This window comes from Calidris pugnax, unplaced genomic scaffold, assembly GCF_001431845.1.
Source record: "Calidris pugnax isolate Ruff unplaced genomic scaffold, ASM143184v1 scaffold219, whole genome shotgun sequence".
In the NCBI taxonomy this organism is placed as follows: Eukaryota; Metazoa; Chordata; class Aves; order Charadriiformes; family Scolopacidae; genus Calidris; species Calidris pugnax.
This window is the reverse complement of record NW_015094507.1, coordinates 3799311-3937933: the sequence shown is the minus strand read 5'-3', so window position 1 is coordinate 3937933 and position 138623 is coordinate 3799311. Positions and strand designations below refer to the sequence as shown.

General features: G+C 45.0%; 8 protein-coding genes across 18 annotated transcripts in view; 3 read left to right on the top strand and 5 right to left on the bottom strand.

The window, feature by feature from the left end:
• Positions 1-22151, top strand: part of SOS1 (SOS Ras/Rac guanine nucleotide exchange factor 1) — a 64564-nt gene extending 42413 nt beyond the window's left edge. For 4 of the 5 annotated variants that reach the window (XM_014964527.1, XM_014964529.1, XM_014964528.1 and 1 more), the window contains 12 exons: positions 3779-3860; positions 4263-4385; positions 4938-5041; positions 6197-6419; positions 7051-7170; positions 7498-7660; positions 8036-8153; positions 9503-9675; positions 11209-11325; positions 11473-11737; positions 12656-12774; positions 13896-15857. In XM_014964527.1, coding sequence (XP_014820013.1) covers positions 3779-3860; positions 4263-4385; positions 4938-5041; positions 6197-6419; positions 7051-7170; positions 7498-7660; positions 8036-8153; positions 9503-9675; positions 11209-11325; positions 11473-11737; positions 12656-12774; positions 13896-14384 — 2096 coding nt within the window. In that variant the 3' untranslated portion in view covers positions 14385-15857. Of the gene's footprint in view, positions 1-3778; positions 3861-4262; positions 4386-4937; positions 5042-6196; positions 6420-7050; positions 7171-7497; positions 7661-8035; positions 8154-9502; positions 9676-11208; positions 11326-11472; positions 11738-12655; positions 12775-13895; positions 17658-19950 lie in introns of those variants that run through there. The other variant, XR_001414348.1, reaches the window with a different exon arrangement.
• A 2510-nt stretch (positions 22152-24661) lies between these two features.
• Positions 24662-53347, bottom strand: ARHGEF33 (Rho guanine nucleotide exchange factor 33). Its single transcript, XM_014964485.1, has 15 exons — positions 53221-53347; positions 49832-49881; positions 43681-43845; positions 41975-42096; positions 40921-41063; positions 39530-39589; positions 38156-38371; positions 37417-37546; positions 35970-36102; positions 34697-34780; positions 33718-33801; positions 32821-32969; positions 31768-31926; positions 29110-29863; positions 24662-27365 (listed from the first exon to the last, which is right to left on the bottom strand). The coding sequence occupies exons 1-15, from the start codon at positions 53240-53242 to the stop codon at positions 27228-27230; spliced, it is 2409 nt and encodes an 802-aa protein (XP_014819971.1). The 5' UTR covers positions 53243-53347; the 3' UTR covers positions 24662-27227.
• An 8891-nt stretch (positions 53348-62238) lies between these two features.
• Positions 62239-67689, bottom strand: MORN2 (MORN repeat containing 2). Of its 2 annotated transcripts, XM_014964693.1 has the most exons (5): positions 67567-67608; positions 66683-66733; positions 65826-65932; positions 64628-64764; positions 62239-62421 (listed from the first exon to the last, which is right to left on the bottom strand). In XM_014964693.1, exons 1-5 carry the CDS (start codon positions 67571-67573, stop codon positions 62319-62321), a joined length of 405 nt encoding a protein of 134 aa, XP_014820179.1. In that variant the 5' UTR covers positions 67574-67608; the 3' UTR covers positions 62239-62318. The 2 variants fall into 2 exon arrangements, with proteins under 2 accessions (XP_014820179.1, XP_014820180.1); XM_014964694.1 differs by lacking the exon at positions 66683-66733 and having other exon boundaries at positions 67567-67689.
• DHX57 (DEAH (Asp-Glu-Ala-Asp/His) box polypeptide 57) lies at positions 67657-88656 on the top strand. Of its 2 annotated transcripts, none has more exons than XM_014964689.1 (24): positions 67657-67685; positions 69145-69353; positions 69921-70073; positions 70356-70523; positions 71208-72028; positions 73378-73571; positions 73709-73830; positions 73963-74158; positions 74895-75019; positions 76369-76502; positions 77135-77189; positions 77953-78155; positions 79196-79312; positions 79658-79754; positions 80748-80921; positions 81193-81393; positions 82221-82497; positions 83636-83731; positions 83834-83917; positions 84051-84188; positions 84996-85070; positions 85500-85634; positions 86640-86840; positions 86935-88656. In XM_014964689.1, exons 2-24 carry the CDS (start codon positions 69154-69156, stop codon positions 87076-87078), a joined length of 4110 nt encoding a protein of 1369 aa, XP_014820175.1. In that variant the 5' UTR covers positions 67657-67685; positions 69145-69153; the 3' UTR covers positions 87079-88656. The 2 variants fall into 2 exon arrangements, with proteins under 2 accessions (XP_014820175.1, XP_014820178.1); XM_014964692.1 differs by lacking the exon at positions 67657-67685 and adding an exon at positions 67755-67772.
• Positions 88657-89707: 1051 nt separating this feature from the next.
• Positions 89708-103746, bottom strand: LOC106901575 (serine/arginine-rich splicing factor 7-like). The gene is made up of 9 exons (XM_014964422.1): positions 103508-103746; positions 103165-103458; positions 102840-103016; positions 101801-101875; positions 100160-100261; positions 95527-95580; positions 93098-93142; positions 92342-92377; positions 89708-91562 (listed from the first exon to the last, which is right to left on the bottom strand). The coding sequence occupies exons 1-9, from the start codon at positions 103744-103746 to the stop codon at positions 91538-91540; spliced, it is 1047 nt and encodes a 348-aa protein (XP_014819908.1). The 3' UTR covers positions 89708-91537.
• Positions 103747-104909: 1163 nt separating this feature from the next.
• On the bottom strand, positions 104910-110047 carry GEMIN6 (gem nuclear organelle associated protein 6). Of its 3 annotated transcripts, none has more exons than XM_014964543.1 (3): positions 109851-110047; positions 108495-108640; positions 104910-106305 (listed from the first exon to the last, which is right to left on the bottom strand). In XM_014964543.1, the coding sequence occupies exons 2-3, from the start codon at positions 108620-108622 to the stop codon at positions 105930-105932; spliced, it is 504 nt and encodes a 167-aa protein (XP_014820029.1). In that variant the 5' UTR covers positions 108623-108640; positions 109851-110047; the 3' UTR covers positions 104910-105929. The 3 variants fall into 3 exon arrangements, with proteins under 3 accessions (XP_014820029.1, XP_014820031.1, XP_014820030.1); XM_014964545.1 differs by having other exon boundaries at positions 109877-110027; XM_014964544.1 differs by lacking the exon at positions 109851-110047 and adding an exon at positions 108913-109499.
• Positions 110048-110081: 34 nt separating this feature from the next.
• Positions 110082-116925, top strand: SRSF7 (serine/arginine-rich splicing factor 7). 2 transcript variants are annotated; one of them, XR_001414349.1, is made up of 9 exons: positions 110082-110207; positions 110566-110746; positions 110895-111071; positions 111954-112028; positions 112117-112218; positions 112571-112624; positions 114825-114869; positions 115469-115615; positions 116613-116925. XR_001414349.1 is itself a non-coding variant. In XM_014964546.1 (9 exons), exons 1-9 carry the CDS (start codon positions 110180-110182, stop codon positions 116665-116667), a joined length of 753 nt encoding a protein of 250 aa, XP_014820032.1. In that variant the 5' UTR covers positions 110082-110179; the 3' UTR covers positions 116668-116925. The 2 variants fall into 2 exon arrangements, 1 of the variants encoding a protein (XP_014820032.1); XM_014964546.1 differs by having other exon boundaries at positions 115469-115504.
• On the bottom strand, positions 116467-130180 carry GALM (galactose mutarotase (aldose 1-epimerase)). Of its 2 annotated transcripts, none has more exons than XM_014964542.1 (8): positions 129882-130180; positions 129344-129498; positions 126330-126536; positions 125289-125370; positions 121869-122010; positions 121600-121774; positions 120819-120928; positions 116467-116650 (listed from the first exon to the last, which is right to left on the bottom strand). In XM_014964542.1, exons 1-7 carry the CDS (start codon positions 130075-130077, stop codon positions 120851-120853), a joined length of 1035 nt encoding a protein of 344 aa, XP_014820028.1. In that variant the 5' UTR covers positions 130078-130180; the 3' UTR covers positions 116467-116650; positions 120819-120850. The 2 variants fall into 2 exon arrangements, with proteins under 2 accessions (XP_014820028.1, XP_014820027.1); XM_014964541.1 differs by lacking the exon at positions 116467-116650 and adding an exon at positions 119513-119670.
• Between the last annotated feature and the right edge of the window lie 8443 nt (positions 130181-138623).

Genomic DNA, 138623 nt, shown 5'->3' with positions numbered 1-138623 from the left:
TTTTAGCTTTTGGCTTTGAATTTTGCAGGCATGATTTATGACATGATTTTATGATTTTGGAAGTTTAAATAAAACAATTCAGTCTTTTTTTTTTCTTTTTCTAAAGCTAGCATTGTACTTGGCAGAGAATTAGCAAAGATAATACTTCATTAGTGCCCTTGTGAACATTTCCTTTGCTTTGGCTAACTTGTACACCGTTGAGAATTGCTCTTTCCATACACACTGGGGCTTGGGTGCCGTAGCCTGGGCATCGCCCCAGGTGCTGGCAGTGCTCCCCGCTTGTCCTCTCTGTCCAGGGAGCTGCAAACTACATTCTCCAGTTCCAGAAAACAGAAAGGGCTGGTTTTAAGGAACATGTGGCTGTTGAAGTATGTCTTGTCTGATGGTTTTTTTGCGTCTGTGTGTCTTTTTGGCCTTTCTAGCCCATAGGACATGAAAGAAGAATTCAGATCGATTGATTAGATCCACCTTCATCCAGTCATCCCTGCTTTTAACAGCCCCTCTTTAACAAAGGTTTAAGTAGGCTGCTTGAGGCTTAGAGCTGTAGGTGTCTCTGACATTGACCAAACTATTGTATGATGAAACTGAGAACATGGGTATTACGAGATAGGCTGAAAGACTTTGACCAAAAGAATAAAAATGGTTGTCTTTTGATATATTTAGCCTGTCTTCGTAGCCTTAAAGATCTTAGTGCAACATACGTGGACCTGATGCCAAATTGCTAGGTTGCACATCATTTCTCAACACCCTCATTTCTCATTCTATATCTTCTGTTTTATAATTGGTTTTCTATGAGGAAAAATGTCGTCATTTTAACCGTTCTGTGATGTCTTTTCCAGGGGAACAGAGAAATAGAGATATAGTGACTCAGCCAAAAATGCTCTGTTGTACAGGAAATGAGGTCCATTTACTGTGTAAATAATTTAGTGTTTTGTGGCATTTTATGAGATGCAGTGAGTAGGGCAACAACGTTCCACAGTGACCCTTTAGCTCTTCTTTCGCACACCTCTCAGCTGAGGGTAGAGGCTTCTGTTTTGCTTGCAGACTCTGCTGATATCTAGCCAAAGAGCTACGGACTGTAGAAGTGCTTTTCTTGTACCACATAGGATTGTAATCTTAAAAGAATTTACTGACTTTATATTCATGTGACAGAATAGCTAGCTTTTATTTTTCTGAGGTCACTTCTCAGTTACGGTGTGACTGGGTATGGCAGCCCTCAAGCTGACAGCCAAAAGGCAGTGTTTACCATAGCTGGGACTTTGCTAGTTTTTTATCTTTGTAGGTCAAATACTATAAGGAATAGTTACAGCTATAATTGCAGAGGTGGTACCAACTTGTTGCATGTAGTTGAAGAACAGTTTAATTAGTTGCATACTGAGGAGTACGTGGGCTGTTTTCAGATGGTGGTCAAATCAGGTCTCAACTTTTTTGTCATCTGTGAAAATCCATGCAGTCCATCTCGTTTGCCAGGTCCAGGGGGTGTTGGACCTTTTATTTTCCTCCCTCACCTCCCTGACAATGCACAAAGCAGCTCATCAGCTGAAATACTTCGCTGTGGAACAGGGACAGCAGGTAGCCTAGCTCTAACGAAGTGGTGCCGTGGGGGTAGGAGGCATCCAGGGCAGAAGGACAGCCCTGGTGAGCCCCTGGCCACACGGTGCTGCTCCAGTCTGCGGTGGAGCAGCAAAACAGGGAGACATCTCCTCTCCACAAACAGCTTTCCATATATATTTTGACAGGAGAGAAACTGCCCTTCGATTAGAAATTCAGGTTCTGACCCTATTTGCATATTCTGGTGGGGTTTACTTGTTTTAATGTGTTTCTACATTCATTATCTCCTCCTTATTTAAGAGCAGTTGGGCTAGGTGGTACCAAGATTTGAAAGTCATGTCAATTTTTTTTTTTATCTGTAGGGCAGTGCTCTTCTATTTTTAAAGCTTTGATATGTTAAGAGTGCTTGTGCGTCATCATAGTGTCCGTTTCCTTTCTTAAGGAATTCAAGAGTGATTATTTATAAATCCTTGTAGAGCAAGTTATTGTTCTTTTTCAGCTTTCAAATTGGCTGTATTGAAGAGAGAATTATCACATGGGCAGACATCCTGACTAACTAGTGTTGTCCATATTTTTTTTTAATGCTTGCTCATATATTGTACACTATTTTGAGTTACAGATTTTGCTGGTAAGATAACAAGGTTGGATTTGGTTTTCTGATCTACTTCATTTGAAATTCAATACGTATTGTGGATTTAAACACTGACCCTACCTGTAAATAATAGTAGCTATGACTCAGAGCTTGCAGGGATATGAAGATGTTAATTGCTATGAAGGCTTTCTTCTTCATGTAGACAAAATCTTTTTAGTGTGAATGGTGTGTACAGAATGCCAGCTGTGAAAATGTGGGTTACTGTGCTTACTTCTGTACTTATTTTTTAGGACAACAAAAATTGTGTGTTTTCATGATGAGGATGATGGGGACAGGGATGACATTCTTCGTGGAAAAGGATTTGGAGTTTTGCCTTTGAAAAGGATTTTAGACTGTACAGTTTCAAGGAGAGGTGGGAGAGGCGTTATGATAAGAAAAATGGAGTAATGAAGGACATAGAGATGGTAAAGCAGAACAGCCAAGATTTTAAGAAATGGGAACCAGTGTGCAACATAAATGCAAGGAAATGCTGTGTTACAGGATGCATGGTTAATCTGTACAACACATTGCGGTATATCGTTGCCCAGATGAATAGCTTAGTAGGGTCTGAGAAAGGCAGAATGTTTGTTCAAATGGACAAGATGCTTGTAGATGGTTATGGAGGATTTTAAAAAAGCTCTCAAAAACTCATATTCCAGGAAACAACTCCAACAACTTAATATAGTGTTAGGTCAAATAATGCAGGCCTTTTTTTCTTCATTACAGCTTACAGGAACTCCTCCCTCAAGTCCTGTGTGCTCCTCTTTAGCCACTCTGTGTTAGAAAAATCACCAGTTGGGGTTTGTTTTTAAAATCTGTATATGGATTTAATATGCAAAGCCATTGCAACCCACTCATTAATTTTGTTTAGTAATAACAATGTTAACCTTGTGTGTAGTCAGCTCTGTGCAGTGCCAGCTTGCTGTCACTGCCTTTCCTCATACCTGAGAACAAATGGTTTTGCTTTTGTAATTAAGGAAGACCCTCTGGTTTTCTGTTTTGAATACTTGCCTCTTTTTTAAAATGTATTTGAATGTTTTAAATGAACTGATATGTAATTAGTCAATTTAATAGAAATCTGTTGATTTTCTTGCAGTGAAATAAATATAGCTCAAAGTATAGCTGTCAGTTGGCTGAAAAAATATCTAGCCTGTCTTAAGCAGAGCAATACCAGTTTCGGGAAAACATTTCCTCCTCGAAGAGGCCATTTCTGTCCAGTGCAAAGTTGCTGGCTGTGTTTCTTGAATTTTCTTGTCTTGATCATTGTCAAAAGCAAAGTTGTTTACTAGATGGCTCTTAAAAAAAAATCTATTTATTATTTTCCAAGTTGTTTAAGAAGCATCCAGTATGTTAATAATTGAAGAAAAAGTCATTGTTTTGAATTTTCAACAGAATAAGAATTGTTTTTAAATTCTCCTTTGTATTGCTATTTTAAGAGGTTCTGAATTGTTACCAAAAGTAATTTTAGCTTACATCATCTCCTCTGTAATTGATAGCTCTGTATCCTTAATTTTAAAGGATACTTAAAGTTATTTTAAAGCTTTTTAAAAAATCAGATAATTGCTGACATGAGCATAAAATTATTCTTTGTCTTAGATCCCAACTTTGTTCGGACTTTTCTCACAACATATAGATCCTTCTGTAAACCTCAAGAGTTGCTGAGTCTGCTAATAGAAAGGTATGCCACAGTTAAAAATCCTCTTCATACAAAGTGCAAATTTTTGAAAAAAATTTTACTTGGAGTAGAGTTTTGTTTTCCTGTTGGTTTTGATTCACTCCAAATATTCTTTAAAAATTGCAAAATTCAAGGGTGTAAAATGTGAAATGTGCAAGTTATATCCAGAAGTTTAGGATTGTTCAGGTAGGCTCCAGTAACTTCGACATCCTAAGGTTTTTGTCTTTTAAATCTGTTTTGTTATTGAATTTAGCAAATCTTCTTATGTGCTTACCAAGATGTAAGATTCTGACATGTGGAAATGTTCTGAATTTTGAGCTATCTTGAATCAACAATTTATTCATGCATGCTGTGAGCAAGATCAGTGGAACAGGAGTCTAGTGCTTATACCCATTTCTGTGCTAGATTTGAAATTCCAGAGCCTGAGCCAACAGAAGCTGATCGTATTGCTATGGAGAACGGAGACCAGCCTCTTAGTGCAGAGTTAAAAAGATTTAGGAAAGAGTACATTCAGCCTGTGCAGCTACGGTGAGTATTGCATCAATGTGAGATAAACTGACTTTCTTTAAGTCTTTTGAAGTAGCATCTTTTCTATGCAGTGACTCTTTGTGATACCAGCAGCCTTTCCTATAGATGCTTTGATAGAAAGCGTGTGTGAGCAGTCCGCTTTTTTGACCTTGTTACTTGAAAACCTGTTGGGAGTTTGAATTCATAGTGTGAAAAGCCTTGAGAAAAGCTTGTGCTGAATTTTAGACTATTAGTGTGCAAATCAGTTTCTTACACTCACCGTTTGTTTTGATCCATGTTTTTACAAGCCTATACAGCCTAAGTGTGCCACAAAGCAGAGAACATTTTAAGTCATGTTCTTTCCATGAACAATAGCAGTACTCTTATGTCTTTAAATTTAAAGTAGAAAAATGCTTATAGCTGGTTCCTGGTGAGATGCTGACAGTAGAATAATTGCACTTTGATTTGCTGGTTCTGATATTCCTGTGAGCCCTTGCCTACTAAAAGCCTTGCAGTGGTAGGCATGAAGACAGACTGTATCGTAGAGTGATAACTTATCCTTTACCTTTGCAGAGTATTAAATGTGTGTCGACACTGGGTAGAACACCACTTCTATGACTTTGAAAGAGATGCTGATCTTCTGCAACGTTTGGAGGAATTCATTGGAACAGTAAGAGGTACTTATGGTTTCTTAAGTGCTGGCACTTAATCATAAAGCATCCCTTTTCAAAGGTATGGAACATGATCGCTTTTCCTTTCACTGAGCAGATAAGGAAAAACAGGACTGACTGCTTATTAAATACTTCATAAAGAACATAAAGTAAACCTCAATTAAAAAAACCCCAACAAACAACGCTATTATTCAAAGTCTGGCTCCTGTTCAGAAGAATGAATGGTATTTAGATCCTATTAAATAAGTATTGGTTTTGTTATAAAAGGACTGAAATAATGCAAAATAATAAGAACTGAGTAATGATCAGGACAGAGCAATTGTTTTGATTGTCCTCTTAAACTATACACAGAGGTAATATTTGTAAAAGTTGGATGGTGGAAACCACTATTTCTTTGAAGCAAGGGTTTTCCAGCTCTTTCACAGTGTGTAGTAGACCTGTAGGACAGCTTTCAGTTGTGATTGTACAGATCTTTTCTGTTGCCTTCTAAGGAAAACTGAGAGAGCTACAGGAGTAGTTTGTAGGAAAATAGTATGTTAGAGAAGTATTTAATGGTTATATAGCAATTAAAAAGAGGGGGGAAATGAGCCAGCTAGTTTAATGTGAGTTACTGGTGTATTTTCAGTGGACTTGCCATCTTATGCATGAAATACTTACGGTGTGGAGCTAAGCAGGCATTTGGCCTTTGGGTTTTATTCTGAGCTTTGACATTAGGTGTAATAGCGGGAGAAGCTTCTCTCTGTTTCCTGTTTTCCCCTTCTGTGTTACCTGAGGTAAGCATGTCCTCTTGCCCAAAGTGTGAAGTTCAGAGTGTTTACAGAAGTGCATTTTGGGCAAAAGAAGGTTAGTTCCTTAAACTCATTGTAAAGCCAGAAAAGAGAGGCAAACAACTGATTTGGAGCAGGAGCCCGATTTGGGTGTTCTGAATTTTGCTTGGAAAAATTTGGCATGCTCAGCATTGGCTGTTGAGGAATTCTTCTTTGGATGTTTGAATTCTTCGAGACTTGTGTGAGAACGGTACTTATGCACTTCTAAACAACATATGGTTGCTTTAATTTAGTAGGTTTGGGGTTTAAATCCAAAGATTTTTAAATTATAATGACCTCTTTGGAAAAACGGTATTAAGAGTAACTAAATAGTAATTTTCTCTCTGTGTGCCAGGCAAAGCGATGAAGAAATGGGTTGAATCAATCACAAAGATAATCAACCGGAAAAAGCAGGCACAAGCCATTGGGCCAAGTCACAACATTACTTTTGAGAGCCCGCCCCCGGCAATTGAATGGCACATAAGCAAACCAGGACACACAGAGACTTTTGACTTGCTCACTTTGCATCCAATAGAAATTGCTCGGCAGCTCACTTTACTTGAGTCAGATTTTTACAGGTAACTTTCCTCCATTGAAAAGCACATGATACAAACCAAAATGTTCTCCAGCATGAAATTGTTTCTGCGGGCCCCTGCTGTGAAGCCCCACGGTAGGTCAAGGGACTTTACCAGTGCTGTTTATTAATTGCTATTTTTTCAGAAAAAAATCTAAATAACGGTATTTGTCTTATCCTTCCAAAGTTAACATGCAGTACATGTGACGGATGCATACTTTTAATTGCATTGTGCTGCAGGTTTCTCTTGATATTTTCTGAGTAGATCAACCCTTGAGAAGCATGAACATAAATAAATCAGTTTTCTTCATATCCTAGTCTGTGAAGCAAATTATGGACCATGTCAGATCTCACCAGCTGTCTGAGAGAGGTTGTTCAGGCGTTGGAAGCTCACATTTTATCATGGTGAATGAGATGTAGACTTCATTCTTCATTTAGATGAACAGAGGTGGTTAATAAATTAAGAAATAATTTACACACTAAAAAAGAAGCATAGAAATACCAGTCAGTCAGTCATGTGAGGGGCCTAACATTATAGAAGACAAGCAATATCTTAAGTATTTATTTCCAAATACTAATTGCAAATTCACTGGAAATTTAATTACATTATTTGGTACATGCATCTACTTTTCTAGAGCTGTGCAGCCATCTGAACTAGTTGGAAGTGTGTGGACAAAGGAAGATAAAGAAATTAATTCTCCCAACCTTCTCAAAATGATAAGACATACAACTAACCTGACTTTGTGGTTTGAAAAGTAAGTGACTTCCCTGAATCTGTACCTATTCCATTTCTGGACATATACAGTCCATTCAGAAGTATACCATGAAAAATTCTGTTCTGGGAGAATTCCAGTTTCAAGTTGTGTTTAGATGCTACAACTGGTGCCTGCAAGAATTTTACCATAATGGTCTCAGCTTTTTATTCTTAGAATATTACCAAATGTTTGTTCTCTAAACATTTTCAAAAATGTGTCAAGTAATTTGATAAACATTTCATATTTGTTTGTGTTACTACTTAATATTTGATTTTGGAAAACTAATCAAATGCTTTGATACAAAATCAAATGTTCTTGTGCTTTTAGATGCATTGTAGAAACAGAAAACCTAGAGGAAAGAGTAATTGTAGTGAGCCGGATAATTGAGATCCTGCAAGTTTTTCAAGAGCTAAACAACTTTAATGGTGTCCTTGAGATTGTCAGTGCTATGAACTCCGCAGCAGTGTATAGGTTGGATCACACATTTGAGGTACAGCAAAATGTTTTCCATTTTTGGTACGGAAGGGTAATGCAATGCACCTTAGCTACACTAAAAGCCTGTATTTTCAGTAAGCATGTCCTTCAAAGAAGGAGCAAGGAAGGTAAATCCCCCAACAAATTAATCAATCAGGGTGTAATAGAAAGGTTTTAGGCTTTTTTTTTTCTTGGTTTCAGAAGCAAGAAATCGGTTCTCATCCTCACTTAAGAAATGCAGAAAAAGCTGGCAAAATCCTGAGATGGTGGGACACTGTTCTCCTGGTCACTGACATAAATATCAGTGGGAGACCATTACTGTCAGTATTGTTACTGGGCTACACCTCTACCCTCTCTTTCCAAACAACCTGTTCCATCTCTCTTTCTTTAGCAAATTCCAAGTCGCCAGAAGAAGATTTTAGAAGAAGCTTATGAGCTGAGTGAGGATCATTATAAGAAATACTTGGCAAAACTCAGGTCCATTAATCCTCCTTGTGTGCCTTTTTTTGGTAAGTACATTTGGTTTGAATGAGCTGTATCATGCATAAACATTTGGAAAGTATTGAGCTAGGGCTCTGAACAGAGTATGAACAATAGTGAGAAGTCAATTTTAACAGGACAGTTGGGTTTGAATTTCAGGTGCCCAAACATTAATCTATGTGAAAGAAAAATTAAAGTGACTTAATTGCAGATGTTATTTGCAGTAAAAATAAGTATATCTGTGATATCTCATTTACATATTTACTCATTTTTACTTTGAATGTGGTTTGGTGTTGTGACCATAAATGTCTTAAATGGAAGGCAGGTACATTAGAAATAATTATTGCCATTGACTAGTAGAGAAAGAAGGACCCCCTTCCCATCAAGAATTCCGAGAAATAAAGCTAGAGTTTTAATTTTTGTGGTTTCTTATAACTGGAGTCTTATTTCTATTAAAAAGTCTTCTTTCTATAAAAAGAGTTTGGGAAGGAAGCCTCTTCTTTATCGTCAATCGTAACAGTTCATTTAAGTAAATTGCTTGGAATTTCTTGTGTTAAACAAATTATGAAGTTAAGCACATGGCATTCCTGTTCTTTAGCAAGCTGCTCGGATGTTTGCTGCAGATTAGTTCCAATTCTGGACATTGCACTCGTCCAGCATAGGCTTCAGGCCAAAATTGAAAGAAAATAGTGTTGATGGCTTTTTTGGCCTTTTGCAATTTGGGGAAAGATATACTCCAGAGCTCTGCAAAGAAAGATAAGATCAGCTAAGAAACCTTCTGTCCTGCTTCAGAGATGAGTAGAGGTTAGCAGGATCACACATAACTAGGTTCAGTTATTTGTCTCAAGTTTTACTTAGAAGAGTCATGACAGTTACAGATGTATTATCTGTGGACTTGAGGGTGCTCTTTTCTTTCTAATTTTCAAATGATTTGATGCAATTATGAAGCCATGAGTGGAGAGTAGAACAGAAGAATAAAACCTGAAAATAAAATTTTTGGAGCTTAGCTGAGGTCTCTAATGGAGTGAAGCTGAATTGAGACAGATCAGTTAAAAGAAAGTACTTGAGTTCAGTGTACTCTTGTGTTGCAAAATGCTCGTAGCGTTCAGTTGTGTGAGCTTCCTAAACAATAGAAAGATGCATAGACTGAGATTTTGATGCAAAAAAGGCACCTTTCTGAAAAAGGCATATTAAAATATTTGAATTGTTGCCCTTATTTGAAAATGAGGTGCGATTGTCTTATCGACCCTATCAGAGAATTTTTCTAAATAATTAGAGTGCACAAATTAAATTATTTAAGAATTTTTTGTATTGCAGTCATGTGACTTCCTCCTTATTTTCTACTATATATTGAGAACCTCTTTTATGTGCTCTTTAGGGATTTACTTAACTAACATTCTGAAAACAGAAGAAGGCAACCCTGAATTTCTAAAGCGACATGGGAAAGAACTTATAAACTTCAGCAAGAGGAGAAAGGTAGCTGAAATAACAGGAGAGATACAGCAGTACCAGAACCAGCCTTATTGTTTGAGGGTGGAATTTGATATCAGGGTAAGTGGCATTATTTCCTTGAGTCCATGCACTGAGCTACTTTTGTGGTGACCATAAGGATAAGCTGAATTCACATAGATTCAATCAGACTGAATCAGAGACGAACAGAAGGCCTGTCATAAAATATCTCATTGTAAGAAAGGGCAGAAAGCTCAATGCTTGCAGGTTGGCGGGGTCTGGAGTTTTTTTGCTCCAGCAAGGTAGGTAGATCTTCTTACTGATCCGTGTTAAACAGGAACAAAAACTACCAGATTCTCACTGTCCTTCACTCTGTTTATTTGTCCAGTGAGCCCAGTTGTCTTTTCCTCATCTGTTACACTGTCTTTATGATTCCAGGCTTACCTGGTAGTACTGTGTTTACGTCATGTGTTGGTGGTGGTGATACATTTTTCTTTCTCTTGTTACTTGTTCTCCTTGGTCTGTGGTGTTCTCTAGACAGTTCTCTCTGTTTGCTTTCCTTTCTTCCTTTTCTTTTTTTTTTAATATCTTTTGAGCTATATACTTTCAGAGAATCATAGGACAGATTATCTTAAGAGATTCTGCAAGACTTTCTTCTGCTACTTGTTTTCCCCAGGGTCTGACAGAATGCGTTTTGAGAGCAGTCTTCCCTGCATCAGCGTAAAAATAGACTCATAGAATAGAATTGCCCAGGCCGGAAGGGACCTCCAAAGGTCATCTAGTCTGACCTCCCCACAGTCAGCAGGGACACCCCCGACTAGACCAGGTTGCCCAGGGCCTCGTCGAGCCTCATCTTTAATATCTCCAGGGAAGGGGCCTCAACCACCTCCCTGGGCAACCTGTTCCAGTGCTCCACCACCCTCACAGTGAAGAACCCTCTCCTAATCTCCAGTCTAAATCTGTTCCCCTCCAGCTTGAAGCCATTGCCCCTCGTCCTGTCACTGCAGGCCTTTCTAAACAGGTTCTCCCCAGCCTTCCTGTAGGCTCCCTTCAGGTACTGGACTATTAGGTCTCCCCGGAGCCTCCTCTTCTTCAGGCTGAACAACCCCAGCTCCCTCAGCCTGTCCTCGTAGCAGAGGTGCTCCATCCCCCTGATCATCCTTGTGGCCCTCGTCTGGACCCGCTCCATCAGGTCCATGTCCTTCTTATATTGAGGGCTCCAGACCTGCACACAATACTCCAGGTGAGGTCTCTGGACCTGCTGGCAACGCATCTTTTGATGCAGCCCAGGATGCGATTGGCCTTCTGGGCTGCAACTGCACACTGCCTGCTCATGTCCAGCTTCTCGTCCACCAGCATACAGCTTATTCTGAAGTATGTGTTTGAGCTAACCTGGTCTGATTTTTGCACTGCAGAAAGTATTTAGGGTACTTGCACGGTTGTTTGTCAGGCAAAGCATAGCAGTAGCAATGCCCAGCAAAGGGCTGGCAATATATAGATTTAATAACTTAAAAAATTATCATTGCTTCTGACTCCAGCATTTTTTTTTCTCTCTTCTCTGGAACAGTTGGGATCATTTGTGCAGTAGAAACAAACAGTATTAGCTGACAAGATTTCTACCTTCTTATCTTTCAGAGATTTTTTGAAAACCTGAATCCAATGGGAAACAGCATGGAGACAGAATTTACAGATTATCTGTTCAACAAGTCACTAGAGATAGAGCCACGAAATGTCAAGCCTCCACCAAGATTTGTTAGTATTCAATGTATTATTTTTTTTTAAATGCTTACATTTGTCTTTCACAGATAGCAGAAGTCATTGTAGATCTCTAACTTATTAAATATAAAACTACTTTTTGGTGACTTTGTGGGCTTTTGATTTTGTTTTTTGTCATTTCAGCCCAAAAAATACAGCTATCCTCTCAAGTCTCCAGGTGTTCGTCCCTCTAATCCAAGACCAGGTACCATGAGACATCCTACACCACTGCAACAGGAGCCAAGGAAAATTAGTTACAGCCGCATCCCAGAGACTGAAACTGAAACTACAGCATCTGCACCAAACTCTCCCCGAACACCTTTGACCCCTCCCCCTGCTTCTGCCACTTCGAGTAACACAGATGCCTGCAGTGTGTTTGACTCTGATCCTTCAAGTCCATTTCATGCAAGTAGGTGCTAATAGATAGTCTACTAAGAATGTGTGTGTTAGACAGGTGAAATAATGTTTAAGTCTTCAAAAGCGACTATAGAAATAGTTGCTTTTGTCTGCTTGTGGCAGAAAAAGCTTTCAATGTGTTTTATTCATTTAAGTATATGTGGTGAATGGATTCAGTGAGTATCTGGTTGATGGTGAGAGTAAAAATGGATGTTTTGTGAGCCTTATTCTGCTGTCCATCATTCTGAATTGGTTTTCATGCACATGGATGGTTTTCCTGCACAACTTAAAATCAGTATTTCCCTGCTTTAAATCTATCAGGACCCGTCCACACTTACTTTTTCTTCTGACTTCACCAACAAACTAGAAATCTTGTATTTTAGTATGTGATTTCAGTAATTTTAGTGGACGTAGCCTCCTGTCCTGTGGGAGGGCTTTCAAAGTAAGTACAAGGTTAGTCCTGTGTTCAGCTGGTTGCCACAAGGAGGTCAAATGACTTGCTAAAAGCAGAAGTTGCTTAGCAGAACAATGACTTTGCTGAGTGTCCAAGTGAGGTCTCTGGAATACCTCTTCAGAAGAAGATATTTCTTCACTGTTGGTTTGGCCCACTGACTGCAGGTTTACGATACTGTTTTAGTGCTGTTGTGATACAAGAACAACTTTGTGGTGTGGCTTTGGTTTTGAGGATTACTTAAGCATGTGCACAGACTGATGACTGCAGAGATGATTGCAGCACAGAAAAGCAGTTTGTCTGGAAGCTGCAAGTTAGAGGGTTGTTTCATTGTCTTTCTTTAACACCTTCTCGATTCATTCTGCTTTTTATCAGCAATTACTTTGTTATTTGTGACACCTTTTTTGGAAGCAATAAAGGAAATATACTGAGTCAAAAAAAAGTTCATCATTATCAAGATTCTTTTTTTATGTCTACTAGGATCTGCTTCTGTGTCTTCCATAAACTTTACCAAAAATTCAGATGAAGCTCATGTTCCCCCTCCGGTTCCTCCACGAAGAAGACCAGAGTCTGCCCCAGCTGAATCCTCCCCATCAAAAGTAAGTAAAGAGAAAAAAGGGCATTTTTTCTCGGAGCCGAGGGCAAGGTATGATAGAAAAGTAACTCTTAAAGATAGTACATGTATTTTTGAGGAACTGTATGTAAAAGAGCAAGCAGCCATGTATTTCAAGCCTTCACAGCTCTGCCTCTTTATGTCCTGATCCCGAACAAATGAAAGTTAGCAGAGGGAAACTAAACTTAGGGTTAGAAGTGTCTTATCTATTGTTCCACTCTGCTCGGGCCCTCATATTGCCTGTAAGAACCTGAGGCTTCAGTCAGATGTTTCCATTTATGATAATTGTCCAAGAGTATCATTTTGGAGTGTATAAGTGGGGGTAAAGAACTGAAGAATAGGAATGATGGAACCTTTCAGTCTTCTGAAAAGGTTCATTAGAATATTTGACACTGATGCTTTCAGTGCTTTCTTTTCCCTGCTTGATTACCTATCCTGCTCCTGCCTGCTTAACCCATTGCTACATTTTCCTTTTGCATTTAATTGGAAACGTCCTATATGTGGTAGGGTGTTGGAGACCAATTACCCTGTCACTGTGCTCTGCAGCTTGGGAACTGTTCACTTCAATAATTACGACTACTTAATTCCATCTTCTGAGCATAGTTTATTTTTTTCCTGTTAAGCTTCATTTGCCTCTCCCTTTTCCTAATTTTCTTGGAGAAATAGCTGGTGTTATTACCCACCTCAAGTGCTTGTAACTGAGGAGGTGATGGAAGATGTCCAGACCTACTCAGCAAGCAGACCTTGGACTAGCATGGAAATTATTGCTTTGACCATTCTTTGCCTTGCCTTTGTCACTCTCTGTGCATCTTTGTTCCTTCCATCCCTGGCTGTTTACTCATGTATTGAAAAAACCCTGCTCTCCCCCTGCATATCCAGTCTCTGTCTTTTCTGTCTGCATCACTCTGAAAAACATGTTTTTCAGGCACCACCACTCCCTTTTGCTTCCTTACTCCCCATCTTCATTCTGCACCTGCTTGTTGGGCCTCCTTTTTAACTGGATAAGAGCAATCTGCATGGCAGGAGCTCTGCTTCCATTTCACAGTAGGGTCCTCTTCTTTACTATCACTCTAAAACTTTACTGAATGAAATGTTTGTGTACCTCAGATTACTTCTGCGCACCTGGACAGCCCACCAGCAATCCCTCCTAGGCAACCAACCTCTAAAGTGTATTCACCAAGGTACTCAGTACCTGACCGGACCTGCATCTCTGACCCCCCTGAAAGCCCTCCTGTGTTACCACCACGAGAACCTGTGCGAACTCCAGATGTTTTCTCTAGCTCACCACTACACCTCCAGCCTCCACCACTGGGGAGAAAAAGCGAACTTGGTAACACCTTTTTCCCAAACAGTCCATCACCATTTACTCCCCCTCAGACACCTTCTCCACATGTAGCACGGAGGCATCTTCCATCACCACCTTTGATACCACAAGATGTGGACCTCCATTCTGTTGCTGGACCACCTGTTCCTCCACGACAAAGCACTTCTCAACATATCCCAAAGCTTCCTCCAAAAACTTACAAAAGGGAGCACACACACCCATCGATGCATCGAGACGGACCACCATTGCTGGAGAATGCCCATTCCTCCTGAACTATCCCTTGCGCTGGGAGTCGCGTTTTCCTGGTGCTACGTCTGTTGCTGGCAATGGATGCACTGAACCTGGTGGTGCCAAGGAGTTGGGATGTGTATGCCAAACACTAAAAACTCTCCAATGGATTGGAAATGCAGTGTACAGAAATGGGATTGCAAAAAAAGACGTTCTAGTGGAAAAACCGGTTAACTTGCTATTCTTGTTTTAGTATGCAGGACATTGTTCTAAAGTAGTTGGACAACTGATTGTACCAGAAAACAGACTTGAGGGACTTCTTTGGCCAATGAGCAGAGACTGTGTTTGTGTAGTGATCAATAATGTCCAGTACAGGAAAGAAAAGACTCTGGTATCCATCGGTTCCTTACAATGGCACAGTTTATGGAATGAAAACATTATGCACTTTTTAAAAATCTCAAACAGGGAAGTTTATATCCTCCTTAATTTTTTCTTTGCTTTACTCCCTGCTTTAAAATACCTTCCTAAAATTATGAGAAGGACTGTGAGGAAGATCTGTGGTACCTAACTGAGCTAGGATTAAGGCCAAGCACTGTATTGCAGTCCTGTTTACAAGTTGTTACAATGAGTGGTAGGGGGTACCTAGGCTTCACCAAAGAGGTACTTTATTATTATTTTCTGAAATATTATGGTGCCAGTTCAAAAATAAATTTTTGCCAGGAAGCATAATGTCTAGTTATTGCTTTCTTTAGATAGAGGAGATTAAAGTCTTACATCATTAAGAGGACAGCAAGGGTTTTTTTTTAAAAGCAGCACTATCATCCGAAGTGAATATACTAGTACATTTAGGAGACTGTTAATCTCTGCTAGGTTATGTCACATTCTTTTTAAGGTTTACTGATAATCCATTTCATGGCTAGTAGCTATTCTTTTTCAGTCATGCCATGAAAACAGGCACTTGTGAAAAGGAGCACTCACTGGTAAACTTCCATAGCTATTGTCATGTTTTACTAACAGTAGATTAATCAGCATACATAGAATTGCCTTGCAGTTGCATAAATCATGTGTATATAGTGAAGGTTGCATAAATATACTTGCAGATTGTTTTTAATTTAATTGAAATAAAGATACAGATATGTTTGGCTGACATACGTTAAATTATTACACAGACAGATGTACAACTCAGTTTTTCAGTTAAGCACTGAAGGGGATAAAAGCACATGTTGTGGTACGTATTTTTCCTAGTTCAGTGTATGTATTTTAATAATAAGAGTCTAAAGATAAATCGGTTTTGGCATGTATTACAAAGTAATAATTTAGTAATACCTGAGAAGCTGGGTTACTCCCAAGGTAAATTATTATATGTTATAAAATTTCTCACACCTGCTGTATGACACTTGTTAGAAAAATTCAAACTTGTATTAACCGTTGCAGTAGCTTTCTGTGTCCAAAATACACATGTACTGGTATAAGTATCATGACATGGATTATCCATAAACCTGTGTACTGCTCTTCAACTCTAGACAATACTGTGACAGTAATGCATGGCAGTTACTGAAGAAACGAAGCTCTATAATCTCCAGTGCAGTATGTATATGAAGTGTAAAGTATCTCATCTTCAGTTAATATGGCTCATGAAAAAAAGTAAAATCATACAACATTTCCTTTTTGGAAGAAGAATACATTTCAGCGCCTTGGAAAGCTGTGTCATTAGAGGTGGTGTTAGTTGAATGATGGTGGAAATCACCATTTTTAATGCTTTTTGCACTGCCATTGAGCAGTGCCCCTTGGTCCTCTAGTGTGGTCATTACATTTCAGAAGGTTCTCTGATTTCGTGAACAACAGTTTTCATCATAGTCAAATGCTGAAATTTGTCAGTTCTATTCCTTCTTTGATGTCTTTAACAACTTTGTTTTGAAATATTTTCCTGGCAAAAGAAGAAAAAGTGAAGATCTCTAAACCTTGGCTTCAGAAGAGAACACTACATGGGAGCTTTGTGAAAACCCTGAAGCTACAGGATGCATATTTAGGTTATCGGTCCTTTGGATATAAATGCCGTGATAGGCCTACTGTTAGCAATGTCATCTAAATTATTAGCTCATCAGCAGATTACCAGGGAAAACTCCTTAAATTTAGAATTTCTGACCTTCTGTACACTATTTCTATTTTGCAGTCAAGGCAGACTAGGCAGAAGGAATGATCTAGTGGGTAGGTTGCTCAGCTAGAAGGAGAGACCTCACATGGACCCTGCTAATCAGTGATTTCTTGAATGTCGGTAGGTCTCTGTTTCCCTTTGTGAAATCGGGAAAGCTGTTTCGCATCTCTGTGGTTGCGGATAAAAGTCCTTTACTGGTGAGGTACTTGGACAACAGGTAATAATGGTCACCATGCAAGAACCTAACTTAAACATGCTTTGGAGCTCAGCAGAATGGGTTAGTCATACAGTGCACAAATCATGGTGATGTCTCAGCTGCAAAGAGGAAGGTCAGGATGAGAATCAAACCTGTTGCATTTAGAAGTTTTGAGTATAACTGCTAAGGCACTGTTTTGTGTAATGACATGTTTATTTGTGTTAATTATTTAGTCTGGAATTACTTCTTATTTGGACCTTGTTTACATTAGTGACAATGCTTCTCACATAGAAAATGAAATCATTTTAATGATGCTGTTTCCTTGGTAAAATTACGCTGGATGGTCTGGCGTGGCCTGGGATGATGGACAATGAAACATGCTTGTTTGGAGGCTGAGTTGCTGTACTACTCTAGAGTGCTGATGTGAAAGAAAAAAAAAAAAAATCAGCCTAAACAGCTGCAAACTGCAGTCAACATTATAGAGTTCAGCAGAACTTTATAGGCGAACTTACAGGTGAACAGGTGAACTTTAACAATTTGTGCTGTTATACATCAAGGTTTCTTCTTTATATATAGTCTAGTGCAACAGTGGAACATAACCTGGGTTTGTTCATTTTCTTCCAGAGTGTCATGATTGTGTGTTAGCTCAGAAAAACCCTCTGGGAATTTGGAAGGATTCCAAGTGCAAGATCCTGCACCTGGATCGGGGCAACCCCTGGTGTCAATACAGGCTGGGGAATGGCGAGCAGGTCTGCCGAGAAGGACTTGGGAGAACTGGTGAACATGAGCTGGCAATGTGCACTCACAACCCAGAAAGCCAACCACATCCTGGGCTGCATCAAAAGCGGTGTGGCCAGCAGGGAGGAGATTCACCCCCTCTGCTCTGCCCTGGTGACACCCCATGTGGAGTACTGCATGCAGCTCTGGGGCCCCCAACATAAGAAGGACATGGACCTGTTGGAGCAGGTCCAGAGGAGGCCACAAAGATGATCCGAGGGCTGAGCACCTCTCCTTTGAAGACAGGCAGAGAGTTGGGGGTGTTTAGCCCCAACTGTTTGTTGGAGAAGAGAAGACTCCAGGGAGACCTTATCGCGGCCCTTCAATACTTAAAGGGGGCTTATAAGAAATAGGGGGACAAACTTTTCCGTAAGGCCTGTTGTGATAGACCAAGGGGTAACAGTTTTAAACTGAAAGAAGGAAGATTTAGACTAGATAAGAAAGATATTTTTTACAATGAGGGTGATGAGACACTGACCCAGGTTGCCCGAAAAGGTAGTAGATTCCCGAGCCCCAGAAACATTCAAGGTCAGGTTGGATTGGGCTTTGAGGAACCTCATCTAGTTGAAGATGTACCTCCTCATGGCAGGGGGGTTGGACTATAGATGGCTTTTAAAGGTCCCTTCCAACCCAAACTATTCTATGATTTTGCAAGTGCCATGCATTTATGTCTGTTCAGCATGCAGCTTGGAAAGTCAGCTATTGTGCTGTCAGGTGACCCCAAGGTACATGCTGTTGTCATGATGTTCAGCAGCCCAGGCAAAGTTTTTCAATAACTGTCTGCTAATGGAGAACATCATCCTACTTCGGGATCAATACCATCCTCAAGAAGCCATCTCCAGTGTGGGCTAACCTGTTTCCCTAATATGCCCCTCTTAAATTGGGGGCAGAGGTCTGTCTCAGATCATTCAAGATTTAAAATGACATCGTGGGATTTTTAATTATTTTTCTTATGTGTGTATCTTAAATTAGACTTCCTGTTGAACCGGGTCTGATTCCAGCTTGGTGATTTCACTGGAGGTACCGCTATTGAAGGTAGTAGATTATTGTGCTTCAGGGAGAAGGTTTTATTTTGTTACCTACAAGGAAGTTTCTTTTCAGCTTGAAGAGGTGCTGGAACAAATTTGCCTCGCAGCAGGCTATGTGCAACACCGGTGCGGTGTAATAAGCCTCAGTGACCTTCTCTGTGGCTGTTGTCTCAACCTAGTGTGGCATTTTAGAGGCAGCCTCTACTACTTGTATTGCTAGCACTGCTGAAATTTAAGCTCAATACATTCATGAATGTTTGTCTCACAAATTCTATGAAAGTTAAACATAATGTTTCTTAGTACTTTGCTGCTGTGAGCAGTGCAATTTGCTGCAGCACGTCATAGTCCCTCCTTGACTTGTTCCTTGCTGCTGGTTCCCAGCCAGCAAGGAGAGACTTGTTCAAAAAGACTGTTTTAAGATGATATTAAAAAGTTTGCAAATTCTAATGGGTTGTCCCCCCCACATCAAAATACTGTTTTTCAGTTGTTGAATTGTCATTTCAAAATGTAGAGGATGCATGGGCTGAAGCCTTTTTAGCTCTTATTCATTAAGGAGAGAAATCTGTGGCCCAATATAGTTGTAAAAACAAAAGCCATTTTAACTTCATTTGTAAATTCGATGCCTTATTTTCCATTAAAAAAAAAATCCTTAAGTGCATTTTTCTATTAACAGCAAATTTCCCTTTTGCCTAAAATAGTGCATTAAGTAGCCAACTGCTGCAGCATTACAAGGCAAAGTAAAGCCTTTTTTTTTTTAAAAAGTCACTTTTTTTTGATGTGAAAGAAAAAAAAAAAAAATCAGCCTAAACAGCTGCAAACTGCAGTCAACATTATAGAGTTCAGCAGAACTTTATAGGCGAACTTACAGGTGAACAGGTGAACTTTAACAATTTGTGCTGTTATACATCAAGGTTTCTTCTTTATATATAGTCTAGTGCAACAGTGGAACATAACCTGGGTTTGTTCATTTTCTTCCAGAGTGTCATGATTGTGTGTTAGCTCAGAAAAACCCTCTGGGAATTTGGAAGGATTCCAAGTGCAAGATCCTGCACCTGGATCGGGGCAACCCCTGGTGTCAATACAGGCTGGGGAATGGCGAGCAGGTCTGCCGAGAAGGACTTGGGAGAACTGGTGAACATGAGCTGGCAATGTGCACTCACAACCCAGAAAGCCAACCACATCCTGGGCTGCATCAAAAGCGGTGTGGCCAGCAGGGAGGAGATTCACCCCCTCTGCTCTGCCCTGGTGACACCCCATGTGGAGTACTGCATGCAGCTCTGGGGCCCCCAACATAAGAAGGACATGGACCTGTTGGAGCAGGTCCAGAGGAGGCCACAAAGATGATCCGAGGGCTGAGCACCTCTCCTTTGAAGACAGGCAGAGAGTTGGGGGTGTTTAGCCCCAACTGTTTGTTGGAGAAGAGAAGACTCCAGGGAGACCTTATCGCGGCCCAGGTCCAGAGGAGGCCACAAAGATGATCCGAGGGCTGAGCACCTCTCCTTTGAAGACAGGCAGAGAGTTGGGGGTGTTTAGCCCCAACTGTTTGTTGGAGAAGAGAAGACTCCAGGGAGACCTTATCGCGGCCCTTCAATACTTAAAGGGGGCTTATAAGAAATAGGGGGACAAACTTTTCCGTAAGGCCTGTTGTGATAGACCAAGGGGTAACAGTTTTAAACTGAAAGAAGGAAGATTTAGACTAGATAAGAAAGATATTTTTTACAATGAGGGTGATGAGACACTGACCCAGGTTGCCCGAAAAGGTAGTAGATTCCCGAGCCCCAGAAACATTCAAGGTCAGGTTGGATTGGGCTTTGAGGAACCTCATCTAGTTGAAGATGTACCTCCTCATGGCAGGGGGGTTGGACTATAGATGGCTTTTAAAGGTCCCTTCCAACCCAAACTATTCTATGATTTTGCAAGTGCCATGCATTTATGTCTGTTCAGCATGCAGCTTGGAAAGTCAGCTATTGTGCTGTCAGGTGACCCCAAGGTACATGCTGTTGTCATGATGTTCAGCAGCCCAGGCAAAGTTTTTCAATAACTGTCTGCTAATGGAGAACATCATCCTACTTCGGGATCAATACCATCCTCAAGAAGCCATCTCCAGTGTGGGCTAACCTGTTTCCCTAATATGCCCCTCTTAAATTGGGGGCAGAGGTCTGTCTCAGATCATTCAAGATTTAAAATGACATCGTGGGATTTTTAATTATTTTTCTTATGTGTGTATCTTAAATTAGACTTCCTGTTGAACCGGGTCTGATTCCAGCTTGGTGATTTCACTGGAGGTACCGCTATTGAAGGTAGTAGATTATTGTGCTTCAGGGAGAAGGTTTTATTTTGTTACCTACAAGGAAGTTTCTTTTCAGCTTGAAGAGGTGCTGGAACAAATTTGCCTCGCAGCAGGCTATGTGCAACACCGGTGCGGTGTAATAAGCCTCAGTGACCTTCTCTGTGGCTGTTGTCTCAACCTAGTGTGGCATTTTAGAGGCAGCCTCTACTACTTGTATTGCTAGCACTGCTGAAATTTAAGCTCAATACATTCATGAATGTTTGTCTCACAAATTCTATGAAAGTTAAACATAATGTTTCTTAGTACTTTGCTGCTGTGAGCAGTGCAATTTGCTGCAGCACGTCATAGTCCCTCCTTGACTTGTTCCTTGCTGCTGGTTCCCAGCCAGCAAGGAGAGACTTGTTCAAAAAGACTGTTTTAAGATGATATTAAAAAGTTTGCAAATTCTAATGGGTTGTCCCCCCCACATCAAAATACTGTTTTTCAGTTGTTGAATTGTCATTTCAAAATGTAGAGGATGCATGGGCTGAAGCCTTTTTAGCTCTTATTCATTAAGGAGAGAAATCTGTGGCCCAATATAGTTGTAAAAACAAAAGCCATTTTAACTTCATTTGTAAATTCGATGCCTTATTTTCCATTAAAAAAAAAATCCTTAAGTGCATTTTTCTATTAACAGCAAATTTCCCTTTTGCCTAAAATAGTGCATTAAGTAGCCAACTGCTGCAGCATTACAAGGCAAAGTAAAGCCTTTTTTTTTTTAAAAAGTCACTTTTTTTTTTTTTTTACTTTCTAGCCAGTGAATGTGAAATCCTATACTAGATGGCTGAAAAACTGAAAGGGAAAAATAAAATAAAAAAACCATATCATGCCAGATGCATGACAGTTTTAGTAGCTGCCAAATGTGCCTTTTATCAAAGAACATCTAATATTTTTAAAAAGAAGGGAAGCCAAAGGTGGACAATCAGGGCTGCATGTTGCTAGAATTGCTTTGGAGAAATTTGTTCAAATCTACTTTGGAATAAGCCTTTTTTTGTTTGTGAAAAAGAAGAAATTTTAGGTTCTGGTAAGTTTGTTCCAGTATGTGTGTACATTGGCCTTTGTTTGACGGCACGGGTACTTGCCAAAATGAGTGAATGTTAAAAGCTATGTCAGTCCAGTTGTAAAAAGAAAAACCGGAGAAAGAGAAGGGGTAGATTTAGCTGGCACATATGATGACCTTTGTATGTAACTGTCTGTAGGTGATACCTGTATGCTGTGTCTTCAGTGGTATTCAGATTGCATTTAAGTGAAAATTTAATAGTGGCTGTTGTCTTTTGGCATTGCAAGATATGTTCTAATGATAATAAAAAAAAAAAAAAAAAAAAAGCGCCTTACATATCCCAGAAGTGTACACTTTTGAATATGTAAGATACTCTGAAAGTCCTTGTCTGAGACTGGCTTCCTTACATTTAAATACTGTGTGCTTTACACTAAGGACAATCATGAGTCTGCTACAGATGTTTATTTTGCTCAGGATAGTAAAAATACTAAGACACAGTTGCTTGTGAGCAGAAGACAAGTAAGCAAGGTGTACTTACAGTAAGGAACACAAAATAGCATCTTTTAACTGTGATGTTCTCTGCCCCAGGATTATTCATGGTGAGTGTTACTCCAGCTCTGCAGCTTTCCATTAAAACTTACTGTGTCAAAGTATCTGCAATTTATGGGTAAATACTGTCTCTTTCATTTTAATGTATGAATTTTTTAGGTAGGAAATTTTTAGGTAGAGGCTACATCTTGTCTCCTTGTTGAATCAGTTCACAGTAAGTAAAGGGACATCATTATGTTTAATATCTTGTATCTGGCAATAGGCAAAAGATCTGCTTTAAATAACAGAGTGAATAAAGAAAAGCCACTTGCAGGTAGAAACTGCTTGATATTCACGGTAGCCTCCTCCATCTAACCACCCCACAAAACCAAATATCAGCCAAAGACAGTACTACCCATACCCCAGCTCCTCTCCTGTTTAGGCACGAGCAACAGGCCCTAACAAATCACCACAGAGTTTGGAAGAAGCAACTGGATTCTTTGGCACCTGTTGCAGTGGTTGTTACGGTTTGAAGAACCTGCAAATGTTTTTTTGTCTTATGGACCCAGTGATCCCTCAGCACCTGTGAAGGGGAATCTGAAAAAAACAAGGAGACCCAAGGATTTAATAGAATAAGACTAACTAATTAACATTAATAACACTAAAGAACCAGTGTTGAGCCCAATACCAATCTAAAATAGGCAGGGGTTGTACCCAGCCCATTCCCCACAGGGAATGTGGGGCCCTCCCCGCAGGGACAGCCCCTGTGGGACCCTGTGAGCGCTGGGGCTTCGGGAGGAAGGGAAGGGCTCAGGGCTCCGGCACCGGGGCAGGGAGTTCTCAGGGTGGCAGCCATCAAGGGAGAGAAAAAAACCCTCAGCAAACTTTCCAATTTATGTTGAATGTGCTGTTCACGGTATGGAATAACCCTGTCGGCAGCTTGGGCCAAGTGACCGGGCCTCGCTCCTCCTCACCCCTGCACCTGGCAAGGCTCAAAAACACTGAGACCTTGAAACCCACATGCCACAGCTGGCTGTAAAGTAAATATTGTCGTAATTCAGACACAAGGGGCTCCTAAAAGTGCAGTTTTCCCTTAAAAAATAGGAGAGACCTTGCTGAAAAGTAAAATTACTGAAAGATAATTTAATCCTGTGTCGCTCAAACCAGGACAGTGGTTTTTGCCCTTACTGAGGAATATTTATACTTGTACATGTAATACAGATGAAAATACTCTTTAAAAACTTGTTGAGGAAGCCAGGATACATTGCAACTCTGGGGAAAAAAAGTAGGAGAAAGTGCCTAAATTATATAAACTTGGAAGTAACCTCAGCTGCTAAGCCTCAGCTTTGAGGAATGGTGAGAGGATATGTTTGACCAGCACTGAAAGTCAAAGTTACCCATGATTAGAGGAGAGTCCAGGGTGGCTGACAAGCAGGGAGCGTAGTCATGGAGAGGTGATCTAGAAGAGTCACAGCCACAATGAGAGTGTGTCCTGTTGGGGCTGTCTCAGGCTCTGGCAGTTCCCCAGCAGCTAGGTCTGCATCCCTATCATTGAAGGGGATTTGAGGAGAAAAACCCTTAGTAGATGTGCACAGGAGTAAAACTCTATTTGGGCTGTTGATTCTAAACTCTACTGGCATACTCTGATCCCCGAGAGCACTGTCCTCAAGTGACACAATGCTGCCGGGAGCTACAGAGCAGCAGGAGGAATGCTACACATGCTTGCAGGTGCCGCGTGGTGTGGCGAGATGTGAGCGTCCCTGTGTGTGGTGTCACTGTTTTGGACCTGCTGAGAACGTGACAAAGGTAGGATGGTGTTGATAGTCAGAACTGGAATTAAATTTGGTATTAGTGATATACAGCAAAATATTAAGATCTCTTACAGAGTTGGATAGTTGAAATTACAGTGGTGTGAGAGGCTCGTGGGATTTTTTTGTGAAAGCTCATGTGTCTGTAACAGAAGCAATGGAAGGAGTAGAGGAGATGGAGGAAGGAGCTGAAAAAATGTCACAGTGAGCTGCACCAACAAACAGGATCTTAACCAGAAGCCTAGAGAGTGAGTTAGCTGAGTGCTGGGTAAGGGTCTTGGAACCAGGTGTGTGTAAACAGTCTTCTGGCGTGCCTGTATGTGCAGGGGAATGGGATTTTGTAGGTCATGTTGCCTCAGAAAGGGACCTGAGAAACATGTGTTTCTTCATTTAATGGATGCAACCTTGTAGCTGATTCAGTCAAAGAGACGACAGTGTTATTTAAAATCAACATTTATTTGGCACAGGAAAAAAAAATCCAGAGCACAAATGTACACTAAAGGTGAAGCTGGATTGGATCCTGCAAGAGTTTGGGTGTTTCTGTACAGTGCTGAGCATCATTCATTCATTTTATTCACATTTGCAGATTCTGAGCAGGTAGAAGGACGTCTCAAATGACAGGTATAAGCCAGGAAGTGAGAACTCATACAGGAACAGAAAGAAATAACCATCAATTCTGACCATGCCTTAAGTCACTAAAATAGAAGCTAAAATCCACGTGCATTTTACAAGCAAGGGTCTGCCACTTTGGAAGGGTTTCCTCACCCAGGATATGTCAGCAGGTAGGTTTTCCCCTATGTTTGTTTCTGTCCTGGCAGGTGTGAGGAGCAAGTTCATTCTATGTCATTATATATGAAACACCAAAGACACAAACATCAGAGCCCTTGACAGCATCAGTGCATTTCAGTGGGAACTCATCCATAGTGATATAACTCTGGTGCCACAGACAAACAAATAGTTCTGTCTATGGCTGATTCCTTTGCAGAACAAACAGGCTTTGCTGATGCTTTAGTTACAAGTATCTGGCTCTTCATATATATTTCTGTGCTGGCCCTGCCCTGTCTGACTGAAAGCTGCAGAGTCCTAGGAAGTGTCTTTGTGATGCAGTGGCTGGTCAGGATGGAGCAGCCCTGACTGGGAAGGGCCAGGGAATTTGTAATTTAATAAGGATGTGAAGGAGAGGAAAGAGATGGAAGTTTTTTTGTCATTAAAAACCCTAGATTAAAAAAAAAATAATTCCCAGAATAGTTTCCAAAAGCTGGGGTGGGGGGAGAAGGATGATGCTTTTTTCCTTTTTGTAAGAAGTAGTGGATTTTTGGGTCCAGTAAGATCTATGGGGCAGGCATCAGCTAAAACATTTTATTCTCTGGGGTTTTGCTTGGTCACCTTCTTGAAATGTTGGGAAAAACTGTGATTGAGGTAAAGGCTGGACTTTTCTGCCTTAGGTGGATAACCCTTTTCACACACACCTCTTTGCTCCACCAGAGAAGGAGAAGCAGCCAGTCGGTGCAGGTCAGTCGGCACTGTGGGGCAGCTAGAGGCTCTGCATCTGCAGTGGGTGTTTGCCAAGGAGCCTGCCCTTCCTGTACTGCTGCTGCTGACAGGAGAGCCAGGTGGCGTGATGGGTGCCCTTCTCTTGGCACCAGATCCAGTCACCCTTCAGTGGTGTTGGAGTCCCAAGCCCCTAACCTCACAGCCTTGCGTATTTCCCCTGAGACATTGCTGTTGGTCCCCCAGAGGCAGTTCACAACCTCTTCAGGTGAAGCTGTTCTTTATGATAGACTAGTGTCCCAATCCTGCCCAAAACCACATTTCCTCTTGAAGCTGCCCTCGGCATGCCCCACCTTCAGCTGGCACCACAGCCCTGTGCCGATGGTGCTCTTGCTGCTGGGGTGTGAAGTGGTTATGGCTCCAGAGGGCTTTGTTTCTCTCCATACATAAAGCTACAGTCTTCTGCAGAGCCTAGTGTTACTGAGGGTTTGTCGTGCCGAGCTGTGACGAGGAGGGCGTGAGTCTGGCATTGTTGTGGGAGAAAAAGTATCCTCGCACAAGAAGGTGGGCTTCTGACTTTGAATGTGGGACATCCTCGACTTTCCTGCCCTAGTGTCCTAATTTTAGCTAGAGGAACTGCTCCGAAGCAGGGTGCTGCACATGATGGGGCTTGTAAGGTGGTTTCAGGCCAAACCGAGTTAGCAGAGAGTATTTCAGTTGTGTTACAGACAAGGAGCCATGACACTGGTTGACTGTGTCAGTGTCCACATTGATCCACAGTGGGGACAGGGCGGAGAAGAGTCTCTGTCTCTTGTGGCAGGCCCTGAGCTCAGCCTGCATCACCTGCCTGGAGACATGGGCAATTCCGACAGCAGGAGCAGAGAATCATACAGCAGGAGGCAAGTCAAGAAACAGCATGCTGCAAAAAAGGTGAAGGAGAATTTTGGGGACTGACAGAAGTCCAAAAGAAAGGATGCTGCTGATTAAAGCAGTACAAAGCCCAGGTGCTTCAGCTGATGCTTATTAGACCTTCTCACACCAGCAGCGTAATGCAAGCTGGCCTCCTGGAAGACATCTTTGATGGTGTTTTTTTCTTCTGTGAAGTGCAGGAAAGAGGGGAACTTCAGACTTCTGGCCAGGATGCCAAGGCTACCAAAGGTAACCCCTCTGTTGTGGGTGACCCCAAATTAGACCTGGCTTAAATTCGAAAGAGCAAAGATGTATGGCAAATCAAACAGCGTTGGGGGGTGAAGGGGAGGAGAAGATAGTGGGGTTTGACCAAAGCTTTCCAAAACTCCAAGGAAAGTTAAGTCAGGCAGGGGTGAAAGCTAGCAAGTTCCTGTGCTTATTGGACCTGCTGGCTGAGCTCCACTTCAACCCACAGCCTGGCCCTGCCCTGTGCTAGGAAGAGCAGGATGCATTTGTAAGGCAGTTGTGACAGTCTCCTCTCCCCCACCCCTCCACCTACTGTGTTAGTCAGGGGGCAGCCTGGGGCCTCGCTTGTCTGTCTCCACCCTCAGGGACCCGGGGAAGCACTGTCGCGCTTAGGCTGTGGCCTGCCTTTCTTGGGGCTGCTTATTTCTTTTTGAAGAGCTTGCGGAAGGAGCTCCGGAAACCCCCCTTGGGCTCGTGCCGTGGGTTGTGGTCGCTGAAGGATGTTTGCTCATTGTCATCCTTCTGGCAGAACCTGGTGTTGTCTTCTGCATGGAGCTCCTAAAAGGGAAAAGACAATTTAACCAGCATTTGCAACCTCACATCCTTGTCACCTTCTCTCTTTCTCTCTGTGCTAGGAAGGACCTGGTGTGTGAGGAGGTGCTGGCAAGGCTGGGAGACAACAGGTCACCCAGGACTGCGCAGCACTGGTGCCTCTGCAAAGTGCTTGTTGCAGAGGCAGTGGCAGAGGAGTAGAGAGATAAGCACTGTTAGAGGGCACTGGAGCTTTCCTTGCTAAGCTTTTTGTTTAGGGGGAGCTTACTAGCCCCTTTTGCCAACGAGGGAGTAAGCCAGCATGGGGAGTTGAAGGAACTTCCCACCCCCTCCTTGCTCAGGAGCTCTGTTTACCCTATGGCAGTGAGGCTTCAGGCTTCTTGAGCTGATATGGTGTGAAAGACTTCTATTGGCTCTGCTGCTGCCTGGTTTTGTATCTGTGGGACAGAAGACTTCATTAGCACACCACCTTGTGGTAAATGTGCCACGAAAAAAATCTCTGCCCCTTTCAAGATAGTGCTGAGTTCCTCCTAGCAAGGCCCTGGCCAAGACCCTTTTCTCCAGTTCTCCCCACCACTGCCACAGTAGTCTTCTTTGCTCTGTGGGGGAGAAGATGTCCTGCAGTTCTGGACTAGCTCCACATCTGCACCCTGCTGTGAGCCATAGCTCTGTGCAGGTGAGTGCCAAAGCACTCACAGGCTCCTGTTTATGGGGGACCTGTGTCCCCATGGCTCTTCTCCCTCTGCCTTATCTCCCCTGCTCAGCCATCCACCACCTCACTCACTTCTTTCTCTTTTCTTTCAAGGTTTCCTTGCTGCCTTTTCAGTCAGGCTGTTAGAACCTTCCTCCTATCATCCCCTGCATCTACAGCCTCACCTGCATCTTGCCTTATTTTAAGAGGAGGGTGTTTCTCCAGGCAGCACTGAGACAACTAGTGAAGCCCCTCACAGCACCCTTGGCCTCTTCCCCAGGAAGTATGAAGAGCATTTTCTCCCCTGACTGTGACAGCTCAAAGCTGACTCTGAGCAGGCACTGCAGACTACAGAAGCATTGTTCCTGCAAGACCTGGTGTCCCTGAAAGACTAGAGTGCTGCCTGCCACGACACTGGTTGGCTGAGGGATGCAATTGCTGGGCTCTGGTTTATTTTTCACACAGACTATTAGCATGGCTCTACGATCTGTGCAACAAACACAGGTGAAACAAAATCCAAAGACCAGATCCTTGCTGGTGTAAATGGGCCAAGTTCAGCCAAGTCATGCTGATTTACACTGGCTGAGGATCTGATACTAAATCCATTGGTTTTCTTAACTCAGCACTTCTGACAGCAGGTGGAAAGGCACCTTTTTAACTGGGTGCCACCATCGCACTAATTTCAAACAGCTTTATGCTTAGTGACCCTGATCAGATATAACATTTACTTGTGGGAGAAGCTTAGTGACAGCTAGAGACAGGTGAGTGGCTGGCTTGTCTCAGGGTGTTCTAGCTGTCGCTCAGCCAGCTGTGTGCCTCAAGCCCGTGCTTGCCCCTGGGAAAGATGTGTGTGTGAAAAGGAGATGTCTTGTCCCTCCCTTGGTCGTGTACATGCAGATGAGGACTTTGAATGTCTTTTGGACTTGGAAGCTATTTTGGCTTGTTCTGCTCTAACTGTATCTCATATCTTTCTCCTGCTGCTGCCGCTGCTTCTGCACCACCATGTGCCTTTTTTTTTTTTTTTTTTTTTTTTTTGTCTTCCTATTTAAGCCTCCTTACTTCCAAGAAGCTCTGTTTTTCACCCGCTCCTCTTGCGGGGGGGAAGTAGCTCCTTTGGGAGCTTCGAGATGAGGCTGAGATCATGTGAGGCTGGACATTCCTCTCCTGTTTCTGCTGCAGGCGGCTCCCACTGCTGCTCCGTGTGCTGTAGAGTCTGGTGCTCACACCTTCAGCGCTCCTCGGCAGCTCCTTCAGAGACCTGCTCAGCTGCTTGCCTTTGCTGTGGAACATCTCACGCTTGTAAGTACTGCTGCTTACAGGAGTGCAGCTCTTAGGCAATGGCTGTAAGGCATGATCTGTCCTCTCTGGTTCTGATGTGAAGTTAACAGGCCTAAGGAAGCAAATGTCTAAGCTGGACTCAGAAGAGGCTGGGGAGCAATTCTCAAAGAGAGCGAGGTTTTGGAAAGCATCATCTTCATAGGGGCCTGGCAGGGTGAAAACCTCCCCAGGGTAGTCAAACTCTTCGTAGCTTGGCACAAAGTTCCTCGCATCCTGCAGCAGCTCCACAGAGGTCCTGATAGCTCTCTCAGTGTTCCCCACTGCATCAGCTGGTGGTGCTTCATACTCCATTTCAGGGATGGATTGTAAGGGGGCTGTCAGAGCCTTGAGTTCCTGCTCTGTGAGCTGAGAGGATGCAAGGATGTTCTCTGGCCTCTCATGTTTTCTACTTTCCATTTCCCAGTCAGGGGGCTTTACAGCCTGGATGTTCTCCATCATGGTTGGCTGGGGTTTCTTCATCTGGGGCATCAAATGCCTTAAAATAAGAAACAAAAGAACAACAAAAAAAACCAAACCAAAAAAACAAAAACAAAAACAGGAAGTGGAATACTAAAGGATGACCAAGAGACAGCACAGCAAGCCCCCCTCCCCCTTCACTCCCCTAGCCCCATTCTCTTGCTTTTAAGGTGAAACAGTTTTGTCATATCTTGGAAAAGAGTAACAGAGCTGCCACTAATTGAAATTGCCTGGCTGGCAATTTCAGCAGGAGCAAATTTGCAGGGGTAGAACTGCTTATCCGGTAGGTTTGGCTGACTTTTGTGCTCTACACCATGAAATGAATAGAAACTGAGATGAGAAGCCAACTGCTTCATCTCTCTCTTGTTTGTCTGCGTTTTGGATTATTTTTTTTTCTTTTCTTTCTGTAATGTAGGGGCTGTGGTCTGATTGACTTTTCAGGTGGACAAGGTTCCCCTGGACAAGGTTCCTCTCTTGGGTAGGGTGACTCTGTCCCCAGAAGTGTGACAGGAGTACTTGCAGGGCTCCTACCCTACATGTGTTCCAGGTAAGTCAGCAGAGAGTACTGCATTGGATGCGGTATTGGGTGCAGGGTCTGTACATCCACAACCTTTAATGACCACTAGTCAGGAAAGCCCCACTGTCATCTTCTGGGGATATAACGAATGGTGTGGGGGAACCTTGTGATGTTCAAGATGTGCAGAGGTCTGCATCTGGGGCAAGAAAACCCCAAGCATCAGACCAGGCTGGGAGATTTGGGTTGAGCAGCAGCCCTGGTATGAACTTGGGGTTATAGCCAATGCCAGGGTAAAGATGAGCCGAAGGCATGCTCTCATGGCAGACAAGGGTCTGACCTGAGTTGTATTAGGAGCTGCATGGCCAGCCGAGCCTGGGGAGTTATTTTTCCCCCTTCTGTTCAGTGCTGATGGGGCTGCACCTGGACCCATGTTGGCCCCTCTGTTCAGGATGAACGTGGGGAAACTGGGGACCTGCCATCTGAGACTACGAAGATGGGGACCTTGTGCATTGTGTCTATGAAGGGAGGGAGACTGGCTTGGGTAGTCTGGTGAGAAGGAAGCCAGAGATTGATCTAATAATGCTGCCACTTGAGGGGGGGGGACTCAGTATGGTGAAGCCAAGCTGCTTGTCATTGCTGTCAGTGTCAAATGATGTAAGGAAGCATAACAGCCACAAATTGCCGACATAAGAAAGAAGGCAAGTCTAGTGCACTTCTCTGATCATCATCTCGGTTGGCACCTATCAGTAGGCTAGAAATGGCAAAAGATTTTGCCGGGTTCTACCAGCAGCCCTGTCTTGAATTAGTCTTGTGACTTTTTGAACCCATTTATACTTGGATCTGTGACAGTCCCATCGTTCAGTGACATGTTGTGTGGAAAAGTAATTTTTTGGCTTGTCTGAGACCTTGGTCGTGTTTCCTAGCTCTTGTAATGTTGACAGCTAATATTGTGGACTGTTACTATGCACACTGCTGCCAGGCCTACACCAATAAATGCACCTCCCTGGTACACTGTTAAGACAGCTAGCAAGAGCATTGACACCCCTGGGTAGAGCTCTGAAATCACGGAATCACGGAATTGTCAGAGTTGGAAGGGACCTCTAGAGATCATCCAGTCCAACTCCCCTGCTAAAGCAGGGTTGCCCAGAGCACATCACTCAGGACTGCATCCAGGCGGGTCTTGAAGATCTCCAGAGAAGGGGACTTCACACCCTCCCTGGGTTCCTACATGTAAGCCACATGGCAGTGGATAGCAGGAAGGAGCCAGCTCTGCATTTCTCTACAGGTATACAAGGAGTAGTCTTGGAAATAGCAGTCTGTAACTGCCTAGTGTCACTGCCATAGTATGTGTGAGGAGAGAGTTTTCAGCCTACTTTGAAAGCCTTCTACTAGGACAATAGGCTTACGGGGTTGGCGTGCCAGAGGAGGGTGCTGGTGGAAACGACTGTATTGTCTCTTCAGAGTGGATCCCGCTGTCCCGAATAGATGTTGCACTGGGTGTTGGAGAAACCTCTTGGCTTGTACACTGAGAGGTGAGACCTTTGTACAGCTTCACCAGGGATGACCTGAGGGAGGAGAAATCCATCGTCGTGCTAAGAAATAAGGCAGGGAATGAGCACGAGCATGTAGAATCACAGAAAACAGGGCTGGGAGGGACCTTAATATTCCCATTCATCTCTTCCCACCCCAAGAAAAGACCTGTTCCACTTAGTCTGTCCCAGCCAGCAGGGCGTCCTGCTTTCTGTCCTGTTCTTAACGCCTCTCCTGATAGCAGTCCCTCCCCAGCAGTCTGCTCCAGCCCTTTACCACCCTCCATATGTGGAAGCTTTCCTTGAAGTTTGATCTTGTCCTACTCCCCCAGTGAATCATCACAAGGAGCAAAGGCAACCAGATTTTTATTTTAGTAAAGTCGTGATTTCAAGGAACTTTTCTGAACCACAACTTTAGAATCTATATTCAGGGTCATTTCCATCACAGTTTATCTCCAACACATTATTGGAGGCTTTTGTTTCTCCCACCCAACTCCCCCAGTAAAATAAAATAACATTATTCTTTCACAGTCTTAGCCTATGAGGGCTTCAGGCAACAGACCTGGCATTCACCAGGGCCCCAAGCTGCCAAAACAGTCCCCATGTGTTCTCCCACTGGAGAGTGACTTTGCTGTCACTTTAAGGAATCAAATGTTCCCAGGAAACACGTGACTGCTATGTATAGAAGAATTAAATTGATTTTCCTTTCACTCTTGGAGTTAGACACAAGGGCCCACCCCAAATCTGACCTCAGTTTGGAGGACAAATGCCAATAGTGGGCCTTCTCCAGTATTCATATGCAAAGGGATTTGTTTTATTTCAACAGAGCAACGTGCCTGATCTTGTCTGCACCTAAAGCCCCTGTTTCCAGGCTTCCCCCACACCTCCCTTTCCCTGGTGATAGAGAGAAAGAGCTGATGTTGTGCTTACTTCTTCAGCTTTTTCCTCTTCTGTATAAGCAGGTCTTCATTGCATTGGAAGAGGAGGCTATAGTGTGAGATGAAAACCCGGAGGCGCTGCACACACACCAGCAGCAGGTAATAGTCAGGATGCTCTTGCTCCGTGAACTTCAGGACATTCTGGGGCACAGAGGAGAGCAGGCTGTTTGGAGGGTGTCCTAAACCCTTCTGGGGAGAAGGTGCTATTGGGACGATGGATTAGTGCTCTGGACTGTCCATAGCACAGCACTGTGGGAGCTTTTCTAGGTAGCACCAGTTTCTGCATGACTTTGATGGGGCCTGCCTCCTACTGCTCCAGTGCAAATACGCAAGTAACCACTGTAAATGTAGTCATGGAATGTGTGGGTGATGCACCGTTTGAGTTTAGCATTGGATAAATAAACCAATCTCTTGTTTTTATAGGGCTTGCTTTCTGTGTCATTTGCCTTGTCTGAAATGTTTCAGCTAACCATCCTGAGAACGAGAACTCTTTTTATCAGCAAGCTCTGTATAGGAAAGGTTGTTGGGCCTTAGGAGCCTCTAGCCCTCTGAGTCTCTCAACTAACAGGCATGTGGACCACTCAGCAAAGAGGCCAGTTCTGTTACGGGAGTTAGGTTGGAGCTCACAGTAGAGCAGCAGAGCTTTTGGCTTCCCAGGGGACAAAAGTTAGTTCTGTCAGGCCAAATGGAGAAATTGCCAAATAGAAGCAAGATTCAGGTGAAAATGATGAAAATTAAGCCATTCTCAGCTGGTTTCCCTTTCAAAGGTTTTTTTCACAGCGCCCACTGGGTTAGCCAGAAGCACTACAGGCCTGAATACTAGCTCTGAGTTAAAAGCCACATGTTGTGATAAGAGTTCAACAAGACAGGTTCCATCCTGGGGCCCTACCTGTAGATGAATAAGGTATTCAGGGATTCGCTGGACTATATGGAAGAACAAAATGTAGAGGTCAGACTTGATTTCTTCTTCTACCTGAAATAGAGAAAGCAACTTCAGAGTCTCTCCCCCCCACAGAACATGTCTGCTTCCAAATGTTTCTGTGGTTTAATGAGTAGTTATGCTGTAAGTACTTAAAACAGTTCACACGCGCATGCCAGTCAAGTGGCAGTTGTGGTGATAGTACACGGGTCTTCATCTTACTTCTGGAAGGGATATTTGCAAGTCCTTCCACCACCAATACTAGTCCTGAGGATGAAATTCCTTAGTTTGAGGATTATCTAGGAGGGACACTTAGCCTAAGTAAGTAGGGATGCACTAGTTAAATTTCACTGAAACCCCAGATAGGTGCTGTTGTTCAGAATTAAGTTCTTAGTTTAGGCCTGAATTAGGCCTGAATTAGGCCTGAATGAATTGAACAAGATGAGATTTACTTCTAAGTTTAAATGCCTTGGAAGTGAGCTAGTGTGGTTTAGTTATTGCACTTTAAAACTACCTTTATATTTAACTTTCATAGTTTAAACCAAGAATCAAGGGTGTGAGACCGAATACCTGAAGCTGGACAGTAGAGACTGTTTTCTCTCTAAAGCACTTAGAGCCTCACTCTTGGTCTCCCTGTTTGGATAAGTCCTCCATTTTCCAGGAGCCACTGTTTGCCTGGGACAGGTCTGGATAGCATGTACATAGGCAAGCTTTCTGGGAGGTTTGATCTGAGACATTATTTCATGTCGCAGCAGAAATATAGCTTGGGTTACACACATTGATGAATGCATTAAAGCTGCCTCTTCTAGGTGCATGCCAAGGAAACTGGCATTTGGTAACAGAACAAGTGGATTGGCAGAGAAGAGTCCTATCGTGGGCAGGCATAACAGGAAAAGATCCAGGCTTGTATGTTGCCATTATGTGTCTGTGAAGCAGGCAGGAAGTTTACCTCCTTCAGGATCACCACGTGGATCAGAGAGATGCATTCTGGCAGGTCCCGCAGGTAAGCAACATAGTAGTCCAGAAAATTATTCTTACAAATGGAAAAAAGAAAATAATAAAGAAACTTAAGAGAGATTTTTGGTCACAGCCAGCCAGAACAGGAAATTGTTGATTCTCCATCATCACTCCTGTGAGCAGAGCTGCTGTGTGAAGCTTTCAGGGTGTGGGATCTCACAGAATCATAGAATGGTTTAGTTTGGAAAGGACCTTAAATATCAATTAGTTCCAACCCCCTGCCATGGGCGGGGACACCTCCCACTAGACCAGATTGCTCAAAGCTCCATCCTACCTGGTCTTGAATACTTCAAGGGATGGGGCCTCAACAGCTTCCCTGGGCAACCTGGGCCAGTGTCTCACCACCCTCATAGTGAAAAATTCCTTCCTGAGATCTCATCTAAATCTCCCCTCTTTCAGTTTAAAGCCATTGGCCCTGTCACTACATGCCCTTGTAAAAAGTCCCTCTCCAGCTTCTTGTAGGTAGGACACTGGAAGGCTGCTATAAGGTCTCCCTGAGCCTTCTCTTCTCCAGGCTGAACAACCCCACCTCTCTCAGTCTGTCTTCTCAAGAAAGACTGTTTAATAAATTGTGTTCAGCTGTTGAGCACAGTATCTAAAGCTTTATAGCAGTTGGAAAGAGTAGAGAGGCTGAGGAGGAAGAAGCTTTTCTTATTTAAGACTCTTAAAATTTATAAAGCATCAGATGAGTTTTTAGATATCCTTCCAGGAGAGGTCCCACTGCTCACCAGCATTGAGCAGACCTTCACCCTGAGAAGATGCTGTTTTACCTAGGGCTACAAACCACATAGGATAAGGGGCCTGCCCACCCACTTGTCATAACTCTGAGCAAAGTATATTGGGAAAGAGGAGCATAAGAAACATGCTCTTTTTGCATCCTCGCTGTGAATACACGTGTCCAAGCTGTCATGGCTCATGTATGGCTCCTGCAACAGTCTACATCTCATGCATTTATTATATGGCTTGTGCTATATAGCTGCATGCCCCCAGGTGGGTCTGGCATGTGGGCTCCCGGACCAAACAAGTACTACAATACAGGGGTTACCATGCACCAGGACTCTGCTCAAAGGAGGCTGGCTGAAAGGCCTTTCCATAGCCACAGCTTCACAGCACAGACCCTCTGCTGCACAGTATCTCCACCCACCTGTAAGCCGTCAGCACAACATGAATCACAACAGATTTGTCCAGAGAGGTCTGTAACATACCTCATCATTTGTTAACTTCAGGAAGATGTCTCCTAGGATCCCTTGTCGTGGCCAGCTCAGAACTCGCTCCTGTAGAGCGTGAAGTAAATCGACATGCTGCTGGACCAGGTACCGCAAAGAGTTGGGGAAGAAACTGAAGGGAGATGATATCAGACTGGTTACACAGAGCAGAAACTCAGCCCCAAGTGCGTACTGCTGAAGTGTGCATTCTCAGGTGGTCAGCACAGGCTTGCTTTAAACATGGGTATTATTAACTACTTTTATTGGAGTCCTGACAGCACAAGGAGGTCCTGTTTTGGCTGCTATGTACATGCTGGTACGCCCTCTGGTAGGGTATTACTACAGTGTTTTGAAGGTTTCTTAGGCTGGCTCCCTAGTGCATTGTGTAGCTGACCGGAATCTGCTGAACTAAAAGGCCTGAGGCAACACTGCTGTGGCTAATGAAGCAGGACCTTGGTCCTGAGCCATCCCTCCTGAGCTTGGAGGAGAGCTCCCCAGCTTTGTATATTGTCTTATTTGTCAGGCCCTTTAACAAGCTAGGCCTTTGATGCAGAGCTAGTCAAAATGTGCTACTGCCTTTCTGTCATTTTATGCTGATTTAATCCAGAATCAGAGTGAAGATATCAAATATTGAAATATTTTTCCAGATGGAAAGGTCCCAAGGAAAAATAGTAAAAATAAAACTCACTTTGCACTATCATGCTTCAGTTTGAACTGTGTGTGTTGTGTAACTGTTTAAATGAGTCCGTGTCAGCCCATATACCACATGTCCCACACTGGATTTCTATCAAGTGACTCTGTGGATGTGGGACTCCCTAGGGACAGTGGAAAGAGACAAAAAAGAGAGAGCTAGCAAGGACTGGGCTACCCAGATGTGCTTACAGGCTGTGAACTCCCAGGCCAAAGCTGAGTGAATGGGGAGAGCTGTAGGAATTATCCCCCCCTGGGAACTAATATAGCTGCCAAGGGGCCTCTGCAAAGAGCTGGGTTTAACTGCTAAGCCAAGTCACTCCTGTTGGTCTTGTATCTGTGTGTATCTGTATATATATGTCTGATATATACAGATGTGTGTGTCTTTATATATCAGTACCTGACGGATGGCAGCCACTAGCAGTTTCTAGAGCTGGAGCTGTGGACTGGGAGAAGCAGGCAGTGAATGTACCACGCTTTGTTCCCACCCAAGCAGGTGGCATGCGAAAGAAGAATAGGAGACTGAAGTGCTGTAGTAGTGAAACAGTTTGGGATGCAAGGAGGACAAGATGCAAGGACAGGCAGAAAAGTCTTTAACCAAAGCAAAAGCCTTCCAGTGCCTCCAATTTTCAACTAGAAATAAGCTCTAAGTGTTCAAAGATCACTGTGTGGATGAAAGAAAAGTGGGAGAGAGGATGATGCAGAAAGAATATTGACTGGACGAAACTCCCCAAGAGAGCACACTAAAATCAAATACCTTCTCTCTTTGGTGCTTCTTTTCACATCTGGCCCTTGCAATGTCGCCTTGATCTTCAGGATTAGGGAAAGGTTAATAACATATTTCCTTTCTGACTCCAGCAGCTCCAAAGCGATGTTCTGCCTTTTGGCTTCCAGAAGATAAAGTTTAAAAATAAGGAAATGCTGACCTCAAGGACAGCCAGTTAGACTGATGATCTGGCATTAAATAATTAGAGAAACTGTTGAAAAGTGACACCAATATCTCGTCTTTGTGTGTTTACTTTCCCCAAAATATAAAATTCTAGCCTGATGTTACAGCATGCCCCAGCCACTATTTGCTAAGAAAGCTCCAAAGGAAATGTGTTTTCCCCTATGAATACCATTTTTTCTAACAATAACAAAACAAGCAATCAAAGGCAAAACAACTCATACCAAGGATTCACATCCAGTTTCCTACAGAATGAGTATTTTTCACCCGATTAAGCAACTACACTGTGACAACCCCATCAGTACTCTGAACTGCCAGGTCTTGGAAAAGAGAATGCATGCCCTGGGTGCAGAATGATTGTGTCAATGGCACAGACCAGCAAATACAAAGGCCAGAAATCTTGGCTACTGAGGCCCTGAGATATCCCCCCCCTAACAGGAGAAACTGGCTTATGTGTCTCCCTCTGTAGAAGCTGATTACCAACCAGCTCACACCAGATATGCATACAGCTTTGTGCCTCTCTAGCCAGAGTTTCCCACTCTGTCCTTACCAGCCAAAGAGGGCTCACATATAATGTTGTCTGCTGAGCTGTATCTGCTTTGGCCCACATCTTTCCCTCTCTCTGGTTGCTCTTTGGAAATGTATTCATCTCCCCAGTCCTTGGTGTCTTTGGGCTGCTTCCATACTGTTGACGGCAGATGTGCTTTCGGCTGCCCCTCCGTTGCCAAGGAAGGCTTGAGGCTGTCATCTGTCTCTATGGTTGCTCCTGCAATGACAAACAGCCATACAGATCTTGAAACTTCAGTTGACAGGTTATGCTACAGCAGGCAGTTCACCTGCATTATCATACATTTGAAGTACTGGAAGGAGAGTTTGAACCATTCTCTGTGCTTCAGAAGGGCTGTAGCTTCGTGAATTTACAAACAGAAGTGCAGTTGGCAAGCACTTTTGCAGAACAAGGTTTTCACTCTTCCAACATCTATTTTCAGGCCAAATAAGTTCCTGAATTTGGTGCACATTAAAAAAGAAAAAACCTATTCCAAGAATGGTTGCACTTTGCGGCTTTGAGACGCTTTAGAACTTGGTAATACAACACTGGCAGGTACTGTAGAAACATAAAGTATTATCAAAATTTGCATTTAAGTGCCATTCTCAATGGATGTAACCTGTCATGGCTTTTAAAATTTTTGTTAGTATGATGTGATTATACACAGCAGCAGGACTGATAGTCTGAGGCTAGTAAATCACAGAGAAGGTAGGGGAGGGTGCAGGTGCTTCAGAGCTGTTGGCCTGGAATTGCAAATACTTTGAATCTGGGTTGCAATTAAGCATTTTCTGTACCTTTTGTTCTCTCTTCTTTTCAAGCAAAAGAGCCGTCTAGAACAGTGAGTGCTTCTAGGGAACGGTGCAAACGTCTAAGGGTTGTTCTTACGTGTCCTTTTGCTGTGCAGAATCCTTAATGTCCCCTTCCCATATCCTTCTCTTAGTTCTGACCAAGTTTTATTTTTGCCAGAAAAACTCCTCTATTGCTATTCAGACCTGTCTACAAGGAACCTGGAAGCTGGTGGGCTTCAGCTCACCAGTTCTACTGGTGTTTAGTCACTGCAAAAACCATCTCTTCCCAAGTGGCAAAATGGCACTCTCATTAGTCTTTGCCATATCAGTAAGCCTCAATTCTTCCTTTCTGCAAAGGCACTTAGAACCTGCGAAAGTAGCAGCAGAAAGGCTTTCCCTGCTGAATATTGTCTCTCAGGTATTTGGCACTTCAGGGATGCAGGTATGCCCTCATACCTCAACTGCAAGTATGAAAATGAAGGTACACAGAAAAGTGAAAGACATTTCTGTGAAATGCATTCCCAGTAAAGCAAGCACTCTAATTGAATCATTGTCCTACCTTTTTTTTGACAGTTTGATATTTTCCTACCTGGACCTGCTACAACTTTCACACTTCCTTCTGCCATTGGCATGATCCTGGTGTCAGACACTGTTGAAGAACAAAGGGAAACTTTAGAAGAGAAGACAGCAGACCTCCTCCTGCCAAGCCTAGCCAGTATGGTTAGATCTTCCAGTTAGGGGGATCAGTATGGTTAGATCCTCCTTTCACATTTTTACTATGGAAACATCCCTGTTAGATCCCCAATAAGGAGGATCTTTAGTGTTGTGGCTCTTGTTGTTGTCTTTGTTGCAGCAGCACCTGCAGGCAGGCTAATGTAGGGGGGGTCACTGTTGTGCTTGGTGCTGTATGACTGTGGTGGAAGTCTTGGCTTGTCCTTGCTCGGTAGATGCATGTTGGATAGAAGGCACCTAAGCAGGAGGAACAAGAGCATACAGAGACACGACTGCCATTTTGGGTAGAAAGCAGCTTATTGAAGAGCGGAGGGGTGAACTGGAAAGAAAGGGGCAATGGGCGAAGTGGGTGAGAGAGGTGGGTGTGCAAGAGGGATGTGAGGGAGCAGGCTAACATACCACCTCAGAGTAGGGCAGAGGGGGCCATGACCAGTTGGATTCTGAGCCAGAGTAGAAAACAGCACATGATTTTCATCCAATCTCTGCCCCTGCTGACATTTTAAATGTATATGTTTTTAGTGTCTTCCTATCTGAACAGCAAGAGGCTGATAGACCGGTTTAGACTCCCAAAGTTAAATATAGAAAAAAAGGCTCTGGTCCAACACTTTTTCTTTGATTTCAACCTTCACAACTGTTTGGCAGTTGACAGTGATTTCCTGGTCAAAGTGTAACCCTAATACCATTAGGTAGGAGCTTCTGCAGCTAACAAGGGGCAGTGATTCTCCTAGCCATATGTATATGCAGGGAGTAGTGACACTAGTAGCCTTGTGCATATATATGTCCCCTTGTCAAATCAACCACTTGTATGGCCCCTTAATAACACCAGGTGTTCTCTGTCAGCCCAGACACTCTGATCCTCCTTTCTGTGCCCTGTTCACAAGTGAAACAAATCCAAAGGTTGTAGTGTTCCTATCAGGGTCTCCTTGTTTCCTGCACCACTAGCGTTACAGGGAAGAAGATCCAGCCTGTTTCCCTTTCCTTGGAGGAGGTCCCAAGCAATGGCTTTTGGGACCACATTCACAGTGCAGCATCTCCTGAACCCAGGCCAGCACCGAGGCTGCAGTCCTGAGACACTGTACCGAGGTGCGTGCATAGACCCAGGAGCAGTGCTGCTGAGGGGAGCACCCCTGTTCTCTTTTTGTGCTGCTGCCACCTGAGGAAAACTTGGATTCCTGTTACCCTAGCGACATTTTTCTGAATTCTTTTTTTCCTGAGGAAGGCACTGCATTTTCCTATTCTACTTCTTACCTTTTTCATAAGTCACATTGTGTAAAAGACTTGTAAAATCTTCATTGATCAGCACAGGTTCTGGGAGGTTAATCGATCGAAATGGGCTGCCCTGGAGAGGTGTAGGCACTGTCTGTGATCCATGATCATCTTTCTGTGCTCTTCTGTACAAATACAAAGAATGAGACAGTTGGAAAGTATGAATGCTGCAGGTGAAGCTCCTACACTACAGTTGTGGCAGGCACCAATGTAAGTACAAGCACAGAGTCAGAAGTAGGACAACTCCAGCAGAGATGAGTAAATAAGTTGGCTTTGATGGAATTGGCTTCAATGCAGTTAATGAACGATGCTCTGGAAGTAACTTTCACTGGTTATAGGAGAAGGTTATTTCAGATCTATTCTTTTGCAGACCATTTTTCATCTAATTGAATAGCTTAAATAGCTAAGGGGCTAGCCTAGATCTGCAAAGCGTTTGCATCAAAGCAAACTGTAACACCTATCATCAAAACTGCTTTCAGAAGGAGACTAATCAGGGCCAAGGTGGATGAGCCATCTGCTTCATCACAGCAACAGTGTGGCCCAGCAGCGTGCAAACATTCTCCTGCATGACTCGGCTCAGAGAAGGCTGGTGACAGGAAAGCAGAGCACGACTGCACCATGAGGAGGCCGCTGGGTCCTGCACACTTGGAAGGGGAAACTGAAGTGCTATTGTCTGAATGGGGGTGGTTTAGCAATAGCTTGTAATGGTGAAGGCTCCTGGCTTTCAACAACATTCCTGCCCCAACATGTCTCTAGAGGTCTATGTGTTTCACCAGGTCCTGGTTTCCCTGAGGGCTGCTGGGGCTATTTTGCTGTTGAAATCCCAGTTAGGTGTTGGTGATTTTCTGCTGTATTTGCTCTATGGGATATGTGTCTAAAAGTCTGGGGTGAACTGAAGGCTAGAGTTTCTAGTAATAATCAGGATTGATACATATGTCTAGCTAGGAAAAGATTAAGAAACTAAGCTGTAAAGAAGTAAACAAAACAGACACCGCTGCTAATTAGCACTTCTGGAATCCTGGGGTTTGGGCCTTACTTAGCTTTCACTTTCCGTGATTCCCGCCGCTTCTCTTGCTGCAGCTGCTCAATTTTCTGTTGCATTTCCTCCTGCTTGGCGCTGATTTCTTCAATCATTGACTTTGCATCGCTGAGCTCCTCCTGAGAAACAGGCAAAACCACAGGATTCCCAGGGTGCCCATCAGCCTTACATAGCACAGCTTTGAATGCTGTCTGGTGTGCACTAGAGATACTTTGGGGTGCTGTGGAGAGTGGCTCTGTAATTAGACACTCTTCCTTTGAAAGTCCAGTGTGTGTAATACATGCCAGGCACAGCATGGCAATCCTTAATTCAACTACAGGCAACTCACCCAAGCCAGCGTAATGTCACATGGTTAAGGCACTGGTGGGAGATGGAGACACAGGGCTTCATCCACCACCAGTTGAAAGTACTGGGAGGACATCTGCCTTTAATGCTATTTAGAGGTGGGCCTGAGGAAGCACATTTCCCTCTGCAGCTCTCTAGCATGTGTATTCACATGTTGCACTCAAAAACCCAGTGTGATCACTCACATATGTAAGAATTTGCCAATCAGGCCTTGGAGCTGCCTTTTTAGCCTGGTTTCCTAAGGAAATGAGGCCCTCTGTAACATCCCTGTCAGCACATCCTCCCTCAGCAACCCTCGGGCCATCTCAACCAAGAGATCTCATGGATGAAGTTCCTGCAGATTTCATTAACATGAGCAGCAGGATGGAGAGAGACTCAAGAGTTTCTTGTAAATTGAAGGAGAGGGATTTTCCCCAAGCAAGGAGGTGGCTTCACTGGGAGCTCAATGTTCGGACAGTCAACATGGGCATGAGGCAGAGGGAGAGCAAGCCTTTGACCCTCCTGTTGCTCGTGTAATTCCTTGTATCTGAATTTTAAAAACCCCTTTCCCCCCCCTAACAGTGGATAACCCTTCCTCTGGTTGTTTTGAGACCTCTGCCATGTGCCCTTACACTCCTTGTTGTCTCCCTTGCTCATCTGGGACCATAGGGCTGCTTTTGCCCGGTGCCATCTGTCTCTCCCTGTCAGAGGGTCAGTAATGGGCTTTTCCTGTAAGCAGCCCTCTTTAACTTCACAAGGTATTATTGACTCAGCAAAATCCCATGGGGAAAATTTGCCATAAACAAAATTTCTCTGCCTGCCTTCTCACAGGCAGTCATCCAGTTTCTGCTTGGAGATGCTGGCAGACATTGGTTTAAAGCGTACATCAAGCCTTCTTGCTAGGCTCGCTCTCTTGTCCGTTGTCCCTCTTGGGCCAGATCAAACCAGGCAGCACTTCCTCCCAGCCACGTGGGAATGCAACTTCAAAAGGTTTTGTACGAATGCCCTGCTCCCTTGTGGCTCTGGTTCCTGCAAGAAATGCAGGAGACCCAACCCAGGGAGAGGTTATGGCAGAGTGGCCCAGCAGCAGCCTGTGAATAGGCTGTACGCTCACTGCACATGCAGCCCAGAGCAAGGGTTGCTTGCACCCAGGGTGGCTCACAGCACTTCCTCACGGCCCATCGAGAAGGCTAAGCAGGCCAAGGCATGGGTTATGTTTGGGTTGGAGTAGTCAGGGGAGACACCAGATACATCTGAAATAACTGCCAGCTCTTTTTCTTCACAGGCAGGAAGGATCGATGGAGGCAGGGGAATGCTGCCCCATGCAGCCAGAGCTAACATGACATGTATGCAGCCCGCCCGACAGGTCACACTCCTACCTTGAACGTGTTGAGGGAATTCTTCATCTCGGCCACTTTCTCTTCCATGGCACAGCGGCAGCTCTTGACCTTCTCCTCCAGGGCGTACTCGCCATGCTGAATTCGTGACAGCTCCTGCATCGCTTCTGTGAAACCCGCCTTCAACTCAGAGGCTAATGCCTGCAACTAGAGGAACCACAAAGATGGTGGGTTCAGTCCCTCCTCCCAAACGCAGGTGGCTGTGTCCCCAAGAGTCACCCGTGGATCAGAGCGGTATGAAGGCTGGGTGTAACCCATCCTGTGAGGTGCTGTCGTCTTTCTCCTCCTCTTGTCATGGCTGGGAGACATGGGGGGAGGTTTGGTCCCTGCTGCAGCCTCAGTACAGGGTAGGAGGTGTCTGTCTTGGGCAGTCAGTGTGCCCCTTTTAGAGCCAGTTTTCCCAGGCTCCCTGGCAGTTTGCAGCCTGTCAGTCTGTAGGAGAGGACAGCCTGAAACATGCCAAGGTTTGCAATAAGAGCAGCCAGATTATCAATCCCCAAAGCAGTTGAGCAATCAAGAACATGTCCATTTTTGAGCACAAAAATGCTCCTCCCCAACATGCTCATGGGGCTGGGGCTGTCCCTAGACAGGTCTAACACCTCCTTGCTCTCTAAGGGCCGTGGAGAAGCTCTGTCCCTGGTCAGCGGGCCCTTTCTAGGGAAGGAGGCAGCTCTTTAACTTGTGATGGGGAGGGAGCGGGCATACAGTGACCTAGCATCCAGTGGCACCGTGCCCACTCTCCCTGTCTTCTGTCCCTTGAGGCCCTGGCGCTGCTGGAAGAGCCCACCACCTGAGCTGGAGGCAGCCGGCTGGGAGCTGGGTGAAGCAGGAGACAGAGCAGGGCGAGCCAGGCTGGCAGAGCAAGCAGACAAGGCAGGTGTGGAGGGGGCAGCGAGGGGAGGCAGGTGGCTTGTGGAGGGCTAAGCGGGGACACCCTCTTTGGGGGTAGCTCGGGCCGGTGACCGAGCCCTCTGCTGCTGTGAGCAAGGTGCGCGATCTGCCTGCACAAAGCCCACGGCGAGGTCGCAGCCCAAGACACTTCGGTACCAGTGGTTTTTACCTTTACAACAGAAATTCGGCCTAACATCTGGTTATAAACTGAGTCCAAAACTGGAGCACTGATGGTAAGAGGACAGCCACCCCGGGGAACTCAGGCGCTTGAGTCCTGTAAATGGAGCAGAGATGGCTTCCGATACCTCGGGGCAATGGCATGCACCATCCTCCTCTGATCAAGACTGGCAGCATCTTTACAGAGAGCGTCTGCCTGACATCCCCACTCCTACCCCAGTGCTTACCCCGCAGTCCCCAGTCTGGTCTGGCTGGACACATGTTCCTAGAGCTGCCTGGGTAGGAGGAGCAGGACTGACAGGAGTTGGGAGAGGGCAGAGGGACAGAAGCCTGGGGACATCTTCCCTCTTTAGACAGTCAGCCTTGACTCCCCAAGCCAGCTGGAGCTCCCTTGGTTCAACCCTTTCACCCACCCTTCCTGGCCAGAGTGGATACCTTCCTGTGACACTCCTCTATCACAGGAATTTTCACCCCGTGACCCGTGAGTGTATCCTGAAGGGAGGGGGCTCCTTGGGGCCATAGCTGCTAGGTGAGGCAATTACTGTACTGCTTCTGATAGCCTAGGGAGGGTGAGCCAGATGGTCTCGGCATCATCAGACATCCTAATATATATGGCTGGAGAAGTGGGGGGATATAAAGTACTGCAACTGTGCAAAATGTTAATACTCCCATCCATGCTCACAGGTGCTTACCACATGTGAACACTGACATTGCCAAGGCAGAGTCTCCCCACTAGCCTGCATCAGGACTAGGCATCACACATTTTCCTCTAAGTGAAAAGGGGTGATTCATGAGATCCATCCCTTCCGATTAAAAAATGCTATCCTATGCTATCCTTTTTAGAGAACTGCTTCAGGATGGACATGTCATAGCCTCAAGGTGGAGCCATTCGGAAGCTGGCCCTGGAGATAACTCTGTTTGGGGAGAATAAACCCAAAATGAAATGTTTCTGCCTGTCCTGGCCTCCTTGGATGCTTCCAGAAGGGGGTAAACTAGACAGATCCTTTGTGAAAGGGTACAGGGGTGGGAGTTATTACTGATCTAGAGGTTTTAGAGTCAAAAACTGCCAGGCATCAGCAAAAGTCAGCAAAAAGGGACCACTTTGGTGTCCATGTGCACCGAAACGCTCTGTGAAAGCAGAGTTCAGGCAGCCAAAAGAAAGATTTGGACTAGAGGCTGGACTAAAATATCCTCTGCATCTAGGAGCAGATAGTGACTTGTTATTTTGGAGTTTTTACTGTTGGTCAATCTCTGCTTTTGCAGTCACACTGCTAGCTTAGTTTCTTTGTGTACCCTTCACAGTGCTCCAGACCTCAGCCTGGGTCTGTCCTGCTCAGTACATGCAGCTCACAGTGGCTATTTCAGACACTGAAATGCATCTTCCAGTTGCATTTCCCATTTGTGCTGTTTGATGGATGAAAGCAGCCAGCAACACCAATCAGCCACATCTGCCAGGGCTTGTATGGCTGGACATGAAGCACTGAAACCCTGAGAACTCCCTCCTCTGCTGCCCTCAGTGCTCAGAGCTTAGAAAGGAAACACAAACAGCCTTGTGGCACTGGATGCAAGTTTGATCCAAAATTGAGTGGAGTGGTTCAGGATCAACACATTATCTTTGAAGTCCTGCTAAGCGCAGTGTAGTGCTTGAGCTGTGGATTTTAGTTTAAGCTCATTTCTAGTGACAAGCTGTAAAAAAACCCCATCCTTTAAATCCCATGGGATGTTACAACAGATGGAAGCCATTGAAGCACCAGCTCATGCTTATATCTTGCCTAAGTGATTATGCCTACAGGATCAGAGAGACATTTCACAGATTTGTGACCCCCTGGAAAGTCAAGCCAATTCAGTGTTTCTAAAGTGCAACACATACCAAAAAAGAAAGAATTTATACTACCACGGAAACTTGGCAACAGCTTAGCTGTAATGTGTTTCCCTGGGTCACCTATTCATGGGAATAAATAAAGGTGAAGAGGAACACACCTTAACAACTTAAATTGGACTGCCTAATGCCTAGACGATAAATAAATCTGCACAGTCACAAGAAGTCCTTAGAACAGGTCAAAACAGCAGTCCAAGAACTGTTCAAAAAAAAGCATTTAGGCATCTAAATAACTTGGTACAAGATAGACATTTCAGCCCCTACCTGCCTTTGAAGTGTAGCCTTCAACCTGACAAAGCAAAGAAGTTAGAGATCCTGAATTATGCAACTGTAGCAGAGTTTGTCTACCTTGCGAGCCATGACTCCCATTTTACCTGCTGCCCTGTTGTTTCTCAGCTCTGTGTGGAAAAAACATGCAAGTAAAATCTCTGGCCAGACCAAGTAACTACACTGTGCTCTGTGGGTAGCTGTCCATGGGGAAATGAAGGATTCTCCTCCTCTCTTTTCATGACTCTCATAAATAGGACACTAAGAAGGAGTCACTTGTGACTCTACTTGTCCTCCAGCCCAACGGGAATATGAACTCTTGGTCAAAGTCCACTAGAGAGAGGAGCAAGTATTTCCCAACATGGAGGGCAGAACCGTGACCTTACAGAGAAGGTAACGGTGGCTAGATGGGAGGAGAAGGGAGAGATTAGAAGACATACAAGGAGCATTCCTCAGCCTGTTTTTGACTTTACTTTGCAAGAGTGGAGCTATTTATATATATATTTTATATATATATAAAAATATATGAAATGGCTGTGAAATCTCCTCCGCTGAGCCTCTACTTGTCTTACCTACTGTACTGTCCGCAAAGGGTGGACAGGACTGATGCTGCCTCCAGGACCAAAACTGCAGAGCTTCCTCATCCTCCCTCAGTGGGTTCCAGCAATTCGAGCCATTTGCAAAAGATAGTGAGCATCTCTGCAGCCTAAAGCTTTGTTCAGACTTTGAGGCAGCTGAGGGAAGATAGTCATGGCCAGGGGATGGGCATGGCTTACAGAAGGGATCAAAAGCAGAGGGCAGAGCCTGGTGAGCTGGGTTCACTGCCCTGGCTGCTGCTGAAAGTATGAGAGGGAATCCTTGTTTCCATGAGTAGCTGTGTCCTCATATGTGTCCCCCCAGCACTAGCCAGGCTGTCCAAGGCTCTCTGTCTCCAAAGGGATAGCTATTTGCCTCTGCTGCCCTTGGCAGCCGTCTAGCGTCCTTACACTAGAACAGGACCTCCTCTCATGGACCTTGAGTTAAAGCCTGTCAAAACCAGTAGAAAACAGGCTCATGCTGGAGACATATTGCACAGGAATAAATCTGCTGTTATAAATATATCCTAGAAAAGAGCAAAACCTTCTGTAGCCATGACACAGTACTGTCTGTGTTACTTCCCCCAGCTTATCTACTGTCCACCACTTTGCACATCTTCTTATGTGGCTGATCTGAAGTAAGTAAACACTGCATCATCCAAAAGAGGGCACTGCCTGAAACTAACGTGGCAGAAAGTCCAACACTTTTCACAAAGCCTGGATCTGATTTTTCTGAGTGGCATGATATATGCTTTTACCAGGGACTAACTAGTTTTTAGCACAGCTACTCACTCTTGCGTTTAAGGACAGCACTTCTACAGCCAAGCATTAGGAAGGCTTGCAGTTCCTCATAGGTGGAAAGCAGCAGAGCTGTGCTTGTTTACAGTGGTAGAGAACCTGGCCCTAGGAGTATATCCCCTATTTATATTCCTAGGCAAGGATGGTAGGAATAAAGGCAGAGCAGCAGGGTAAGGACAGAAGAGAAGGATGAAGATACTTAAAGGGGACTGCAAGCACTTACCAGTTCTTGTTTCACATTTGTGCAGCCTTTTTTTGGCTGTGGACACAGTGCAGTGTCCACAGGGCCCTCACTGAAGCAAAAGGGGACAGCCAGCTGGTGACTTTCATTTAGATGACTCATTAGGGTATCCACATGTCAGCTGGGTTTTTCTGGAAAGCAAGGTATGTGCATGGTGTTCCCAGCACACTGTCCCACCAGCGTGCTAGGTTTCCATGCATGTTGGATCCACTGTGGTGGACCCTTCAGCAATGCAGTAACAGCTCCTGCTTGGAGCTGTCTGGGTGGGAGAAGCGGATGAGACAAGAGAAGCACTGACTAGTTAATGGAAAGCAGTATCTCCTCCACTTGCCATGGGGCACTTACAAGCAATTACATGCATTAGTGTTGCAATGGTGACAAGGGAAGTTTCAAATAGTCAGGGTTTATGGTTCAGGGATATGTTTCTCTTTCAGGGTAGGGTTCCATATTGAACCAGACCAATGTTTAAAGTGCTCAAAACTGTGCTGCATTTCCTGCAGACTGGAAACGCGTAGGAAGCATCACTGTGGAAACACTGAAACTGCATCTTACAGGAAGGACGCTCCCTGGGCTGTGGTATAGACAATCTTGATTGAGTCCATGGTGGCTAACTGCAGCAAGAACGTCAACTCAAAGAATGGCCACAGAGCTCTGGAAGTCCTGATCACCTTGAGCCAACGTGGGCTCAAAGACAGCATTTCCAAGCTCCTGTCAGGGGAGCCAAAGAGAGACATGCAGCAACACTCAATGCTCTGGCCGTCCCAGCTGCTCTGCATTATCAGGCAAGAAGAGCACCCCATGGTCCAAGGAGCTGTGAGGCTGCCAGGGTAATCTGGAACCCCTCAGGAAACTTGGCCTCCTGCTAGGGAAGATACCCCCATCCCACATCAATCAATACATCCTTGTTCCAGGGACAGTTCATCGGGTTTGGTGAAAGCTCAGCAGAGCTCAGCCATGAAATCTCCCTCTGGCTCAGTGAATTGACATTCTCTAATTGGTGCTAATGATGCCACCTAGTTAATTAGCTAAGCTCACAAATCACCTGTCTAAACACAAATGGTTGTGAGCAGAAAAATTTTACGGAAGTGTCTTTTAAGATGAGGCCCAAGATGTGATATGTGTGACATTTATTCATGCAGTGATATGTGTGACATTTATTCATGCAGTGTGCACATTTTTAGTTGCCATGTTCCTTATAAGTGCCTACATTTTTCCTTCCACTGAATTTAGCTTTTTAACTACTGTTTATCTATTAGTAACTCTTTAAACTCCTGGAGATATTTAGGGCGTTTTTCTCATCTTTACCTGGGAAATCTGTGTTGCAGGGGTACTCAGAGGCACACTTTCAGTCTCTCCTGTGGGAATAAAGAACTTCAGTCAATTAAAATGACTTATAATGGTTGCTATAAATAACTGGAACAGAGTGTCTGAAGTCCCTCTTGAGGTACAAATCAGTTTTAAAGGACTCAAGTCTCACTTCAGGAGGTGTGAACACCATATTGTTTGTAAAATACACTGCAATTATGAAACAGGAATGGCTCACCTAAATCAGAGGTTAAATTCACCTAATTTGCTGTCCTGTGTCTGTCCAAAAGTTGATCCGTGCAAAGAAGTGAGAAACCTTGTACGTGCAATTAGGACTAAATTACTCCCTGTGAAGTTCAGTTCTATGTAACAGCCTTAAGTAACAGTTTTTGTCCCCTAAAGCATTACTGATCCATCTCTTTTCTGAAATTGTGAATTTTTGTCTATTATCTCCACAAAAGGCTGGTCAGATCTGTATGTTTTAAGCCCTAAGTTATATTTTGTCACAATACATTCCAAGCAGTAATCATGTCTTTCGTAACACAAAAAAAAAAATTACATCTTTTCATAAGTTTTAAATTCCTACCTTTTTGTGGCATTGTCATCCCATCTGATCTTGGAGCTAAACTTAATATTTCTGAAACAGGCTTCACTTATAGAAGAGCTTATATCTATTTTGTAGAAGTGTTTTGGACATTGCAGAGACATTATCTCTAGGCATTAATGGGTTCTTGCTTGAAACCAAAAAGTCTATATTTATTATTTCCTTTTCTAAAATTGTCTCTTCTGTGTAGAAACCTTCAATTATACAAAACAGAAATTATCACTGGTTGTGCTGCCGTTGCACTTTAAGGGAATTGCAGTCCAGTGGATATCAGTTCCCATGTTATTCCCTACGTCAGGCTCCCTGGCTGGGCTTCACTCCCAGAAAACACCATGCCACCCAGTTCCTCATCTGGATTGCCTCCCCTTGTCAATGTCACTTCATGAGGTGGGTTTTTCTCTCACTTCCAAGAATTTGCTTCACCCATCTCTGTTGTCAGTCACAGACATGACCAATGACCCCCATGCCCAATTCTATGGGCAGCCAAGCTCCCTCCTTCTATGCTGGCTGCAGATGCACAGTACTTTACCCACCTGGGCATGTAAGACCACAGAAACTCAGTCCTGCAGAGGCTTGAAAAGGTAGCAGGTGCTATGCAGTCAGAAAGTGAATGAAGTGAAAAGCTGAAGCCTGGAAGTCAGAGCTTTTACAACCTATGTTCTGATTTCTTTACCCCGAAGGGGAATATGGGTTACCGCCAAGGGCACCTATGAATTGGCCCTGTTCTGGTCTCTAGGCTTTGTCCTGATTCAGAAGAACGTGAGCAAATTCCCCAGTAACTTGCAGAAGTAAGAGGCAGAGGAGGAGAGGCCATATGCCCCTCTCTGCCCATGTGCCACCTTCTCCCTGTGCTGGCTGGTCTTGCAGCCATGGAGTTAGGTAGCAGAGTCAGACACTGACCCTCCAGGGAATATCCTCCAAGGTTCCTCCCAGAGAACACAAGGAGCAGCCAGCTGATTGGGAGAAGCAGCCATAACCCCAAATTGCCAGCTGTTTGGGGTCAAAACTCATCAGCCAGCCCACATCAAGACCCAAGTTTCATCTTTTAAATGACAGGTTGTTTTCATTTTCAGCTTTGGCCCTTGTGGGTCTTTTTTTAAAATTTATTTATTTTTTTCTCTGCAACCCCACAAACTAGAAACCAACTTTTGGCCTGAAGTGAATGATGAAGCTCTCTCACAATGCCTGGAGTTGAGACTTGAGAAGGCAGCCAGCGTGTACTGTGATCCTCCTGAATCAAGAAATCTGAGGTCCATGTCTGTTCTGATGTAAATGTTACTGCTGGAGTCTTACTGTGTGATGGTAATGACTGACCCAAAAAGAGCAAGAGGACGTGTCTTAATAGCACAGTGCAAAGCAGACGCTAGGAGGACAGGGAGATTCTGTTTTTGAATGCTGAGCTTGGTGAAGGGCTAGAGGTGTCAGGTAGGAGCATGGCACAGCAAGGAAGAGCCATGGTCTCCCCTTACATTTTCTTTGGGTGTTTTTCAATCTGATATATAACATAGAGGGCTCAATCCAAGCCCTGCAGAAGTCTGTAGGGATCTTTGATTTGGGTTTGGATTCGTATCAGTCTGTAATGTCCTTCGACACACTCAAAGTGAGGAACTGCTTCTGAACAAGACCAGAAGATGGGAGAGGATCCCTGCTACTGTGATTTTTATCTCCCACCTTTGCCGTGAGCAGAAGCACTGTCTGCACATACCCACTCAAAACCCAGACCATTTCTATAAAGTCAGTGCTAAGAGCTGGAGCAGAGGAGGCTCCTCACAGATGCACCGTGGGAAGCAAGGGGCGTTGTGGTTACCTCCCAGTTTCTGCAGTGAACATCTGCAACCCGTGGGGGCATACCAATTAATTGGAAAAAAATCTCTGAGTTAATTTCCTTTTCAGCCTGCTGTAGTGCAGGGGCCTAGGTACACAGACCTAATTTAGTCAAATTAGAATAATAGTAATAGCTAAATTAACCCTTCCCTTACCTAAGCCATGAATGAACATTGCCACCACCAAGCATCTTTTAAGAGAGAAAGAGATAGTCCAGGTTCTCTCTTAGGCTGACAGTTATGGAACACTCTTAAAGCTGCTCAGCTTGCTCCTCATAGTTTCAAGAGGTCCTCAGGTAACACAATCACCTCTGAGGTGGCAAAGCAGAGCACAATGCTGCAAGGGTTTGGGGTGGAAAGCAAGTACCACTAACCCCATGTTCCTCTGCAAAAATAACATCTAAAGCTGATAACTACTAAAAGCCTGGACCTAAAACCCCTGAGCTTTGCAGACTCTCTAGAAGTGCTGCTGACTGTAGCAGGACTGGATGCATGCAAGCAGTGTGGCCTGGATACATCTTGGTGCTTGCAAGATTGGGACTGGTGCAGGAGTCTGGGTTGTGGCACTGACATGAACAGAAACCCCTTGCAACAAAGCATCTGAGGGAGAGAAGCAGATCCTCACCACAGAGCCTTTGGGTAAGACATGGCTTTTGACAGTCAGAAGTCTCTGTATATCCAAGGCAAGAGAGGAGAACGACTTCCCACCCTAGACATGACATATGCCACAGGATTATTTTCCAGAGGGGAGAGGGAGATGTTTCTAAAATAAGAGATAAAAACTTCAAAACCCAGCTATTTCTATGAAACTAAAAGAAAACAACATTTGTCCACAGTTGCCATGGCTAAGAGATGTTCTCGGGAGGGTGGCGGGTGGCTGCCAACAGGCAGGTCATAGGAGAGCAGGTTTCTTCCTCACTGTCTTTCATGCTATCAAGAAGTGAAATAAGAGGCTGCATTACCTTCTTGTTTGTTTGAGTCCATGGCTGCTATAGGGTGTGCGTCCTTGCAGGGACTCCTGTCCTCACTCTGGAGGGTTCTGGCTGGTCACAGGGAACATCCCATGGCTTAGAGCTGCCCACATGTGAGCCCTGCGTTGGGTCAGCTGGTCTGAACCCTGAGTGCAGAAAGATGCAGAGAGGGTTTATTGAGCGGAGATGCCCAGAGTTCAGAAAACAGAGGGAAGAGGAAAGATCTGAGAGGGAATGAGGCAGCCTAAAGTTTTGTTTGGGTTCACATTGCCTCCACAAGCAGAGTGGGCACCCGTACAAACACTTTCCCTCCCAGCTGTTTGTGCTTACATGGATGGATGATTAAGAGGTACTATGTAAACCCACAATGCTCAGCAAAACACTTCTTGTTTGAACACATGTGAGAAACTGCATGTGAGAACCAATAGAAAACACAAGCAAAAGGAGATGTATTTTGAACAGGACATGAACATCTTGCATGGGTGTTCTGCATCAAAGAACCAGCTTTTTGCTATACAAAATGTCTTCCTAACTTGTGCTTAGGCCACAGAGATATTGCCTTCACAATGCTGCTGCACAATCCTGCTGGCACTTTTGGAGGCACCTTTACTGCCTCCAAAGAGAGCAGGCTCTCTGTCAGTTGTCTCTCTGACTTTTGGAGGCACAGGAGTGCTGCAAGGCACCTTGATGTGTAGAGCTGCAGCCTCTCTGGAAACCAGGGCCAACTGAGCATGGTGCTGTGCCCAAGTCACTCCCTTGGTAAAGCATCTCATCAGTCTGGTAATGGGGTTATGACCTTGGGAACAGTCTTAAGATAATGATGCTTGATTAATGACGCAGGCAGAGCTCCAGAAAAATGGATTGCACCAGCTCACACTTCTCTTATCAGCATGGGCACTGCCCCACATCCAGGCTTCCTCTCCCCAGGGTTTAATTCAAGTCTGCTTTTGTCCAGCCTTACTAGGAAACTAGGCGTGATTTAGGAGTCTAGAATAACCTCCCACCTCCATTCCTGTTTGACATACATATGCCCAAGGCTGATGTGAGTTATCATTAGCTTTGCTAATGGGATTGGAGAGGCCAGCTCCTGGCTGGGACTGGAGAAGCCTAGTGTGATGTTTTGGGGAAAGCAGGCACAGAGGAAGGCATATCGCATTAAATAGATGGGAAAGATGGGAAAGATGCAAGAGCCCCAGTGGCTTTAGGTAATTGCTGCAGAAGGAGTTGCTTCTAGTGCAGTCAGCAGTGTAGCTTGGGGGCTACACACTTTCAGCCTGGCAGCTTTTCAGTGTGGAACTCCCAAGGGAGGGTGGTGACAACATTGGGGCTCCTGGGGTGGGAGCAATGCTGAGCATTTGTGAGCTGTGGCAAGGGACGCCGCTTGTGGTCAGGCTGGGAGGGGCACAGCCCTCAGCATACCCAGCGCGCCTCTTGCTGAGGGTGTGATGAGGACTGAAAGGCCTCCAGCACAGTGCTGAAGGGACTTGGGGTTTAGCATCTTCTTGAGATTGAGGATTAATGAAAAGATAAACTTCTTACTTGTAAGAGAGCTGCTTATGACATCTCCCAAGAGGATTCACTGTTTTCTCAGGACAGAGGGTGACCCGTGGAAAGGTGGAAGAACTTTGAATGTGGGCTTAGGACTAACTGCCACCTTAGGACCAAAGCTTCTAGGTAGGCACCTGGTTACAGTGAGATAAATCTGTTTTCTATCAGCTGACAGTGTAATAGAGATTTTTTTGTTGTTCAGAAGACTCTGCTCATGGCAGAATTTAGATGGGCAGGGTCCTCTGGAGTTATCTGAATGAAAGCAGGGCTAAACCCAAAGCTAGATCAGATTTCTCAGGGCCTCATCTAGTAAAGGTTTGCGTATCTCCCAGGCTGGAGACTCAACCTCTCTAGGCCTGTCCCAGGATTACACTGATCCCATGGGCAAGGATTTTTTACTTATGGCCAGTCAAGGTTTCCCTTGTTGCATCTTGTGCCCATGGCAATTTATCTTTCATTGTATCTGCCAGAAGAGCCTGATTGCCTAGTCTATGACCCCCTTCAGGCAGTTGCAGATGGCTGTAGGACCACCCTCCCAGCCCCCCAGTCTTCCCTAAGCTGAACAAACCCAACTCCACCAGCCTCTCCTCCTATGCTGTGCACCCCAGCCCTCTTTAGAAAAAATAAAATATAAAAAAATAATAAAATAAAATATTTCTGATAGGTATTGCAAAGAATGGTAAGATTGTCATTTCCTTCCAAAACACATAGATATGCTTTTAAAGTAGCTAAATTTCGCCTCTAGTAGTCTTGAGGAGAAAGTACTTAAGTTTCTGAGTGAAACAGACTTTTAACTTCAACTTCAGTAGCAACTTGTTTAATAGTCTAAACTCTCAGTTTAGACTAGTCAATGCTATAGCAAATTCCTGAGGCTTTTGTTGAACTGGGACCAGCTTGTTTGACACTGAGAATTGGTTTCAAAATTCAGAATTGATTTTGCAATGTTGGGAGAAATGGAACAAATAGTAAAGGCAAAACACATATGAAAAAAACCATAAAGTTCTTCTATGATAAACATTTTCACCAAAAACAATGAAAATAGCTTTTTCCTGAAAATTCATCACATTTTTTGTTTTTAACAAAAATGCGTACATATCTTATCTGTCCTACTTTTATATTGTTAATGTTTTAACATGCCAGTTATAGCAATCTAACAGTATAGTATTGTTAACTATTAATAATAATTATAATAATTACCAAACATCAATTAGTATGGAATTGGTTATGTTAATATACTATTAAATACACTAAGTCCATGGCCTTTCTTAAAGATTTTGTAATTTTACTATCCACTTGTTGAATTATTCTGGGAATCCCTAAATCTCCAGTGAAAATGGAGATTCATACCTCTGGCCTTTACAAGTCAGGGTAACCATACCCTGCCAGACCAAGAAAATTAATTGTGGGAGCACACAAAAATGAGAATCTCTAACTGTTGCTGCACAACTTTAAATGGGCGAGTCAGGGGACTGTTATGCATGAGGAAACAATGTATGAACAGGCTGCAATCCTGTCAGGCATCCAAGATGTAGAAAAGGCAGAATTAAAGCCTAAATTAAAGCCTTCCACCAACTGCTCTCTACTTTCACTCTTAGACCAGCTCCTCCTAGGCATCTGAGACTTCAAAATGCTTGTGTCTCTGTCTAGATCCCTCTTTGGCAGGTTCCTCTGCCCAGCACATCACTGGGGCTATGCCATCAGTCTTACAGATGGGGATTTTGAGAGATGGATGGAATACGAAAAGCACCTGTGGCTACTCCCCCACTAACATGTGGAAACCTGCAGTTGTCATGAGGAGCGATGCACCCAGGAGGAGAAGCTCACAGGATGGCATTTCCCACTTGAAACATCTTGGTTCCGGTACAAAGAAAAAGGTTTGTCTGATATGGAGAAAAATAACTTACATGAGGTTTTAATGAGAAGTAATACTTGTAGAAGAAGGGCTCATATGGGGATGTATCATTGTCCTGTTACCTATCTTCTGTTCTTGTGTGCCTTCAACTCAGAAGCATGTAGGGCTGTAAGGGAGCCCTTTGGCACTGTATCTTATCTCTTGGGTTGTAAAAACGCTGCGGGTTCCTAGTATCAGAAATAACTTTTCCTTACAGAGAAAATTCAAAACAATACCTGTACAGCATGGAGATTTAACTAAGGAGCTTCCACATCACACTTACGCTGACAAGGACAATGTCTGAGCACAGTCTCTGTCTGCTGCAGAACTCAAGAGTGAGGCTTTGAAACTGGGACACCAGGGATGCCACCATCCCCTCCAGCTCCAGGCAGCACCAGGAGCTCTGCTATATACCGCACTACAAAGTAGGTTGACCTTCGTTAAGTGGGTCCAGAAAATCTTTCCTGTTTTACCAGAGTAACTGTCTTTCGTGTGTCCTCTGGCAGCAGCCTGCAATTTCCTGAGTGACCCTCAGTACTTTGTCACATTAAATAATCGCATTACAATGGCTACTTTCTAGCATTTAGGGCTCCCTGCTGGACTCCATGAATATATAACATTGCCTGCCCGTGCCCGGTTCTTCTGAACTGCTAAATATACGGAGCAGAACTAGTCAGTTCTTCCTCATCACTGAAACAAACAAAATGCGCCTCTCCATGATTTGGAGCAAATGCTTGCCCTCTGCTTACCCTGACTGCTGGGTGGGGAAGCTGCTAACACTGTTTCCTCACCAGGGACAAGGGTTGGAAAAAAAAGGATGGACATTTGGCCCTAAGATCCCAGATATGGGCTGCCTCTGCCGGCAGCAAACAAATCACAAGCTCGCAGCGGAGCCTCGGTGAGTAGGGATGCTTTACGTCTCTACTCTGGCTTCCTGTTCAAATAAAGGCTAACTCCAAACTAGATCACCTTCCTCAGGGCTGTGTCCAGCTCAAGTCCAAATATTTCCCACACTGGAGTCTTCACAGCCTATCTGGGCCCTCTAGTACACTGGGGAAGAATATTTTTCCTTATGTCCACTCAGGGTTTCCCATTGCCACGGCCTGTGCACGCTGCCTGGTATGCCAGCCCACCACAGGGGAGTTTCCTCATCAGCAAGGATAAGCTATTGTTCCTCTGTAAGCTCCCCCCGCACAGGCTCAACACCCAGTCACATGAAGCCATCAGCAGGTTGCCTTGACCTGCCTATTGCCCTCCTGCTTTAGAGACAAGAAACAGCAAAGATGTGCTTGTTTCTTTAGAGCTGAGCATTAAAACTCCTTTACCATCCTGCAGCTGTCATCAAGCCAGAATGACATCTCCAGAGCAAAGCCCAGAGAACAGTTTCAGGCTGTTAAAAACCACCAGATTCCACCATTGTGGCAAAAGGAAGTATTTTCCCCTCTAGTCTGTAGCTTCCCTCCAGCAGCCAAACCTGCCAAGCCGAAGAACCAAAGCTGAGTGCCACCTCTGCCATTAGTGATCACCGTGATTCTGGCCACTGGTGTCCAGCAAAGAATACTGCCCTGGTGCTTGCACGAGCAGCTGGCACTGCACCCCCAGAGCAGAGTGGGCAGCGTGTGAACCTTAACAGAGCCCCAGCCGACACCCACTTCCCATAAGATCCCCAAGGGAGAAGGTGTGGGTGGGTGAGGAGGTCCCAGTGTGTTGCGGCCTTTAGCTATGCCCTAGGCAGAGGGCTGGATACTAGAGCAAGGTGCCACTGAGGCAGAACGGGGGTAGGATTCCCGCACGGAGCTGGGGAGCGTGGGGGGAGGCAGGTCCCATGCATGTCCGTGCTCACCCTTCCAGTGCTCCCCTCCCACAGAATGGCAGAGCTGGGAAAAACAATCAGCTTTGCAGAGGATTCACTTGTTGAAAAGACCAACCCAGAATCCCGAGCATCAGCATGCAAACAGGCAAAGGTCAGTAAAGCCTAGCCTTGATGGCCAATGCTTACTATTTGTCTGGCTTTCTGTCCTATTCTGCTTCTGAAATTGTGACATGGGTAACAGTGCAAGGGAATCCATATGCTGTTTTGCTGTTTCAGTTCTTAAACATCCACAATTTTCTTAAATAAATGCTTAGGATCTTCCTGGTGACTGTCTCAATCCTGCCGGCTGAGATTGCTGGCTGCTTTAAATATCCCACTTAGAGAACAAGCCCCAGTCCCCTAAAGACAGCAAAAAATCAGTTGTTTACTCTCATCACTCTCACGCTTTGTCTCCAGCTAACTCTAATGCAATTGTCATTCAAATACTTCAATTCAGTATGAGACCTCAATTTAGCTCTTAAATGATAAGAGCAAAAAAGGTCCTTTTAGCTTGGTGTTTTAGAGACCTTACTATAAACGCAGCTTCACAAGATTCTCCAGCACACGAAGAAGCTAGATCTCCACATACGGTCTTAGAAGAAATCAGCTGGAAATAACTGTGAGCACTGAAGATGCAAAATAAATACCATTTTATGTGCTGCCCATCCAACATTAAATAACTGGCTCTAGCTTTTTCCTATAATATGAATAATGGTATTATTAATCCCCCTCTTCATCCCACGATGAGTACATTTTAAACTTACCCCAGGCTGGTTGAAGATCCTTCAGCACTAGGAGTTGCTGGAGTAGGAAATTAGCTCTGTGCGAGAAAGGAGAGAGAGAGGAGAGCAACGGTGGCTTGACATTTCCCAGGATGGGACTGTCACATGCTAATCACTAATTTGAAACACAAGCATAACAGAGCCTTCTAATTATGTAATCTTCAGGTCATATCCTTGCATCCCTGTGCAAAAATCAGGGCTGTGCACTTGGAAGAAGATGATACCAACTTTTTTGGTTTTTAATTAGAATTGCACACTGCTGCGAAGGGAGGGTGAGAAGCCTATGGAGTGACAGGCAGAGTGTGGTGAGAGCTGGCTGCTGGTGGCATCTCTGCTACTTTGCCAAGCCCAGAGGCTCTTAAGCACCTCCTGTGGCACCCAAGTGAGGGGAGGGGAGCAGAAACCACCAGCACCTGTGTGTTTTCTGTTGCTTGTTAGTCCTGCAGAGCTTTTTGCTCCAAAGGGTATCAAGAAAGCATGGAAAGAATGCAGGTAACGCAAAACCAGGGGTGTCAGGAAAATATTTGAGCCAGTCTGGTGAGTTACTCCAAAGCGTAAGAGCAGGGAGACATAACGGAGGAAGAACAGTAACAAAAGGCAGGCTGTTTTCTTCCTGAAAGACAAAGATCTGCTTCAAAGATATCCTTCAGGCAGAAAACCTGAAACGTAAAAATGTACAGCCTAAATCAGTATAATTGCTGTGAAGCACAGATAAATGTGGTGACATGGAGTCCTAGCAAAGGAGCTGAAAGGACAGGCTCATAGATGAACAGAAGCTCTGTGGAAGGTGCTTCTACCTCTGAAGTCAAGGACTAGGAACAGAGGACGCTGTATTTCTGTTTTGGAGCTGGTTATTTCAGGAGCAAAACACAACAAAATTGAACAAAATAAAATGATAATTCTGGAGGAGTTTGCTAGAAAAGGCATTATTGGTGGGTCAAAGATACCTGTGAATTCAACAAACAGCTCAAGCTAGGAGAGATTTATTTTTTTTTAATAAATAAAATCATTTAGCTTTACGAGTCTATGAACAAAACACTTCAAATAGAGATTTTCCTATAGGCATCTTTAAGAAAAAGGGCTGAAAGGCATTATATTGCCAAATGATCCATGAGCTGCTTTGTTTCAGACGGCACAGTATGCTTCTGTCTGCTGATAATGTGCTGGTTTTATATTTTGCTAAGAAACCACAGAGCCCAAGATTTTTCCAAATCCTAGCAAAATGAGCTAAATATTTGAAGGACCAAAATTGTCTGCAAATGGAGGCAAGGACAGGTATTTAATAAAACTCCATTAAGCATCTGGCAAGCAAAAACTCAACACACATTTTTCCTGACAGCACTGGTATGTTGTGGGTTTTTTTTATAAACTAGAAAGCAGATTTTCTGCTTTCTAAAGCAAACTGTTCAGATTTACAGTGCAGAGACCTTTAATTACCAAACCAAACCAAAAATAGTAATAGATTTTTCATTGTATTAGACTTTCGGCTGGGACCATGGCAGTGATCAGTCTCCCCTGTACGCTCTCCCGTTTACTTTCCTTCCCAGAGAAAGGCAGCTTTGGTGCATAGCAGAGGTTTGTCCTTGAGTGGTCTGGTACTACGGGCTTGACCTGTGGGGAGTAACTACCACACTACAGCTGCACGTGCTCTCTGCCCTCACCCCACTGTGCAACACATGGCTTAGGGTAAACATGATCCCATGAGCACTGTGTTTGCAAAACCTTCTGTAGGTGGACGGTTTGTTATCTGGGAAAGTTATAAAAGTTGAGCATAAATTTGGCTTCATTTGTTCATGACAGGTTGGTTTTCTTTTTGAAACTCAGGGAGAAAGACATTCCTAGGGCAAGTTAAAATAAAAGAAGAATTCTAGTCATCATCTAGACACCAAACTCAGTGCTGCGGTCGACACGCTGGAGAGAAGAGATGCCATCCAGAGGGACCTGGACAGGCTTGAGAGGTGGGATTGTGCAAATTGCATGAAGTTTAACCAAGCCAAGTGCAGGGTTCTGCACCCGGGACATGGCAATCCCAGGCACAAATACAGGCTGGGTGGAGAATGGCTAGAAAGCAGACCTGAGGAGAAGGACTTGGGGGTGTTGGTGGATGAGAAGTTTAACATGAGCCAGCAACCTGCACTGGTAGTCCAGAAAGCCAACCCCATCCTGGGCTGCATCAAGAGAAGCGTGGCCAGCAGGTCTCGGGAGGTGATTCTGCCCCTCTACTCTGCACTCGTGGGACCCCACCTGGAGCACTGTGTCCAGCTTTGGAGTCCTCAACACAGGAAGGACATGGACCAGCTGGAACAGGTCCAGCAGAGGGCACAAAGATGATCAGAGGGATGGAGTACCTCCCCTATGAGGACAGGCTGAGAGAGCTGGGATTCAGCCTGGAGAAGAGAAGGTTCTGGGGAGACCTTATAGTGGCCTTTCAATATCTGAAGGGAGCTACAGGAGAGCTGGGGAGGGACTCTTTGTCAGGGAGTGTAGTGACAGGACAAGGGGCAATGGTTTTAAATTGGAAGAGGGGAGATTTAGATTAGATACTAGAAAGAAATTCTTTACTGTGAGGGTGTTGAGGCACTGGAACAGGTTGCCCAGGGAAGTCGTGGATGCCCCATCCACATCCAAGTGTTCAAGGCCAGGCTGATTGGGGCTTTGAGCAACCTGCTGTAGTGGGAGGTGTCCCTGCCCATGGCAGGGGGGTTGGAACTAGATGATCTTTAAGGTCCCTTCCAACCCAAACCATTCTATGATTCTATGATTCTATGAACTGCTCTGTTTATAAATTCACCCTATCCAACTTCATTTCCTTAAGGTTTTCACTTAGGATGCTTCAGCTGATCTGTCAGAAAAGAAAAATAACTTAATTTTATTTACTATTGACATGCATCTTTAGGGTTTATTTTTTAAAAATTCATGGAGAAATCAATGCCTGTTGAAAACTGGTCCCAGCTGTTGAGCCCAAAATGCAATCACAGAGCTGCCTTTAACCCATGCTACTGTCCAAGCCAAGTAGCTACATTTTCAGCTTCTGCTTCAGTCCCACTGCTGCCGAGCCGTGAAATGTGCCGCTCCACTCCACTCCATTTTCATCTATAAAGTCTCCTTCACCTTCCATCCTGAAATGAGATAAATCCAGCCCGTTGAGAATGCAATTGGTTTGTGGCAGCAAGCTGATGTGTGGACTACCCAGAAAAGCAAATTGCCAAGAATCTGAAACTTCCCAGTGTTCCTTAAGCTCCTGCCTAAGCTTTCTCCCACACTGTAGCCTGTAAAAGTTTTGACCTACAAAGCATGCAGGTTAGACAGCCAAGGAACATACTCCTTTCTTTGCAAAACTGTATTTATACTAACGTCCTCCCAACATATAGCCTCTACAGGAAAAACTTCCTAGTCCCAGTTACGATTTGAAGTTACCAGGGATTAAGTCCTATGAAGTTTATCCTGACTTTCATTAGAGGCATCTTAAAGATGTGTCCTTTGTGATCTTCTTGCTGTAAAAATCCGTCCTCTCTTACCCTTTCCCCATTGCTATGAAACATGCTGTTAGGACAAAGTACAGGGACTTAGAGTCTCCTGCAGGAAAAAAAAAGTAACTGCTGTGTGAATTCAGTCCTCATAAACCATATATTTCTGGTGATCTTTGAAAGCTGTGATCAAGCTCATCATTATACCTGAAAACTGCCATAAAGAAGAAATGTCTATCCATCAGTATCCATTGCAAATGAGGGTAAAATAACTTCTAAAATCAATTACTGGAGATTTGTTTCCCTTAAAAAATGAAGCCACTTAGCAGTTGAGCAAGTTGCTATGGTGCTGCCTATTTATGCTCTCTCATGAAAGCTTCAGTGATACGATGAACTGACGCTTACCTCTTGTAAGTAGCTGGAAAGAAGCAATCCTGAAACTTTGCAAAATTGGACTGTCAGGGAGTAATGCGTATTAACAGTCACAAACCAGTGTCAAAAAGGAGCCATCTTAATTCACTGGTGAAACAGCAGTGGCTAGCAAGGATTGGATGCCTGCTGCTGGTGGTGTATCTACACCAGCATTTTAGTTAGTTGAAATCACAAGTTCAAATCAGAACCAGCTGTTTTCTCTATGGATCAGCTACTAGTGACAAGCATTGTGCTGGTCCCTTTGTGATGGGCTATGTTTTCACAGGAGAGTAGAAGCATGACCCTAAGATTTTTGAGAGAAAATGCCTGTAAAGCTACATGTGTGATCTACAGTTGAATGCTCTCACTGAAGGGATGAATACTCATGCAGAATTCATGCCTGTCTTTTAATATGACAGCAAAAGACAGAAGCTCTGTAGCAGATTTTAACATGCCACTGTAATAGAGACATAACTTAATCTGTTCTAAAGCATTGACATATTTATCTTTCATTTTTCCTCAAACGCTTTTTGTTTGTCATACAGGCTCCTATTTTGTATTCAGGTACATTCTGTAATACATATTTCATTTGGTGTCTAATAGTTTAAAAATAGAATTGATCATCATTCTAGTGCTATTGTGCTATTATTTTTGGTCAGAAGGCCAAGATAGAGCTTTTTTTTCTGATGAAAGACCACATATTAACAAACATACATTTTAGATTTATTTCAGATACTGGATTGGGGAGGCACTTAAAGAAAAATTAAACCTAAATCAAACCTAGCAAATTTGACAGAGAAGTCATTTAAGGAGAATAAACATGAACATTCTCATGTAATTTTTTACAGCTAATTTTCTCATTCAATCTGTTTTGTGGCTTATGAAGTCGGTATCAGCTTCTTGGTTTAGGACAAGATAGTATCTTAGCAATTCAAACACTCACCCTCATTCCAAAGAAATTGCTGGTATTTATCAGTGGCACTAAAATATTTTCTTTTGAGGGATGAAAATAAACATCCACATTTTCCCATCTCTCTGAAATTTGTACTTTACTTCAAAAAATAAGTAAACACAAACTTTGCAAACTACCAGTGCAAATTAGCACTGTATTCCTGCATGCATCTATAAGCAGACAATTTGAAACAACGGCTCTGGAAGGGGTCTGGACTGTTCTACTACTCTGAACTCCACCTGAGCGCAGAGACCTGATAACAAAAAGCGGTCGGGTGGAACAACCATTTTGAAAACCTGCCTAGGAACAAATCACAGACTTTTGACTGTTCTCATGAAAAGGATACAACTGGGACCAGCAATTTCAGATACCCAGTGCAAGTTTCACTTCTAGCAAAAGCAACCTAGTCCCATTTTGGGTGAATTTTATTTGAACTTTACAGCTAAAAACAAAACTAACAGAAAAGACTATACGACTCTTCCACTCCAAACATACTTGTTCTCATTGAATGGTCCAATGTACTTTGCGCCATTTGGAAATGTGTAGGTTCCAGCTCCATGAAACATGTTGTCTTGGAACTCGCCTTCATAAACAGCCCCAGAAGGGTGTTCTAGCCTTCCAATACCATTCATCTGCATTTAATTAGATGAAGGATAAAGAAAATAATTAATGTTTATCCTTACAGTATTATTTCCTTCTATTACAATATCCTTTCAGATTGCCACCTTTGAATCTGCTATCATATTGAGACACGATAATGGAGAGAAAAATGACTATTCTTTCAGACTTAGGTTCCTGCTTCTACTAGGATTTCAGGTAAGAGCTTAGTTTTTGGCCATCCAGTGTCCAATAAACCCCTCATCTGCTAGTAGTCTCACAGGAACTGCTGTCTCCAGCCCTGCAAATAATTTATCTACCCTAACAGCCTCAGGGGTTAATTAAATTTCCTGGAATTTCTTACAAAGCAGAGCAAGTCTATAATTTGTTCAGCCTAGGGCACTAAGCCATGACTGGGGATTTAAATCTGTGCTGTAAAGCACTTCTGTGCCATAATCCAAATTCCTACCATTGCACCAATATTTTTGTAAGAGACTGAAAAAAAGCCGTATAGATCTGATAAAACTGCAAGATGCAGTTTCCTAATTGCAGACCCTTATTTGTCTCATTTCAAGGACTGCCTCCTTTCCAGGAGAGACAAAACAAGCAATTTTCCTATACTTAATAATTCATTCCTGGGGAGCAGAGTAGCCAAGGGCAACCAAACAATGGTTTATCTGTTGATGGCCAGAGCTGCCCTGTTTCGTTGTGGGAGGTGTGTGTGGCCTATATACACATGCAGGAGGGCCATGCCTAGCCCACGATGTGTGCACAGCCATGCGTACAGGGCTTTCACCGTGGCTGTGCCATCCTGGGCAACACCAGCACCACGCTGCCAGAGTGTTTCACCAGGGCCTGCCTGCCACCAATGGGTGGCATATTTGCAGGAGCCTGAGGAGGCAGCAGGACACCCGAAGACCACAAATATCTCAAGGCCTGGGCTCAGACAAGATTCCCAGGTGGAAGAAGAGCCTGCAGCATTGGTCTAATACTTCTCAGGTTATGACTTTCCTTTCTGTGTCTTTTTAAGGGTGAGTATAGTGGACATGCTCCATTCCAAACCCAGAAAAAGTTTAAAGTGAATACTTAACATTACCTTGTCATTTTTCCAGCTGCCAACGTATCTAGTTCCATTGGCACCAGTGTGGATTCCATGACCATTCCTCTTGAGCATACCTTCAGGTGTCTTTTTGCACTCCCCCTCTAGAAAATGAGAATGATGGAAGACAGGTATTTTCACTTCAAGACAGAGAACATCCGAGAGGCAAAAGCCTATGAGATCATACAATGCACTTCTTCTGTTGCACAGAGCCATTTCTCCAGAGCTGACTTTACACCTCTTGTGGACAGATTGCTCCCAGATAGGGGCCCTTAGAGCAAACAAGCCCTGCTGGAGCAGATGCCTTTGGGGACCATGCAGAGCGCAAGCCAGCAGCAGTCCTGTTCCCTGTTCCTCCACCACCACTGAACCCCACTGTGAGGCTGGTGAGGAGCTGGCATGGAGCATAGCAGTCCCCAGTGGACCATCATGGCAGTGGCTGTGGCTGTCTGTAGGTGGACCCTGGGGAAACACACCCAAGGCAGCTTCCATGTGTCTGTGGGGGGCTCTTACATAGCCAAAGCAGTGTGTTACTTGGGAAATAGTCCTTTTTTCTGGTAAAAATTTTTGCCTTAAACTCCCATGTGGCACAGGTTGCACAGAGGGGTTGTGGAGTCTCCGTCCATGGAGATATTCAAGACCTGATGGGATGCAGTCCAGGGCAGTCATCATGGGCGACTCTGTGTGCGCAGGGGGCCGGGGATCTCTAGAGGGACCTACCTATCTCAGCTGCACAGCTCCAGGGTTGTTTGTCACTTAGCCCCCTCACCCTGAAACTGGCAGAGATTTCCTCCGGTTTAATCCCATAAAGCCAATTTTGCAAAAGGAATTAGCACCTACCAAGATTTGCTTACCATACTTGTCTTTATTTGGGAATACGAAAGACACTTTAAAATTCACAGCTTCTGTTAATAAAGAAACAACCAGCGTCACTGTTAACAACTTGTTACGGTTTGAGAAAGCCACAACAATTTACTGTCATTTAGACAATTATTCTCACACTCTCCCCACCCAGGAAGGGGAATCGGGGAAAACAAGGAGACCCAAGGATTGAAATATAAACAGATTTAATAGAATAAGACTAACTAATTAACATTAATAACACTAAAGAACCAGTATTGAGCCCAATACCAATCTAAAATAGGCAGGGGTTGTACCCAGCCCATTCCCCACAGGGAATGTGGGGCCCTCCCCGCAGGGACAGCCCCTGTGGGACCCTGCGAGCGCTGGGGCTTCGGGAGGAAGGGAAGGGCTCAGGGCTCCGGCACCGGGGCAGGGAGTTCTCAGGGTGGCAGCTATCAAGGGAGAGAAAAAAACCCTCAGCAAACTTTCCAATTTATGTTGAATGTGCTGTTCATGGTATGGAATAACCCTGTCGGCAGCTTGGGCCAAGTGACCGGGCCTCGCTCCTCCTCACCCCTGCACCTGGCAAGGCTCAAAAACACTGAGACCTTGAAACCCACATACCACAGCTGGCTGTAAAGTAAATATTGTCGTAATTCAGACACAAGGGGCTCCTAAAAGTGCAGTTTTCCCTAGTGTTAGAAGAGGAATTAGTTCTGTGTCGCTCAAACCAGGACACGACTGTTGGCTGAAATTCAAGTATATACACACATATAGATACATTCAAATACACAGCAGCTTGACACTGCACATAATTATTAGCATGCGATTCTTTACAGGGGAGCCTTCAGTGCTGTCGGCGGGGCACCGTGTGAGGGGACGGGGAAGGCATTACCGTCCATGGTTGCCAGGCGGAAGTATCCGCGGTTGCTAGAGTAGGCCGGAGACCCGGAAGGGGAAGACGGACGCTTCCGGGTGAGGGGACACCGCGCGGGGCCGGTGCGGAGCGGAGAGGTGGGAGCCGGGGCGGAGAGGCGCGGGCGGCCCCGGGGGGGCGGAGGGCGTGATGGCGCCGTGGAGAGCGGGGACGGAGGGGAAGAGGTGTGCGGGGGGGGCCCGTGAAGGCGGCTGAGGGAATGGCGTCCCGGCACCGTGAGCGGAAGGGGGAGCCCTGCGGTGAGGGGGGGACAGCACCGGGGGAGGAGGCTCGGGTACCCCCGGTTGTGGAGTGCTGGTGATGGGACACCCCTTCGGAGGTGCGCGAGGCGGGGGGCGGTGCCGGGGGGTCGGCAGGGAAGCGGAGCTGTTCTGGGCCGAGGGCTCCCTGCAGTGTGTGGAGAGGAAGAAGGCGGACCCCGTGTGGCAGCCTCCTCGGAGGCGGCCGCCCGTAGCCGTGTCCGGCTGCTGCGCTCACCCCCTGAGCCGCCTTCGCTATGCCGGGCTGCTCTGAGCGGGGTCAGCTTGTCTTGTGCTTGGTATTACCTCAAAAGCAGGTAGAAGACAGCAGTTCTCACAGAAATCTGCGGTGGAGCTCTAGCTCTAGCGGGGAGAAGCACTGCAAAAGGGGAAGTTTCCTTTCCAAGCCCCAGACTGTTGCTGTTTCCAGCCCCTTGTCCGGGCTGTTTCTCACCCATGGCCACAGCAGGCCTTGTCCTGGCTCTGGAGGGGCCGGCACAAAGATCGGGGTAGTGGGCCCCTGGCTGACTGTCTGCAGGTGCTGCCCTGGCCCTGCAAGAGCTTTCCATGTGCAGGAGCATGGTGCTGGGGCATGTGTTAATGGTGAGCCATTTATTCCATCACTGACAACAACTGCTTAGTACTAACGAGCTTGTGTCAGAGCTGGTGAAGATCCTGCTGTGAGAAGGAAAGGAGGGCTTCTGTTTTCCAAGGCACTCCCATGCCCAGGCTCCCCAGAGTGCTCAGCTGATTGGGCAACTTCTTGCAGAAGAGGATGGGTCAGGAGCAGGTTAACGTGGAAACAAACTGTATCTTTGGCTTCAGCTCCCCTTTGACCTTTTACTCTCAGCCCTGCAAACTCCCAATTTGAAAAGTGGCAGGGCACAGGCTGCTTTCTGCTGTGAAAGTTCTGATGGTTTGTACCATGTTTGTATCATGGCTCCCCCATGTCCAAGAAAATTCCATCAGAGTGGCAGAACTGGAGCTACCACACTAGGCAGCACTGCTGGTAGGCTCATCCTTTTCCCAGAGATCCTGCGTTTTTTGTAGTGAACAGTTGTAAGGAATATGACTTTTACTTTCTAAAACTGCAGAACTTGTTTAACGGTGTTCTCGAATAATGTGCTCTGCTTCAGGTGCCTACAAATAAACTAACCTACATGTAATCAACTGCAGTTCAAGAGGGTATCTTCTCTTGTCACATAGAAAAACAAATAAGGCCATGTGTGTCCAGACATTTGCAGTGTGCTAAATCATCTTCATAACTAAGGGTTATTTATTTTTTTTCCTTCCTCAGCGAGAGAACATGAGTTCAGCAGGGAGGAAAAGAGGAAAGCCCAACAGAGGAGGAGGAAAAGGAAGAGGAGGAAGAGCAGGAGGAAGAGGAGGCGGCAGCAGTGGCCATTCAAACAAGTCTCAACTCGGTGGAAATAGGAAATGTTCAACCAAGATTTGGGATGATGGAGATGATTTTTGTCTCTTTGAGGAACCGAGGCTGGAATCCAGGTCTTTTTGTTAGTTTGGAGGGGTTTGGCATAGAGATGTCTGGGATACTTTAGGGCTGGTTTTGGACATCTTTGAATATAAAGAAGAGTTAAGGGGTGATGAAGCTGTTTCAGTATGAATCGGTTTTTACAGCTCTTTTTTGGTTAACATTTTTAATGATTTACAGCTAGGACAGTTGTTTGGGGGTTTTAAATATTAGAACCTCAGATTTTCTTCTTTGGTCATAAGGTAATTTCGGAATGTCTTTGACCAAAAAACACTAATAAACAGAGGCTATTCATTTTTGCATATTATGAAGCAGAAGCTGGGCCAAAGAGTTTATTAAATTACTTTGGATTTGACATCAGATAAAATACATACGTGCATGCTTGTGTATGCACAGATATAGACATACATATCCTGGTCATGTAAGAATGAGCCCAACTGAATAATCTTTAGGTGATGGACTTGTTTTATTTTGGTTTTCCTGTTTTGAACTACAGGGTTGGGTCCTAACGCATCCCAGTTCAGTCTGGATCATTTGAGCCGGGCAAATGAGTCATTGTTATATTCTATTTTAATTTTTAGATCAAATGCCCCTGCCAGAAGAGGAGGGCAAACAAAACAGAAACACGAAGCAAGAATCCCTCTGCAGACCATACACATGACGTCAGAGAATCAGAGAAGAGTGAAAGAACTTCTTCAAGAGCTTCAAGGGCAGGAGCTGGCTCCTGAATCAGAGTTAGTTTAAACGGAGGCCTTACTTCTAGCTCTTGCAGATGAACACGCTGTAACAGGCACACTGTTAGACAGGAAAACAGTGTTCTTTTTTTGCTCAACTTTTAATTTGATCTCAAATCCTGTCATTTTGAGTTGGCTTTGTTCTTCTTCAATATTAACTCTAGGAAAGGAGTAGCAGAATCCTCCATTTAAATGGAGGATTTAATAGTGTAGAGTCAGAGTTCTGTGTCTACCCAATAGTATAATTTTGTTCTGTTTTAATTTGATAACTCTTTTTATCAGAGTAGCTGGTTGTGGTGAAGATGATGACGAACCTGATTATCTTGATGAACAGTGCTGGTCAACAGATCAGGAAGTTCCTGACATAACACCAAGGCCGTCTGCTGAGCCAGCTGAGCACAGAATTGTGGAAAGTGAAGTGTCTTCGTTTGCTGTGCACAAGCTTTCCAGGTGATGTTTTTCAGTGAATAATTTGTATCATGAAGAGGTAAATCACTAGTCTCAGTGCTGTAAGCCCTCTGTGCTTGGATTTCCTCTTGAGTCCAGGGAATTCTGTGTGCAGAACTGATGAGTTTGTGTCTCCTACTAATTTAATCCTCAACTAGATTAAAACAATGATTTTATGAAAATAAATCAGCCTTTCTTCAGTGAAGTTTTCAGTTCTTTCTCCAAAACAATGAAACAGATATTAGGAAAGCGCAGGGACCGTTGCTGTTATACGTATGTTTCCTGCAAGTAGATAATGTTTCAAAACCTTCATCCATTTTGCTCAGATTTATTATCAGCATTTATTAACTATTTTTGCTTTGTTTGAGAGTGTTTTATATGTGATAGGACTCAGCTTTTTTTAAAGAGTTTAATTTAGGTGGGAAATCTAATTCTGTAGCTATTTGCACTACATTCTGAGGTGTGAGATAATTGCCACGTAAACTAATTTGTCACCTTTTAAAGAACAGACACTAAATTACTGCCTGCCACTGTCATTTAAAATAGCATAAATATTTTCGCAGTAGTAGTAACTCTTGGCATATGTGCTTCCTTGCTGTAAGCCTAATCAAGCAGATCTGTGGTTATTTTGCTTCATACAGGTTTCTGTCACTCACTTGTTGCCATGTTGTCTCTGTTTTGTTGCAGGTATGGTTTTGACAGAGAGCGTTGTAGGACAGTACTGAGATCCTGCAATGGTAATGTTGGGGCATCATTGGAGTATTTGCTATTGCAGTGCTTTACTGAAAAATATGGAGAGAAGATGCAGGTTTCAGCAACAGCAGCTGAAGCCAGTCAAGAAGAATGTTTAGAACAGAGACAAGAAGAGGCTTTTGCCCTCCGGTCAATCTATGGAGAAAAATTTGTAGAAAGAATTCAAAACCGAGTTTGGACTTTTAGTTTGGAATTGGAGTACCTAGCAAACAAGTTCAGCAAATCTAAACAAAAGGATGATTGTACTAGGGACAAAGCAAAGCAGACTTCAAAGGAAATATGTAAATTTTATCTCCAAGGAGGCTGCAGGTTTGGTTCAAAATGCAGATTTGGACATGAATTCCCTTCAAACCACCCACTAAAACCAGTGAGGAACCCTGTAGATGATGCTCATCTCAGAGCTAACAGTGATGATCCTGTATATGAACTTGAAGTAAGATTTCCTGAAGAAAACAAGTATCCACTTCAGGCACCTCTTGTCGCATTTTATTCCACTGACGAGAATCTACCTCTTGCTTGTCGTTTACACATTGCTGAATTCCTCTTTGGAAAGGCCTTGATAGCTGCAGAGTCTAATGAACCAGTGGTGTACACCTTGGTGACTTGCTTAGAAGATGAATCTGAAATAAGCGAGTTACTTAAAAATACTCAGCACAAGTATAGTGTTCCTCCTGTGTCCCTGCTGGCAGCACCGTTGGTAAAGCAACAGATGGAGAGTACGCCGAGTACGCCTGGTTCAAATCAAATACGTGAAGGTACACCAAATTTCCCTCTATGTTTTCTGGGCTAAGAACAGTAAAAAAGATTAAAAAAAAAAAAGGAGGCAGAGAGACAATTCAGGCATCTGTTCCAAATCTATTTCTGGAGATTAAGGTCATTTGGTGAGCCAGAACTTCTCTGTGCCTCGGGAAGTTCCTTCCATAATAAAGCTGCAGTGGAGAGGTTTTCTGCTGGCAAGAATGGAGTTAAAGGAGTACCGAGCTAATGATCATGGGTTGGCAGAGTGAACAATGCCTATTCTAACACAATCAATAAAAAGCCATTGAGAGATGTGGTGGGAACTCAACAAAATAGAGAAATGTGCTTGGAAGAGGAGCAGGGAAACCAACACCTCAAAATTAATTTTGTAAAGATGGATTTAAGACTAAATAAATGTTGCAAGCAGTTCTAGAATTTTGTTCAAGGTATCGTCCCTTTTTTTACATGCAATTGCAACTAAATTGATTTCTCAGAGGGTGAGTTCAGACTCCGTCCCTTATGGCAGAGTGATAGCAACTCCGTGGCATAGATGATGTTCAAGCTCTTAATTCTAAAACTGCTTTATCTAAAGCAAACTTTCTTCAAGAGAGTTTGCAAGAACAACTGCGTCACATTTTAGAGCACCTAAATAGTGACAGCCTGGGTTTGTGTTATAGTAAAACAAATTCTGGTTTTTTAACAGCTCCACAGAAAGACAACTTTGTTCCAGAAATTTAAATCAGATCTTCCTAAAGTTATAAAATCTTCTCGATGTTATAAAATATCTTGTTTAGATAAATGTAGCCTTAAAACTTTGGAGGGCTGGCATACTGTCTGAACAAATCCCACCTCAGTTGATAGGCAGTAGGAACCAAAGTACCTGGGCCAGTTTCAGCCTTGGTTGAAAAGTACTTGGCAGTGGTTTAACATTTAATGTTACAGTGTAGTTTTAGTTAATTTAAGCTGGTGTTCCCATCACAGTCTTATGCTCCGTAGAAGTGGTCGTGTGGTGGAGAGCGGAGCTGAGACACATGAAAATTTTCAGGAAGGCAAAACAGTTACCAGTCTGGTTCACCATGTGGCCACCCAGGTAATGGTGTTGCAGAGCACAGCTGGTGCAGGGATAGTGACAAGTGGGTTGGAGCTGAAGAAGCTGTGGTTTGTTTGATAGGGGGAGGGGAGGTTTGCTGGTAGTGTTGAACTAAATGCATGTCAAAAACAGTCCTGCAGACTCTCAGCTCTGGTCTAACAAAGTTCTTTGTTGAGAATGCTCCTGGAATGTGTATCTGTTTTTTCTTTAGTGCTGAAGAGGTTCTCTTCCTTAGTAACAAGAATACCTAATTGTATGTACATTCTCTGTCTCAAGCCTCAATAGTGTCAGAGCCTCAGGAAGAAGAGGAGGTGGCAGAAGAGGAGGAGGAAGATGAGCCTGAACGAGCTGTTGTGGAGAATGAGTTTCCTGAGAACCTCAAGAAAAAGCTTTCCAAAAAGTATGATGTGCAGGCAAAGTCCATGTATAATGAAAATGTTAAAATCTGCACACAATTTCGACTGAAAAAGGTATAATGTACAGAACAGAATATCTTTTCATGCTTACTTTAGAGAAATAAATATTAAGCTGCAGGCTGCTGTTTCAATTGGTTCTGTTCCACTCCAGTGGTTTTCTTACTGCCATGCTGTCTGTTTTCATGCATCAGTCTTCTAGGCACTTCCAGTCTATGTTGTATGAAAGACAAAAGCTCCCTGCATGGCAAGAGAGAGAAATCATTCTTGATTTGCTGAAGAGCCACCAAGTTCTTGTTGTGAGCGGCATGACGGGGTAAGAGGGTGATTGCACATACAGACTTATGTATGAAGGTTTTCAAGTGGAATGCAGTCATCTTAATTTATATGGATGGAAGGTGTTGGGTTTGTGGGGTTTTTTTAATTAATCCCTGTTTTTGTCATGCAGATGTGGGAAAACCACTCAGATTCCTCAGTTTATTTTGGATGCTTCATTGCAAGGATCTCCAAGCAGAGTTGCAAACATCATCTGCACTCAGCCTCGCAGGATCTCTGCCATTTCTGTGGCTGAACGTGTAGCCAAAGAAAGAACAGAAAGGATTGGACTCACAGTTGGATATCAGATCCGTCTAGAAAGTGTAAAGGTATATATGCTTTGCTTGTTGGTTTTCATTTAGTTCTATTGAAATGTGCTTAGTGTTTCTCTAGCAGACAGAATCCCTGCCCTGTATCTGCTGTACAGTGAGATAAGCGAGTCTGTATCACCTATATTCTATATTAAATTGCGAGAAATATTCTATACTTTATTCCCTCTCAAGTTGCTCAGTCCCTTTGCAGAATAAGAGTGCAGTACTGTGTTTTGTATTGATATTTTTCTTTCTGTTGAGACAGGTGAAGAGTATGAATAATATTTCTGTTCTCTGGAAGGCTACTGACTTCCTTTCCACTTGTCTCCATTTCCATTTGTCTCCCAAGTGGAGATTGAAGGCTACAGCTTCAGTCAGCCACAGGGGAGGGGTTTGAATTCAGACTGCCGTCTTGGAAGTGAAATTTTGTCTACATTGCAGCTGATTGCTTTTTCCAATAACTATGTTAAAAAAGAGATTCCATAAATCTTTCTAGGGATGGAGAACTTGAGTTGTTTATCAGAAAGCACAGAAAAAAACAGTTCTGATTTTTTGTTTACCCCTTATAGCTAGCAGATGCTCTTAAGTTTTAATCAAGAAGAAAAATTGTTCAACCCATCTGCAGGGGTTGCTCATTCTCTTTCTGTCAAACCTGGCCCTCAGCTGAAACCAAATGATTTACAGCAACTCGTATTCTCTTTGCACTATGTTAAGTCGCACAAAGTCAACTGAATGCTTTGTCTTACCGTTCAAGTCCTCAGCTACCAGGCTCTTGTACTGCACTACTGGTGTGCTCTTGAGACGGCTGGAAGGAGATATGACTTTGCAGGGAATCACACATGTTATTGTTGATGAAGTTCACGAAAGAACAGAAGAAAGGTAAATAATCTCTTATCCCATAAGCGAAATGAAGAAACATAGTCAGAAGGATAAATGTGACTAAGATGCAAGTAACTGAAGTCAGGCTTGTTGGTCCTGTGGCAATAATGTGGGATGGTGGGAGTAGTCTATTTTAGGTTCTGGTCTTTGGGCAGCAAGAAATTGTGTTGCAGAAGCTTGCGTGGAGACTCCATCTCCCTTAAATTTCTATGCCTCCAATCTGCCATCACATTGCCGTGGTGTTGATAAGAGGTTTTTGGATGGGGGTGGAGGCTTAAGTAACTTTTTCACCACAGTTGCCTGATTCTTATTCTTCCCTTGTTTCAGCTTTTACCAATTTCCCTAATTCTTCACATGCCCTTTTTCATTTCTCCTGATGCAGGCTTCAGCAGAGCACCTGCAAGGGACAAGTGCTCACATTTTCTTTCAATCTACCGATTTCACTAGTTCTAGACAGTCTCATCCTATCCTGCTCCAGCCTCCTATAGTTTTACCCCACTTACCTGCTAATGCCGGGCAAAAGATAATGTCTGTCAGTATCTCTGTAAACTAAGTGGCAAGGATCCTTTTCTTTGATGTTTTCCTTGTGAAACACTGCAATGCAGTGGGTTTCCAGGAGGCTTTGAATGTCACCCATTATTCTACAGCTCAGATTATATTTTAGCCTCATAAAAGTCGTGGAGTCCCCTTCTTTGGAGATTTTCAAGACCCGCCTGGATGCTCCTGAGTGACATGCTCTGACAAGCTCTGGGCAATCCTGCTTCAGCAGGGGAGTTGGACCAGATGATCTCTATGGTCCCTTCCAACTCTAAAAATTCAGTGAAATTCAGTAAAAGGGTTTTTATCTCTCAAGGATTTTTCCTCCTCCTCATCTAAAATCACTTCAAGCCAGTCTTCTAGGCATGCCACAAAAGGTATAAATATGTAGGGAAGAATACAGCGAACAGAGGAGAAGAGGTTAAGTTTGAGTTACTTTTCCAGTGAGGAAGAGGAACAAAAAGGACTCATCTGTTACTTTGAGTTAATTTGTTATCTAATGTTCCTGTGTTGTCATTAATGTAACTAGTGTATATTAATTTATATAATGTAATTAGTTTCTAAGAGCTTTTAGTTGCTAAAATGCATTTGCCAAGTAATCCTGAGACTCTAGTAGGGGACAACCGGAAAGTAGGCAGGTTGCCTTCCATTAATTTACTGCGTTACTAGCCTCCAGCCATTCTGAGGAGCTCATGCCATGGTATCGCTGTGGTATTGAAACACCAGGAAGGTGGACAGAATAGGGAGAAAAAAGGAGACTCTAAAAGTTAACATTGAAGAAATTTAAATATATTTTTGCTTGTTTTCTTCAGTGACTTCTTGCTGCTGGTTTTGAAGGATATAATGGTTCAGAGGCCAGACCTGCGCATTATACTAATGAGTGCCACCCTGAATGCAGAGCTTTTTTCTCAATACTTCCACTCCTGCCCAATTATTAACATACCAGGTGAAAACCATTCAGTTTTATTATGTTGTCAGGGACATTGTTTTAGGGGTTTGTTTTCAGTATTTCTGCTTGCAAAGTGTTTCTCAATTCAAGTGGAAGGGGCTAATTTGCAAAGTGTCAAGATGAGGATTTATATAAGAACTGTGATTCCAAGGGCTTAGAAGGAAAGACCAATGAGATTTAGGAGAGAGAAGACTTGGAAATGAAGACCTTTTTGTGCTGTCTCTATACCAGCAGAATTTCCTTCCCCAAAACCAAAAATGACATGGTGTGTTTAACATGAGCTAGTTTCACCACAGCTGAAGACTCTTCTCTACACTTGTGAAAAAGGAGCAGTGTGAGGATGCAGTTGGATGCATACACATTTAGCCAAATGTGCCTTTTTTAAATTGCTATGTTATGACATGAAATGTAATGACCTTCTCTGACTGTGCAAGTGCACGTTACCAAACCATGCTTGGAAAACATCCACTGTTTGTCCTAGACAGAAATTGTGTTGAAGAGTGCAGTATAGATGAAAGCTGTGAAGGCAGTGACATCATAATCTGTGTGAAATGATAACCATCTTCTGTCTTTTTCCTCTTTTCTGCCTGTTGTGTGGCACGTAGATTTATTCTCATGTTTCCTTTTAGGTCGAACATTTCCTGTGGATCAGTTTTTTCTGGAAGATGTGATTGCAATGACAAGGTATGGAATTTCCAAACATTCTGAGATGTATTTGGCCTTTGAGGTTGCACTATTCACCTTGAGACTGCAGTAGTTCTGTGTATAGATTTAAAAATTAAATCCTCTCAGATCTCCCCCATCACCTGCAGTCTTGGAGTTCTACTAAAGCACTGACTTTAAACAATACTTCTTATACTGCAGTGGGGTCTAGGATTTCATGCCAAAACAAGCCTTTCTGCGTTAGATACCACATAAGTACTCAAGAAAAGTTGAGCTTTGCCATGAAGAGTTTGTCAGTGCTTGTGCTTTACTTGTTTCGGTGGTGGTTAGACGTTGGCAAGCAGAAGAAATTTGAAGGTAGATTTCAGCACTGAAGGTGAAAAATGCAGGATACCAAACAATTCATTTTTGTAAGCTCAGCCTTGCAGTTAAGGTACCAGATTCCTTTTACCATTTGTAGTTACTGGAGAGTCACAGCAGCTCAGACGTTCCAGATAGTAAATTAATGAGCTATTGAAATTACTTGCAGATTGTTCCTCTAAGCTGCCCATTTATCTGTCAAGATAAGTTTGCAATCCTAGTCTTTTGCATCATTTTTAAAAGACTAACATCCTAGAATGGAAGGACACCTTGGCTTTGATACTGTCTATGGTTTTGCAGCCCACTTATATACATTTCCTCTCAGATTTATATATAAATACTTTTGATACCCTGTCTCTGTAGATAATTATTAGGAGAGTGTTAGGCTTCTTTCCATGCCACTAAGTGTTTTTCTGCTGTTAAGGTATGTTTTAGAGGACAGTAGTCCCTATAGGCGCAAGAAAAAGCAAGAAAGTAAACAAGATGGAAGACACAAAAGAACTGCGTTTGAAGAAGTAGAGGAGGACCTGAGACGTGCTGGCATTCTGGAAGGCAGTGACACAGTGGTCAGAGATTCAGACCCAGACCAAAAATTGACTCTGAAGCAGCTGCTTACACGATATAAAGGTGAGCTCCTTCTTAAATCTAATAAATTGGCATATAACTCTTGCCAGTCAATATGGTATGCAGGCATATAATATCGTATGTATCTAATGCCTGTATCTAAGTTGGAGTTTTGCGCTTGTGAAGTTAAGCAGGTCTCTACTTTTAGATGAGATCAGAAACCTGCCAGCTTAAGAAAAAAACAAACCAAAACCAACAACCCATTGTTCTCTTAACATAGAACAAACGTCTTGGCTGAAAGCAGTTCTTAGTATCTGAAAATGGTCAGTTTTCAGCTAGTATCTCTTTCTGCCCCTTTTCAGATGCCTTGTTAATTTCATGTTCTTCTCTGTGTCTGTTCTTGCTGGAGCAGCTTTACGTAAAGCACAGCATGTATCTGCACACTTTAAGGAGGTTACTTCAGCATGACAAGCCTTCTTTGAGAAATTCAGTCACTCTGTGAATGGCTTAATGAGAGAGGCAGACCTTTCCATGAACTTCCACTCTCTGATCGGCAAAATCCTCCTTGTGCTTAGTCCTGAAGAGTTCCTCCCTGCACACCCTTATGGTGAGCTCCTCAGTGGTATTGAGTGAGAGCCATGGCTTAAAAACTTCAGATTCCTGCTAGACAGTTACCTTCTCAGACAAGTAAAGGAATCTGTCTGTCTTTTTGAGTTGATGTAAGAAACACTGGAAGGAGAAGAGAGGGCTTGAGAAGGTAGTCCTGTGGGTACCTGTAAGTGGCCATATGAAGGCTTTCATCTCCTCTTACCACTAGTATGTGTGCATGTTGTCCTGCTAGTAGATGAGTCTTGATCTAGGCTGTGCACAGGGCAGGTGTGAGCCCCAGTAAGGCATAAGAAAGGAAGAGCTGAAACAGAGGGAGGCATGGAAGGGAGAACATGACACATTGAGTCACTTCTGGAGCTACCTCTGACTTGTCTGAGCCAGATGCTGTTTAAACTGACATGTGGTTGGTTGTACAGCTACACTGGCTCAATGCATACAGCAGATGTTTTTTACAAGAGATGGACTTAGTGTGTGTTTTATTTATTTTTCCCCAGGAGTTAACAAGACAGTGTTGAAAACAATGTCTGTCATGGACTTGGACAAAGTTAATCTGGAATTAATTGAAGCCTTGCTAGAGTGGATAGTTGCTGGCAGACATTCATACCCTCCAGGTAATTTCATTGTCCTTGAGAGGTAAATAAAAGTAGATTGATGGAGGCTGTGCACTTGTAGGCAGCCCAAAGGTAATATTTTGCATGTAGAGTTTCAAGTAGTTACTGATTACTTTTTGGGAAAAAAAAAAAAAAGTTCTAGCTGAGTACATGGGGTGGGGAAGGGGAGAGAACTGTCTATTTCGGAAGTCTTTGGTGAGGGACTGTTGCAGCCTGTGTAGTTTTTGTACAAGAATTGCAAAACAGAGCTGGAGTTTTGACTTAGGCCTTCTGCACATTGATAAAATATCAAGCTGTCCTTTCTGTTGAGTGTTTTTTTTTGTTTTTTTTTTAATCTATATATAGGTGCTGTGTTAATATTTTTGCCTGGTCTAGCAGAAATCAAGATGCTTTATGAGCAGCTCCAGTCTAATGCTCTTTTTAATAACAGGCACAGCAAGAGGTAAGGCAGAAAAGGTTCAAAACTATTGGTCTTTACCCATAAATAAAGAGTAGATTCCTGCACAAGGCCTGCCTGTATATAGGGATAAATGAAGGTTATTAAATGTGTGAGACAGCTTGTGATATAAAAGTCTTGACTCCAGTCAGGGTAATTGTTTTATACTATCTTATTGGCTTGCTCTTGTTTTTTCTCCTCAAGGTTAGTTGTTGAAGTTCTTGGACACCCTAGTGATGAATGTTCTCCGTTTTGTCTCTCTTTTGGCCTCAGATTGTTACATGGGGATGTAATTGAATCTCATTGACTGAAGAGTTTTTACACAGATGTCTGTGGCAGGGTTAGCTGGAGTGGTTTCTTCCAGTCTGGCATTATAAATGGCAGATTCTAGACTCTCCAAAAGATACAGAATTTTTGCTCAGCTCTATTCTGAGACCTGTCACTTCTGTAAACTTCTCCACCTCACGTATATCAGCCTGGGGGTGTTTATTCTGGAAAAAAGGAGGCTGTCTCTATAACTACCTGAAAGGAGGGTGTAGGGAGATGAGGGGTCAGTCTCTCCTCCCAAGTAACAGGCAATAGGACCAGAGGAAATGGCTTTAAGTTGAGCCAGAGGAGGTTTAGATTGGATATTGGGAAAAATGTCTTCAGGTCATCAGGAGTTGGAACAGGCTGCTCAGGGAAGTGGTTGAGTCACCATCCTTGCGGTATTTAAGAGACATGTAGATCTGGCACTTAGGGACATGGTTTAGTGGTGGACTTGGCAGTACTAGGTTAATGGCTGGACTCAGGCATCTTAAAGGTCTTTTCCAATGTAAATGATTCTATGATTCTGTGTCTTAAACGTGATAGGGCAGAGAGGTTTGCTGGTTTTATAGTGCTTTGAATGGCTGCGGGCAGTGTATAGTACTAGTGGGGCAAAAGTGTGTGCAGGCAGACTGTTCCCAAGAGGGAAAAGGCTGGAGATGCACTGAGCATGCTGTCATATTTTCCTTCCAGGTGTGTTGTTTATCCGCTTCATTCTTCACTGTCCAGTGAAGAACAGCAGTCTGTGTTTCTTAGGCCTCCTGCAGGAGTTATCAAAATCATCATCTCTACAAACATTGCAGAAACATCTGTCACCATTGATGATGTGGTTTATGTGATTGATTCTGGAAAAATGAAAGAGAAAAGGTACTGGGATTCATTCCTCGGGGCTTTGTGATCTGGGAAACTGCTGTATGCCTTGAGCTGCATACTTTAGCTTTCCAAAGAGCTGGGAAAAACTTGAAGGAACTGTATTTGCGGAAAGCTGCTCCAAGGTGGAGGAAGCCAGTCTAGGCTCAGATTCAACTGCAGGGGTGGCAGCTGTGTCCATACAGAAGTTGGCAGCATCTACCTCCTTGACCTCTAGCCTGTTCACTCTGCACTCAGGAATATAAGCCTGTTTCTTGCTCTCCTGTAGATACGACCCAAGCAAAGGAATGGAAAGTCTGGAAGACACATTTGTGTCCAAGGCCAATGCTCTGCAAAGGAAAGGGCGAGCAGGCCGTGTAGCCTCAGGTGTCTGCTTTCACCTTTTCAGTAGCCATCACTATAACCATCAGCTTATAAAGCAGCAGTTACCAGAAATACAAAGAGTGCCCTTGGAGCAGCTTTGTCTAAGGTGAGTTGTTGTTACTGCATTGCCCGAAAAAGCTATCCTGCAGTATGGCCTTCCTCCACTGCAGGGAGCACCGAGAGTGCCATTCACAGTGTGAGAAAACACTGAGAAAACTAAGCACCTTGGTAAACTAAGAAACTGCCTCTGGCGATCTAAGGCTCTGTGGACTGGTTGCTTTGATCGTGCTGTCACATTGCCTCCACAACTAGAGCCCCCTGCTAATTGCACCTGCCACCTATGCTCCCTCCCTGCCTTCACATTCCTTGGTTCTCACCTGATCCTAGGAAAAAGATACATCTCTCAGATCTCATACCACCAGAGAAGACGGTTGCATTCCTGTACTCCAGGCCCCCCAGTAGATGTTTGCCCCTTTATGCTTTAAACTGTCCTGTGGTGTTCCTGTGCAGCGTAGTGCAGTAAAGCCACAACCTGGATCGAGCACCACCATCATGCACATACTAAATGAAGAGGCCCTCCTATCCCTGCTGCTCGCTGTGCACCCCTTTGTACAATAAGGAAACAAAACAACACAATTTATTTTGTTTTACAGTAAAAACTTTATTTTAAACCCTATTGTGCTAAATAGGAATCTGTTCTTAAGGACTCTGTGAGGCTGGATGAGATACACTGCCCCCAGTTATTATTTCACATTGCTTCCTGACTTGAAATATGCACTGCAGGCCTCTTGTAGGGAGCGTGTTCTTAGAAGTGTGTTTTCTGTTGAGTTTTTTTGGTTTGTATTTATAAAAGTTTGCTTTTTTGTCCTGTATATGGAACTAAGCTGTTTTTTTCTTTTTCCTTTCTTTTTAAATTTTCTCCCCCTCCTTAAGAATTAAGATTCTGGAGATGTTTTCTGCGCAGAGTCTTCACTCTGTCTTATCACGGCTGATTGAGCCCCCTAGAACTGAGTCTCTGCGGGCATCAAAGCTGCGACTACAAGACTTAGGAGCTTTAACTCCAGACGAAAAGCTCACCCCTCTGGGATATCACTTGGCTTCGCTGCCTGTTGATGTCAGGATTGGGAAGCTAATGCTCTTTGGCACAATCTTCCGCTGCCTGGATCCTGCACTGACTATAGCAGCCAGCCTGGCCTTTAAGTCACCTTTTGTGAGTATTCTTCACTGTGTATCCCGCTTCGAAAGTGGCACGTTTTCATCCAGCAACACTCTGTAACTTGCAGTATACTACACTTGAGTATTTTAATTCTCCTTCTTAGCCTAAATTGTAGATATGATAATGCAGTGCTCATTAAAAGAAGTCCAGTTATAAGCAGAAGACCAAAACCAAGCAGCAGCGACAAGAATGTTACTTATGAATGAACAGTTGCAACAGAGTGGATGTTAGTTTTAATTTAAACTAAGAATACAGTCCATTTTGCCTGAATTCGTTGTAAAATTTGACTATGAATGGTAGTGTAAGGAGCAGTTAGAAATAATTACAAAATAGTGACAGTGAAGTTGACATGTCTGAGCTGTGAATGCAGAGTTCAGTTGGGATCTCCGTTTGTGTGTTGACTTACACTTCGGCTGTTGGAATCAGCTTCTGTACTTACAGGTGCTCTTACTATTGTTAGTCTCCTACAGCAATGTACAAACTTGCATGAGAAGTCAGACTTTCTTGAAGTTTAGATTGCTATAATTAGTAGTGCAAATAGTTTGTATTGAGGATAGTTGTGAAAGAATTGGAAATACTCTAGTTATTGAATTGGATATTGTGTTCAATATGCTCATTGGGCATTTTCTATAGCATTTTGACTTCAAGTGTTTTAAGTTTCTATATGCTGCTATAGAATAACTTAAATTTGGCTTTCTGAATGTCCTGAGTTACTATGGCCTTTTCTCTCTCTCAGATTTTAGAGCTGCTGTGCTCTTCTCTGTTATAGGCATTCTCATTTGGGCTTCAGCTCCATTAACTTGCTAAGATTTGTCAGATGGCGTTTTTCATGGATTTTGGCATTCTGCAGCTGTGGAGAGTTCTGCCCAAAATGAAATACTTTCTGTGAGCTGGTCAATCACAAATTTACCTTTGGATCTCTTGTTGCTAGACACGGCAATGGGCTTAAGTGCTCTGCTGTTGACTAGGCATTTTTGAATGCCTCATGTTTTCTCTTACCCTTGGAGAAAATTTGCATTCTGACCTGTGAACTGCTGTGAAAATCCCAAAGATTATGTGCTGTGCAGCTCTTGCCATGGCTTGTCTGAGTTATGAGATGAAGAACTTGCTTAATCTGTTACTGCCTGTTTAGGTGTCACCGTGGGATAAAAGGGAAGAAGCAAACAAAAAGAAGCTGGAGTTTGCAGTAGGGAACAGCGACTACCTGGCTCTTCTCCAGGCCTACAAGGTGAGCTAAAATTCAGTAGCCTCTCTCAGAGATTTGTGATATGATTTGTGAAATTCAAGCTGAAAAATTTTATTAAAGGTTTCTTCCCGTCCTCTCAATTAGGGATGGTGTTTAAGTATCAAAGAGGGCTCTCAGGCAAGCTACAACTACTGCAGGGAGAACTTTTTGTCAGGAAGAGTTCTTCAGGTAAGTCAGTTTTTGTGGCCTTGCACAGGGGCTGGTTGGGACACTGGCATAGTCCTAGTGACTAAAATAAGCAACTGGTGAAGATTCTCCTGGCTTTGTGTGGCACCCATCACAGCCTTTTGTCTGATCATAGGAAATTGCCAGTCTGAAACGGCAATTTACAGAGCTGCTTTCTGACATTGGGTTTGTGAAAGAGGGATTAAGAGCCAGAGACATTGAGAAGAAGTGGTCCCAAGGAGGGGATGGCGTGTTGAATGCCACAGGAGAAGAGGTAACTCACAGCATTTCAGTGCTCCAAAACAGCGCTGCGCTTCTTTCCTTTGACCTGGGTGCTGGTGGGCTCTAGGCTGGTGGGCTTCTTGCCACAGCCTGGCTTTGTAATCTCACACTGGCAACAGTCACCCCCAACCTGCTCTGTTCTCCCTCCCTGTACGTTGTACGCGCTGCAGCTCCCCTCAGCTGCAGGAAGCCTTGTGTGCCCAGGAAGAACAGGCCGAGATGTGGAAACAAGCTGAAACCTGCTCCTTTGAAACAGTGAAACACTGCTGACTCCACACTTTAGAAGTCAGCAAGTGGTGGAAAGGCACAGGTCTGACCCGTGACCTGGCCTGAATGCTGGGATTAGTGCCAGCCTTATTTTGGGAACTGGGAACAGAATTACTTTACAGAGCAGGCAGTGCAGTATTTCAGCGCTGCCGACAATCCTCACCAAGCAGTACCTCTGGAGCCAGAGAGCTCCTGGGGCTACATGCTGAGGTGATAAGGGCTTGGTAGCTGTAGAGTCTCACTGTCATTGGGACAACGTGCTTGCTTTCTGTAAGGGGCATGCCACTCTGTACCCAGACATTAGGCAACAGTTAGGTTTGGCACTAACTGCATCAGTTTGCCCTTATAGTGAGCGGAACACAGCCCAGGTCTAGCCTGAGACCTTAGGAGCAGTAACTGGTCCGCCCCCATTAAAGCACAGCAGTGCAGCTATAAAAGTGAACCAGTTTTAGGAACTCAGTCATTCCAGAAGCAGGTCTTTACCTTTATAGACTTACCTGTAGAATACCTAATGCATGCATTAATTTCACAGGCAAATTCAAATGCGGAGAACATCAAGCTGATCTCGGCTATGTTGTGTGCTGCACTCTATCCCAATGTTGTCCAGGTAAAAGAATGCTTTTCTATTTTTCCTTCTTCTGTCTAGTATATCCACGCAGCCCACTGTTATTTTGGGCTGATTGTGGCAGCCTTGAGCCTGGCTTAGGTTGCTGAAGCTCGCTGCTTCTAGTATTAGAGCCAGGCAGCTGACCTCCAGTTTGTATTGCTTGATGCTGCTGCTGTTCCTACAGGCTGATTTTTAGTGTCACAGCAAATTTGCCAGCAGCAAATGTTCTTAAGCAGCTACTTTAAATTACAGCTTTTAGAAGGCCGAGGTTACAAATGAATGCTGGTTAGGCAGCACCCAGAGCACAATACCTGCCTCTAGTGACTTGACGTGTTACTACTTGAGAATTTCTGGCTTTGATAGAACTAAAACGTAAGTTAAAAAGGTTTTCTGATACAGACTTTTATAGCTTTTTATCTAACCGTACAGGTGAAAAAGCCAGAGAGCAAATACCAGAAGACCAGTACAGGAGCAGTCAAAATGCAACCAAAAGCAGAAGAGCTGAAGTTTGTTACCAAAAATGATGGTTATGTTCACATTCACCCTTCATCTGTGAATTATCAGGTCAGGATTCTTTTTTTCTGCAAAGTATGCTCCTTTTCATAAAAGAAATCACCTTTGCTTGAGCAGTTGAGATTACAGTGAAGGTCCCTATCGATATTTTAAAAAAAAAATCTTCATAATTGAACAGTCGCCTGTTAGAATTGTAAATAATGGTGTGTTCCTGAGTTACGAGTGTCCTCTTGGGCACACAGTTAAACTCCAGCCTCTGGAGTGGAATTAGCAGATGCAGTAACCCCCCATCGTGTTTCCTTAAGCTGCATCTGCAGAGCTGCACACACAAATGTGGTGTGCAACGCTCCCCTCAGCATTGACTGAGATTGCTTGCATGTATGTAGCACCTTCGTACGTGCTTATGGCTTCTCCCCACCACTCCTCCCCAGGCTTTGTCTCTTCAGCTGAAGTATTATTTATTGGTAAATAATTCAGGGACATACTCTGGTTTGTTTCTTTGTTGGGTCCTCAAAACTCTGCAGTTAATTTCCTTTCCAGCTTAATAGCTAATAGATAAAAGCTTTTCTCTCTCTGCCATGATACAGGTAATATTTATCTCTTGAAGTCTGTCTCCATATTTGGTGATTCATTGCTTTTTCCAGAATATAAATTACTTGCTTTAAAAAAACAATGGGGTATTTTTAATCATTAACCACATATTTGGGTTATAAAGGCTTTGAGCTGTTCATTGCTCTTGCTTTTAAAGAGCATAACAAAACCACAAGTGAAAGTGCCCTTAGCATGAAATGGAGAACTTGAGGCAACATGGATGAATTAGCTGATTTCTCACAGTCCTCACTACAAAGTGGGAAGGAGAAGGGGATACCTGGCAAAGTTATTGGGTCAAGGAGAGTTTGCCAGTCCTGAAGGTGTATTTTAGTCACATTTACTGTTCTGTGCAGCCACAGAAGAGGCAGAGGAGGCCTGTGTGGAAGAGGCAGACAGGTCAATGTTTGCCTGAGCGGGTAGGAAGAGATGTAGCGTTTTAAGGACGATGTTGTGTGCGTGTTCCAGACGAGGCACTTTGAGAGCCCCTACCTGGTGTATCACGAGAAGATCAAGACCAGCCGCGTGTTCATTCGGGACTGCAGTATGGTGTCGGTGTACCCGCTGGTCCTGCTGGGAGGTGGGCAGGTTCACATGCAGCTGCAGAAGGGAGAATTTGTCATTTCTCTTGATGATGGATGGATACGATTTGTGGCTGCCTCTCACCAGGTGAGGCAAAGGAGGGGCAATCCTGGGAGTGCTGCGGAGCTCTGCTGGTGTTCAGAATGCAGGAGCTGCATTTCATGAGCCTTCTGTGTTTCAGGTGGCTGAGCTGGTGAAAGAGCTGCGCTGTGAACTAGACCAGCTGCTGCAGGACAAAATCAAGAATCCCAGCATGGATTTATGCATATGCCCCCGTGGCTCCCGCATCATTGGCATGATTGTAAAGCTTGTGACCACACAGTAACGTGAGAACAGCTTTCTATAAAGACTCGTTGCCTGAGAACAAATGGAGTAACATCAGTGTCTTGATGTATTTGTTGTCCCAAAACGTGGCACTGATTCCTGGAAGACCAAGTTGGCAACTGTCCTACTGACAGGTTTTTTTGGTTTGCATTTTTTTTCCCTTTGTTTGCAGAGAGCTTCCTTGTTGGAGCCACCTTGTTGAAGGTGGCTTCCAGTACACTCTGGGAAATGGTAAACTGGCAAATCTTCCAGGAGGAACAGGAACCTCCGAGTAAGAAAGCAAAGTGGTTTTTTTATGAGGCTATATGCTGGCAATAGTGTTTTATGGTCACAAAAATACCTGCTACGTGGCGGCTGCTTGTAAGAGAAGGCTGTCTGGAGGCAGCATGTGACATCATAAGCTGCTCCATAATAATTGGTTTAAAATCACTTCTATATTTTTGTTCAGACAGTTTAGTCAGTTTTGGCTGACCAGCGGTCCGTTTGCTTGCAATTCAAGCCAAAGCCCTTAAAAAAGTGATTGCATTTTGATTTATGTCAAGGGGTTTTGAAATGGATTTAGAGGGCGTGAGGAAACCGTACCAGATCAGTTGGGGTAACTCGTTGGCTCCCTGCAGGCTCTTTGGGGTACAGTGCAAAACTATAGTAGAGTGTGGACATTTCCCCCGAAAGCCAGGCTTTCCCAGTGCCCCTGCCCCCCACACACAGTGAACAAGTAAAGCAGAGGAGCTGGACAGCTGTAGTGCATTCCAGAGGGATCCTTGGCTGGATGGTATCGCTCGCTGTTAACCCCCTACCACCCCTAACTAGGTTGTAGTCCTCCTGCTGCCTTGCACAGCTGGAAGGAAGTCCGACTTTTGGGAACTTCTAGCCAAACTCTTGTCTGGGGAGGGGGCTGCTACAGAGGAGTGTGGCAAAATGCTGTGATAATAATGAACTGTTAATTCTTCGCTTTGACACTGCTTAATTGCAATGCTGAGCATTGCTATAGCTGAACTGCTTGATGTACTAGCAACTGCAAATAATAGCAAGTGCCTTAAGTGACAGAAACTTGCTGTCATCTGTGATGTAGTAACCTCTGTCTCTACCACCAGCCCTGCCAAGAAAAAGCCTTCAGGCTGAGGACTAAGCAGCAGAGGAAGGCACAGTGGTTGTGGGCTAGCTCAGTTTTTCAAAAAAAACACACTTGAATGTTTGCAGAAGCAGTTTCACGGCAACACCCCCTCGCATGAGGAAGAAGCCAGGACTGCCAAGCCCAGCACATCAGTGCAGCAGAATACAGGTATGGTGAGCTGCACCTGGAGGCTTGGAGTTCTTTGAGGATTAGTGAGGAGCTGTTAGGGCCCAGGAATCCTGGGGCAGGGGTTTAAGGCACTGCAGAGGCACACAGACTGGTGTCAGCCATTAGCTCTGTGTGAAGTGGGACAGTTAGTGATGGTGTTGCTGTTGTGGGGGTAAGCAAAGAGGGGTTCTGTTCAGGTGGGTTGTGCTGTGTAGTAGGAACAGAGTCCATGTTTTCACCTCAGTCTTCCATGTGCTTTCAAAGTGGCGTCCTCTTGAATAAATGACTTCTCGGCAATCAGGTATTGGTGTTTTGGATGGAAACTAGTGCTCAAGCAGGGTCTGTAGAACACTTCCCCCCAGTACATGCTGAATTCCACCTGAGCTATCCCAAAGTGAAGATGAGGGCAAGGACAGCTGATGATGTAGCAGGTGATAATTAGCAGCATCCACCCTGCTCATAGTCCTTGGTGGCAGAAAGCACTGATAAACAGACATACTCAAAAGATGATGGTGGATACCCAACTGTGAGCACATGCCTCATGTATCACTGCCTGGGCTGCAGGGCCAGCTCTTACTTTAGGAGGGGTTCTGCCTAAAAGTGCCAAAACCAGGCTGACTCTCCCAGCAATTGCACATGCACTAATTGGGCACGGTGCTTTCGTTACTTGCTTCCTTCAGCATGTACATTCAACCAGCATATGAGCCAGCAGCGTGGCTAGGAAGGCCAACAGCATCCTGGCCTGTGTCAGGAACAGTGTAGCCAGCAGGGCTGGGGCAGTGACTGTCCCCCTGGACAGGGCACTGGTGAGGCCCCACCTCAAATGCTGTGTCCAGTTTTGGGGCCCCTCCCACAAGACAGACATTGAGGAGCTGGAGCGGGTCCAGAGAAGGGCAACAAAGATGGTGAGGGGTCTGGAGCACAAGTCTTGTGAGGAGCAGCTGGGGGTGTTCAGCCTGGAGAAAAGGAGGCTGAGGGGAGACCTTCTCGCTCTCTACAGCTCCCTGGAAGGAGGGTGTAGCCAGGGGGGGGTCAGTCTTCTCCCAAGTCCCAGGCGATGGGACAACAGGAAACAGCCTCAAGTTGCACCAGGGGAGGTTTACAAAGGATATTGGGAAAATTTTTTTACACTGAAAGGGTTGTCATGCCTTGGAAGGGGCTGCCCAGGGAAGTGGTGGAGTCACCATCCCTGGAGTATTTAAAAGATGGGTAGACATGATGATATGGGTCAGTGGTGTGGTGGCTTTTGTCAGCATTAGGTTGACAGCTGGACTCAAAAGGTCCCCACCAACCTGGAAAATTTTAGGATTCCGAGTGGAAAGACTGAAAAAGAAAGGTATCACTAGAGTTTTAGACTACAGGTTTATTGTGGAGTCAGCTTGCTTCAGCAGTACAGAATGAAGAGAAAAAGCTACCCCCCATTAGAGGTACTGTCGCGGGGGGTAATTTTACCCATACTAGAAGTTAATGGCAGTGTGGCAGAGGGAAGGGATGCTCACCTCAGCAATGTTTAGCAGTGACTTTTGGGTCACCCTAGTTTAATGCTGTTGCTTCCAGCTCCCTTTCCTGCAACTTATAATGGACTATGGTTATAACAATATTAACTGCAGCATCATCAGCAAGAAGCCACTTATCCTACTAAACACCGATGCTCTAAAATGTACAAACATGGGGGAGAGAGGGAAGGAAGAGACAAAACACATGCTGCAGTACACAAGAAAAGTCTTTGTGAACTCATGTATAGGGGTTATTATTTTTTAAATACCTAGACATCTTATAAAGCAACAATGACCAAAATTCATCTGAAAACCTGTGGTTGGGTGCACAAGCAGAGGAGAGCTGCAGTGCTCCACTGCAGAGTATCAAGCCACTGCTGAAAAACTAGAAGCCCCAAGAGAATTGCTGTAAGATACAGCAATATAGGCCAGAACACACTCTAAGGAAGACTTTTAGTCACAATCATGTGGCACTCTGAATTCTTCACTAGTTTGGTAATAGCCAAAGCTGCAAACACAAATCAAACTGGCAAATACCTTGCGGTAGTTTATCATACTTGTATTAAACCTTTCAGTAACCTCTCTGTGGTGAAATGGGGACCATCTGTACACAGGTAGCTACAGTCCAGTCTCCTAAAGCAACAACCCATCAGGACAGCAGCAAGTCCCTCGGTTAAACCACTGCCAAAGGAGAAGATGGGACCAGGCAGATCAAGTCAGATGGGTGTAATGTGAGCTCTTAATTCCCCTTCATGCTGCTTAAACATGACCTGCAGGTTCTGCTTGTGAATCCATAAGAAAAAATTTAATTTTCCTGAAAAGACTATCTAAATGTATTATCTTCTTCACCAGAACTGCCAATTTATCCTAAGTATCACAAAGAAGTACTACTTGGACAACCAGGACATAAAACAAGATTTCTAAAAATATTTACTTCAATAGTTTACATTCCAGAAGTATTCCAAATACCTTCAGGTGAGAAGTTCACTGGTCCTTTAATCAACAGGACAGACAGACCAGCTTTGACACATTCCTTGTTTTTTCCATCTGTTAATGCCCTTTGTAGACATTTTCATAAGTCCCATCAGCCAGACAGGTTTTCAGCGTCACCGAGTACTTTGAGGAGGTGCAAATAAAAACACAAGGTACAGATCACCACAACACTCAAGACTGAACAGCAAGAAGGATAGCTGGTACCGGTAACTCCCCTCTGGGACTGGTGCTCTACAGGACATCCTACAACAGGCCTGTGCAACAGCCAACAACTGGCTCCTGCGCTGCATTCCATTCACCAGTGCCTCCAACAGCCTGCCTCCTGCTTTGCGCCGCAGGAACACCTGACCTGCTCCAGCTACCCAAATATTAACAGAAACGGCAGGGTTATCACAAAATATTTCTTAGTTAGAAATGCACAGTTTATTTCAATGCACCAATAAAAAAAGCCCAACATTTCCAGATCACAGAACGTTAACACAACAAGAGAGTTTTGCATTAGTCTACTAATAAGACTTTTTAAAGATCCAGATTCATGCCAAATTGTTAGTCAATAGAAACAGCCTTCCAGGACTAAGCCCTTACATTTATAAAGACACCACAAAATCCCTTATAATAATGTAAACAAAATAAATTTTCTTCTTAAACTTTTTTAAATTTGAACCCATTCTTTCAGGACATGCACTCCTTCAAGGGCTTCCTGATGGTGAATGACTGAAATAGAAAGAAAAAGATTAAGAGCACTCCTACAACAAAGCCAACAGAAACTGTGGGTGCTACCTCAGGTTTCCTCTGCTCAGGAGCCCTCTCCCCTGCCTTACAATGCCCCTCCCCACAATTTTCATTTTTAGTTCATGAATAATGACGTAAGTGTTCTATTTTACCCCTTCATAAGTAACACCTGCTTTGAGCTTGAAAAGGGCAGACATCAGCTGCGACAGCTAGGTCAGTCATTGAGCCTGCTCAGAAAGCACCTTGGCGCCTGCAGGCCAGCTGTGCAGAGGAATTCTTACTCTACCAGAATCTACACAGTTCCAGTTTAGGGCTAGCCATGAGGCACTGTCTCAGACTAGGTAAATTCCAGCACATATTTCTCTGGTTACACAGGAAAACTTGCTTCTTACTTCACAGTGCATAGCTGCACAGCTGCCAAGTTTTGCTGAGAGCCAGCCATGATGAGCCACCAGCAGGAATTTAATCCCACAACGTATCGGTGGTTTGCTCCATACCTTACATTACTCACTTCTTTTCCAGATTCTGAATTCCCCAGGAACTTTGGGATAGTTGATTGAAGTAGGTACCTTATTATCATGAAGTTCTGACTACCAGTGGTAGGAAGTGCCCATAAAACTTCATCTTTTCACAGTTCACAAATTAAGGCGAGTAAAAACCTTTAAGCTTTTATCCCTGCACAAGTTAACTTCTATAGTAACCACTCCAGACACTAGCTCTATGTAACTGTATGGCACACACTTGTTTTAAGATATTCCTACCTTCTCTTTGGAGATGGTGATCTGGACTTTGAGCGACTGTTTAAAAAAAAAAAAACACAAACAACAAAAAAACAGACACAAACCAAAACAATCAATGCCGTGAACTTGTATACACTCAACCACTTTTGACCATTAAAAACCAGTAAGAAGAGTTTGATATTGTTAAATACATTAAAAGACACCACCCTTAATGCTGATAGCAAGTATACACAATTACTTTAAGCAAGAAGCTGCAGTGGAGAAGGAAAACTGCTGAAAGCCAGAGCCCTCAGGAAAAGAGCAACACATAACTTCAAAGTAGCTATAAAATGACCACAGGAACCCTGCGAAGCAGGAGCAGCAAATCAAGTGGAGATTTAGAAAGACTGAGAACTACAGACAGTTTAGAACAATGGTAGAGAAAGACAGGCCCCAAATCCTGTCAAAAATACTTTTTGTCATGATCGTGAGTTGAACAAAACCCTGTATCCACAATCCTTCTCAAAGAATTGCCTATTGTTCCACAAAAAATCAGCTATAAAAAACCCATAAAAATAATGTATGAAGAATATTTTAAAATCAACTATTAAAAAAAAAAAACAAACAACAAACACAAAACCAACCAAAAAAAAACCCACAACAACAATAAAAAAACACCTCTTCCACGTGCAACTGAAATACTGGTCCAAGCAGAAATTTTGGATCTTAACAAAAAAAAAAAAAAAAAACCAAAACCAAAACCAAAAACCAGAATGCTACTTGTATTGATACGCTCACCTTTTAGCAGGTAAGCCAGATTTAGATCTACCATGGGACCCAGACCTACAACAGGAGAAAAATAAAGCTCAGCAAAGCAGCCAGTGGCATGCACATACAGTGAAAGTTAGCTAACCAGCAACAGCAAATTCATACTACATAGCATCACAAAGCAGAGAGAGGAAGGCTGTGGTGCTACAGACTTCTCTTGTGATGTTTCAGGAGAACCCTTTAGCTCTGATCTCAGAGACCTCACTTATCAGAAGACAAGAGTACAAGCGCCAGAAGCTCCCCAGCAAAGCTTCAGCTACCACTTGCACAACACAGAAAACCCTGCGCCAGGCTCCCAGACTTTCTCCCCCCCTGCAAGTACCCCTCCTGTAAAGGAAAGAGTAGTTTCAAGTGCCATCTTAAAACACCTTTAAATCGCACTTTAAGAGCCTAGAATCAGGCCTCTGCGCTGAAGAGCTGACATACCCCTCAGATCAAGTCCCCAGTGCCACTTTTATTCAACTATAACATGGCTTTTTCATCAGTTCTCTCCATGAAAACAGCATTTCAGTTTTCTTTTCAGTATCTGGTTGCTAATGTGTAAAATATTCCCAGTTCATCTTATGAATTAAAGTCTGCTCAATCAGTGAGACTTTATTCCTACATTTATTGTGTTACATTACCAATCCCACTATTAGCTATTACTGAAAAAAAATTGTCAGAGCTTCAGAACTCAGGCATGTGGTATTGCTGAACATCAGAAAATTCAGTGTTCAAGACAGTCAGCTGTTTAATAGAATTGGCCAAAAGGAAGTAAGAAACTTTTACTCTGCTTCTGCTCAAAACTGTTTTTAAAAGGTAATCAAGATTCAACTTTACACGGCCTGTTAACTCGTAGAAATACTATGTGGACACTTTGAAACCTTCCTGGTCACTACTATGAGGCATCATCTCTTACAGTTCTTAACACTATAACCAGCAATTTTGTGGATGGAGTTGCTGACAACTACACAGAACTTGTGTTTTGTAGCATAAGCATGGTTTCTTTTGGTAAGAAATATAGTAAGGCAGCAGTCATCGTACTGCAAGAACTGATTGCAAGTCCTCTTTCTGAGAGGCATAGCAACAAACCAGGACTGAAGATCAAAAGCTCTAGAAGCAGCTCATGTACTAGTGTTTTGCTGCATTAGCAGAGGACCAGCACTGGCTAATACAGAAAAGAGCTTTCACAACGCTTCTGTGACTTCAGTCCTGCATGATCACTTCTCACACTGCAACTGCAGACCTTTGCTGACTCAGCATTTCTCAGGAATTTCAACATGAGTTGCAAGTCTTTCACGCAGGAACACGACTGTCCCAGAACCAGTAGTCACCAAACAACATCATCAGTATCCAGACTCTTCCACAGCAGCAGCATGCAGTTTGAGCCTGGCTAGTCACCCCCTGCATTACAGGCCTCTATGAGTAATAAATCAGGACAGCTCTAGTAATAACCATACCCTTAAAGGCTCAATGTGCAAGTCCTAAAGCAGCAGGCAGACCCCTAAAAATCTCTCCCCTGTTCTAATGCAAAACAAAAGGCAACATCCAACTTATAAGCTCTCATGTCCATCACATTGGCAATCTTACCATTACCGCCCCAACCCTTCCCAAGATTTGGGATTTACAAAAAAACCCAAACATGCCAAGAAAAAACCAAGCACCATTTCCTGCAGGACATACATGGCATTAACTGGTTTTCAAAACTTCTCCCCACAGCCTTTAAATCATATTGTGGGAAAATACCCACAAAGATCGGTGAGGAGGACTGTAAAAATGCTCAACTGATTTGCAGCTGAGGTGTTGAAAAAACACATGCCATACTAATTGTTGTTTAGCCTTGTGTGTTGGACAAGTGTAACATCTGTGTTTAGGTAACCCAGACTCAGAGGCACCCTATGGAACATCCCTGAGACTCCTGCCCTGCTGTGGAACAGACCAACACAGAGCAGTCACCTGCGCCTGCACCAACCCCCGAGAAACAGGTAAAAGCAGCAGGTTTGTTGATCCTCTAGCAGGGATCAAAGCCTGCAGTGCTTATGTTCCCACTTGTGTGCCTCTGCCCAAGGATCCCCTGGCTGCCAAGGTAATGAATACAAAAATTTACTCTTTGCACTTCATCCATGGTTTTGTCACTGTTCCTGTGTACTGCCTGTGCTGGTCGCACACATGTCTATGCTTTGTTTATGGCTACGTATACATGGAGTAGCCACAGACTAAAAACCCTTATGTTTATTCCAAGAGAATGACCGCTACTTTACCCTGTGAAAAGGCATAAATTATTAACGTTAAGCACAAATCTTGCCATGCTTCACAACCTTCTAACCCCTTCCAGCCAAATTCCCCACGGGAAGAAAAAAACCCAACACCCAATCCCCCCCAAAAACCCAAAACTATTACTTATTTGAAATAAAGCTTACCTGCTTCGAGGCCATACAACAGACCGGGACCTTGAGCGTGATCTGGACCTAGATCTAGAAAAAAGCAGTGAAAGCTCAACTACTACTACATGATTCATGCATCATGATGAGCTGAGATACTATTCTTTGACTTCTAGGATACTGACCGCGGAGAATTTTGTTACAACTACTAGTTTTGCAGAAGTAAACAACTTTTATTTCATTTTATTTAACTGGAGTACATTTGGCCCAGTACTACCACCCACATAAAAAAAAATCCCACTGCCCTAATCAACTAAGCATAATTACTGTCTGTATCCTTAAAGGTGAAGAAGGAAACCTTAACCACAGATCAACTTTGGTACAGTATTAAAAAAAGAAAAACACAGAAATAGCAGTTCCAAAATTAAGTTTAAGCTTTTAACTTCAAAGAAAGTATTCAGAATAGCTCTCAGAGATGTATCACCACAAAGGTTCCTGGAAACACATGGACTGTAAATGACAAACTTAACATTAAGTCCAACAGATATGCTTCGTTCAACAATGATGTGGCCTTATTAGAAATCGCATACCTTGACCTCCTTAAAGAACCAGACCGAGATCTGCGGGGTGAAAATGATCTATACCTGCGAGGAGACATTGACCTAGACCTGCGGTAGGAAGCTGACCTTGATCTACAAAACAAAGAGTGAAAAAAAAACACCAGAATGACTTCAAGGTGCTTTTCACAAGGTTACAGAAAGCAATGAAACAGAGGAAAAAGAAAAAGTACAAAAGCACAACAGCCAGAATCCTACCTCCTACCACGACTCCGACTGCGTGACCGAGAATACCTTCTTCCACGGGACCTTGAACGGGATCTAGACCGCGACCTGGTTTTAGGTTAGAGAAAACAGGTATCAGGAAACAGCGGCAGCAATCAGTGCACGTGAGGCCCTGCTGAAGTCAAAACTGATTTCAGACAACTAAAAAGAAAGAAAAAAAAAACAAAAAATAAAACAAAAAAAGCAAACAAACAAAAAAAAACCAAACCAAAGTAACAAAAACCACACCACTAGCATCTGTCAGTTGGAAAAATCTCTGGGCCTACTCGTCTTGAGCATTTTACTACCTAGAAAAATGTTAAAAGCTGAATTACATTGCAGAATTACATTAGAATAGAAAACACTGTAATGCGTATTTAAAATAAACCTTGCAAGTTTGCAGGTCGACCCTCTTTGGCCCAAGGTCTAGCAGATCTAGACGGTCTAGAAGTATCTATAGCCGATCGCTGCATCTAGGTGTTCTCTTCAATCTAACGACGATCAAACTGACAGCCCAATGAGCCAGGGTGAGGCTTGATTGACGCAAGAAGATTTTTCTAGGTGGGAATGTGGTCAATCTGGTGTTCCTCTTTCTAAACCGGAGGGGGGCCCCAATTGAAAGCCAAATTTACTGTTACGGCGATCACCGTCTCAAATTTTCTGCCCTTAAAGAATAAGGTGAAGCTACGTGTAGATGGCTCGAGGGGATCTGGCCTCTTATGCTGATCACCTCAAGGTCTAGGAGGATCTTAAGTGTCGGATTTGCAAGGCGCCTCAGCATGAAATCTTAAGGCTCGTGACATTCTGAATCAAGGCGACTGACTCAAACGAAGAAACCTGAAAGGTTTTGACCAGGTTGATTATTAAGATATTAACATTTCATATGTATTAGCAAAAAAAAAAGTGATATACACCTGTTGACTTACAACATTAAGAGTTTCAGCAAAGCAGCCAGTGGCATGCACATACAGTGAAAGTTAGCTAACCAGCAACAGCAAATTCATACTACATAGCATCACAAAGCAGAGAGAGGAAGGCTGTGGTGCTACAGACTTCTCTTGTGATGTTTCAGGAGAACCCTTTAGCTCTGATCTCAGAGACCTCACTTATCAGAAGACAAGAGTACAAGCGCCAGAAGCTCCCCAGCAAAGCTTCAGCTACCACTTGCACAACACAGAAAACCCTGCGCCAGGCTCCCAGACTTTCTCCCCCCCTGCAAGTACCCCTCCTGTAAAGGAAAGAGTAGTTTCAAGTGCCATCTTAAAACACCTTTAAATCGCACTTTAAGAGCCTAGAATCAGGCCTCTGCGCTGAAGAGCTGACATACCCCTCAGATCAAGTCCCCAGTGCCACTTTTATTCAACTATAACATGGCTTTTTCATCAGTTCTCTCCATGAAAACAGCATTTCAGTTTTCTTTTCAGTATCTGGTTGCTAATGTGTAAAATATTCCCAGTTCATCTTATGAATTAAAGTCTGCTCAATCAGTGAGACTTTATTCCTACATTTATTGTGTTACATTACCAATCCCACTATTAGCTATTACTGAAAAAAAATTGTCAGAGCTTCAGAACTCAGGCATGTGGTATTGCTGAACATCAGAAAATTCAGTGTTCAAGACAGTCAGCTGTTTAATAGAATTGGCCAAAAGGAAGTAAGAAACTTTTACTCTGCTTCTGCTCAAAACTGTTTTTAAAAGGTAATCAAGATTCAACTTTACACGGCCTGTTAACTCGTAGAAATACTATGTGGACACTTTGAAACCTTCCTGGTCACTACTATGAGGCATCATCTCTTACAGTTCTTAACACTATAACCAGCAATTTTGTGGATGGAGTTGCTGACAACTACACAGAACTTGTGTTTTGTAGCATAAGCATGGTTTCTTTTGGTAAGAAATATAGTAAGGCAGCAGTCATCGTACTGCAAGAACTGATTGCAAGTCCTCTTTCTGAGAGGCATAGCAACAAACCAGGACTGAAGATCAAAAGCTCTAGAAGCAGCTCATGTACTAGTGTTTTGCTGCATTAGCAGAGGACCAGCACTGGCTAATACAGAAAAGAGCTTTCACAACGCTTCTGTGACTTCAGTCCTGCATGATCACTTCTCACACTGCAACTGCAGACCTTTGCTGACTCAGCATTTCTCAGGAATTTCAACATGAGTTGCAAGTCTTTCACGCAGGAACACGACTGTCCCAGAACCAGTAGTCACCAAACAACATCATCAGTATCCAGACTCTTCCACAGCAGCAGCATGCAGTTTGAGCCTGGCTAGTCACCCCCTGCATTACAGGCCTCTATGAGTAATAAATCAGGACAGCTCTAGTAATAACCATACCCTTAAAGGCTCAATGTGCAAGTCCTAAAGCAGCAGGCAGACCCCTAAAAATCTCTCCCCTGTTCTAATGCAAAACAAAAGGCAACATCCAACTTATAAGCTCTCATGTCCATCACATTGGCAATCTTACCATTACCGCCCCAACCCTTCCCAAGATTTGGGATTTACAAAAAAACCCAAACATGCCAAGAAAAAACCAAGCACCATTTCCTGCAGGACATACATGGCATTAACTGGTTTTCAAAACTTCTCCCCACAGCCTTTAAATCATATTGTGGGAAAATACCCACAAAGATCGGTGAGGAGGACTGTAAAAATGCTCAACTGATTTGCAGCTGAGGTGTTGAAAAAACACATGCCATACTAATTGTTGTTTAGCCTTGTGTGTTGGACAAGTGTAACATCTGTGTTTAGGTAACCCAGACTCAGAGGCACCCTATGGAACATCCCTGAGACTCCTGCCCTGCTGTGGAACAGACCAACACAGAGCAGTCACCTGCGCCTGCACCAACCCCCGAGAAACAGGTAAAAGCAGCAGGTTTGTTGATCCTCTAGCAGGGATCAAAGCCTGCAGTGCTTATGTTCCCACTTGTGTGCCTCTGCCCAAGGATCCCCTGGCTGCCAAGGTAATGAATACAAAAATTTACTCTTTGCACTTCATCCATGGTTTTGTCACTGTTCCTGTGTACTGCCTGTGCTGGTCGCACACATGTCTATGCTTTGTTTATGGCTACGTATACATGGAGTAGCCACAGACTAAAAACCCTTATGTTTATTCCAAGAGAATGACCGCTACTTTACCCTGTGAAAAGGCATAAATTATTAACGTTAAGCACAAATCTTGCCATGCTTCACAACCTTCTAACCCCTTCCAGCCAAATTCCCCACGGGAAGAAAAAAACCCAACACCCAATCCCCCCCAAAAACCCAAAACTATTACTTATTTGAAATAAAGCTTACCTGCTTCGAGGCCATACAACAGACCGGGACCTTGAGCGTGATCTGGACCTAGATCTAGAAAAAAGCAGTGAAAGCTCAACTACTACTACATGATTCATGCATCATGATGAGCTGAGATACTATTCTTTGACTTCTAGGATACTGACCGCGGAGAATTTTGTTACAACTACTAGTTTTGCAGAAGTAAACAACTTTTATTTCATTTTATTTAACTGGAGTACATTTGGCCCAGTACTACCACCCACATAAAAAAAAATCCCACTGCCCTAATCAACTAAGCATAATTACTGTCTGTATCCTTAAAGGTGAAGAAGGAAACCTTAACCACAGATCAACTTTGGTACAGTATTAAAAAAAGAAAAACACAGAAATAGCAGTTCCAAAATTAAGTTTAAGCTTTTAACTTCAAAGAAAGTATTCAGAATAGCTCTCAGAGATGTATCACCACAAAGGTTCCTGGAAACACATGGACTGTAAATGACAAACTTAACATTAAGTCCAACAGATATGCTTCGTTCAACAATGATGTGGCCTTATTAGAAATCGCATACCTTGACCTCCTTAAAGAACCAGACCGAGATCTGCGGGGTGAAAATGATCTATACCTGCGAGGAGACATTGACCTAGACCTGCGGTAGGAAGCTGACCTTGATCTACAAAACAAAGAGTGAAAAAAAAACACCAGAATGACTTCAAGGTGCTTTTCACAAGGTTACAGAAAGCAATGAAACAGAGGAAAAAGAAAAAGTACAAAAGCACAACAGCCAGAATCCTACCTCCTACCACGACTCCGACTGCGTGACCGAGAATACCTTCTTCCACGGGACCTTGAACGGGATCTAGACCGCGACCTGGTTTTAGGTTAGAGAAAACAGGTATCAGGAAACAGCGGCAGCAATCAGTGCACGTGAGGCCCTGCTGAAGTCAAAACTGATTTCAGACAACTAAAAAGAAAGAAAAAAAAAACAAAAAATAAAACAAAAAAAGCAAACAAACAAAAAAAAACCAAACCAAAGTAACAAAAACCACACCACTAGCATCTGTCAGTTGGAAAAATCTCTGGGCCTACTCGTCTTGAGCATTTTACTACCTAGAAAAATGTTAAAAGCTGAATTACATTGCAGAATTACATTAGAATAGAAAACACTGTAATGCGTATTTAAAATAAACCTTGCAAGTTTGCAGGTCGACCCTCTTTGGCCCAAGGTCTAGCAGATCTAGACGGTCTAGAAGTATCTATAGCCGATCGCTGCATCTAGGTGTTCTCTTCAATCTAACGACGATCAAACTGACAGCCCAATGAGCCAGGGTGAGGCTTGATTGACGCAAGAAGATTTTTCTAGGTGGGAATGTGGTCAATCTGGTGTTCCTCTTTCTAAACCGGAGGGGGGCCCCAATTGAAAGCCAAATTTACTGTTACGGCGATCACCGTCTCAAATTTTCTGCCCTTAAAGAATAAGGTGAAGCTACGTGTAGATGGCTCGAGGGGATCTGGCCTCTTATGCTGATCACCTCAAGGTCTAGGAGGATCTTAAGTGTCGGATTTGCAAGGCGCCTCAGCATGAAATCTTAAGGCTCGTGACATTCTGAATCAAGGCGACTGACTCAAACGAAGAAACCTGAAAGGTTTTGACCAGGTTGATTATTAAGATATTAACATTTAATAGAAATAGCAACAAATTTTAATATACACCTATACATTCATTCTAGCGTTAACGTTTAAAGAAAACTGGTGTAACATTCTGTTCTTTGCTAACAAGAGCTACACAAAAGCGCACCGGTGAAGCAACCCAGCCGCTCTGGCCCCACACATACCTGCTCCTCCTTCGGCGACTATAGCGGTGACAATCATAAGCATAGTGGCCTTTCTCACCACACTCATAGCATCTGTCGTTAGGGTCAAAGGGGCGTCGTGCAGGAGGCCTGTCGTAACGAGAGCGACGAGGCATCCCTGTTGACACTTCCACTCTCACCCTGGAGCCACATATAATCCTGCAATACACAGTATGCGTTATCCACAGGAATATTTTTCTCCCGTGTGCTCGTTGCACACGGAACAGCTATCAGTGCTTGGTGTGGGCTGAGGAGGTCAGAACTGCAAACAGAGCAGTCGAGGAGGTTTTAGGTGTGCACATACTTCCCATCGAGGCCGAGCACAGCATCTTCAGCATCCCTCGGGTCTTCAAACTCACCTCCTACCACGACTCCGACTGCGTGACCGAGAATACCTTCTTCCACGGGACCTTGAACGGGATCTAGACCGCGACCTGGTTTTAGGTTAGAGAAAACAGGTATCAGGAAACAGCGGCAGCAATCAGTGCACGTGAGGCCCTGCTGAAGTCAAAACTGATTTCAGACAACTAAAAAGAAAGAAAAAAAAAACAAAAAATAAAACAAAAAAAGCAAACAAACAAAAAAAAACCAAACCAAAGTAACAAAAACCACACCACTAGCATCTGTCAGTTGGAAAAATCTCTGGGCCTACTCGTCTTGAGCATTTTACTACCTAGAAAAATGTTAAAAGCTGAATTACATTGCAGAATTACATTAGAATAGAAAACACTGTAATGCGTATTTAAAATAAACCTTGCAAGTTTGCAGGTCGACCCTCTTTGGCCCAAGGTCTAGCAGATCTAGACGGTCTAGAAGTATCTATAGCCGATCGCTGCATCTAGGTGTTCTCTTCAATCTAACGACGATCAAACTGACAGCCCAATGAGCCAGGGTGAGGCTTGATTGACGCAAGAAGATTTTTCTAGGTGGGAATGTGGTCAATCTGGTGTTCCTCTTTCTAAACCGGAGGGGGGCCCCAATTGAAAGCCAAATTTACTGTTACGGCGATCACCGTCTCAAATTTTCTGCCCTTAAAGAATAAGGTGAAGCTACGTGTAGATGGCTCGAGGGGATCTGGCCTCTTATGCTGATCACCTCAAGGTCTAGGAGGATCTTAAGTGTCGGATTTGCAAGGCGCCTCAGCATGAAATCTTAAGGCTCGTGACATTCTGAATCAAGGCGACTGACTCAAACGAAGAAACCTGAAAGGTTTTGACCAGGTTGATTATTAAGATATTAACATTTAATAGAAATAGCAACAAATTTTAATATACACCTATACATTCATTCTAGCGTTAACGTTTAAAGAAAACTGGTGTAACATTCTGTTCTTTGCTAACAAGAGCTACACAAAAGCGCACCGGTGAAGCAACCCAGCCGCTCTGGCCCCACACATACCTGCTCCTCCTTCGGCGACTATAGCGGTGACAATCATAAGCATAGTGGCCTTTCTCACCACACTCATAGCATCTGTCGTTAGGGTCAAAGGGGCGTCGTGCAGGAGGCCTGTCGTAACGAGAGCGACGAGGCATCCCTGTTGACACTTCCACTCTCACCCTGGAGCCACATATCACCCTGCAACAAGTCGAGGATGGCTCTAAATTAATCGTTACTGTTTATGGCAGAACTACAAAGAGGAGAATAACCAGTGAGAAAACCTCGATTCTCTCCCTGGTATTAAAACTGGCCACAGCTCCCACAAACACTTGAAGCACACACATACTTCCCATCAAGTCCGCGGACAGCATCCTCAGCATCCCTCGGGTCTTCAAACTCCACGAAGGCAAACCCCGGCGGGTTCCTCGCGATCCACACGGTTCTCAGGGGGCCGTAGTAGCTGAAGGCTCTCTCCAGCTCGCCCTTGCCCGCGCCCGTGCCCAGGTTCCCCACGTACACCTTGGTCTCTGCCGGGAGCGAAGCCGGTATCAGCGTCGGATCAAGAGCGGGCTTAGGCGACGCGGGGAGACGGGCCCCCGCCCCCGGGCGCCGCCATCTTGTTGGCGCGACCCGCTCCCGCCTTCACCACGATTTATATAGAGGAAGCCGCCGCCGCGCCTGCGCCCCGCGCTCCGGCCGCCACACGGGGGGCGGGCTCCGGTCGCTGGGCAACGGGGGCGGGGTCGCCGCGTGGGGGCGGGGCGCGGTCCTCGCGCGCGGGCGGGTCTCGCGAGAACGTGGCGTCGCCTCTCAGCGGTGTGGCCCGGGGCGGGGCGGTTCCCTCCGAGGCTGCCGGCCGTGCGGGGCCGGTAACGTGCCTCCCGTAGGGCTGCTGGTGCGGGCGAGGCTCCTCACGGGCACAGGCCATGGTCGCTCGCCCCAGGGCGGCCCCACGCGAGAGCTCTCCCCGGAGCGCGCCCGGCCGTGAGGAAGGCAGGGCGGTGCCGAGGGGATGGGGTCACGAGTCGTCACCCCTCAGCCAGTCAGCTCCTGGCCTTGCTGGGACCGGAAGCGAAGGAGCCTGCCGGGCTCCTTATTCCCTCGTGAGTAGACTTTGCGCTCCCTGTTACGAGGCATTATTAAGCTGTTCTTAAATCTCTAATGGAGTTCGGTCTGATGCCAGCTCTCACACCAAATGCATCCCACCTGGGTGCACTGGATCACCGAGGGGCATAGCCCAGTCAGTCCCCTCCCCCAGACACGCAGCTGAAGCATTTGTGCATTGGCATCTACCACCCTTCTCAGGGAGACACAGGACACAATGCTAGAGAAACCGCTGCCTGAGCGCTCACACCCTGTCCCAGAAGCGGCACACACACCACCCCCGTCTGGCACTGCCAGGACCAGGGTCCCTTTGCAGTGCGCAACCCCCTGGAGTCGAGGGACATCCCTTCCCACTCCACACACACACACACACACTCTCAGGCACACTCCCTCCTTCAGGCTCCACATTAGGCTTCCCACAGCAGTGTCTCAGGCATCGGATTTTATAAAAATAAACAATTTAATTGAAAGGTACAGCAGCAGGGTCAGAGTGGGCTGGGTGTCTCCGAAAAGGAAGGGACCTGAAACAAAGAAATCCCTGGACTATTATACCCCTGCTATTATACACCTACCCCTCAGGCACTGTTCAGGCATCTTTCAGTCCAATGGTGATTTATGGTCTGGGGTTTTCTTAAACCTTTCTGGGCTCTTTATCTGTGTCCAGACTTGCCGATCCTCAAGTCATTAGCATCAGCATGACCCAGTCTCTGCTGGTAGCTGTAGCCTCCTCCTCAGCTTCTGGTTTATGCTGCTTGTGCACCAGAGCTTGCTGGCAGAACCCAGGGAACTGAAAAAGCCCCAGACTTAGAGAAAACACCACCAAAACACCTGTGTGTTATCAATATTTTTCTTACACTGAAAGACTAAACACAGCAGTCTACTAGCTGCTAGGAAAATTACTAAGAAAATTAATTCTATTGCAGCCTCAAGGCTTCAGCAAATCTAGCTACTTTAAGTAAAACTAAGCAAACAGCATAGATCACGCCATATTATAACCCTAAATAATTTATTCTAATTAAAACTTATTTAAGCGAAACAACTAATATCTCTCAACAAGAGCATAAGTACAGTAGAGGATTTTTAAGAAGTCAGCATGAATCTGACCAATCCAAAGTAATTTTAAATAAACCATAGCAGGAACAAGGAGGGCCCTTCACTAACCAGGGTTAGACAGACTTTTCAAATGCATCTGAGCACACTAACGTGTTCTTTGTTGCTATCTCATAATAAGACAGAATAAATCAATACACCAAGAGATAAATGAGGGCTCTAAAGGCTCCTGACTGGATTAATAATCTCAGGAATAATCACATCATGATTCTTACATTGTGTGTTGCCATAAAATAGAAACAAAGCATTAAGAAACACAAACTTAGAATTTCTTGCAATTCACTAAGGAACAAATATCTTCCAATCACTGCTACTCTAAAATAGCAAATATAGGAAATGTTTTTTAGAACCTGGTATTTGCCTGCTGACTTTCCCTAATAATTTTACAACCTTGGACCGATGTTATTATTCATGTTCCAGAACAGGAGAACAGTTGTGAGAAAAAAAAAGCAACACAACTTTCTGAACAATTTTTTCATCTGGTTCGGGAATTTCAAGTGTCACAATTCCTTTTCAGAAAAAAATAAATCTGGTAAGCAATTCAAATAAATATGCCTAGATAATTAATTTTAAAGGCAGAGGAGAACACAGTTTAAATTTGTCGTATATCATCTTCCACAATACTGTTACAAAAAATACTTATATAGTAAACTGATACATCAGTTTAATACATCATTATTATACAATGGCTTGCTTTCAATAAAATAATAGTGCATAGAAAATGCTTTGTGCTTTTAGTTTATGCTGCTTGTTTTATCCCTTTCCTAACCTACAAAAATCAGACAAAAGAACCTAACCCCAGAATTTTTGCAAATAGTGAATATTGACACTCAGGACAGTTCCTACAATAGGGTGGGTAGACCCATGCCTAAAGACAATTGCTTTAAACAGCAGATATCACTGCTGTTTTTCAAGATAGCCCTGTATCAAGCCTTGAACTCGAGACAGAATAATCTCATTGGAGCTGCTGCACTCTTCTGGGCTGTATGGTGGGTCAATAGTTAATACCCCTGCCACACATAGCGTTCTTCCCGATTCACCTTGCTCTGTTACAGGAATGTGGTTTGTTTCTAGCCAAGTCTTCAAGTCATTCTTCCTCTTTTCGAGTTCCTCTGGGCTGTAGGCTTTGCTTTCTTCAGGCGCAAATATGCAAGAAAGCCGTTGCTTCATTTCGTCGTCCCCTTCTCTCAGTACTTCGACCTCCTGGACAGCATGACCCAAGACAACTGATATGGACACTTTTTCATTCTCCAGGAATGTTGCAAGGACAATACTGACAAGCAAAGAATAATGTATGAGTCACTGTACTGAACTGAAGACTGAGAAACACAGGCCAAGAATCTTGGAGGTGAGCGCTCATTAGCATCAGCGTGACCCAGGTATTTAGGCAACATTGAGTATTTTTCTTGAAAAGCATGCTGCTATACCCTGAAAATACTGGAAATATGGGGCTTTGCAGGTAACTTCTGGCCTTGAATTTGAAACTACACTAGATGCTATCACACAGAATGTTCCTTTAAAAAGGCAAAACGTGCATTGAAACAGGGCTGGGAATGTAAATAGCAGCACTCCCAACCTTGCTAAAGAACCCTAAGTCTTCCAACATTCAAAAACAACAGTACTTTTATACATTCAGCACTTTGAATGCTGAAGGGGATGGCGGCAGCTAACAACATTAGAACCTTTTCGTAACAAATTATTAATATTTAATTTTTGAACATTACTAAAAGAATATTTTTTTTTCAATGACTGTTGTTAGTTTCTTAACTGAAAACTATAGCTTGAGTATTACAATGGGAACACAGCACAGCAGGTTCAGGCTCCTACTGTAGCAGCCTGGTCTCGTCCCAAGGGCATTTACATCCCAAAAGTCATAAAATACAGGTAGGATATTTCTAGGCTCTCTTCGCCATATATCAGCAAAGAGGATCAGAAACCATTCTCTCCCTCTTGTGAGAGGAAAAATTCCAGAATTTCATGCCAACACTTTGCTAATCTACTACTGCCACCATTACTGAAGTAATGGCTTCTCAGGAAATGTACATTGAAATATGCCTTGATCTTAGCCTGGGCCTCAGCCAGAATCACTCACAGCTATGTGCACCTTTCCTACCAAAATAATAAGCAACTCCGAGAGAACATTTGAGTATCAGAGCTACTCCAGAGTTGAAGCAACAACCAATTCTTCTGAAACACATCAGAAGCTGGATGTTTCAGTTTCTAGCCTCCTCCTTGAGATCACATGGGACAAGCTCACAACCAAAAAGGTATGAAATAGGTCTGGCAGCAAGGAGCCAAATTTCTGAGTATTCCCTGGTGTATTCTGCCTTTCAAACCATGTTTTCAAGTTAATAGAGAACTGTAGTACTGTTACTGCAAACCAGCAGATAAAATTTCTAAGACTTAGTTTTAGAAAACAGACATTCTTTATTGCGGCACCGGGTGCACAGGGGATCACTCCTCCTATTGTGCACAGCGAATGCTGTCGTCAAGCCGAATTTATACATAGGAGGCATACATATTCAATATAATTCCAAGAAAACATTAGTATATTCATTACATTGTCAGGAATTCGTTTACATATTATAATGAGCTCGTGGGCATGTGTAGTCATGCCTTCTGGTGGTCCTCATTTTGAGTGAGGGTCATTTCTTCCTCAATCTTCATCTTCCTCATCTGTCCTTTGGCTCACTTTTCATGTTGGCAAAACATTCTAACTGCTTAATTAGCTATTAAAACTAATGATCTTCCTGCTACCACCTGTTTGTCAGACAATGTCCATATTTATTGCATCCTTGTCTTAGGCCACCGTGTTCTCAAGGCCACATAAATCCTTTCTTATCTTACTAAGTCCTTGAAATGATTTGGGATGGTTACCAAAATAGCTACATTTCTTCTCTAAAAGAACATTCCCTACAGTTTAACCATTTATGGAATACTGCAGTCTGCTTTAGGTATCAGTACCACCTTCTATTCAATACCCTTGACTGAAGTTCCCTGCTTCCTCTCCAAAGTAGTGACTCCACCCTCCCCAGCTGGAGGGGAAAGCAGGACATTGATGTGAGAACTCTGGACATAGGAAAAGGATTTGAACACCTAAAGCATTAAAAACATTCTGGCAGGCCTGCTCTCTCTGTGAAGCAGGGCTCGGTATATTATTAAAATTAATCCTAAACACATAGTCATTTAAAGTACTAACCTCAGGTCCACAATAAAGTCAGCATGAACCCAGGAATTATCCATTCCCCAAACTTATCAGTCTTTGAATAAGATTAAAGTGGATTTAGATTAACTGACCTCATCAACTACAATATTGCTTTCTCTTAGGCCTTGACAAAAAAACAGGACACACAGCCCCAACTTGCAGTTTTTGCTTGAAATGTTTGCTTCAGTCTTGGGATCTTTTCTCTTCCTGAAAAACTTTTCTCCTAGCTCTACAGAAGCGAAAGCTTTGGTACTTACCTGGCAGAAACTGGATCAACTGTTAAGACCCATCCTTCATATTCATGTTTCTCAACTGCAGCAACTTTCACCATTTTGTTCACAAGTGTTTTCCACTCTAGAGGGCTTTTCTTCTGCCAGTCATTCATATTTCTTACATCCAGAACCTAGAACATAGCCAGAGCAATTAGCAGAAGCAACGGATCCTCGTGCTTTGCCCTTCATATCAGAACTGAGTTTGCCTGCAGGTAAAGATCTTACATTCATCTTAAGCACAAATTGCTTTTTTTTTAAAAAGCAAACATCCACACAAGCGTTTTGCATATGGCTGCAGTTCCATAATTTCCCACCCAGTTCACTTGTTTATAAAGGCGTGCAGCAAAGCCTCAAAAAATCACTGTTCTGCTAATATAACGCTTTCCTCTTGCAGTTAACATACCATTTATTGCCCTGCCCTCTTCCAAAACCTTGGGGACCCCTGTCCCCGGAGAGCAGAAATTTACCAGCTTTGCTGTGTGCTCCCTGGTGTGCAGGGGGCCCGGCTCACCGCCCCGAGGGGTAGGGAGCCCCCCGCACCCCTTCACCCGCCCGGCCCCCACCGCAGCTCGGGGGGAGGCGGGGAACGCAGGGCTGCCGAGGCAGGGAAACGCTCGGGCGCTTTATAAACACGGCTGTGCCTATCCATTACATGGAACACAAAAAATAGGAGTGGTATAAAATACGTTAGTCTTATTTTAAGGAGGTAATTTCCCCCCCCCCCTTTCTTTTTTTTCTGGTGAAGCTTCACTTCAACTCCCACAGTGCTGTGGGCGTTATTTATGAATGGCTGATGCCACTGTATTCATCTACTGTGTTCTTTCAGGGCAACAGTTTATTAGAAAGCAGAGATTAGCAAAGCGTTTCCATTTTAAGAGCAAGCCACACAACGGGAAATCTTAGTTTCTGTTTGAAAAAAAGGTGGAAAGAAGAAATGTGTTTTGCTTTCATGTATTTACATGCACAGCGCAATTTAGTTGTGGTCGAAAAAGCTTCCTAACTGGTCCCTTTCTGGATCAGAGACCAGTAGGTGGTTTGTTCAGTCTCTTTTGAGCAAAACACTCCAAGCATCTTCGCTTTTAACTGTTTCTAGTCTCGGTCCCCCTCCCTCTCCCCTGCCCCCCGCATTGGTGCCGGTGTAGTTATTTAACCGTTCTGAACCACGAAGCCCTGAAGCACTTTTTGTCCTGGCGCCCAAGCAGGACCGACAGAGGTCACTACCGGGGGCTCCACACTGCAGCTTCCCCTCCCACCGCCGGCTCCACTGCAACCACGGCCGGCCGCGCTCCCGACCCGACCAGCTGTGCAACTGGGCGCTCCTGGCGCGGATCCTTCCCTCACCGCGCGATTCGAGGGACAAAACCCACTTTTCTGGTGTGAGGGCGATGCTGCGCTGTTGTCCTCAGGCGACGGTGCCCTTCCGGGCGGAACAACACGGGCCCTAAACCGGGCCCGGGCCAGCACCGGTTCCCGGGCCTTCGCTGCGGAGGCGCCTTCCCGCCGCGGCTCGCTCCCGCCCCGCCCCGTCACCGTGGCGACCAGGTCCCGGCCGCCCGCCCTGCCTGCCCTGGCGCGCATGCGCGCCGCCGGGGGAAGGCGGAGGGGAGGACGGGGGCAGGCGCGTGCGTGCGGCGCGTGCGCGCGGCGCGGCAGTTGGCGGAACCGTTGGGATGTCGCGTTACGGCCGCTATGGAGGCGGTGAGCTGCTGGGGCCTGGCCGGCGGGGGGGGACGGCTGTGCGGCGGGGAGGGCGAGGGCGGTTCGCGGAAGGGGAGATTGCCGCGGAGGGGGGGAGGGAGAAAGGGCGGCGCGGCGGGCAGGCCGCCGCCGCCGCCCTGGGTACGCGGGCCCGCCGAAGAGCGAACCCTGACGGGGAAGCGGCGGGAGGAGGGACGGCGCGGCGGTGGCGGGAGCCCCCAAAATGGAGGCGGTGTCAAAGATGGCGGCGGGCGGCGGGGGGAGGGGCGGCGGCCGGAGCGCCGCGCGGGCCGCCTGAGAGCCCTGCGCCTGCGCGCTGGGGCCGGCCCCGGCCCTGACATGGCGTCCCTCCCGGCAGAGACCAAGGTGTACGTGGGGAACCTGGGCACGGGCGCGGGCAAGGGCGAGCTGGAGAGAGCCTTCAGCTACTACGGCCCCCTGAGAACCGTGTGGATCGCGAGGAACCCGCCGGGGTTTGCCTTCGTGGAGTTTGAAGACCCGAGGGATGCTGAGGATGCTGTCCGCGGACTTGATGGGAAGTATGTGTGTGCTTCAAGTGTTTGTGGGAGCTGTGGCCAGTTTTAATACCAGGGAGAGAATCGAGGTTTTCTCACTGGTTATTCTCCTCTTTGTAGTTCTGCCATAAACAGTAACGATTAATTTAGAGCCATCCTCGACTTGTTGCAGGGTGATATGTGGCTCCAGGGTGAGAGTGGAAGTGTCAACAGGGATGCCTCGTCGCTCTCGTTACGACAGGCCTCCTGCACGACGCCCCTTTGACCCTAACGACAGATGCTATGAGTGTGGTGAGAAAGGCCACTATGCTTATGATTGTCACCGCTATAGTCGCCGAAGGAGGAGCAGGTATGTGTGGGGCCAGAGCGGCTGGGTTGCTTCACCGGTGCGCTTTTGTGTAGCTCTTGTTAGCAAAGAACAGAATGTTACACCAGTTTTCTTTAAACGTTAACGCTAGAATGAATGTATAGGTGTATATTAAAATTTGTTGCTATTTCTATTAAATGTTAATATCTTAATAATCAACCTGGTCAAAACCTTTCAGGTTTCTTCGTTTGAGTCAGTCGCCTTGATTCAGAATGTCACGAGCCTTAAGATTTCATGCTGAGGCGCCTTGCAAATCCGACACTTAAGATCCTCCTAGACCTTGAGGTGATCAGCATAAGAGGCCAGATCCCCTCGAGCCATCTACACGTAGCTTCACCTTATTCTTTAAGGGCAGAAAATTTGAGACGGTGATCGCCGTAACAGTAAATTTGGCTTTCAATTGGGGCCCCCCTCCGGTTTAGAAAGAGGAACACCAGATTGACCACATTCCCACCTAGAAAAATCTTCTTGCGTCAATCAAGCCTCACCCTGGCTCATTGGGCTGTCAGTTTGATCGTCGTTAGATTGAAGAGAACACCTAGATGCAGCGATCGGCTATAGATACTTCTAGACCGTCTAGATCTGCTAGACCTTGGGCCAAAGAGGGTCGACCTGCAAACTTGCAAGGTTTATTTTAAATACGCATTACAGTGTTTTCTATTCTAATGTAATTCTGCAATGTAATTCAGCTTTTAACATTTTTCTAGGTAGTAAAATGCTCAAGACGAGTAGGCCCAGAGATTTTTCAACTGACAGATGCTAGTTCTTTAGTTGTCTGAAATCAGTTTTGACTTCAGCAGGGCCTCACGTGCACTGATTGCTGCCGCTGTTTCCTGATACCTGTTTTCTCTAACCTAAAACCAGGTCGCGGTCTAGATCCCGTTCAAGGTCCCGTGGAAGAAGGTATTCTCGGTCACGCAGTCGGAGTCGTGGTAGGAGGTGTGCTTAAGTTGGTCTTTTAGTCTTAATTGTTTCTTTTGCTTCGAAAATGCTACACTTTTACAACTTTTTACTTGATTCTTTGCAGGTCCAGGTCAGCTTCCTATCGTAGGTCCCGGTCCGTTTCTCCTCGTAGGTCTAGGTCTGTGTCTCCCCGCCGGTCCCGATCGGGTTCCTTGAAGAGGTCAAGGTAACTAGTGGTAATTTTTACTAGGTTGTGTGCCATGTTTGCGTTGGGCTTTGTTTGTTTTGGGTTTTTTTGTTAAAAGACCCTTTTTGTTAAGGGATTGGAAAAGGTTTTGGATACCAGGCTTCAAAAGGTGTTGACTCTAGAAATCAGACTGTGGCATGCTTTAAAAAGCTTCCGATAATCCTAGTTGAATTTACAGGCATGGTAATACATTTACTTTTAAGACCTTACAGAGCTGCATATCCCATGATGAATTTTAATGTCTAAAATATCTAATTACCATGTAGTCTTTAAGTTTGGTTGAGTTGACTTCTTTGATTTTGTTTTAATTGGCCTTAATTTTTTATTTCAGGTCTAGATCGAGATCCAGATCTAGATCCCGATCTGTTACGTGGCCCCGAAGCAGGTAAGGTCTATTCTTTGACTGTAAATACTTAGTAAATATTGCTTAAAAGTCTGTTTAGGCTTTCTAACAGCTGTTAACATTTTCAGAAAAAAGTTGTGTTTTCTCTCCACTGACTTAGGGTCTTAAAATGCAGTGCATTTTTAAATGTTTTAGTTTTAAGTTTTAAAATGCGGTGCAGAAGATTATTCTTTCTCTCTGTATTGTTTTAAATTTTACAATGTGGTGCAGAAGATTATTCTTTCTCTTTGTATTGTTTTCCATATCACTGATACCCAGGTCCCAATAGTCATCACAAATACTGTTTTGATCAGGTTGCATTAATATCTAACATAGCAAACAAGTTTAGAATCAATCTGAGAAGGTTTTTTTTTGTTTTCTTTGTGTAGCACACATGAGGTTATGGATTTTTCCTATTATTTATCAGAGAAATCAGGATGCCTTTCAGTAGCGTGTTAAAGCATTAGCACATATAGCCAGGCAAGTCCTGAAGGGCTTGCTAGTGTTGTGAGCGTTACAGCTGTTTGCAGTTCTGTTGAATAACAAAGTGTCAGTCTGCAGGAGCTGAATTAAGTTTGAGACAAACAGCTCTCAGAAATATTTTGTACCAACAAATGTGCCATAAGGGTGATGGTCAAATTTCAAAGGAACACAGGATGTCATTCATTCTCTTAAATTGTAATTTAAGCCTTCCATAGTAAGTGAATGCAGCTTGTGCTTTGTGCAACCTTGCCCAGGCGGTGTGGCTGATGTAGGTTGATTGGATGTCCTCAGCGAGCTGGCATAGGAGAACAAGAGTAAATTGAAGTTCTGCTCTGAAGGAGATGGTACTGCTATTGCCCCAGCCCGTTCTGGTCCTACTGTTCTGGCTGCTCTTTGAAATAAGTAACATAAGTAAGAAATAAGTAACGTAACTATGAAGAAACAACAAAAAGCTTTAGCTGAAGGGAGTAAGTGGAAAAGCCTGCAGCTGAAGGTGGGAGATGTAGTGCTGAAAGGTGGTGGTGTCATTTTCTGAGAGTAGAACAGTAAGCAATGACAGGAGTTTCTAGAGAATGGAGAGGTGAAGACCAGAAGATGGCTTACTTGAGAGCAGAAACTCACACAAACTGTCCAGAAGCTAGTAAAAAGAGAAGGAAAATTTCCCGAGGCAGTAGAGCACTATCAGGTACACTTTTTCTACCTGTTGCTAAAATATGTTGAATCTTAATACTAGTTGTTCCAACATGACTCAGTCACAGCTCATCACTGTTCACTATCAATGAGCAGAAAACAGCTACAGTCCGTTGTTTTCTTTTTTACAGTCCGTTGTTTTCTTTTTTATTATTACAAGGATGTTTTTCTCCAGTGTAAAGGATGCTATTAGTGAAATTTCTAGACGTGTAATTTTAAGTAGAGGTTAAGTGACTGAGGCAGAAGAAATTAGAGATGACAAAATAGTGCCAACTCTAATGAAGTCACTGTTAAACTTCCAAATGAGGCAATTGAAAGATGATTTCTTTACAGAAGAATCAAAGGAATGCACAGCACCCAGAGACAGGCTCTTCATTCATAAGGAAGACAGACTGCATAAGTATTACATGATGTTTGGTGTCAAAACATACATCTGGAAGTTGTTGTGGAAAGCCTTGGATGTGGAAAGTAGAACACTTCCTTTGGGAACCTAAAAATTTCAGTTATTCTTTTAGACAGTATTAGTGTTCTTATGGTGCAGCAGTCTTACTGCAAAGGCTGACATTTTCACAAGGTTTAAGTTCAGACAGATTTTAAAAAACCTTGGAGCAAGTGCATATATAAGCTGAAGCACACTGAGGAGAAGGTATTTGTAGGAGCATGCTGCCTACCACCAGTCACTATTCAACTACAGTGGTAGGTGTCACTCAAGCCTAGTAAAACTCAAAAGTTATCAGCATGGCTTTTTATTAGTTTTGTGAAAATACTGATCAGAATTTGGGGTGTTCATGTATTCCTGCCATCTTCTTCAGCAAACATCAGTCATCAGCCAGAGATAAAAGTACGGAAGAACACATGCAGCATCCATTTAAAAAGCCCTCTTCTGAAACTTAGCAGGAAAAGACCTGGAAGGTTGAAGGAGTCTGTTCAACATGACAGTTCTTACGCATTTAGTGTCAATCTTGCTGTCTCGAATGTGGGAGCTTGCGTGCTAGCAGCTTCCTTGCTGAGCTGTTTTTCCTTCTTGTAGGTCTAGGTCCCATGGCAGATCAAAATCTGGCTCGCCGGCTAAGAGGTAAGCATACAGAGAGAAATCCTGTGGTATTGTGTAGTACTCAATATTGGGTTTGCATGATTAACAGAACCTGGCCCTTTAGAAAAAAATGCCCCAAACATGGGTGCCCAGCTGATCTGTTTGTGATATGAATGAGATCATAAAATTTCCTCTGTAGCTCTTTGGAATATGTTCCCTACCCACCTCATTGTTTTCATTAAGTCTTTGTAGTTTCCAACAGAATACTGATTATTTTGTATCTTTGTGCTCAGTTCTGTTAAATTTTTCTATCTGTGAGATACACAGCTTCAGCTTTGCTAATGCTGTTGATAAAACAGCAGGAATCTGCGATGATGTTTCTTTTCTCAAAGCCTCACCTCAGTACTGCCCCTTGTTTTCCTATGTTCTATACTGAAGACAGTTGCTTAAAATTAATCCCTGTGCTAAATGAATTGAGAATCCCGGACAGAGTAAAAGTTGATTTGAAAACTTTGCTGTTTTAAAGAGCTTCTGGCTAGATTCCCATAAGAATTCTATTGCTGTCTAAGATGCTTATTTTTTTTTAATATAAAAGTTCCATTTGACCTTTAAGCTGCATTGATGATATTCTGTTTTGACAGTCGGTCAAAGTCCCGATCACCATCTCCAAAGAGAAGGTATGTTGAACTCCCTACTAGTAACATAGACTCCGTAGAGCTGGCATTTTAGTATCTGCAGTGATCTCTGCTGAGGAGTTCGACTGCTGCTTGTAGGAAAATACTGGAAAGGTATTTTGCCAAGATCTCTTTGACAGAAATAATGTTATGATTGTGGTTTTATATATGGTAATATATAAGTGGTAATAATATCTCAGGATACTGGTTATGTAGCAGTATTGTGTCTTGCCTTTGTCTGCTCCTGTGTTCATTTCAGTTCACTAACAATTTTATTGCATGGAGACTTTCTGCTGGTCAGCTTAAAGCACAGCATAAATGCAGGAATCAGCTTTGGGTCTCACTGAGAGCTCGTGAGACTGGGGGAGACAGTGCAGTACCCTGGCATAGCAGTTGGGAATGGAAGATCGAGCCTGTTATTTTTACTGCAGTTACTCAGATTTATCTTTTTTCCCAATAAGTTGGTAATTGAGTGTGTGTGTACTGACAGAATCAGCAGCATATTTTCCCTAGTTTGAATTCCTGAAGTTTGTTTTTATAACTTCAGTGTTGAGGATTTACAGAGAAGGGGATACATCCTAGTAAGAATAGCTGTAGACCTGTCAGGGTGTGTCCCTTGCCTTGGTGATCTTTCTGCCCTGCAAGTTGGTTTTGTTACTTTTTTTACATTCTTGTAGAACTTCTACACTTAGGTTTGCTTCAGTTAAAAATGTGTCTGTATGTAGTCTAACCTCACAAACGGTCACAAGGGACTTGAATAAACGCTCATAAAGGTTTTGACAAGCTGCTGTATCAGAACAGTGAAGAAGTATCCTGCCTCCATGAAGGTCACTATTAGTAGTACTCTTTAGATGACTTTACAATGATCACATCTAAATTGTATTATAAAAATAACAGTAGAGAAGTGTGAAAATGTGAAAGTAAAAGAAATAAATGTATAATCTCTAAATCATCAACACATTAACTTTGTCAATAAGGATTAGTTGTTTTATTAATAAAACAGTGCTTAAAGGGTGCTGGGGGAGTCTAGGTATCCTCCTGCTGTTTTTTCCTGTATTTGTGAATCCCAAATGACTACCAAAATGTTAACTGTGGATTCTTTTCCTTTCAGTCGTTCACCATCAGGAAGCCCTCAAAGAAGTGCAAGTCCTGAAAGAATGGATTAAAGTTATGAAGTTAATCTTTTAGGAAGAAAGTTATTTTGCTTACATTATTATAAGGGATTTTGTGGTGTCTTTGTAAATGTAAGAATATAGATAGAAAAGTAATCAACTAAAATTTGGCATGATCTGGGTCTTCTGAGTTAGTCACACCAATAGACTAGCACAGGTCTCTTTTTATTGTATGAATTAACTTCCTGTGATATGAAAATGTGGGACTTTTTTATTGGCACATTGAAATAAAATGTGTATTTTTAACTAAAACTTCTCTGTAGTAACCCTGCTGCTTCTGTTAACGGTTGGGTAATTTTATCTGTGCCATGTAATGTGGATGAAAAATGTCTAAAATGGGAATGACTAATATCGGTGTCTTCTCTAACTAGTCACTTCTCACATTTATTGTTCAGTGGTCTTTGGTGAAAGGATCAGTTTCTGCTTTCTTTGAAATGGAATTTAAAAATCCATCTCTGTCTGCAGATGGCTGAAAATTTGCATACACCTTTTTTATTCCTTTTTGATATTGAGTGGGCATTCATTTTCCTCCCTGATCTAATTATTCTGCAAAGCTTGCTCTCTGGTGCTTGACTAGTTGTGATACCAGATGCCCAAATATTTAAGGATGAACTTTTATTCAAAACACCAACAACTTTTAAATGAATCTGTGGAAACCTCTCAATATAATAGAAATCGTTAATATGGCTACTTCAGCTTGTTGCATTTTTTTAGTTCTATAGGCTATTAATATAAAATGTCTCAAGGCCCGTTTTCCCTTTTTAAGGGAAGACGCAAGGTCTTCTGACCTCTCTGAAGGACCTCAGGAAAATGTGAGAGGCAAAAGAAAGCTGTTATTAGTCTTTTTGCAGCTCACTCAAACTTTCCTTCTTTAAGTGAAAGATTCTCACAGCTGACCACAGGAATTCCAACCTGCTTCACAGATACTGGTATCGTTTTGAAGCAGTCCAGATCCTGGAGATGATTTTGTTGAATTAAGCTAATTTCTTACAGCAAATACGCACTTGCAGGATTAATTGTTTGTGTATGGGTGTGTCCTCATTCTGTAGTCAAGAATTGCATGATAAGGCACTTTGTTGACACAGATCACAGCAAAAGACTGGAAGCAATGTTAGACTGAACAAACAAACCAGTAGGTGGAGGGAAAAAAAGCAGGTATTTTTTTACTGCAATAGAATATCTAGCAGAAATAAAGGCCGGTTTCAGCAGTAAACAAGCACTGAAATGGAAAGCGAGGCCTGTTTGGGCTTCTTACCAAATCTATCCAGCAGTTTGCTTCCAATTGTAAACCACAGCAGTGCATGTTACATGGAAAAAAATTACAAAATTAATTTTGTCACACCTTGGGTAACCTGTGGTTTTCAAAAATCAGGTTTCCTGTTAATGATGACTTCACAGAGCTTTGTCAGTGTCTGAGTTAAACGTCCAGATTCTGCACATGCTGTGGTGCTACAGCATCATCCAGCCTCTGCCCGGTCCCGGGTGCCCGGTGTCCGCCTGGACACTCCGGTGGCACACAGCCCCGGGGAACAGCGCTTCATCGAGATCTTGGCACCTTCCATTGAGTCCCACTGTGGCTGCCGGGGTAGAGCGGGGGTGACACAGGCGTTGCCCTGCAGTGCTTTGGCAGAAACACCTGCAGCCTGTGACTTGTGTTTGGAATATTTACTGGTTGTGTGTTGCCTGCCTGGTTCATGGTGCGCCTGGGCAGAGGCACATGCGTGCTCCTGCTCTGCAACTTGATCAGCTTTTTTCTCTTCTGTACTCTTAAGGCAAACCTACTCCGCAATAAACCTGCAGACTGACACGAGAGCTGTACTGGTACCTGTTCTTCAGCGCCCAGAGACCTGGAAGACAGAGGAGAGGAGCCTGGGTGGCTGTAGGAGACTAGGGTCCCCCTAAGCCCAGGGAGGAGTCAGGGCTGTGTGGCTGTGGCCATGGCAGGACAGCTGGTGCTCCTGAGGTGCGGTGAGGGGGCACGTTCTGCCTGTGCTGTGGTGACCAAACTGAGAGGGGCTGTGCTGCCCCCTCAGCTCCAGGCGGCAGCCATGGGGGAGGCCGCGCAGCTCTGGCTGTCACCTGTGTTTGGTAGGATTTCACTGAAAGTTCCATGCAGCGTTTGGGAGCTCTTGGAAAAGATGCCCAGCCAGGCGGAGGGGTGTGAGCGCCGCCGCTGTCACCCCGCAGCTCTGGGCAGGGTGTGCGCACTGCGCAGCCAGGCTGGGGGTCGGGGCTAGGGAACACCTGGGCTCTTGTGGGGTGGGCAAACCACGCTCTCCGGGGTGGTGGTGCTTCCACCCCTGGTTTGCAACTGAGCATTTCCCGAGCTGGGATCAGCTGGGCTTTATTCCGCGAATTCGCAGCCATGATCTGCCAGTGGGAGCCAGGGCTTGTGCAGCCCCTTCAGCTGCAGCGTGGCAGGAGAGCCTAGGGGTCAGGCTGCAGAGCCCTGTGCCTGGCACCAGGGCTGGCTCTCCCTGGGGAGACACCCCTGTGTCCCTCCCCCTGCCCCTCGGGGTGCCACCCTAGGGTTAGGGGTTAGAGTTAGGGTTTACAGGGTAGGGTTAAGGTTTAGGGTTCAGGTTAGGGTTTACAGTTTAAGGTTAGGATTATGGTTAGTGTTAGGGTTAGCAGCTAGGGTTTAGGGTTAGGTTTGGGTTAGGTTTATGGGTTCAGGGTTAGGGTTAAGAGTTGGGTTAGTGTTGGGTGTTAGGGTTAGTGTTTCAGGTTTGCGTTAGGGTTACGGTTTACGGTTAGGGTTAGGGGTTATGTTCAGGGTTTAGGGTTTGGGTTAGGATTAGGGGTGCCAACTCCCTAAATTATTGTCACTACCACCCCCTCGGTTTCTGCCAATTTTTTAATGAACCCTGAGAAAACTGAAGATTTTCATCAGTCTGGTCCTTGTTACAGGGTTTTGTGGATGATACACGGAACCTCAACGTTAAGATGATGATTTTCCTTTTGTGGTTGTATCTTCAGGACTGTAGATGGATGTACCTGTTGGGAAATACGAGGTGTTCTGAACTTGGTGTAAAATCTTTGTATATTTGTGATCTGGTACTGCATTCTATAATAATGGGAGAGGGGTATAGTTTAAAGCCACTGAAGCGGCATACCGAGGACACCTGAAAAGTCAAGAAGAATAAGGAGGAGATTGGCATCTAAAACGGGCCTGGAAATCTACCAGAGGGACGAAAGGTAAAAAGTACACGGCGAGGAAGACGTCTTACTTCATCAGAAACGACCACCGAAGACCACCAGAAGGGACTGGAATGTCGCCAGAATGACGCAATCTATGAAGCAATCCCTAATGAATATGTAATAAGAGGTGATGGGGTGACTATTGAATATGTATGAAATTGTATAATCGTGAGGGTATAAATTGTAAGTTGACACGGTCGTCGGCGAACCAGATTTGGGTGACTACCCCTGGTTCCCGGGCCCGCGAAATAAAGCACCGCATATAACTACCTTCCAGTGGTTATGTGTTTGTCACCGACATACCCACTTTACTTAAGCAGCCGAGGTGTAGCATGTACGATGCTCTTGTGCAGCTGTCGCTGCGAGCTGTGAAACAGGAGCTCAGCCCGAGGAGCCATGGTGGGCACCTGGGATAATCCCAGCACACCCTCCTCTGCAAAACTGCCCTGTGTGACCACTGTGTGCCTGTGCCATCGCAACGCGGGCGTGAGAAGAGTAGGGCTTTGATGAGCTGAGGCCGAGCTGCAGGGCAGGTCATTGCTGGGGAGAGAGCAGCAGCCGGAGCAGCCCAGAGCACTTTGCTGGGAATAGCTGATGCTGTAACAACCACCCACAACTTTATCCACCTTCTGACGTGCTCCACATAAATATTACCGGGTATTCCCTTACTGTAGTGTGCGCTGCAACATGCCATGTCCTTAAACAAGGTGTTTTCAGTGCATTTTTACTGCAAACCAAAACCAAACACCCGGGTTGAGGCTGTACAAAGAGTGAGAGCTTTGCAGAGACTGGATAGCAGCAGAGGTGGTGACAGGGATTAAAGCCAGCAGAAACTACAGGTGAAAACCACAGAGGAGGAAAAAAGTTCCCAGCTTGGATGGGTAGTTTGAAAGCACCATTGGGCACCTGGTGGGATCTCTGGCTAACCTGCTGGAGGCACTTACCCTTCTTGGTGGTAGAGTTGGCATCCCCGTCCTTAAGCAGCGCTGAAGAGGAAGTAGGTGGTGTGGTTGTATTCCTCGCCCGGCCGCAGCAGGGAGCTGGGGAAGTGGGGCTGGGGAGAGGCAGCAGCAAGTCAGTGACAGTGAGCGCACACCGTGGCACCAGGGCAGGTCACCAGAGCACGGCCGCATCCCCTGGGCCACCCTGCAGCATTTCCCGTGGCCCCCCCGGCATTCCCAGTGGCATGGGTGAGTCCTCCCCCTGCTTGAATTCAGGCCCCATGGGATATGGATATAGGATATGGCAAGGCCCTGGTGGGGTCTTCTGCTCTGGAGCTTGGGAAGCTGGGCTGTGCGAGGCCGGTCCATGCCGTGCTGGCCAGCCCCTGCCTCACGCTGCAGGATGCTGCGGCTGTGCCCGCCTCAGTTCTGGAGTCTACAAAGCATCCCCTCCCAAACAGACTCCCTTCATACCGGAAGTCGGTAGATTTAGATGAGATCTCAGGAAGACATTTTTCACTCTGAGGGTGGTGAGAGCCTGGCCCAGGTTGCCCAGAGAAGCTGTGGCTGCCCCATCCCTGGAGGTGTTCAAGGCCAGGTTGGAGGGGGCTTGGAGCAACCTGGTCTGGTGGGAGGTGTCCCTGCCCAGGGCAGGGGGGGGACTGGATGGTCCTTAAGGTGCCTTCCAACCCAATCCATCCATATTTAATGCCCCAGAGGTATGGCTGGTGGCATGGTCCACTGTTGCAGGACCCAAGCAGCTTGCGGGGGGGGAAGAGCTCACCTGGTTGACGGCATCGGGCCAGTTCTGGGTTTCCAGGCAGAAAGCTGAGTGCTTGGGGTACGCGATGGCACCTTTGCCCTTCAGGGAGCCATCTAGGTTGTTCCCGGTGTAAAACTGGATGCCAGGCTGGGTGGTGTGAACCTCCATGGTCCTGCCAGTGGGCGGATGGCGAGCCCTGGGAAGATGCCGGTGGAGGATACTAAGAGGCTGGCCGGACGGGCGCCCCGTGGCTCCAGGGGTGGGGGAGCCCTGCCTGGGTCACAGCCTACCTGGCCACGAGGCGTCGAGTGGGTGCCTGCTCCAGGCAGAAGTTGTGGTCGAAACCGTCCAAGTGAAATTTTTGCAAGTGCTTCCCCAGCTCCACAGGCTGCCGGAGATCGAAGCCGGTGCCCTGCACCGTGGCCACCTCCCCTGGGCAAGGGGAACAGCAACGTCAGCTGATCACACACACACCAGCAAACACCCATGGCGCTGGGTTGAGATCCCCTACTTTGGAGACCTGAGGGTTTTAAGCCACTTGTGATCCTTGTGTCATTGTGGTGCTTTCACATTGAGCAAGCTTGCCTTGTGACTTGGGCTGGGACATCACCACCTTGTCCCCCAGCAGAGCTGGCAGCCCCCAGGGACACTGCTGTGCTTGGACAGGACAAAGCAAAGCCAGGGAGCCAGAAAACAAGAGGGGGGTGGGATTTGTATATGTGACTATACAAGCTAATTAATATAAACCCCAAACTTATTAGCTATTAGCATTTATATATGCATAATGTTTATATACATAGACTCTCTCTCTCTCTCTAAATAAATAAATAAATCCTCCCAAATCTCTGAACAAACATCCATGAGATGGCGATGAAGGTCTCAGTTGCTGGGCTGGTGAATCTATACTGGGACCAGTGCCATCCTGCCTCAGGGCATTGTTTCAGGAAAAGAAGGTTTAAGACCCTAAACCCAGTATTTTCCCTTAAGTCTATTTTTAAGGCCTCATGTGGGGATGCCTCATGGGCAACATCCCATGATAAAGCTCTTGCAGTGAGAACACAGTGCAAAACAGCCATACCAACCCAAAGGCAAGGGGGTTTGCATGGGGGAGGTGAGAGAAGAAGGATAGGAGAGGGGAATTTCCCCTGAAGTCCCATTTTTCTATCCCTCTTCAAAGGGAGACGTTTCCAAGGGCGAGTAGGCAGGTGCTGAGGATGGGGCAGCCCTGCCCCGTGGGCTGTGCTCATCTGCACCCAGTCTGCTCTGCAGAGCTTGAGAAACATCAGTCTCCACCCAACAAACAGCACATTTCTGTGGCTTCTGATCCTATCTAAAAGGATTTAGAATTTGCTGAATCCAGCTGCGGGGAGGAAAAACACCTTGAAAAAACACAAACAGTGATTTAGGCACTTAAATAAAATACAGCAGCCATCGCACACAATGGCTTTGTCTTTAAGAGTTGCACAAATCCTGTCTTCACCCCGGGGCTAAGACTATACACAGTTTTATCAGCTTCAAAGGCTACACTTACCCAAAACACCAAGAGGGAACTGCAAAAAAGCAGCAGCAGCAGCAAGCAGCCCGCAATTAAGATGTGAAACAGCTCCATGGTGAAACCACTGGGGAGAAGCAGGGCAGTGGGTTTGGTATGGCCCCAAGCCCTTCCCTGGCACGACACATGGAGCCAAGCAACAGCTGCTTGGACTGGGAGACCCGCTCCTTCAGCTGCGAGCCAACGCGTGCACGTATAGCGGTTTTGGTTCATGAACACAGACATAACTCTGGTTTTAGCAGACACCTGAGCTAAAAAGCTTTTTGGCTTTCTTTGTCGTTTTTTTTTTTCTTTGTAAAGCCTCTCTTCCTGTCCCTCCTGAAGTCAGAAGGTGTACTCAGCAAAGCAGCCCTGCAAGAGCATCAGGGAAACAAGCCTGCCATCTCCAGCAGAGCCTAGGCTGACCAGAAATGGCCCCACAGGCTTGTGCAGCCCTCGGGCACATATCCTGCCCCATGCCCAGGCTTTCTCCTTGATGCCAGCTGCACACAGGAGCACAGCCAGCCCAACATTTATGCCTTGGACCGGCTCCCCGGTGCTCCTGACACTGCTCTGTCCTCCATGGACCTCTGGCAGGGCACAGCACCCTTGCCTGCCATGGTTCATCATCTGCACTCCCAACGGCCTCCTTTCCTCTAAGCCAGTCGGGCTGGATGAAAAGCCATCATTTAGCAGCAAACCTAGAAGTCTCTTTTTTGATTATTTTAATCCATTTTACGCTTTTTGAAAATTCAGCCAAACACAGCTCTTTTTTTTTTTTTTTTTTTTTAAATCATGCTTTTCATTCTCAGAAACACTATAACTTGGTATCAGATTCATTTTGTAACCAGATAAACTCTCAGTTCAACTCAGCACAGTCACTTAGGCTAAGTGAGAAGTGTGTGCTGGAGCAGTGCGGTGGGAGGGCTGGAGCTGAGCCACCCCAGGGAAAGTGCCCCCTTATTAGCAGTGGGACTATTGCCAAGCGCGTGTGTTTGGTGCTGGCTCTCCTGCAGGTACAGGGAGCATGTTCCCTGTCCCAGCTTGTTCAGTTTACTTAACTTAGCAGCTTGATCATTTATGGGGAGCAACAGAGTGGAAGCGGTGGGGAAAAAAGAAAAAAAAGAAAAAGGAAAACTAGAAAGCCCCATTTTCTCCTTTTTTCCCCCTGAATTGAGACCAGGTGCAAGAGGCTTGCTTCTCTGCGCTGCCTGGAGACAGCAGCAATACCACCTTTGTCTAATTAACCTGCTTAGCATGCAAAACATGCTCTTTCCCTTAACTGGCTCTCCTCTTTTAGGTATGCAGGACATTACAGACAGGAAAGCAGAGTTGGTTTTGTGTTTTCAGCCAGCAGTGCCAGCTCTCCTGTCCCGATGAGGGGACTGATGGCTGGGTTCTTGCAGGGTAGGACCATGAGCACCAGAGATCCTGCAGCTCTAGAGCTCAATGCTGGGCCTGGGAGCTGCCCTCCAGACCAGGGACTCTGACCATCTCATGTGCCATCGCACTGATCGACAGCAGCCCTGTGCCTGGAGCACGCTGCCGTGTGGCTTGCATTGCCCACGTTTTACTGAGGCTTAACAAATGAATTCTCCTGCTTTCTCTGGACTTTGAGCATGGGCTGATCTTATGGAAATAAGATCTGTGGAATTAAGACCTTGATATCACGTGGAAAATCCCAGTAGAGAAGTACGATGAAGCCAAACACTGCTGGAGGAAGCAAAGTAGGGTAAAATTCCAGGCCAATCCCAGCTCTCAACGTGCTGAATGACCCTCTCTGGTGGCCCAGCTGGTCCTGGTAACAATGGATTGGCCTGCAGGGAAACACTGGCCAAACATGGGACATGCTTTGGTCCTGTGCCATAGGTAGCTTGTCCCCTGGATGGGCATCCTGGATCCACGTTGCAGCCCTGCATGCCCCTCTCCTCTGGCCCCATTTCCTGCTGCTGCTGCCTGCACTGGTCCACCCTCTCTCTAGGGCTGGGGCTGGTGATGGACTCTGTTACCAGCACCTGGCTCTGCCCACTCTGCCCAGGTGTGCTGGGACTGTGCCCACAGGTGAGGGCCTGGCGTCCCCTGGGCCCGGTGTGCGTTCCCCAGTGCTGTTCCCCGACACCCACAGGCACTCAGCTGTGAAACCCTCTCCATCACGTGCCACAGGTGTCGCACCACCCACCGGTAGGGATCTTGGTGTCGTCCACAGGCAGGTAGGAATCAGCTTGGATAGAAACCTCATGGTCGTAGATATCCCGTGAGCCCTGCAGGAGGATGGGAAATACTGGGGTTCCTGTTGTGGTCCTTCCACCATTCAAACCACCCTTGGCACACCCAGGAAATGACTGCCCACGGTGGTGCTACAGCCAAGCTGGTAGAGCCCAGGGGACCTCCTGGCTGCCATCCCAGCTTGACTCTGGACACAGGACACAGGTACCAGCGCAGGCAAAAAGCTGCATGAGACTTTGTAAATCCTGCAGGGCTGAGACTATCAGTCTGAACTTGTACCTCACCAAGCACCACCACCCTGCAGACTGACTGGCCAAAACACGCTGGCTGCCACACAGCGGCTGGCAAAAGGGGAAGGAAACAAGTGTGGGGAAGTGCAACCCATCCTCCTGGTTCATCTCCTGCAGCTCGGGAGGTTGTGCTCTTCCTCTCCCACAGTCTAGGGGATGCTGCCCCACTCTGCAAACTTGGTTGCCTGACATCTCTTTTCCATGACGCTTCTCCTCCCCACTTTGATTTGGGTATCTTGGTGCCACGCTGACTCTGGCTGGCACTTCAGGCCCTGATTTCAGCTGCAACATTCACGCAAGGGTTTCAGTACATCTCTCAGAAGTGCCAACAGAAGACAGCTAAGAAATGCCAGTCCATCACTAGGGAATGGCAGTTCTGCACCTCCTCTGTAATCTTCCTGAGGGACCAGGAAAACTGAAACAGTTACACACAAAAGGAGAGTTAATATTCATGGTGGGATGTCTCTGTTCATGATGTACTGGGATAACGCATCCTCAGCTGAGGTCCATGTGATTCAGTACTATCCCAGCCTATGATGCACAAAGACAACCTCCATCGCTGTGTCCCCAGAAGCATACTGTGTCCCCAGATCAGCATGTTGGTCCCAACGATCCCATGGGAAGCCCACAAATCATCCCATGAATCCCCAGGCTTTCTTCCCCTGCACAGTGGCCCTCCACGAGGTTCAGCTCTCCATGCTTACCTGCCCTGCAAGGTTGAAGTACGCATGGTTTGTCAGGCTGATGGGTGTTGTCTTGCTCGTCTGGGCTCGATAGTTGATGGCCAGCTCCCCACCGCTGAGTGTGTAGGTCACCCAGACTTTTAGGTCACCAGGGTAACCTTCTTCACCATCAGGGCTGAGCCGGAAGAAGCAGATGCCATTTGGGACGATGTGGGGATTCCAGAGAACCTGCAAGGAGTTGGTGGGACAGTTATGGGAAACCCTTCTATCCTGTCACAGGCTGGGCTAAACCCAGGTACAAAAGGTACTCAAAGAATGAGGCACTGAAACAAAGGTTTTTTTCAATCATCTTATAGAATCATAGACTCTTTCCTGCTCTTACTCCTAGAAGAAAAAAAAAACCAAAAGCCCAATATTTTTCCCTATAAAGGACTAAAAAACAATATCCCCTTGTTGAAAAGAAAAAGGGAAGTGGGAGAAAACACAAGCATCAGCCTGCTCGTGGTCAGCCGAGGCCAGCAGCGGGGAACAAGTTTTTCAATGAGCCGTCAAACAAATGAGGCAGTTTGCTCTGATGGAGGGCTGTCCCAGCCTGCCTTACTCCATGCCTAAGAGGGTGCAAGCATTTGATTTTTGCCCTGAAGCCGGACTTACTCCCCTTCCCAGGGATCTCCTGGTGTGCAACATCACTTCAACAAGCTGCCGCCCTTCCCTTAGCTGACTCGGGGCTGGCTTCTAGGACAATGTAAATGCACACTGGGAGCTCCAGCTTACGGGCTGGGGTTGGGTTAAATAGCACCATGTGTATTGCCAGATACATCCACATGTCACAGAACTAGGACCTCTCCGTTTCTTGCCCCTGGCAGAGACCAGGGCTTCTGCTGATGAGAGAAGCAAGCCAGCACACAGTAAATTTAGCTGCCCAGACAGCCTGTTTGACCCCGGCCATGGACCTGATGCTGAGCAGACACGTCAGCCCGTTGCAGAATGGATGTGCAACAAGGGGTGAGGCACCCAGTATCTGGAGCTTTGCATCTACCTAAGGAATGGTTACTGTCTAAGCAAGGAGGACAGATCTAGGAGCAGGGGCTGGATGATGTTTTTGAGATGACTCCTTTCATCTCCTGTGCAGAATCACAAACTCAGGGCACTTGTTAAAAGCCAAGATTTTCACTGAGCACGGGAACTGAGGGTGCCAAATATGATAGCCAGACTGCAGCTCCCACTGCTGTGGGATGCTGTGGTTTTATGTGAGTTTTTTATTTAAGTTCTTCAAAGAAAAAGCTGTTAAAGGCCAGTAAGCATACCTATATCACTATTTTTTAAAGCTAAGAGGGTTATTTTCTGAAGTCCCCCAGTCTCCCAGCAGCGTGGTCAGATTTTGCTGCTATGTAAGTGTGGCTGCAAGCTTTGTTGTCATCAGACCACACACTGACCGCAGCACGGAGGTCTGCAAGATCAGGAATAACTAACAAGATCACCCAGACAGTCCTTGCGTGTCTTGTTGCTGTTAGGACTGATCCAGGTCTCTGCACAGTGACTGTTCCCTGGCTGGAGGGGGTCTTGAGCAGGGGTCCGAGCATAGCCCATGGGCCAGGGGACACAAGCCCAGGCTGGGAGGTGTTACTGCCTTGTATTCACCAAGCTGGCATGCCTTCAGCAAGCAAGGGAAAGAGACAGGAGAAGAGGCCATGTCCACCGTCTGTAAAAGACAGAGTGGAAGCCTCAGATGGAAAAGAGTGCATTTTTTCAGCTCTGGCTCACAGCAGGTCGGGGATATAAAGAAACTTTAAACCAAATGGTCCTCTTTGGGTCTACAACAGCCAAATCACTCCAGTACTTCTTTTTTTCTAAGGCTGCTGAGAAGCATTTCATCCCAATCTGACACCAGTTCACAATGGGCTGCCCAGAGGTGAGTTTTTCTCCAGTCACTTTGACTTTTGTCCCATCAGCCTGGATGTCCTTTCAGGAAACAAAACATTAACCCAGGAAAGCAGCTGTATCAGCACATTCACATGTGTTCCCCTGCGGAAAAGGTGGATCAGCTACTTGCTGGCTACAAAGGCCTCTGATTTGACAAAGCCCAAGGCTTCAGGAAAGCAGAGACTTCTGAGCCTGGTATACAACCAGCAGAGTTATCAGCAAAGTTTTCAAGGAAGGAGATGCTCCATTGCTCTCACCACTTGTAGCGCATGGAGGGTCTCTGCACTTCAGCAGCAGCTCTTGGGAGATGACAGATGGATCGAGTGCCCCTTGGGCCAGGAAAAGGTTATTTTATCTCAGGAGGTCACAGGGAAGGGCTGGGGAGGGTACACAGTGATGCTGGGCCATTTTGCAGGCCTGGCCTAGTCGCCCGCTGCTGTGAGTCAGAGTGAGAGCGTGGGGTACGCTGTCAGCGGGGTGAGGGTGGTCCTGCAGGGGGTGATGGATGCAGTGACTGTGCCGGCCCCGCCGCACCGCTCTGCTCCCCGGCGCTGTCACAGGCAAACAGCAATGACACTCAGCGTCTGCAGACACAGGATCTTCTGGCTCTTGGGAGGAGCTATGGGCAGGGAACAGCCGTGAAAGTGCAGGTGCAAATGAGTCTGCATGGATCCCAGGAAACTTTATTGGGGCACTGGGACAACTACAGCGCCCGCTCTGGGGCAGTGCGGCCGATGCCTCAGGAGCCTCCATCGTGCATGAGGCTGGGTCCTCATTACCATGTTCTAACCCGGGTTCTGCAGGAGCAGGTCCTTGCCCCAGGACAACCCCATCTGAACTGGGCTCACGAGGCCCCAGGGCTGCAGTAACACAGAAGAATCACAGCAATCCTCTACATGTCCAAGGATGACATAAGTGTGCCCTGCTAAGCCACCCAACCCAGCAGCTCACAGGGTCTCAGTTCACCCAGTTCCTACACCCACAGCGCTTTCTGGGACCTGATTCAACTCAATAACCCCCAGAAAACCCTACAGGGTCAGGAGTGGAGACATCATATCCTCTTGCCCCCAGGCTTGTGGCAAGACTCTGGGACCCACCACCCTGATGTTCACCTTGTCAAATCCCCTGGCTCCTCCGTGCAGGCTGTTGGGCCCATTGTTGAGGAACAGCTGATAGTCCTTGCCCTCCACGGTGAACCTCCCCTTTGCAATCCTGTTGGCAACACGCCCCACGACGGTACCGAAGAAGGGGTGCTTCCTTGTGTAACCTGGCCAGAAAAGCAGCGCGTGGTTAAACTGAAGGACTGGGAGAGGATGGGTGGTCTCCAGGTGTGCTTATGGATTCAGAGGTGTCTCTCTCTGCTCCCCCCCAGTACTAAATAGGTGACTGCAGTCCTGGTTTTTCACAGGACACACAGCTCACTAGCATGACGCAGAGGGGGCACACTGCACCCTGGAGCCACCAATGTCCCTGTTCCCCCACCACCGAGCCCAGGACAGGCAGCAGGAGCTGTATTTATTCAGCCCATGATTTGGAGGGGACCCTTAGAAGCAGATCATGCAGTGTGGCAATAAACCAGAAAACAGCAGTTAAATTGACTGATTTTTTTAAATATTTTTTTTTTTTTTAAATAAATAGATTTAGACCCACCTTCCAAAGTGTCGAAGCCGAGGACAACATCTGAAAACTTCCCATCCCTGTCTTTTGTCTCCAGAGCAGCAATTATGCACCCCAAGGACAGGATCTCCACTTTCACGCTGTCTGACTTTAAGATAAACTTTTCCACCACTCCTCCTCCTTCCTCCTGGGGCATCTGCCCGAACACCTCTCTCCTCACTTCTGTCATTGCTCGTCAAAACCTGGTGCCCGGCACTGCCAGTGGGAGCTGTGGCCCTGCCAGGGAAGGAGGCTGGGGAGGAAGCAACGGTGGCCGGGAGCGGAACAAACACAATTCCAGAGTGCGATCGTAACAATCACATGAATGCTGGGAGGAGTTACGCTGTGCATCTCCCCACCGCCCCGGCCCGGCCGGCGGCAGCACGGCCACAGAGGGATGCAGGAGCATCGGGAGGAGCCAAGGGCTTTCACCCGAGGGCAGTGGCACCAGGGAGGGAAGGGTGAGAAAAGAGGGAGGAAGGCTGCCCACGCTCGGGCTCGTGCAGCCGGGGCCCAGCAGCCTGGCTGCCAGCCTGCGCGTTCGGCCTTTCAGAGGACAGAGCATCACCGTCACCAGCTCTTCTCCCCCGCGTCCATTGCACCGCCACAGCCTTCAGGGCCCTTGCAAAGTACGACAGGACAAAATGCTGTTTTCTCCCTTCATGTCATCATGTCCTTCCAGCCCCTCCCCAGGAGGCACAAGGCAGGACCAGTGTCTGCTGGCAGAGCCGTCAATCGGGCTCAGGGCAGTTGCTGGCCAGGTGTTACTCTCAAAGTCACATCCACATGGTCCTGATCGCCTTTTGAAGTATCAGCTTCTCCCATCTCTCTTGTGTCTTTGCAGGCAGTTTCAGTCAGCAAGACAACTCCAGCAATATTTAAGTAATGTGTGTGCACGTTTCCGACATCTCTTGGCAAGGCTCACCTGTGAGGCAAAAGAACTTCACTACAATGTGATGTTGTCACATTTTTATGAGGGCTCATTTTCAGAATTTGTTCAAAGAACCAATAATTCCAACAGCTCCCACCAAAAAACCTCAATCAGTCAACCAGTGGTTGCTAAATGTTCATTTCCAACAGAGCAATCACCTGTAGATGGGACAGACTACAGACTCCATGCCCACACAGAAACACCCCCCCACTTCGGGGCTGAGTGGGGCTGGTTTGAAACCTCCCCTTCATTGTTGATGATGGCTTGGTGTTTGCGGTGTGACACAAAGAGCCAGGCTGGTATGCCCTCCTGCACCTTCACAACCAGTGTTTTCACATACAAAGCACTCCCAGAAGTTCACTCCTTAGCACCTTGGCTCCCTGACACCTCTCTTTTCGTGTGCTTATCCAGACAAAGGAAGCATTTCTGCTTCACAAAGACAGTTTTTTATAAAGGTGTGGTTTTTTAACGTGAGCTGCCACTTTGATTTACTTCTCTGATTCACACCAGAGAAGGTCTAGACCCAGCTCTTTGACATCACAGTCAGGCACACTCTTTCATTTTCTCACACACCTTTGCAGATGCGAGATCACTCAAGCCGCATTGACACCTAAGATGGTGCAGATGCAAAAGCAATACCACAGACAAATCTGTTGAGGAACCATCCACCCAATTTTCAAGCTGACTGATAAATCAGAAAAGAAACCAGCTTGCACAAGCGCTGAGTCCTGCAGGCAGCAGCGAGGGCAGGGGAGCAACCTCAGCTTCAGGGTTTGAGCAAGGTACCTCAAGGCTTCTGCTTCATTTCAAGAGGACTTTTCACCGTTTGCCTTTGCGTGTGTCCTACCTCTGCACCGCTGGGGAGAGGAGCAGGTAGACAAGGGGGAGAGACAGGATGCAAGCAAGTCTTCTTCTGCATCTCACCACACTGGATTTTCTTTTTTGTCATTCCCATTTTTAAGAGAGGGCTTGTTTCAGGCCTTACTCTCTATGGCACCAAGTTTTGCTTACAGTGAGGGTCAAATGCAAGCTCCTCGCTTTTTTCTCTTCTTTCCTCCTGGCAGAAACCCGCCGTCCTGGGCCCCAACACGCCTGGCGTTGGCAGCAGGGCACTTCCACCACCAGCCAGCCTTCTGCTCCTCTTTGCATTCACTCCCCTGCCTTGCAGCTCTGCATGAGGAGCCAGGCAGGGCAGGAGCTTGCTTTCCCCGACTGAAAAGGTACCGCAGCAGCCCTTTGCAACCCAAACCCCAACATGTTTGTGAGGAGCATGGATTTGTCCCCTCTGTCACACCCAGAGACTCTGCAGGTGCAGCAGAGACATGGCGTGGAGGCGGGTTACATGCTCCCCAGAAGGCTCCTTTACACTAGGCAAGAGATGAAGCAGAAGATGAACCAGTTTGTGCGAGCTGCTTTCTCTTCTGGTTTATCTGTCTTTCCCCCACCAAAAATCTAATAAAAAGGCACACTGTGAAAAAGAATGGCTTGGGTGGGGGGGGTTGTGTTTTGGGTTTTGTTTGATTGGTTGGTTGGTTGGTTGTTTTTTTGTACTGGGTGTTTTTGTTTGGGGTTGTTTTGAGAGGGAACCATTTAATGCACTGTCAACTAGTGTCAGAAAGTAAACTTGTTATGATAAAAATTACAGAGGAGAATTTATTTCCCTGTGATCAGCAGCTTGGAAATTCCATGTGCCTGCAGGTCAGCTACCGCTTTGCAAGGCAGAAGCTAGGCATTGGATTTTACGCATGCTTGTGCTATTTGCTTATGGATACTTTATTTTTGTTCTTTTTTTCAGATGTTTTTCTTTAATCCAAAATAAAGTGACTTAAAAGCCTGCAGTCAACCAAAACTCTCTGTTGTGCAGTACCTGCTATCACAAGATTCTTTTTTTGGTTGGTCCTCAGGCAGTTCTGTAATAAATTACATCACCATGCTTCCTTCCTTAATTTTGTCTGTATTTATTAGAAGCTCCTGCTTCTGTGTGCCCCTAAATCTAGTGATTGTTGTGCGGAGGTGGTAGAAATTCAGCTCTTGCTCCTTCTTGTGTTGGGTCTAAACCCAGTTCTCCTGTAAAAAGTGCCCACCTGACTAGACTAGAGGACGTCCTGCAGTGGGTCTCGGCTTTTCCAGTTTGTATACTTAAATGTTCACTGGATGGGGGCTGGACCACTCACTGCTCTAACACCAGGGCATGAGAGCTTGTTTTTTAATCCTCTCACCAAAGTAGTATTTAGAAATACTGTGCAAAGCAGCACAGTTGACACTGGGAAGCCCAAGGGGGCTTGCATGCACAGCACTTGTTCAGAAGATGGAAGTTTAAATGAGTTTAAATCCCTGCTCCACATCAGGCAGCAGAGAAGGCATCCAAACCTGGGTTTAAAACCCAGATGTGATTTTCAGTTTTTTTCTGGACCCAGAGCAAGACTTTAGGACTCAACTGATGAAAAAAAATAAATCTTAAGAGGCAATTCAGGTTTGTGAAGGGATGTGCTGTGCGCCCTTACAGGATCCAGCTCTGTTCTGAGGTACCCAGATCCCTAACCACGACTTTCAGCAGAGCTGCCGTGAGTAAGGGAGGGGTATGATGTTAATGGCACTCACCATCTGCCCCGTGGGGATCTTTGGGCAGTGCTCCTGGCCCAGGCTGCTTGGGGCAGATCTCTTGTTTTGGAGAACCGGAGCTGTTTGTCTCAGCACAACGAGGCAGTGCAGCTTTGCACACAGAGCCCAGAAACAACCAAGCTGTTACTGTACCGGCAGTGTTTTGATTTGAACGTGACAGAGACAGCCTAAATGCTGTAATACTTAAGCAATGACCAATGATGACAGCTTGCTGTTTCCCAAGGAGCTTCCTTCCTTGCTGCTGGCAGCAGTGAGGCTCCTGCCCCGCGGCGTGAGGTGGGCTCTGTCTGGGCTGGGGGCTGCGCAGACAGAACAGGGCACAGACACCACCTGGTACACCCCCCGAAATACAGGGCTGTAATTAAAACCCCTTTTCCCAACAAACTTCATGTAAGCCTGAGGGGACGAGCTGGCACTAAAGCCTAGAGGGAGTAGCCAGGACAAAAGGGGAGACATTCCCCCCACCATTTTATTGTCTGTTTATTGAATGTATCTCCAGCTCTGCCGGTTACTTCCCAGCACACGAGCTTAAAATAGAGCCTGCACTTTTTTTTTTGCTTCATCTCTTCAGGGGGAAATACACTGAGCCATTGATTAGGTTATTTTAGGATCATGGCACAGTGCAGTTGCTTGCTGTTATCCTGGCAGTCACTTACCAGGAGCCAGTTATGCACGTTTTAGAAAGCTCTTCAAGAAACACAGCTACCCGAGAACACTTCACACAGCATGTTTCAGACGCGCCTTTGTGTGCAAGTTGTTTGTGTCTCAGTAGCCGCCAAAGAGCCATTTGGATGTGTTGGTTGCTATAGTAATTACTTTCCTTGGGAGCTAAAATAATAGCTTGCAGCTCCTGCAGCTTGCTGTTGTATAGGCTGCCTGCAACCAGGGGCACTTCCATTTTGTTCTGGAGGGGGCTGGGGACTGTAATGTAGGCTGAGAGACAGTCTTCCTTTCTATGCTTGAGCAGCTAATTTTGAATTTAACCTTTGTAGAGGATGCGTCATGGGTCTAAGGGTTCAAAAATAAAAGCCGCATATGAAATGGTAGGACAGCCTTGTGGCTGAGGTTTCTGATGGGGGTAAAGATTTGGATTTGGTTTCCATTTCTGCACTGAAAACTGGTAGGGCCATGCTGAGACTGACTTTCAGTGCTGAGGGCCCTACAAAGCAACGGGGGGGGGCCTCACAGGGGTTTCGAAAGCATCTAAGCAAGTCAAGGAGGAAGGTGACAAGGAGGACAGCTCTGCATCATTCAGCCTTTTTTTCACCAGTGGTGGCACGGGTGAAGTGGCTGCTGGACCTGCAGCCCTGGAGAGGGCAAGGGGTCTCGCTCTGCCTTTCAAAGCAATCCCACAGCTGGCAGATGCCTGCTCCCCATGCCATCTGCAAGCACAGGACATTTCTGTGTGACATTTTAACTTGCAATCCTGTGGGCTGTGGGACTTTTGCTTGAAAGGGCACGGTGCAGAAGCATTTCCCGGCAGTAGGACAAGCCCCATGCTCATGGCTCTGTGTAGTCATGATGGAGGCACCAAACGGGAAGGTCCGTAAGTCGTTTTAGGCTCATGGCCTGAAGAGTCAGGTATTTTTGTGCAGCCTGCAGCCAGGTGGGCTGGCGTGGCATGGCACTTCTGGTAATCTGCCATGGAAGCAGGGGCAAGAGGCACAGAGACTGATCAGGCTGATTATCCTCCTGCAGCTGCAGGGCCACCACAGCTCAGATGCATGACCCACAGGCCCCAGCACCAGCAACAAGTTGGGTCTTGCAGACAGAGACCAGCCAAAGGGAAGGAAGATATCAAAAAGGGCTCAGACAATGGGGCAGGAGGAGCTAGGATGAAAGGAGACAGAAAACAAATAGGGAAAGCATTTTGCCTCACAGTGCTGCCCTAGAAAATCAGCTCTCAGATGCGTATGCAGCTGCATTGGCAACTGGCAGGGAGATGCCAGAGGGAGATAAAAGAACTGCATCATCTGCTGAAGGCTGCGAACACAAACAGTTCCTGTTTGAATAACAGCAACATACGAAGAGGCAGGGAGGGAGGGTGTTTGGGGAAACCACAGGACAAAACTGGGCCTTCGGATGTGACAGGGGTGCAGGCGGCAGGCAGCAGGTGATAAAAACCTATTTCACAGTGTAGACGTGCAGATCCTCCCCTTCAAATTCAGGCATAGCATACACACAGGTTTTGTGCCTGCACAGCTTTGCTGCTGAAGTGTAACGCTTTACCAACAGAGCTAAATCAGCCTGGTGGGGAGTTACATGAGCATCCCTCCTCTCAGGCAGCACTGGATAAAGTGCCCTTGGGCACGTCCGCATGTTTCTATGTGAGGCTTCTATCTAACCACAGGGTACAATTACAGCCAGGTGACTGGTTTTTTTTATGGAGGCATCACGGAATCACAGAATCCCATGGGGTTGGAAGGGACCTCTGGAGATCATCCAGTCCAACCCCTGCCAAAGCAGGTCCACCCAGAGCAGGTTGCACAGGAACGTGTCCAGGAGGGTTTTGAATGTCTCCACATTTCACTGCTGGGAAATGCTTCTGCACCATGCCCTTTCAAGCAAAAGTCCCACAGCCCACAGGATTGCAAGTTAAAATGTCACACAGAAATGTCCTGTGCTTGCAGATGGCACTCCACCACCTCCATGGGCAGCCTCTTCCAGGGCTCTGCCACCCTCACAGGAAAGAAGTTCTTACTCATGTTTAGGTGGAATTTCTTGCATTCAAGTTTGTGCCCATTTCCTCTTGTCCTATCCCTGGGTACCACTGAAAAAAGAACGGCCCCTTTAAGTACTTAGAGGTGTTGATCAGATCCCCCGGTCTCTTCTCTAGGCTAAAAAGACCCAAGTCTTTCCTCATAAGAGAGATGCTCCAGGCCCTTAAGCATCTTCATAGTCCTTTGCTGTACCCTCTCCAGCAGTTCCCTGTCCTTCTGGAATTGAGGAGCCCAGAACTGGTCTCAGTGCTCCAGATAGGGCCTCCCCAGGGCAGAGCAGAGGGGCAGGATGACCTCTCTCGACCTGCTGGTCACACTCTTCCTGATGCCCCCCAGGATGCCATTGGCCTTCTTGGACACAAGGGCACATTATTGGCTCATGGTCATCCTATTGTCCATGAGGACTCCCAGGTCTTTCTCCTCAGAGCTGCTCTCCAGCAGGTCAGCCCCCAGCCTGTCCTGGTGCAGGGGGTTATTTCTCCCCAGGTGCAGCACCCTACACTTGCCCTTGTTGAAGTTCATCAGGTTCCTCTCTGCCCAGCTCTCCAGCTTGTCCAGGTCTGGCTGGATGGCAGCACAGCCTTCTGGTGTGTCAGCCACCCCTCCCAGTTCTGTATTGTCAGCAAACTTGCTGAGGGCACATTCCATCCCTTCATCCAGGTCACTGATGAATATATTGAAGAGGACTGGACCCAGTACCGGCCCCTGGGGGACTCCACTTGTTACAGACCTCCAACTAGATTCCGTGCCCCTAATCACGACCCTCTGAGCTCTGTCTTTCAGCCAGTTTTCAATCCACCTCACTGTCCATTGCAGGGATAGCCCTGCAAAGACAAGGGTGATGCAGTGAACGGCGTTCCAGGACTGCTCTGAGGACTAAGGACTGCTCTGAGGCTGCTGGGCACAAGCATTCCCCGGAGCCCCGTGGAGGCAGGGTGAGCCCGAGCGTGCTGGGCACTGGGGGCTCGGCCTGTCCCCCAGCCCGGGCAGGCACGGCGCGGCTGACACCAGCCCAGCTGGAAGTCAAGAGGACGTGGGTTTGGTCTTCCCAGGCCCTCTTCCCCTCACATGGGAAGGGGATGTGGATGTGGATGTACATGTGGACATAGCCAAGGCTACTTGTGTAGTGCCTCGAAGGATAAGGACTAAAGATCATGGAAATCCCAGGCTAGAACAGGATGATAGACTTCAGCAAGGAAACCCCTGAAAAAAATGTACTGGAAATCTGGAGATGCTTCATTGCCAGGACTCACGACTCTTTATTTCCTTTTTTGAATTTTTTTTTAATGATTAGAGAGCCAAACTTTTAATTCACAACAGTCTCATTGTGCAGGCTTCAGCTACGGGAACATTTAAGTGTCCGTTGCATATTAATCTTGTGATGTTTCAATTTTTCCATCCGAGAATTTCCTCTGGCCTTTTTGTAGAGCTCTTGGGCTAAGTTTTCTGTTATTGTATCAGAAAATTTGGCTACACTTTTAGCCCTGGTGGATTGTAGTGTACCAAAATCTTGAAATCGTCACTGAAGCACTCCAGTCCAGTAGAAACAATATTTAAGATGCAAAATCCTAAATGCAAGAGGGAAAAAAAGTTCTTCTCTGGCAAGAAGCTTTAAGAAACAAAAAAAGTAAATCTAAAGGCATACGAAGATAATATTTCACAATTAATCCAATGTATTACCTGATTCTATAGATTATGGGCTGTCTTTGAAGCATACCAGCTGCATTCAACGTGGCCAACACCTGCAGCTTTAGCAGAATAAAGAAGTTTGTTCCTTTACCCAAACCGCAGTCAGGTGTGGGAGAATCTCGTCTTTCCTTAAACAGGAAATCTCTAGCTGTCATGGGGACTTAAAATCATAATTAAAACCATGATCCAAGTATGAGATAACATTCTTAAGTCACCACTAGGTGAACATAGTAATTCAGACTGTTTTAGCCACAAAAAAATTACTTCCGATTTTTAAGCCATGGTTTGGGGGGAGCAGGATAGGGCTAATTCATGACTTTTGATTTCTGTTATGGGCAGTACTGGTCTAAAGAATGATCAAAGAGAGTATTTCTGGACCACTAGATTTTTCTTTGTGTTAATTTGGGTGTAAATTTTGTTATTAATTATTTGATATTTGACACTTGTAATAAGCTGCTAATGACTCAGAACATGCGCTTTAGGAAGCCTTTTAGGAAGCAAAAGCTGCAGCTACGTTAAAAACTTGGGGAAAGCTGCAAAGAAAAATCCTCTGCTGAAGAACTAGCTTGTGCTAGATAAGTATTCTTGTTGGCAGAATTATGATTTCTTCTCAGAAGCAACTCTTCTCCAGCACAGACATCGTAAGACAAAAAAAGTCTTGAGAGTTTGCTCACACGTATAATTAAAATGACTTATTTTACACCAGCGCCCAGCAGGTAGTCTGTCTAAACGTGTAGCTCAGCTGGACAATGAACGCCCCTGTGAGGTGGAGTG

Coding starts and splice junctions, on each gene's coding strand:
- ARHGEF33 (XM_014964485.1), bottom strand. CDS start 53,242: ATGGACTCAAACAAACAAGAAG. Junction 49,882..53,220: donor GGACTCAAACAAACAAGAAG/GTAATGCAGCCT, acceptor TTATTCCCACAG/GAGAGACTGAAAGTGTGCCT. Junction 41,064..41,974: donor TCACGGAAAGTGAAAGCTAA/GTAAGGCCCAAA, acceptor GTATTTGTACAG/AAGAGCACAGAAAGATGATC.
- MORN2 (XM_014964693.1), bottom strand. Junction 65,933..66,682: donor CCCAAATAAAGACAAGTATG/GTAAGCAAATCT, acceptor CTCATTTTCTAG/AGGGGGAGTGCAAAAAGACA. Junction 64,765..65,825: donor GCAGCTGGAAAAATGACAAG/GTAATGTTAAGT, acceptor AATTAAATGCAG/ATGAATGGTATTGGAAGGCT.
- DHX57 (XM_014964689.1), top strand. CDS start 69,154: ATGAGTTCAGCAGGGAGGAAAAGAGGAAAGCCCAACAGAGGAGGAGGA. Junction 76,503..77,134: donor CCCAATTATTAACATACCAG/GTGAAAACCATT, acceptor GTTTCCTTTTAG/GTCGAACATTTCCTGTGGAT. Junction 80,922..81,192: donor GGAAAAATGAAAGAGAAAAG/GTACTGGGATTC, acceptor GCTCTCCTGTAG/ATACGACCCAAGCAAAGGAA.
- LOC106901575 (XM_014964422.1), bottom strand. CDS start 103,746: ATGGCCTGTGCCCGTGAGGAGCCTCGCCCGCACCAGCAGCCCTACGGG. Junction 100,262..101,800: donor AGTCGGAGTCGTGGTAGGAG/GTGAGTTTGAAG, acceptor TTTGTTTTGTAG/ATCAAGGTCAGCTTCCTACC. Junction 93,143..95,526: donor GTTGTATGGCCTCGAAGCAG/GTAAGCTTTATT, acceptor CTCCTGTTGTAG/GTCTGGGTCCCATGGTAGAT.
- GEMIN6 (XM_014964544.1), bottom strand. Junction 106,306..108,494: donor GTTGATCCAGTTTCTGCCAG/GTAAGTACCAAA, acceptor TTTGCTTGTCAG/TATTGTCCTTGCAACATTCC.
- SRSF7 (XM_014964546.1), top strand. CDS start 110,180: ATGTCGCGTTACGGCCGCTATGGAGGCG. Junction 112,029..112,116: donor AGTCGGAGTCGTGGTAGGAG/GTGTGCTTAAGT, acceptor GATTCTTTGCAG/GTCCAGGTCAGCTTCCTATC. Junction 112,625..114,824: donor GTTACGTGGCCCCGAAGCAG/GTAAGGTCTATT, acceptor TCCTTCTTGTAG/GTCTAGGTCCCATGGCAGAT.
- GALM (XM_014964542.1), bottom strand. CDS start 130,077: ATGACAGAAGTGAGGAGAGAGGTGTTCGGGCAGATGCCCCAGGAGGAA. Junction 126,537..129,343: donor GAGCCAGGGGATTTGACAAG/GTGAACATCAGG, acceptor AACTCCTTGCAG/GTTCTCTGGAATCCCCACAT. Junction 121,775..121,868: donor ACTCGACGCCTCGTGGCCAG/GTAGGCTGTGAC, acceptor GCATCTTCCCAG/GGCTCGCCATCCGCCCACTG.